The sequence below is a fragment of the Lampetra planeri genome, chromosome 30 (genome assembly GCF_965212315.1).
Source record: "Lampetra planeri chromosome 30, kcLamPlan1.2.h2, whole genome shotgun sequence".
Taxonomy (NCBI): Eukaryota; Metazoa; Chordata; class Hyperoartia; order Petromyzontiformes; family Petromyzontidae; genus Lampetra; species Lampetra planeri.
The window spans coordinates 7,672,779-7,794,674 of NC_136136.1; the positions used below are offsets into that span (position 1 = coordinate 7,672,779).

A 121,896-nucleotide genomic window follows, 5' to 3' on the forward strand; every position below is an offset into this window, starting at 1 on the left:
GGCCATCAACTCACGCTGCTTGAGAACGATGGAAACTCTGACTCGAACCCAGGATTCTCAGCGGTGCGGATGCAGCGCTCTGGCACCGGAGCCACGCGAGCGACGTGCTCTTTGACAACTCTTGATGTTCTTCAGATAGAAAAAGGACCCTGCTCTATTCCAAACCACTCAGCCTCTATCCACCGATTCCCAGGCAGTTGCTGAATATGAATGAAGTCCGTTTCCATCTTCTGCACTGTGGAGTCCGTGTTGTTGCAGGGTTAAGAGGCTGCTGTGAGTACAATGCCACCAAAGGCTGCGATCCCCTTGCACGCGAGAACACGGGAAAAGGCACAGAGGCTACCGCGCGATTTATTAAAAACCGCCACCTCGTAAATAACTTAGCAGATCGACAGCTCGGAGTGCGGCAGAGCGCGCGCTAAACCGCAGAGAAGGCGTGGGGCATCGGCACTTCGCTTTAAACGGACGCACGGCAACGTCTATGAAGGAGGCAAGGGCGAGCCAGCGATATCTGCGCAGAGATAATCTTTGCTGGGGGTCAGCGGGCCGCCCGTTCAATGCCCCCCAGAATCAGGGGCGCAGGGCGGATTCGCGGCGCTTGGCAACGCTCACGCCGCCAGCACCGGGGGCGCCGTCGCGCGAGTCACGGCGATTATCGTTCGATGGTCTCCCCCCCCCCCCCAACCGGCCCGCCATCCTCGCCGCGATTATTTAATTTGTTAGCGTATTTATTATATATACAAGAGCGAGCGCATTGTTCTGTTTCCTGCTCCTAGCGGCTGCTGTCGTGCGAAGCCGGGAGTCTGTGGGAGGGGAACTGATCCAGCGTCGTAACAACAACACACACAAGGGTGCGTTGCTCACACGCATCAGGACGGCACCACCGTGCCCATGTGACCCACCACAACGCAAATTGTCCTCAGCCTTGTCCAGACCACCGGCTCAAGAGAGCTGAACATGCGCTCGTATTATTGTTCCGACCGCCACCGCGGGGCTGAGAGCGGAGCGCGTTCGCTGTGGCGGCCGCACGCCATGCGCACGAGGCGGGCGGATGGGAGCCGTGACCTCCTGCCCTTTCCCCGTGAACAGCGAACGGTGGCCCGACTTTGGTCCAACTTTTCCAACCAGATGTCAACATTGGCCCAACGCTGCGTGTTGACTGGGTTGTGAGCGGCACACCTTTGCGTGTTGTTCTATCTCGAAGTGTCCAGCCCGCAGATTTCCCCTATTGTGATGATGGTGGTGGGTTTTTTCGTCACTTACAGTGCCGGGTTTGACGCCGAGCGTCATGTGCTGAGGGGTGGGGGGCACTTCCCTGGGCGCCACGGAGAACGTCGTCCTCTCTGTTGCGACTCGTTGCTTACCGATAAAACCCAAAACAATAAACGTATGCAATTTTAAGCAGCGTCTCCCCACTATGAGGACAGGTCTTCTTCGAATGGTGTGTGGTGTGTTTACTGCAGCTCATCTACAAAGTCAAGTGAAAAAGTTCAAGTTCCATATTTGCAGCGAGCTGTGCAGATTTCCCTGAAATTCGGGACGCCACAGATGAGTGGGAAGCCTGCCAGAACCGGCGCTACCAATAATTGCCCAAGCTCTTTTGCCCTACATTTGGGATGCCTGACCAACTCCGTGAATGAGTGGCTATACATGTGGGAGAAAGCTGGATCACCCGGAAAGAGACCTCACATCTAGTAACCACTGCCGGATTATCCTAGTAGCTACGTGCCCCGCACTTTCAAGGGCCCCACGCTAAATGCTTCCAAGCTATAAATTCCGGTTCAGTGATACTGCACTCGCTCTATTACTATAGTACTATACCGCCTTCAACTTTTATGAACTGGGTGTTTAAGGTTATCGATTTATCGTATTATCTGGCTGTATACTAAATGAAAACATATAATTACTTTACTATGCAAGTAAAACATTTGTGTTTTAATATTTACTTTTTTTTTCAATTTAGGGCCCCTTTATAACAACATATGATACAGGCCCCGCCACTGGCTTCATCCGGCAATGCTAGTAAGCAGAAGAGATTAGGCAGGACAGGCCCTGCATGTTTTCGATTTCATTTCCACTCTCTTTCTGAGTATTTGACTGACAACCGCACTATACTCCTACTGCACATACCGAGCGGGCGGCACAGATGCTGATCTACGCGCCGCTGTGCGCCCGGTGAGTGATGGCGATCTGCCACACGAGACGCCAGATGTTAGCCAATGGGTGAAGCCGTGAGCGGGCCCCTTTCGCGACAGGCACTCGCTCCACGGTATCACCATCATCGCTGCCACCACCACCACTGCCACAACTGTGACCGCCACTCCTCAATCACCACCACTACTTATCGCTATGACCACCACCTCCTCCACCACTGTCACCGCCACTGCACTTCCGATTAGCACGGTTGGCAACGTACGGCGCGAAAGAAGTTCAACACATCGCCGCCGCCACCATCATCATCACCATCATTGCCCACCACCGTTGCGATCACCACCGCATCCGCCACCACCGCTCAACTGCTACCCCTAGCGCATTGTCGCCCACGACCTCGGCTAGTCGTTCACCGTGCTGTGTGGCGTCGTGACGTGCAGCCGTCGCGGGTGAGATGCTCGCAACGAGGCTTCTGTTCTTCTACTTGGGCTTCGTACAAACCGAGTCACGTGGCCACCGCAGGTTCATCGCCCGCAGCCGCCACCCCCCCCCCCCGTGGCTCCTGAGTTGGGGACGTCACGGAGAGAGTGAAGCCGAGGGACGACGCCACTCCGTTTCACTCCGTGCTGGCAGCAGCCACACACACCAAAAAAAACCAACCCCCACAAGTCTATTAAGGTACTAACATAAATATGGAATGTTAAAGAAAAGTTATAGCAGCAAATAGCATGTCAGACTTGAAAAGCTGTTGTAATTGCTCTCAATTAAACCGACCCTCCCCCATAACCTGTGATGTACGGCAGAGTGCTCAATATCACCTTTCGCAATGCACAGTTGTTATTACAGAGCTCCCTTACCGCTACACGGGAGCAGATGACATAAAAGCCAGTAAAGCCCACGATACCATATATATGATGAGGTATAAACCATTGCAAAAGTGTTATCAGGATCATTTGCAGGTAATGAGCCTTTCAGCCGTGATTTAATAGCCAGGCTCTGTAATGTCTCCGCGGGAGTTCTAAAAGTGTGAAGGAGATTTAGCTGTGCTGTCAAGCGACGTAAAACCATCACGGTTCTCATTAATGTGGGCCCTACAGTCGGTGCAATATCGCGCGCGTCCCACACGCGTGGACGCAATCCACTCGCGCGAAGGACCGAGGTTCTTCCAGCGCAGGATTACAACATTGTGTGGCGCAAACCCCCCCCCCCCAAAAAAAAAAAATACAACAGTTGAAAATGTTCGTATAGCGAGGGTGCGAATAAATGAAAATAGAATTAGAATTCTTCATTGTCGTCATCATCATCATCAGCCACGATCAATACACTCATGGATTGGAGGCTTCTGAGAACCACATTCTCTCCACAGTCGTGCGTTGAATCAATCCGTCTCGCGCCTGCACACAAGCCAATTTCATTGCTCCATCTCCACGGCGGGACGCACTCTTGGGAGTGTTTCCTACTTCAGGTGTTATTCTGCCAAAAGTCTTTTACCACCGGCCATCATCCATCTTAGCGATGTGTCCTGACCAAGCGTGCTTACTTTTCAGAAACGGTCAATATGATGCGTCTAACTCGTGTATGTCCTCTAATCCACGTGCCCTCTTCCTCTCTCGGTCTATATGTGTTCCATTTTTTGTGTTCCATGTCTGTGTGCGTGTGATTCATGTCCGTGTGTGTGTGATTCATGTGTGTGCGTGTGATTCATGTATGTGCGTGTGTGATTCATGTGTGTGCGTGTGATTCATGTGTGTGCGTGTGATCCATGTATGTGCTGTGTGTGATCCATGTATGTGCTGTGTGTGTGGTGTGATCCATGTCTGGGTGTGTGTGTGATTCACTGATTGAAATTGCTCTTCTTTGGGCACAAGAGCAAATTCTGTTTCTCATTACTGAGCTCTGCACCAAGAGGGGTGATGACAGTGCGGAAAGGCCTTCATCCAGAAGTGGATTAACCATGGCTACTGCTGATGATGATTATTATTATTCAGAATAGTAGTAGCAGTGGTGGGGGATTTTTTTTTGTTCCGTTAAAATATTTAGAAAATGTACATTATTTCGGCATAATTAGACTACATCTCGGACAGGTCCCATCACGGGCAACAGCACATCCACTCTCGCCTATTTTCAGCTAATGGGTCCCACGCGACTTTACAAAAAAAAAAAAACCCCCACCCCAAAAAAATGATTGCGTTTGGGCTCCATCGTCGGCATTGATGGCCCAGCGATTGGTGGGGGGGGGGGGGGGGGGGGGCAACTGTGACCCCTAAAGCACAGCCCTGGGTCCACCAAGGTTTCCCGCAGGGACAGGGGGGCGAACGATCGAGAGGAGGGCCCTAGCGGCCCCGGGGCCGATGGGGCCGCGCGGTAACGATGCGCGCGAGAGTCGGGGGTCGAGCGCCTGCATCTGCATAAACATGACTGCCGAATGCCGAAAATGAGCAACGGTGAATTAAAAGATAATTAATTACAATTTGAGCGGGGGAATGAGCACCACAGTTCACTACCCCGATCCGTGCATATATGGAAATTGATTTCACACTTACATATTTTTCATACAGTTTTAATATTTGCTAATTTCTATGCAGTGCATTTTTAGTTCAATGACCTGTATCAATAGTGCATGCCCATCGAGGGCCCGGGCCTTCTATTCAACTGCCCGTATAATAAAATAATAATAAAAATGTTACGACGGGGCTCGCTCAGCGCCGGGTACACTCTCCACTTATTTCTGGTTTAATTATCTGCAGATTCAGGTAGGCGTTAGGTGTGCTTTCAGAAGGTCACAGCGATTTCATTTTTTTGCAATTCCATTCTTTCTGAATATTACCCGCCTGGCAGACAGTGCCCCGTGGCTCACGCTGATCTATCCATCAGGTTTGTCAATAGCTGCCACAAAACACATGGGTATTTAATGCACAGTCTTTCTGCAGGCGGTATCATAAATAAATAACTGCTGACCACCCCCCTCCCTCGCAAAGTTATATATAAATCTCTGCTCTAGTGCTACATAAAAATAGTGTGTTTTTGTCCTGCCTAAAATACATTCACATGAGGATCTGCGTCAAGATGTTGCATGCTCAGATACATTTAATTGGAAATGTTTAACAATGAATGCCTGCTGTACAAACTGCAAAACAGTATTTAGTATATTATATACAACACCAGGATCCCCACTACTGTGTACACCATTATCATTATTACCATGACGTAATAATCATCAAAACTATTACGACATCATCATCATTACGAAGTGATCACGATCATTACCACTAACACAACCACCATCATCATCATTATCATCATCAACATGGATAACATCATCACAATCATTATACATATCAGGGAATTATCACCATCACCACAACCACCACCACATAACACTCATTATGACATCACCATCATAATAACCACCACATAATTATCACGACCTCCTCCATCAGCACCACTATCATCACCACCACCCCAACATCATTACGACCACCACCACAGTCACCCTGAGCCCATCATGGCTGCCTCTCTCGCGCGTGGGGAATCAGCGCGACCCCAGGGTCCGTGCGTACACAGAGGGCTCTGGCAGTGAGGCCTCCAGTGGCAGACTGCCTCCTCACCAGGTATTTAAATGAGAAGATGGATCGGGGTGGCCGACCTGCCACAATTATGGCTCACGTGAGATCCTACTTGTTGTTCCAGGCATGCTGGGCGGAGCAGTGGGGGGGGGGGGGGCTGGGTGGGTGGGAGGGGGGCGAGACATGGGGGAGCCACTCACCGGGTGTGATTAATGGGGCCTAATTAATGGGGCCAGATGGTGCGGAGGTGATTACATTAATTCGCTTTGCTGTAATGGGCGGCATCAGACAGGCGCCGGCATTAGCTGTGCACGCGAGGGTGCAAATATCGTCACCGTAGATGATAACCCTGTCAAATGCTGATTAGATGGATGTTACCGGAGTCAAAACATTTTTCCATGTAAGCCATCTGTTCACCGTGTGCTAAACGGATAATTGTCGCCTCACTCGCGCACCGCCACACATAATAAAATCACGGTGGCCGCTAACTGTGACATCACTTTTCTTTCACAGGCAGAGAAAAAAAATTGGGAGTCTGCTGACAGGTTCAAGTTTTGGTGAGATTTATGAAACAGATGTTGTAATTTTGAGATGTACGTTTACCGTTTGCGTGGATTGAAACTGTTTAATACGCACGCGGATACAAAAACATATCGCACGCAATGCAATTACGACCGCTTACGAGCCATTACGTAAAAGCAAATAAGTGCTGGTGATGTTCTCACCTCATGATACGGCCCCGTAGTCACCTGTAACCTATGAACTCTCTGCTGACAGGTATCTAATGATCTGATGATGAAGTAATATGTTTCTTAAATTTTTTTTTCCAAAACCGCACAGGAGATTGCTTTTCATTTGAAACGCCGAGTCCATGAAAAAAAAAAGGAATAACCCTGACCTATCGCAAAAAAATCAAAGGGCCTTAAATGGCATCCAATTTTCACCCCTCCATAATCCCTCTGTAGTCAGCAGTCTTTCGAACCGGGGCGAAATTTAAATTCGCCCGGCCGAGCGCCCATTACCACGAATATCTGAAAGCTGTCGGGTGCGTTTTGGAGGCTGATGTGTGAGTGACAGGCCTTTTTGGCGCGCGCAGCCTCGTTCACCTGTTGTGCGAGGGTGTCTCTGACCTCGCCAGCCGACGCAGGAGAAATAATACGTTTCGGCGAGACACTTTTTTTTTTAAAGAAAAATTCATCTAATGATGAAAAGGAAAAATAAATTCCATGTTTGGAATTTTGCTGTCCGTTCCACTTTTTTGACTAGTAAGTCTCTCCGATAGTTTTTGTTTTTAGCTTCATCACTTTTGGGTTTTTTTTTTAATCAGAAAGCACAGGCACTGTAGCACGCCAAGCCTGTGCTACCACGGCAGGTGACACGCCACAAATGCGTCGAGATCGTATAAAAAAACAACACTTGTTTGCTGACATTTAGCATTTTTGGCAGTTTAAATAAAATCACTCGTCCAATAAAATAGAAAAATATTATATTGACAGTTTATAATGTAATATAAACCCACATTCAGTGCACATTAGAAGATTGATTGTGATATGTTTTTGTAATAGCGCTTTGTCAACGCACTGCTTGAAGAAGGCTTCTGAATGCTGTGTCGGTTGTGGGGGTTTGTTTGACCATACCTCACCATGCTAGTCAGTGAGCGTTGGTGGGGGGGGGGTAGTGAACCCAGGACCAGTTCAGGTATCACTTACCACTGACTTTAGCCGTGGCCTGGCTATCGTTTGAAAACGGTATCACATGACCACGGCAGAGTTCAGCGCTGTTCATTACATAACGCGGTACGGCAGATACATTAACTTCAGTGCGCAACATATCCCATGCTAAACATTTACAGTGAACAACTATCACTCAACTTCTTGGTTCTTTCGGTAAAGTCACGTAGAAGGGAAATAATAAAATAATAACAATAAAACATAATAAAATACAATTCTCACGACGTTTCGGCCACAACGCAAGCAGCCGTTGTGTTGTGGCCGAAACGTCGTGAGAATTGTATGTTATTATGTTTTATTTTTATTCTTTTATTACTTCCCTTCTAGGTGACTTCACCGAAAGAACCAAGAAGATGAATCCCTGCAGTCACGAAAGCTTTAAATCGAAAAAAACTATCACTCAAGACGCGGTGTGTTACGAGTACAAATAGTACATTTGAGAGAGCGTCGCCTTCCACCGCCTCTCGGGCAGTCGTGCTCAGAAGTGCTTCCTTGATGGCCGAGGCAAAAAGAACGGGTTTATTTGTCACTGCTGCACAATAACCTTTAGGGCGGAGCAAAAAAATACATAGATTTGACGAACCAAAGCAGAAGAGCGGCCCAGCGCAGAGTCTTTTATCTGCCAGGAGGGCAATGGTCCCCAAAACCCGCTTCGCTCCCTCGTCTCGCTAATAGCTAAAGCTTCATTAATTTTAATTACGGCGAGGGTAATAACATCATCTCCAAACACGCGCACTTTCGCAATTAGAGAAGGAGAGAGAAAAAAAACCCAAGGTGTGCCAAGCTTACGCTACACACTTTTGGTTTTAATAACTCCGCCAAAGTATGCTTCATTAGGAGCAATCAATTAACGATCATTTATTTTTTAAACTACTCCCCCCCCTTCCTCCCATCTAGAAAAGTATTTTTTTATTATTAATCGTAACAGAAATGCTACGCATTTTTTTATCCTCCAATGAACATCCCAATTCATCTGTTTGCAAATATTGCATTGCAACATCACAACACTGATTTTTAAAATACATCAGGAATGCTTAATAGTTTTGAGCCCAATACCATCTCAATGTGGGATGAAGTCATCCCCACATCATGTCAGACATGAGGCTTCTTTTGTCCATACTTCACCACGCTGGTCCAAGTGGGTTGGTGAAGTCAGGGCCCAGAAAATATAAAACTCGCAACGGATGTTAACCGTGGCCTGTCTATCGACTTTGGTTTTCGTAGCGCGATGCGCTAACCACAATGCCGCCTCTCCCGTTATAAGGGCATTGCAATGTGGTTTGTATTAATGAGTGTTCATGTTTCTAAGATCCTCATTATAGATGTGTCCATGTAAGTGGAACCACTGGGAGGGACGCAGAGACGATATGCCGCCATATTTCTTATTAAGCGAGTACTTTTATATGCGGTGTAAAAAAAACATCAATTAACGGATTCATGCCGCACAAGAACAACGTTAATGTTGTCTAATGTGAGAAACGAGCTCTGACGATGGAAAAAAATCCCCCCTTTTTATTTTTCGCGTAGAGCAGGAGGAGAGGGCCCCCAACCTTTCTGGCCCTGCAGATCACGATCGTCCCTCACCGCTTTGTTGCAAACCATCGTGAACTTAATAACGGTTTTCAAAATGTGCGAGGCCAGTGCCCACCGATGCCAACAAACCAGCAGATTGAGTCGACGAGCCAGCCGTGTTGATGACTCATGAATAGCAGCGAAATAATTCGCGTAATGCGCGTTCAAAATATTGGCTCCGCAATAGATTCCGCGAGCCACTTCCCAACAAAGCCTCAGGGCTATCAGAGAACCACTGGCGTAGAGAATATTCATAGAAGCGAAAAAAAATCCACTGTTTATTAAACGTTACTTTTTTTTTTTCAATTAAACGCGTTTTGAGATTTAATGCTAAACTGAAAACAACTTCAACGAACCGCAGAGCGTGTTGCAAGGAAATTGGAAAAACTTCCAACGCCTACCACACCAGCATGCATCCACTGCAATCAATAACCATTGATATTATTACGGAAGTAATGTAAATAAATACAACTGCATTGTGTCGGTCGAGTGTGCATGGTGGGCACGGTTGCCAAAACACCATTAGTCTCTATAATGCGCTCACTTTCTTGGATTGTTCGATCTAAAACCGCGGCACAGAAAGCATTTGAGTCAGGTCCGTTGAGCAGGCGCATGCGCAGGCAGATGAGCGTTTCATTGGAGTGCTGCTGAGCAAACGCTATCGCACTGCACATGTCTAGAATTTTATACCGCCACACTACAAAAACATAAAAATAAACTCAAACACACGCGACTTATGAATTACAGAAAGTGCGCAAACATTGAAGCTGGGCGGATCCTGGCCCCGTTTGGACCATGGGACCGTGAGCTCGCTCACCCTTTCCAAGGTTCTTGATCTTCATGGAGCCAAGGTCCCAATGATTCTGGCAGCTCACGGCCCCACGCCGTGGTCCCAGGCTCACGGGGTAGAGAGAGAGAAATAACTCTACGAGCTCGGAGCCCTGGGGACCGTGGCCCAGACCGTCGGGTAGAGCTTTGCGCGAGTGACTCTGAGAGCCCTCGTTCGATTTCAAGAAGGCAAGGTCCATCCACCTACTGACCCTGTTACGCGTTTGGAGTTAGGCGTTTAGTCAGGGGGGCATGAGAGCGTATTTTGATGAGTGTTTCAAGCAGTTATCACTTCTTAATTTTAGAGTTTATTTGGACGCCATCTTCTATTGTCGACTTTGTGGGGTAGGAAGTCTAGAGGTTGTGGGCTTAGACGTTTATAGGGGACAGCTCGGGGAACACACAATGGTAGTGGGGGGGACGCAGACTACGTGGGGTGTCTCGGGGTGTCTCCAGTGACTTTTTTATTGTTGGGCCTAGCGGTCCCCAATGGCGAGCGGTCCTCGGTTAGCTAGATCACCAAAGTCACGTAGGTAAAAAATAAAATTAAAAGTTAATAAAAGTAATAATGGAAATAATTAATTATTTTATTTTATTTTATTTCCATTATTACTTTTATTAACTTTTAATTTTATTTTTTACCCACGTGACTTTACCGAAATAACCTAAGAGTATGAATCCTTGCAGTCACGAAAGCTTCAAATCTAGAGCTAGATCACCAATCTGGCCAATTCCCGGCTACGTACGACGAACTCCTTTCGCACCGTACATAGCCAACCGTGCTACTTGGGGGGTGCGATTAGCACCGTTGGTGAGTTTAGTCAAGTACTTTGTAAGCCACCTCGTTAAGTTCCTCGGGCGCTACCTCATCAGGTATCGTGGACCTTACTTTGAATACCTGGTGACCTCTGCCTCGTCAGTGACTGGCGACACATGGAGTGGCCTGCAGAGTGTCACCACTTCCGAGTCACGTGATGGTCGGAGAATCACAAAGCGTGCCAAATGGTCAGTGTCCCCGTGATGCCTGCAACTTACCTGTGAGCGCTGCAGTGGACAGTGCCTGATGGCACCTGGAGCTTACCTGGACAATGTTATCGTGTCGGGCCGTGGAGATACCTGCTGTAACCTGGGACAGAGATCGCTTTGTCAGTATCCGAACAAACCTGCAACCTCATCGACCACGCTTTGATCACCGAGATCAAAATTACGGAAATGATACTCGTTGGTTTTTTCGGTAAAGTCACGTCGGTAAAAAATAAAACAAAATAAATGAAAACAACTTAATTAAATCACGACGTTTCGGAAGCAACACACTACAGTGGTTTTGCTGTGGCGTGTTCCACCTGAAGACGGAGGCTTGTGTTGCTTCCGAAACGTCGTGATTTAATTTAGTTGGTTTAATTTATTTAATTAAAAAATTTACCTACGTGACTTTAACGAAAAAACCAAAGATTATGAATCCTTGCAGTCACGAACGCTTCAAATCTACGGAAATGATTTGATTATGTATGTATGTTGAACTTCTTTCACACCGTACGTAGCCAACCGTGCTAATCGGCGGTGCGACATCACAATCACTGCTCCACTTTGTTTAATTGGATTCTCCCTTACCATGCTCTATTAGTACACAATGATGGACCTCCAAATTAATGCTAACAACGTCTGTATGGATTATTTTCATCGCCTAATTCTCAAAGAACATTGACCCTTTCACTTATTTTATTATTTAATCTGCTTTGATTTCCATAATGCCCTAATTTGACATTGTCACAATTCTGGTTTAATGATCATTTGGTTAAATGGCTTGACCAGTTAGCAATACCCATTAGTGTACTTCTGTTAGTCGTGGCAATGCACATAAAAGAGACACTTTTTATGCAGCAGAGGAGCTGAAAGACATCAAGGGAAGTGGTAGTTTTGCATCATCTTGTTAAATGCGGGATTCTAAACAAACAATGTTAATCTAATCCATATGTATCATCACCATCAGCAATGATCTATTGACTGGCAATGAAGGCTTCCCCAAAGCCATCACCTATCTCCCGCCGTTGGTCCTGCGACGTTCACAATCCATCGAGCGCCTCCAACACGAACCGTGGCGGACGTGCGTCCTCTCGTGCGCGTGTCCCTCCTTTGGCTTCCACTCCATCTTCAGCCTCGACCACCGTCCGTCACCCTGCCCAGCACCACCGGGCTCTCCACATTCCCTGCAGTGTGTGTGGGCTGCGTATTGCCACGACAAGGCCCTGTGGTGATGTCAGCAGAGCCACATTTAATAAGTAATAATAATGAAAAAGACTTTTTTTAAATCACGCTTTAATTATATGTACCGTACTAGTAATGTAAGAACTCCAGGAAGTGGCCCCGAAGCTTTCCATAACGTAAGGGACCGTGGTCAATTACAGCCAACGTCAGTTGACCGTGGACAATAACACCCGAGCCAAAACATATCATATAAAAAACAATTTTTCAAAATATATGCTTTTTGTTTTTATGATAGAATATAGTATTGCCATCAGTGTGACATAAGTATACCACGTTTTCAGCTGATACCACATTGGGAAGTGGGTATAAACTGAGTTACAAGATTTGAGGATACAACAGACACAGTGAGTTAAATAAAAAGCGTGTAACAATAATAATGAGGCTCGTTTCTTGGTCGTGCTGTGCGCTCTGAACTCTTGGTACCTTACACAAAGTCAAATGTTTGGGCTCTTCTCATTCACTTACTCAAACCATTCATATTCCATAAAACATGAATATTCCATGAACTAAATCGTTACGTTGCCTCTGCGCATGTATAGAGTGTACACGTGGTGGTGGTGGTGGTGGTGCCGGTGGTGTGTATACGTTGTATATGTGTTTCTCAATGCAGGGCTTCTGCATCGGTTGCTGGTAGCGACGTGATCCTCCTCCTCCTCCGTCACGCTCCTCGGCTCGATGAGAAATTGCCAAAGCGGTGGAACCGCCGACTTTGGTAATTAGCCATTTCTCTCACGTACGGGAGTCAACAAGGGAGCAGTGGGAGGAACATATATTAATCTCCATGAAAAATAATTTTACATATTCCTTTTTTCCCCCACCCACCCCTTTCCTTTGAACACTGAGTGTTTTCAATTTACTGGGTTTTTTTTTGTTCTACCCTGGGCTCGGACGGAGCCCGCGAGGCCCACAGAGCAAGGAGAGAGCAGCCACATTAATCTGAGGCCTAAAATATCGTCAGGGGCTGTAGGGGGTGGGGAGAGATGGAGGGGGGGGGGAAGGTTTACGGAAATCTCTAAAAAGTCTTGCACAATGTCACACGGGTCAATGTCGACTAGAGATTCCCAACATACCTGATGTCCCCGTTATTTCCGAGGGACGAATGAAAAAAAACCCCGCAAGAGCAGAGAACGAGAGAAGGAAGAAGCGGAGGAAGAGGTGGCGGTGAGAGGGAGAGTTTGGAAGAGGTGGTGGTGGTGAGAGTTGGGAAGAGGTGCCGGTGAGAGGGAGACTTTGGATGCCACACTGGCCATGACCAACGAGGGGAGGGAAAGAATGGAAGACAACAAATGCCTTTGCCTTGGGTGGGAAGTTACAGACTAACAACAACAACAACAACAAACAACAACAACGTTCTATTTAGAAAAAAAATCTCCTAATGGGTGGCCTCCAAAATGTGGCAGGTGTGGTGAAGAGATGCCACTGCTCAAGGTGGAGTGGCCACCATTATTGATCTTCAGCACCCGGTGTTCTGCTAACAAAAGGGGCTTTGTGTTTCTTGTGGAAACAAACTTTAAAAATGTTTTTTAAAGGCTAAGTGCAATGAAACATTTTTTTTCACATCTGTTTTGTGTGCACTGTGTCCTGACATAATAACTATTTATGCGTACCTTCATACGATAAATTCACTTTTAATTGTACTTTTCTTTGCCTTAATGATTTCCTTCGATTAATATTTTGACTGTTTGCTTCAGTCAAGGTTTTAATGTGTGGACGCAAGCTCGTGAATTATACCTCACGTGTCCGCTGTGGGGTTTCCTCCCACAAGTAAACACGCAATTGGCCGAAAACGCCTTAATACACAGAGGACTGCAGAGCTTGGGCAACTGCTGGCACCGGCTCGCGAACTGGCTGCCTGTCCCGCTTGTCTCTGGTTGGTCGCGCCTCTGAATCACTGTTTCTCTGAAATCGCGTGAGCTAAGACGGCGCATGCCACAAGTTGAGATAATAATTCTCTATTTAACCAGGAGATTAAATAAACCCATTCAGACACATAAAACACAATTTTCTCTTTTTCAAGGGCGACCTGGATATCCTCAAGACATTATAAGTACACGGAATATTTAACAACAACAAAAAACTATTTAAGATGAAAACCCATTCTTAGGCAACTCAATTCAAATGTGAGTTATGTCTCGTGTTGCGTTTCAGGGTTAGGGTTAAGGTTACAGGCAGGCTGACGCATCGATTGGTCAAGAGCGTGGACCTCCCACCGGTGATTAGTTGATGGTCAAGACCACCCGCTCGTTAGAGAAGATGATCCAGGGAAGCGTCACCTGCGGTGGGATGCATGGCAGCCTCGCGACCTTGCCCAGGGGGTGAAAGCGAGGACTTTTAGGGCTTGCCAAAACGTTCCATTCCAGCAGCCGCCAGACACGTGTAAATTATAAAGATATATTCGCCGTAACTATTGCTGAAATAGCAGCCATCGAAATGAAAACACGATTTTCTGTTTGCACTTTCGGCACTGGAGGGATGGTTTTGGCAGGAAACCTTTAATTTAGGGACAATAACACTGTACACACATCCACAATCTCGCCTCGAGAATAACATTTTACATCTCAAAGTGGTAGGGTGGGCGGTGGGTTGCAATTTCTCCCTCCCCCCCCCCAGCAATTTAACTTTGTTTGCACTCTGCCCAGAGAACTCGTGGCACTTTTGAGTTTTCTCCTCTGTCAGGTAAAGTGCCAACGGGACAAAGCACACACTCCTTTAATACACTGAAAAATGCTTCAAAACTTCCATACACAGACGCGTAAAGCCAACAATTCCTCTCGTGTAGTCTACATAGGCTGCCGGCGTAAGCGCTGTTAGCGAGCACCTATGTTGGCTGGTAAGGCGCTCATGGGGGGTGATGTGGCCAGAACCACTCCCAGCCACCTTTGTCTCCCCAGTGCTGATATTTACAAACCAGCTCCAATAATACCCCGATTTACGTCTCCCCCTTATACGTCGTTTCGCCAATACGTCGGCACTTTATTGATACCACTCCACGATTTTCGTCGCTTCAACCCACACTGACGTCGCTGACGGCACCGTACGTCCTTTCTCGTATCCGTCGCCTCTCAGCCTTCGCCGCCACCTTCCCTGGACATCGCTTTGATTTTACGTCGTTTCGATATTTGTCGTCGCGCCTATCAGGAGCGAATCCCCGACGTAAGCTGGACTATTGCTGTACAGTACTTGTTTACGGCTGAGTAAACCTAGGGGAGACCCAGGACCAGTGCAGATATTCGTCACCGATGTTGGCCATGAGTGGGGATTGAACTCGAGTCGCCGGGGTTGTAGTGCAGTGCACTGACCACTGCACTACCGCTCTCCTCACACGCACAAAGACAAAGATCCCCCGTGTAGCCTTTAACAGACAACCGGGGCAAGTGCTGTTAGCGAGCGCCTATGAAGGCCGGCACGGCACACGAGGGGATGGGTGGTCAGCACCACGTGTGCACACACGCAGACACAAGTGAAATCGATCAGCCGTTGCAGTCTTAAGGAAAATAATTACCGGTTCATGTGGGATAAAAGGGTTTCCTTAAAAGGGTCATTAATTTGCAAAAAGTCTAAATGAAAGTCTCCGGGCTGATATTTGCGGCGGCGATGTTCTGCGTTGCAAGCACGCGGACATCGCTCGAGGAGATTGGAAATTATTCTGTCATGGGACCTTCATTGAGACCAAACCTGCCTCACACCCGCAGCCCCCACTTTGCCTTGCCCTTAAACTACTATTATTAACTGGCTTGGAGTAAAACACACTTTAATGAAATGCATTTTTCACTGAAGTAAGCTGTGAAATTGCTATGTTGGGTATCAAATAGATTTTCCCGTCAACACTACACGGCGCTTAAGAAAAGATATAAACCCGGGGCTATTTTTAATAAATAGCGAACCCCCCACCCCCACCCCTCCACACCGCTCCACCCTTTTCAGCAGAGAGCAATGCAACAGAACAGTGCACTGGCCCTTACGCTGAAACGGCCTTCATTGAAACTCTCCGGTAAATAACGGCGCAGCAGCGAGCACCGCTGCCATGCAATGCGCGGCCACGAGAAACGCTCATTCGCACGTAATGGAACGGATTGAATATTTACGGGCGAATGCTCACACCCGTCCGCCTACATTTAACCGACACCCTTACAACCCGCAGTGTCGCACACTCGCCAGCATTTAGCAAAACGTTTTGCAATTTCCACGCAGTCGACAAGAACCGGCAGCGACAAAGCGCCGAGCGCGTTTTTCGCGAAATCTCAAAACAAACGAAAAAGCCGGCCGTGTCCGCGATCCCCCCCCCTCGCCAAGATGAGACGCGGCAATGCCGGCTGCCAGAGATGCGACGCTGCAACGCGTCCCCGAGTGCGTCCACGCAACGCCGCAGCCGCAGCAGCCGCAGCAGCAGCGCGTTTGCGCTCGAGCTCTGCAATCGCCAAGTGTAGCGAAACCCCCCCCCCCCCACATCTCTCTCTCCCAGACGGACTCGGCTAAGCCAGGAGTAGTCCGGTTAATCCGGAAAAGGCCACTTTATTAAATATATATATTACATACGAAATAAACCAAACCACACCCACTCGCACGCTTCTTAGCCGGAGCGTGGTAGGGCGTGGCGTGCGTTTGTGCACCAGCAACTCTGGGACTATTATACACGTACGCCACGTCCTCGCCTAACGCGCGTTTCACACAACGCGTTTTCCCTACAACGCGGTTCTCCCGTAAGGAGACACTTTTCGCGCAAAGCGCAACGCGCTCCGTTATAAGGCGGTTTCTGAGCGGTCGACGGCAAACTACTTTATTGATGCTGCGTGGCTGAGCGGTACATCGATACAGTAACGCGTGTTCGTACATTGTGTGCGTCCAAAGTATCTCCCCATAATTATATCGTTAACATCATCTATGGGGGGGGGATTGTTTTTGCGCTTAACGTGTTTATTTGCTTGACGCAGCACCTTTTCAGGAACGTATCTGCCGCGTAAAACGAGGGCTTGCTTCTTGTACTGTGCCCTTGGTCGCTAGCGCCCATCCCCGCGCTTTGCCGGGGGCTCAGGAAGCGTGTCGGAGTGGCGTAGCTGTTGAGAGTACAGGCAGCGCAACTGCACTGGGGCCCACGGAGCGGAGGGGCCCCAGGCTCCGGGCGACAGAGAGGTGGGGGAGTTGACAGAGAAAGGGCTCCATTTCATTTTTCGTGCCAGGACCCACCACCAACAATGCAACGTCACTTGCTGGTGCTCGTGAAAAATGATCAACCCATGTTATCGGTGTCTCACCTTGGCCTTTACCGCCCTTTAGGTCAATATATCAATGTGAACTGGACACAGTGCAACCTCTCCCATTCATCATGTGACATCGGTCACATTGGTGTTCGAAGCATCATAGTTTTAACTATTTTATTTTAGTCTCCTCCGCCCCCCCCCCCCCAATTGTATTCCAGCTGCGCTATCAGCATCGAGTAAATGATGATGATGATGCCGTCTCCATTCCGAACTCGCGAAGAGCAGCACATCACGCCGCGCTGGGTCGCGAGGCTCCGTGAGACTTCTCTGGGTAAACGAGCGTAACGATAGGAGTCACGATTAAATGATGAAATGATGAAATGGAAAGGCCCACAGAAGTATAGAGCGCAGAACTGATTTGCAGATTGCTTCAAGTTACCTCATCCACACAGTAGGCGTATTGCACTTTCCCACTCGCCGTATGGCAGTCAAACCAATATATATATTTGTTTTATTCTCAAAGCGGAATTGAGGCAATTAAGTGAAAAAACAAACAAATTTGTGTTCCCAATAGTAATATCGCACGTGACATCGCTGCTGGCAGGAAGAGCGTGGAAGTGACGCCGTGAGAGGGATGTCCCTGCCCGTGCCACGTCGTCGGATCAATCCGAAACAAAACATGTTCTGGTTCATCCTACATTCCCATCTCGGGGCCAGTTTTCGGATTTTTTCACATTAGGAAAATCAGGAGCACAACTCTCTACTGTATATATATACTATGTATAGTTGAAATGGACAAAGCCGTTATTCGTTCAGCAGTCACAAATCATCTTAAGTGGTCAGTGTCACGGAACACGCATCGCCATCCATCAGGAGTGCCGAAAGCGTCCAAGGTCCTTGTTAATTACCGGTAATTTGTCAGAAAAAAAAATACTTCTCAACTAAACAACAAAGTTTTTATATATATATATTTTATAACAGCTGCCTCGAAGATGTTATTATTATTATTTGCGTTCGTAGGAAATGGCCCAACGCGTGCGGTTATGTTGCCCGCACGCGCGGCATCCAAGCGCATCTGTGTTTGCATTTCCGAGATGAAGTTGTCGAAGTTGACTAAATTAATGCCGTGCAGGGAGGTGGCGGGGGGGGGGTCATACGATGAGAAGGGGCATTCGACACCAAGACCCCGGGATGCCGCATCAGGTCAAAGCCTCGGTATTTCGACTACAACCCACGAGACCGTCCCTTTAAATTCATCCTTAGTGCCGCAAACATTCCGCGTTCGTTCGTAAAAAAATATTACGGCACCGATTTTTTGTGTGTGTGTGTGTGCAATATAACATCTCCGGCGCACTTCTGATGAAAGTTCTGCATGACTTCTTCTCCGCGTCTGCACCCCGGCGTAATGGATGTCTCCCATTTGCCGATAATGATTTCCCAAATGAATCATATTAATCAGCAATGCGTGCGCGTGTTTTGAAGTGTTATGAAAATTAATGCTGCACCCATTGCGCTCACTGAAGGACGCTGCTCACCGCTGATGGATGTGGCCCAACTCTCGTCAGAATTTGCCGAACTCCATTAGCAACCATCAGGAAACGGTTTCCCTTCGCCATTAGCGGCGAATGATTTGTGGATCTGCAGGCCTTCGTGCACGGGCCACCGATAAACCAGCCGTGCGGCGTAATTCTCGCGAAGGGACTGCTTGCACTGCATCTGTAACAGCGCCGGGCAATGAGACCCTACGAGCGACCGGGCGGAGAAGAGGAGGTGCTCTCGCTGCTTGGTGGACGCGTTTTTCAATGCTCGGAGCCGTACGTCGTTTTAGAAGAGTGGGGACAATTCTCATGTGTCATTGTCATTAGCCACGATCGATCCACTGCTGGATGCAAGGTTTTACTCCCAACAAGCCGTCATCTCCCGCAAATCCAGCGACGTCGTAATGATCCACCTAAGGCCAAGCCCAGTTCGTTTTCTCCATCGTTTGGATGACGTCATTTGGATGATGTCTCCAATTCCGGACCGGTCTCACAATAAACCGGCCCTGGGAGTCAGCGGCTGGCAGACACAGAGGCCGCGTCAGCCCAAGTGGAAACTTTTTAAAATTGCATATTTGAGTAATCTGCAGATAATGCGAACAGATTTTAATTCGTGCACGGCGCATTAATCGCCATCTTCACTGATCTGGCTTTCCATCAGCTTGCTCGGCTGTGAAAAAAAAAACCCACTTCTATTGTATTTTAAAATCATTCCGGGCGCATGTGATATAACAGCGTCGGTTAACCTTGGACGCGAACTGCAAATACCGCCGTGACCAATGCATCGCCCGAAATACGTCTGCAGCCACGGAAAGTCAGTTTGTGTTGGCAACGCAACCAAAACGAGAATCGTCGATCGCGCCGGGCTGGACCGTGCTTCCAGGTCTCCGAACGGCCCTGAGGCAGAAGCCGCGCGCTCGGAATGACGCCGCCGCGCGTCCGGAAAAGCATCGCGCGGATGAGAGAACGCGCTCAAGGTCGACCTATCGACTGCGAAGACCAGCACGGGCTCGGGACAGGACGCGCCACGTCTGGGAGGGACGAGGGCCCGATGGTCGAGACTAATGACGGAGCGGCGGGCCAACGGAGGTGAAACGCGCCAGAGAGGAAGTGGAACAGTGGAGATGGAGCGATGAAATGAATTCTTGTGCTGGAGCGAGATAGATTTTCGGAATGGCAGGACTGTGACAGATGGTGACCGGTTTGAGGAGGCTTTCATCCAGCAGTGGATAGATCATAGTTGGTGGAGATGACGATGGGACATCTGTGCAATGAAGAGCTGACATGTGCTGGCTTTGCGGAGCTGGCGGCTGAGTTTAAAACATCTTACTTGCGGGAAATTAGTTTGAGTTGAAAAACCTCTTGCGACTGCAATTTATTGATGCCGTTATTCATCACAAGTACGCAAAATATATAAGTTAGAGCTTTAACTGCACCGCAAGTTAAAGGTCAACACACTCGCAATCAATCTTGTGAAAAGTTAAGCAAAAACCACATCACCTGATTTGAGCCGCAACATCACCCCTCCGCCCCAGAGATATGACGAGGACGAAGGTGCAGCACTGCAATTTCTCACGCCACTGCTGGCGGAAGCGACTCCACGAGAGGGAGCTTCTAGAGGGTAATTCGGCCTACTCTTCCATACTTCTTCTTGGTTCTTTCGGTAAAGTCACGTAGAAGGGAAATAATAAAATAATAAAAATAAAACATTATAAAATAATTCTCTCTGGCCGAAACGTCGTGAGAATTGTATTTTATTATGTTTTATTTTTATTATTTTATTATTTCCTTTCTACGTGACTTTACCGAAAGAACCAAGAAGATGAATCCCTGCAGTCACGAAAGCTTTAAATCGAAATCTTCCATACTTATCAGCCGTGTTAAAAATGTATGCATCATCGGGCCAGATCAAGGCGTGGGGGCTTTAGAGGCTGCAGCCCTGAGGTCTCCGCCAGCTGGAGAGGGGCCTCCAGAGATGAAGTGAAACGTTATTTAATTTGTGAATGCCGAATTTTATTTGTCGTTAGCCTTGTAAAAAATTATTATGTTTTTTTTACTTTGTTTTCCTTTTGAAAATATCACTGGGGGCCTCACACTACCTGTAGCCCAGGGGACCTACAAAATGTTAATCCGGCCCTGTGCATACCCACACTTTACCCCACTGCACGCGACATGCCTTAGATCTACCGTGGCATGCCCATTTGTACTGCCGCTCCGGGAGATGGAATCGCACTGCAGCCATCTGCGATTCAAAGTCTCGTGATCGGCTCACCATTATTAACAGTGGAAAGCAGCCCTCTTCATCGCAAAATTGCACCGGCTATCACCATCCTTGTCCAAAGGTGAGAAATCAGTGGATCCCGCGCGTTTCTTGCAAAAAATAACAACTACCACCACCCCATCCCCCCCTCGCCTCCCCGCCTCCCGCCCCAGCAGCCGGCAACGTGGCCGTGTGTGATTAATGGGAGGTTTGTAACCCTGCTCAAAAGCACCTTGTCCGAGTCAATTCTTGGCGCAAGTTTTGACAGCCTTCTGGGAGTACGATCTGCTGTTTCCCATCCTTCCGATATGGCTTATTATCCCAAACCGAGCGCATGAAACCCCGTTAATTGTAATCCGGCCGATACCAGCTTTTTCAAAATCCCTACTGGGGATAATAATACAGACGTGCCCCTCGTGGCTACGCTGTGCTAACGTTTAGCACCGGTGCCTCATGCAGGACTGATCCGAGCAACTGCGGATGTTGTTTTGCCATACCTTGCATTGGCTCGGTACCAATACAAAGACAACGCCACGCATCCCCAATGGGGGTCAACATTGGTTGGCTACTTACCAGCAAGTTTATTGGGGTAGGGGGTGAAAATTGATATCTGATTGTCAGAAGAAGCGGGAGTTTTATTCGACCTGATTCGCGTTATCGGCAGAGCTCACTGTAGCGTTTGAAACTATTTTATATATATATACAAAACGCAGAACTAGCAAGAAAAAAGTGACAAATATAAATAAATGCCATCTGGGCCGCAAAACTGGCTTTGTGTATCCAGAAAAAAAATGTCGCGTCGAACTCATCACGCATTCGATCCGTCCAGTGGCAATCCAGCGCAACACACTCGTGGCTCTCGCTCCCTCTTCTCCACTGGCTCCACATTGTCGCACGGTTCACGATTCCGATGGAACCTCGTTGCCGCGGTCGACTTGAAGCGATGTTGTTGTTCCATTGGAACCTCATTTGCCAGTAAAAATATGATAATTGTTTTTTTACCCTTCTATCTGGCAACAAAACGGGCACCTTTTTTACAAGGAGTCATGTTTGCATAGACCACAATACCTGCAGTCATAATGCAAACAAAAAACATAACTCTGATAATGTGCACTGTCCTTGAAGTTGATTGGTCCACACCCGAGACAGCTTTCCTAAGAGCCTAGTCTCACATGGGTTGGACCAGATGACGCCAAAAGGCGCACATTATCAGAGTTATGTGTTTTGTTTGCATTACGACCGCAGGTATTGTGGTCTATGCAAACATGACTCCTTGTAAAAAAAGGTGTCAGTTTTGTTGCCAGATAGAAGGGTAAAAAACCAATTATCGTTGTTGTTGTTGTCGCGTTACTCATCACGTGGCACCCTGGTGGGGACGCGGGGGTTGGGGGGGTCACCCCAAGAGAACGGCTCCACTCCAGAGGCTCCCAGGCCAGAGGCCACCTCAAGCCGACGGTAAAATCCGTGGCCGTAGGGCGTCTGCCAGATGGTGGCACAGGGCCACATTGTCGCAGCTGAAAGGTGCCAAGAGAGGTCCCATCACTTGGCTTGTGCTAAATGAAATGCCACCAATACCCCAGGGTGATGTCTGCTCATTCACCACACCCGGTGTAGATGAGGACTAAAAGCACATTGGATCACGAATACCCCTTACAAGCTTGCACAGGCGGATACTACTGTAGTGGTGATACGTGCTGGGGTAAGGATCGTGTGCCAGCGCGTAGTGATTGGCTGTGTGTGTTGGTGACGCGCGCTGACGGTGAAGGATCATGGGTCAGCGCGGGGTCATGGGTTATGAGGCGGTGATTGGCTGGGTATCGGTGATGCGCGCTGACAGCGAGGGGATCGCGTGGCAGCGCGTGGGGATTGGTCAACTAAGGGGGTGCTCACGTCGCGGTCCGCATACGCTCCGTCTCCTGGGAGCGGAGGCTATATAAGGCGGTGCGCACAGGCGCACGGGGAGTTGGTGACCAGTGAAGACAGAAGACGGAGGAGGAAGAGATAGGGCCCTGAGGCACCTAGTCCCGCTGTCCTTGTAAGGACCGGGGCCCTGTGTGGCTCAGAGGCGGGACCTTGGGACCCGGGGCCGAACGTCCGTGTGAGGGCTGGCCCGCGGGACCCAGAGGTCGTGACCCACGCCCAAGCTGGGGTGGGTCTGTAGGCTCCACGGACGCTACGGGGCTGGAGTGCCCGTGAGCGTGTAGCGTGAGCCGTAGTAACCACGCGTGTCAAGTGGAATGTGCAGCGTGAGTTGTAGTGACCACACGTGTCAAGTGGAGTGTGAAAAATAGTGACCACACGTGTTATTGTGGAAAGACAAGATTTAATAAAGTGTGCTACCCGTCAAGTGGTTTCCCGCCGTAATTCCGAATACTTCACTACTATTGCCGGTCAGGTGTAGCCCTGCTTGTGATGGGGTTTCCGGATCAGGACCGGCTAGATTATGAAGCTGAATGTCTGGTTTTGGAACTCTTTGTGTTACGTTCACCCCACACAATCGTTCTGTACAATTTTCCCCGAAATTACGTGTAGCTGATATTTGCTTCAATTAGGTGTGCCCTCTTCCGCTTAAAAAAAGGCGCACAAAGCGAAACCGCACGAGACATATCAGTGAATTCAAACCGCATACAGCGAATTTTGTGTAAAAATAGCTTCGCCGCATATACGTTGAAACGCACGAACGGAACCTGCATAAAGCGAGGCAAACATTTTGCTGGCTGCATTCATACATACGTGTTATACACAAGAAACAACGTTATTCGCCAATAATTCAATATTATATTCCCATAAACAGACAGACATATGTTCGTTATTCTGCAAAAAATAGTTTTAGTTCATCATCTTCTTGGCTTCCCGGACCAATATTTCCCTGCAGAATTCGTTCAAACAAGCAAACTCTACACCGGCCATGACCGATTGGGTCTCATCAGCGGAGTGAGGTGTGTGGAGAAATGAAGTGATGATTATTTATTTATTTACCTATACGGTTCTAACAACAACAAGAACAACACAATGCATTTTTAATGTTCCCAGATTTCCAGTTTTATGTTTGTCCTTTGCCTCAAGATAAACCACTCATGCTTCCACGTGTCCAAAACAAACACAACGCCATGTTCTCTGCATTGTAAGTAAGACTCGGCCCCAACATTCGCTTTGTAACACAGGGGAAAAGTTGCACGCATTATAATCCAGAGAATACGGTCCAGTGTATATATGTAATGGGTGCAGTGAGTTTGCACGTTCTCTCCCTGTTCTGCGGGCATTTTCCTCCAAGGTTCTATGGTTACCTTACGTAGAAATTTTTTTTAAACGGTGTTGGTCAAACATCCCAAATGCTGAAAATTACCTGTAAGTACCCAATTGGGATATCGCACAGCAGCTACGTGGGTCTGGCTGCAAACACTTGGCAGGACCCTCCTGATAAAGTGTCTTGAGGCTCAATGATGCTTTTCTGCGGAAACAACCATAAATAAATAAAAATATGTCTGATTCAGTCAGAGGAAATTGTGAGTGGCGGTGGATGGTGGATGAGAGAAAATTGCAAACACAGGTGCTTGCTACTGGCTGCTCTGGCCTTGGTACCAACAAATGGTGAATTTGTTTGAACAGCAAAGGGCCTCTTGAGGCTGAAAGTGGCTGCAGCAGCGCTCGTTGAAGGCCGATCCTTCCCGCGTGTGTTGCTTCGATGTGAGCGCTCTTGAATTGCACGAGTAGATTGTGTGCGTTGGGCCGCTGTATGCACGGCAATAATAGGGCTGCACTGCCTGGTATTTCACGCCTGTGTATTTTATCTAAGCTGCCCTTAGGCACTTGGGTTAATGTCCCCACTAGCAGTAGCATTCGCAAGGCCATCAATGGGCCGTTTGGAATGTTCCTCCAGATGTCGCCAAGATCCGTAGTCCCCTAACCGCGTCATTGTCGAACACGACGATCCGTGAGCTCCAGGTCAGCCCACGTAGGATCGGGTTTCGATCCGGGATCTGATCTTGGAGCCTCACCGGGCAGGGCGAGGTTGAGCCACATCGCCTGCTTACAGACGAGCCGCGTGGCCCGAATAAGCCCAGACGGCAGTGTCGGATGAGGAGGCTCTCCTCCATGTGGGCGAGACCAGCGCGGGACGTCACGGTGACATTTGTGATGAAGTCAGACCACGTGATCCCAAGGATGTGCCATTGACAGTGCACATTAGACGCTTTGCCCACCGTGCCCCAGGTCTCTTGAGCAATGAAGCGCAAACTAGTAGGAGCCGAGAGCTGAGTCTGCCCTTTTGGATCCTTGTGTCGCGTCGACGTGGGGCAGCCGCACCGCCGCTGCCGAGGTGAGCGTGTCGACTCCGTTCACGGCCGGCTCCTCCTCGTGTCTGCGCGTGGTGGCTGTCGCACCCACTGACACGTTCTGCAACTTCGTCTTGGCCCTACTCATGCTTGCCGCTCAATGATAGCGTCACGACAAAGTTCAGTGGGGGGGGGGGGGGGGGTGGGGGGACTTACTTATCGGTGACCGTGCTTTGATCGCAGGCTCTTAGAACAGACGCATACCCAGCCACAAGCCTTTGGAGCCATTGTGACGAATGCGTCTTCTTTGCGAGGCGCGGCATATGGCAGCGTTTTCCAGCGCTAACTGTTATTTATCTGAAAGTTAGCAAAAAAACAACGCGACATTGCCCATAAACGGACAACTTTTTAATGTGCACGGCGCATTATAAATGACCGCGCTGTGTCTTGAGGCGTACGGTTTGAGAGGCGGCGCGGAGATGGAGAGATGGCGGAGTGCGTCGCTCAAACGCCAAGGTTCGCTGAGAGCAGCCCCAGCCAGCCGATGACAATTACCAATCGCGCTGATGAACCCATTAAATTAAAATTAGTATAAATAGAGGAAATATGCTCATTTTGCCTCCGCTTTCTCAGCAAATACGCATTATGTATTGCACAATTAAAATGAGATTCGAATTTTACCTGCAGCGTCGGGGAAATTACTCTGAAAAAAAGTTTCCCAGTCTGTTGTATCATTAAATTGACATTTCGGAAACCTTAAAATTCATTTCAACATCAAGGCAGCTCATTTTTGAAGCTAATTAAAAGTTTTTTTTTTTGGGGGGGGGGGGGGGGGGGGAGGTTGCACATGTGGTCGGGAAGGGATCAAGCACACAGCGCGGATGCTCCCTGGCTTTCCCCAGCTAACCTACGCCTAATTCATCCACACACGGCTCATTAGACAGCTTAATTAAGGCACATTCAGGTGTGCCCAATTGCAGGCGAGAAAATAATTAGCATAATTACATGTAATAAACAAAAGCTGCGAGGGTAATTACCCAAAATTTATATATTAAACCGCTGTTTACTTAAAAGTCAAAACACACGAGCGGCAAATAATCGGGAGTAAAATCGGTTTCTGAAAATCACCGTTCAGCATTTCAGACACGGTTCCAAGGTGCGCGTGATTGGAGCCTAAAGCAGCAGCAGCAGCTCGGCATCTGATGCACGAAATCGTGCCAAGTGGCTTTGAGGTCATTCACTCTCGCGGCTCTAACAAATTTGACCCTCTTACAGCGGTGATTGTAATCACCTGCTAGCCAGTCCATCACAAACCGTAGGCGCGGTTAAATTACCCGAATTAAAGGCGATCGTGTGCAGCAGCTGTGATGTGGAAATAACGGGCGGCATTAAAGCGGAATAATACTCCGTTTTGTTATCGCAGCGGCAGGGGATGAATTCGTGAAGCAAACTATGAAGTCGTGAGCGTCACTATTTGCTACTCACCTGCAAAGTTGTTCTTGATTTTTTTTTACAATCCGTTGCACGTAATTTTTTCTTTTTAAATAAATCATCGTGGATGTATCGCGTATGTGAAACGGAAATGAAAATGTAAAAGTATTTTTTTTGGGGCGTTTGTGCAAATGTGCCACGTGATTGAAGGGTTTCAAGTACAAAGTCATGCTTGACTTACACTCACCTTGGTAATGTGAAAGTTTGGCTAAGGAGCTTTGGCAAGGATTGGGGTTACGGTCAGATTTGTCTCCACGTCATCGTGAATGATTGTGTAAATCAGTCACTGGCAGGAGGAGGATGGGGAGGAGGCATGCAACGTACAGAAGGCATCGTCAGGCAGTGGAATGGATACGCGGCCAGCCTGTTGCCCGTGATCATCGCCAAACAAAATACCCGTGGGTTGAACCGTACTTCGGGAACGCTTTGGTCAGATACCCCGTGGCCTTTTGGGTTTGGCTCACTTTCAATCGACGTCCACCTCCTGGTCACCATGCAGTGGTTTTGTCCTCGCGCGCTAATGATCTCAAGCCCTGGCAATAATTGGGCAATTCTTCTCACGGTTTAACCTCTCGTCTTTCGTCCGACGCGCCACGGCCCTGAAAGTACAGCACGCGCAAGCCAAGAGTGGACACGGTTTGCAGTCTGTACAATATTTTATTTCTCATTTTTTGCTGACATGCGGAACACAGACTCCATACATGCACTTAAAAATAACTTCACATTTTTTTTAGTTTTTCGTCGTTGTTTTTTAAAATACTGATCGCCAGCAGACAGACCCATACAAAGACAATTACGAAAATGTTACCTCAATTAGTTAAATTTAAGTGTGCTTACAAAAACCAGAAACATGTATAAATGTACATCTTTTGTTCCCCCTCTAACAAGCTGAATGAATATTAGCCTCAGTTTGACTGAGTAAGATTTGTACATTGTGTGTAGACGTGGCACCTTCTTAAAACAAAGCAGTGCGACTGGACCAACCACTTATGTACAATTGTAACACCACAACGAGGTCATTTATAAATTAATAAACGTTACCAGCTACCACATCTTTCAAACAATAAACAATTACGGTACATCAAGTCATCACCCTTTAAAAGCAAATGAAAAACTCAAATCACCCCTTGTTCAAACGCCTTCGTATCTGTAAAATTAAGTATGCTTGCGGAAAACTTAACGGATCGTAAAGTGTGAACAAAGAGGCGTGAAGAGCTTTTTGTCCTCTTCAGATCGAGACTAGACCCATCAGCGGAACGAAGCAGCCACTCGCTGTTCGGCGCGATGGTCGTTCGCGGTGGCCTGCAATGATGAATCTTTCAGCACTCTACAAAGGAGACCTCCAGCGTTGATTTGACACGAATGAGATCACATTTCCCGTTGCGGCGAAAGGCCCTTCTTTAGCGCGTTGAAAATGTACAAGTGTGAAATGTTGGGCCTTGTTTGAAATTGGCCTTGTGTGCGTGCGCGACTTTCCCAATACGAGTAGCATTTAATTTTCACAAGTAGAAATGTGTTTGCTTGTTGCGAAAGGAAAATACGTGAACACCATCTGGCAAGCTGATTGTCAAACCCTTCTCTGTCACCAACGGGACGGTTCCTTCTGCAGATGAAGAAAACTAACGCTCTCATTATAATCGTGGACGCCTTCACGTGTAACATCCCCCCTCTGATATACTTTTTTTATTGTCTCACCACCCCTTCATTCTCCCCGTGCCCACTCTGGGTTTTTATTTCTACAACTTTCTGGAGGAACCCTTAAAGATAATGCTTTGCCGTGTGCGTCGCGTGCGCATTGCCCCGCCACCTTGGTCGTCTGCACAATCTTACTTCTGAAGGAACGGTGGTCGTCAACAAAGTACACGGTACTCTTTAACAACACCAGAAACTCGACCTCGGGAAGGACAAAACCAGACACAGATCTCTACCGCAAGATTCAAATCTCTACCGCGAGATTTCGTGTACACGCACACAGACTCGACGCAGCAACGGCTCTCGTAACAAAACCACCGGCAATTAACTAAAGGATGAGATGACGGCTATAAGCGGACAGCACGGACATGGTAAACACCGTAAGGGTACGCAGGTGACACGAGACACGGGCACACGTCGGCGGTGCGCGACGCGACGTTCAATAAAAAGAGTGGGCACACACAAATATTCAAACGGCAATAAGCTAACACGACAGACTTGTGCTAGATCCCGCGACTCCGTAACACGGCACACACATTGCACATGGGCGTATTAGTCACAGTGGCTGCAGAGGTGTTCCGAGAAAGAGTTTTTTGTTGTTCTTGTTGTTTAGTTTTTGTCAAGCCGCCGTGGCAAGAAAGGGCTTCGCGAAAAGCCAGTCCGTCGTGCGTCATCGGGAGGGCGAATACCCCCGGATATTTTCGGGATTTGGGATCAGTCTCTTGGCAGGCTTGAGCTCACAGCACATCCCTCCTGCCGAGCTGGGAGGAGAGAATACGGTAGCGAGACCAAACACTGTTCAACCCCCCCCCCCCCCACGCCGCTCCCAGCTTGAAATGCAATGCGGCAATCGCAGAGCTTGGTTTATATGTGCCCTATGAGCAGCATTCTATTTGCTTGTGATGCAGAGCGTCTGGACTAACAAACGCAGAACTGCGGCCGTGCCTGTCAGGCTGACGTGTTGGTGTTCGTGTGCAAAGAGCATTAACTCGGGTGCAGCCGTCGAACGCTATTTGATTCTGTCAATGTGCAACGCTGCAACTGGTCCAACGTGAGAACCAGAGCCAGGTAGGACTTCCTGAACACAGAGAATGTGTAAGGCCTCTGACACAGTGAGGACAAATATGATAACGAGTTTGTAATTAGGTAATTTGACCTGTGGGAATATAAGTGCCATTTTGAACACAAATACTATATATATAGAGTTGAATTTCCTTTAAAAATTGCCACCGGCATTTAAAACAGCATAAAACTCATCTCATATCGAAAATATACTGGCCATCTAAACGTTTCACATGTTAATGGACCTATGCAATAACCAGGAAAGTTTGACTTAATTTTCTCTGCCATGTAACACATCATTTAGAGTAAAATATATTTGCTTCGACTGTATTCAGCATACGGGCCCCTCTCATAACAAAAGCTTGTAAACACTCCCGCCACGTGTACGCCGCTCCGCGCCCACCCCTCCCCTAGTCCTCCTCGTCGTCCAGCGCATTCGACTGCTGCGCGCCGCCACTGCTGAACAGCTGCAGCGGGATGTTCGCCAGGTAACCGTCTGATGTCACGAACACGGCCGGCAGGTGCTGCTGCCCGCCGCCTCCGGGCGACACAGACGGGAAGGAGGTAGGCACTCCGATCTGCTGCATGCGCTGGTACAGGATCTCCATCGACGCCTTGGCCTCGAAGCCGCCGTAGTTGGCATCGCCGATGTCGGGCAGCCGGTCGCCCGTCGGCCCGTCGCTCTGCGAGTCCGAGTCCTCGCCCTCCTCGACGGCGCCCAGCGTCGGGTCGGCCGGCGCGTACCGGATGGTGCCGCCGGCGTACGTGCCCCGCGACGGTGCGCCGGGGCCCTCGGCGGCCGCCGCAGCCGCGATGCCGGCGGCGGCGGCGGCGGTGGAGGAGGCGTCCTGGGGGAGCTCGAGGCTCTCCATGTCGTACGTGGCGGCGGGGCTGACGTTGGACGGCGCCGGCCCCGGCTTGCCCTCCCTCGGGGAGGCCGAGAGCGGTGGGGAGAGCGGGTCGGAGCCGGCCAGCATCACGGAGGCGGCGCCGGGCTGCGGCGACGCCACAAAGGCGGAGCGCTGGCTGGTGGCGCTGTCCGGGCCGGGCGGCGTGAGCACCGAGTCTGGGATGGCCACGTGGAGGCTCGTCTGCGCCGACAGGAAGTGCTGCTGGGCGTCGGGCGAGGGGCTCACGATGCAGTACGGAAGGTCGTTCCTCGCCATGTCTCGGTTCAGAGGGCTGTCCCAAACGCTGCCGTCGATGAAATGTACGTGCTCCGGCTTCTCGGTCTTTATCTGCCCGTGTGGGGAAGAGAGGCCGGGGGACGACGCGTAAGCGACCGACTCGGCCGGGCTGCACTGCATCTGCTGCAGCAGGCGCTTGCTCTTGCGCCGTTTGGGTTTCCTCTGCTTGAGCGGTTTTGTGGAAGACTGCTCTGGGTGGCTCCGGTCGTTTCCGTTCAGGCGACCTGAGCACATCTTGTCATGGAGGCCTCTTGTGGGCCCGCCGGCCGAGCACTTCATGCTGAGCTGCTCCACTTTGATGCTGGAGGAGCTCAGGCCCAACGCGTATCCGTCCGCATGACCGTTCTCCAACTCGTGGTCCGAGCCGTCCAAAGTTCTCCCGTTCTTCTCGTCATCGTCGTCCTCTTCGTTGTCCTCTCCCTGGCTACTGGCGCCGCTGCTCTCGCCCTGGGTCATGATGGGGTCCACCAGGCACCGGCTGCGGCACAGGGGGCTCGTCCACTCCTCGTCCTCCTCCCTCTGTCTTCTCTGCCGCTTGTGCGGATGCATGGATTCATGCTCGTCTGAAAGAAAACGGCAACACATTTATAACGCGAAAGAAATTATAATTGGTATTTTATCCCCCTGAATTGATTACAATGTTTTGCTACAGGCATCGTGCGGTGCAAAGAAGAATCCTTGTGTTGGAAATCTCGCAGAGCCGTGTGTCCCATGTGTCAGAGAATGGCTGCAGAATGGATTTTTTTCCCCAGGACTGAAATATCCTTCACTCTGCTATGGGATTGTTGATCGTATGAGAGTAAAATGGATATTTTGAATTCTCAGAGCGGGCTTTTATCCAAAGTAAGCGCAAAAACTAACCTTACATGATTTCTCATTTCTCTCGTCATGGACAACTGGGCTGAGACCATCAAATCAAAATATTTGAAGACCTGGTTTATGAAAATACGCGGTTGCTAGGAGTCTAACCCAGGGATTCAGCTGGTTTCGTCCTCTGACCTCTGAGCCATCTGGCCATCTCCACCACAACAGCACCTAAAATACAATAAAATGTGGATTTACCGAGCAGCGTCTTGAACGGGAGCGCATCTCAAGCCGCCGAGCACAAACAGTGGGCAGATTTATTTTTACAGAAAGGAAGCAGCACTGCGAGTCGTTGGCAGAAAACAAAGGGACCGACAGCGGCCTTCGAGCCTGGACAGCTCCCCTCCGGCCGAGGCACGCGTATCCATCCCGACTCTCACACCTTGCCCGACGTCGATCGATACCTGAGTTGTCTTTGGAGTCGGAGTCGGACTCGGAAGGCTCTGCCGATTCGGACGGCTGCCGCGCGTGGTGCGGCAGCTGCTGCAGGTCCATCAGCAGGTCCTTGTCCTCCGTGTTACTATTGACGAGAGAAGCGCGCGGGTAAACCAAAACCGTGAATATCCCAATTCGCCCGTCGATTCCTCCACCTAGGGCACGCTCTATTGCCCGGCGGCTGCTCCGTTATTGTTCCGGGTCGGGAGTAACGTTTACGAGCATGCGGACGTCATAAAAGGCCACGCACCTGAGGATGTAGCTGATCCAGATGACGGTCTTCTCGTTGGCGTTCTTGGTGTTGATGTTGACGGTGGCGCTCGACTGCACCCACACGTAGCCGCCGCCCTTCTGCAGCCAGCGTACGTAGCGCGTCACGCACTGGCCCTTGTTGAGCACTGCGGGGCACAACACGAGCGCCGCTGATGAGCGCCGCCGCTCAGCGCCGCGCGAGACCCCCCCCGGCACGCGCCCCGCGTCGTTGTCGGTGCTGCAGGGCCGCGGTGGCACGGGGGGCAGTGCAGGCGCCCGAGGCCAACGATGGACGAGGGGACTTCAGGCTTCTTCTTCAACTGGCGGCCCCGTGGGCCCCGTAAGGCCGATGAAGGAGCTTAAGAGTGGCCCCGCTGAGCTAGGGGCCCACCGATGTGTAGAGATAGAGATTGGTGAGGTGACAGGGAGTTCGAAATGGGAGATATACATCAGAAAGTTGGGGTAGAGATTTGCCGCCACGTCTACAGGCATTATGATGTCACAACAAAATGGGACGACATGACGTGTAACATGGCCAATTTTATTGTGGCCCACTGGAAAATATAGTTGAAGAACTATGCACTAGATAAGCTTTCGGGTAATCATTGCTGGTAATCGCCACTTGCAACGGTTGCCGGAACATTTGTCATTGCAATTTTTGCAATAAAGACTAAAAAGATTACTCGTAAAATGTACTTCGCTGATCCCCTTGGGCAACTACGAGAATAACTTCCAATCCGTTTACAGGCAGAGGTCACATGACTATCCAAGGTTGTGTGCCCTGTAGGCCAATCACTGTTTATAACACACACTTTCAACAAACTCCGTTTTCATTGGCTAGGCAGACTTCTTGTTACCCTATGCGATTGGGCGGTGCGAACAAAGCGTCCGCCTTAGATTAGGCGGTAAGTTTGGCTTTACCTAACGGTTGACAATGCTGACTACGAACAAAACAAGAGTCAAAGTTGCCTGGAACATTACATTTCAATATAAAAAAACTGTTTATATGCTACATGTATATGTTCTACTTCTTCCTAAGTAGAAACAGAGTTATCAAGCTGCTCAGCAATATGGCTGGCCTGTAATTGATTTCACACGAAAAAGAGTAATCACATGTAACAATTTGTGTTGGAAAAGAGAGAGGGAGGGAGGGGCGGTGGAGAAAATAGAGTTTTTCCTCTACTCCAATTTTTTTCCGTCTCTTTGAAACCCACACACAAACTCAGCACTGCTATCACCATGGCTTCTATTAGCTGCTCTGGCAGGGCAATGGCAAGCGGAGTAATTAAACTGTCACATCATTTAGTGGCGATTGCTTTACAGAAAACCAGCCAGTCGCTCGTGCCCATGGGGAGATGCACCAAGTCCTTGGGTTATTCGGAGAAAATTCTCACCGCTTCTTTGCAATTAATATTAAATCTTACAGCGTTCAGGCTCAAGGTAATTTGAAAAGATTTTCTTCCTGCTTTTAAGTTCTGTTGAGCAAAAACTTGCTTCTATTCCTTCGCCCCAGAATAGAAATAAACCGTGTTCTGCATTATTTATTGCCTAATATGTTGTGCGGAGAAAATATGCAGTGCAAACTTTGGAAGTAATTTATCCCCAAAAAGATTGCATCCCGTGTTACAAACGCCCTGAAAACAGCGCCATCGTAGGCGCAGTCACGAGTAATGTCTGCTTTGGGAGCGGCTCCCTGACCTGTAACGTCGCCCTGGTCAAGGACCATCCGTTAATAGAATGCAAATTGGACACCCCGTTTTGAAAGCCCCATTGCAACACATTTCTGCATAAACCGAAAAACCAATTTGAGCAATTTATTGTAATCAGTGAGAAGTGATTGGCCATTGTATCACGCTAATAGGAAACAAACGGCGGAATCCTGTGTAAACAGAACATTTTCACCGAGGAGAAAAAAAAAACAGATTGAGCCGCACTGAAAATTCAGATGGCAGACGCCTACATGGAAAATTGAATACTTATGAAAATGTTGTAATTTTCTAAATTGAGAATACTTATACGAAGCCTACTGCTGCCCGTCAAAAACAGTCACCACATTTATTTTGATGAAAAAACTAGTTAGTGCGAAACAACTGGGTTATAGCGAAACAACTAGTTAGGGCGAAACAACCAGTTAATGTGAAAAAAACTCCGATACCCAGCATCATCGCCGCCACCTGCGTATTTACTGCGAGACCGTGCGACAGCGCAGGGAATTCTGGGACTGAAACTGCGCGAGAGCCGACGGGCGAAAGTGGCCAAGCCCTGCTCGTTGCCAGTGCTCGGCGGAGATGTTTGCAGCGCGTGGCGCGGTTCCTAACAGCTCTGCGACGTCGGGCACGCAGAGTCGTTCGGCTCTCCGGTGACCCTCGCATCTCCGGAGTCCCCGAGGGGCATCTTCTACCAGCGGTCGGTCCCTCCACCCCCCCCCCCCCAACCGACCTCAGGGTAACAAGATTCTCAAAATTTTAATGACTTTGAAATTCCCGACGTGAATCCCACCGCCGCAACTCCTGTGGCACAGATAAATAAATAACTCGCCGCAAATCCTTGTCTGATGGTTGGATGATAAACCAAAAGTGCATTTTACCACTGCCAAAATGAAGGGATTTCTGAGAACGCTGCAGTGTATGCGGGGCGCGTGTCGATGTCTCGGATGCCCACGTCGCAATTGCAATTCGCCGGAGTGTTGGGCATTTTGGCAAGAATTCTGGGTCCGTAAGCCCGAATGCATCATGAATTTACAGCGCCCAAACCCACACCCACAGAGACCGCGACCGTGGTCAAATGTTCGCTCGTGCTCCGACTGCCAAATTCACAGCGATGCCACCACTGCCAGCGGCCGATGGTCAAATAAAATAAACGGTCACGCTCAGAAATTATCCAACGATCCTTGCTTTGACAGAAAATCTATTTTCATGAAGCTTGTGTTTAAGCGTTTGCTCGTCTGCGGCACTACAAACGATCTTGTTTTCATTGCGGCTTAGATGTGGCATGAGTACGTTTTGGCAACAGTAGCGGCACATGGTGCCCTACTTTAGAAGGAGGCATCGTGGAGAGATTAACGTCTGCAAGGAAGCAGATGGGGCAGGAAGGTGCAAAGCTCTTCCTAGGGATGCCCTGAAAATTGGAATATGTGGACTGACGTAAGAAAACGGGGAGATCAAACCAAAGTCACTTCTATCAGAGCCATGCACACTTTCACCAGATCGCCGCAACACTTACTGCTGTGTACAGATTACTACCACGAAACCGCTCAGTGCTGCTGCTAGACTGCTTCAACTGCAATCTCTGTATCCAGGAAAGCCAAATGATTCTCGAGACTCTCTATCGGCAAGGCCCTGCATTGGGCTGTTTGGGCAATACCTTGTTAGGGAGTCAACAGAGATAACCAATGCACTTAATAATAACCACCATCATCACCATGATCAAGCACAATCAATCACCATAATTCCCATAATCATCATTGCCATCTTTATCTCCTTCATCAATCTCCTTCTGATGAAGTAGTAAACAATTGCTTTTAAATCCAAGTGCAGCTTTCCAGGGTAGGTCACGTGTTGAACGTTTCTGCTCTCAACTCTCTTGCCACGCGTAGATGCCTGCAGCCCAACCCAGCTAGGCAGCCGCACTTGGACTTCAGGCAGCCGCGAGAACTTGGCAAGTGGTTAAATTGACAGTGGAGTGCGCAGGCCGACGCGGCACTCCCGGCGAACGACGACCTCGCGCGACTCTCATGGGCGACGTAGAGATGAGGGGGAGCGGGTGAGCGAGTGAGCGGGCGGGCGGGCGAGTTCACGCAGGAGGGACGGTGGGCGGATGCACTCACAGTCGAGGTGGCTCAGCCGAATGCCCTCCACGTCCCCCGGGTGAATGAAGTGGTAGCAGCTCTTCCCCACCAGGTCCTCCGCGGCGAAGTCTAGATAGTCGCTCACTCTGCATGGGGCAGCATGCAAGGCACATCATCTAGAGTGATCACACGCAACGGCCAACGAATCAACGTAGGACAGAGGTGGACATCGTCTAGAGCAGTGTTTCTAAACCGCGCGCTGCTGGTGCCCCCCGCAAGGCCGTGGGTAGGTTCTCTGTGGAACTGTCGCAGAAACTGACACTTTTTTTTCTTCTTTTTCACGATATGCCATATATTTACTGGCCATTGCGCAACTGTTTTATTTTATTTGAGCCAATGAAAAGAAAGTTGTTTTTTAAGGCTAATTAACATTTTACTACACTTTTAGAGTAGTTAAAATTTAGAAGTATATGTTACGAGCACTGCCTCTGCATTTGCGTGGGATAAAACTTAAGTTAATTGCAAGCTTATGGATTTCTTAGGATTCGTTTAACAACGACACTCGCTGGCTGACCTACTTTCAATCGCAACATCAACAACAACAACAACCATAATACGACATATCACTAACATCCACAGCATTAACAACAATTATATAACACATCAACACTGTTGCACAATGGTCCGCAAAAACACAATTAACTGTTGACAGCGATCGGTGGGCTCAGGCAGGGTTCTCAAACTCCAGTCCTCACGCCCCACCACGGTGCACCAATTGATCAATTTACCTCCGTTCACATATAAGTGAAGCAGTTACCAGCCGCACATGCCTGATGATTGCCAAAATGTTTTCTGCGCGGCATAGTGAGATTCAAATGACGAAATATATTCTGTGTGCATCACGCGTAACATACGGATGGCTCATTTGTATTCCAATAAGAGATCTTGTTTTTTGAATGTCCCATCAATTTACAGGATGAAAAAAAGAAATCACTCAACACAACTGTGTTTTATGCGAGCGGTCACAGAGACAAAGTGAAAAGAAAATTCTTGGCAGTTGGGGAACATTGCAAACAAACAGAGGGCAGAGCCAGCCAGCTGATCAGATCCCAGCCCTGACACTCACCCTAACAAATGAGCTACCCAGCACCGAACACACTGAGCCTTATCCATGACCCAAGCCCCATCTCTGGTTTTGTACGTGAACCCTAATCATACTCGTGATGAGTTCCACAGCCATTCGTAGGAGTTGGGTGGCCTGTTTCCCGAACAGGGAAAGTGGGCCCAGCCCGAATCCTCACGGCAGCTAGGCGGCTCCGACGAGGACATTGTAGCCTGCCTTGGCAAGGGAGCTACACGCTTTTAGTCGATCACCCTCGGGAACAGTCGTTACGTCATTACGTAACGTGGAAACAGGATACGTCGCCAATGGCATCCCAGCCGAAAAGTTAAAAAGGCAAGATTTTAACTTTGAATAATGTAAGCGAACCCAAGCATGCATTCAACCGTGTCTGACAAAAAAATCTGAATTTTGTTCATGTGCTTGTGATACTGCTTTGGCAGTGGTGCACAAACAAAGATAACGATAACTCGACACTTTTGTCAATAAAACTACCACGAATGGAAAACTTAAATATATGAAATAGGTGAATTTTGGTCCCACAAGGCAAGCAGGGAGTGAAGGGGGCGATGGGAGGGAAGGGTCAAAGGTCACGAAGCCTTGACACGACAATCGTGCCGTGCTGGCCCGTTCCTGGCACAGCTTTAGTCGGATTTCCATCGCCTGTGGCAACGGCAGCGCAGGGACTCGGGCGCCGTGGTGGCGAGATGTTAACTCCCTCGCCTGGTATGCAGGAGGTTGTGAGTTCAATCGCGACCCTCAACGCCTGAGTTTGCATGTTTTTCTCCCTGTGGTCGTGTCGATTTTTCTCCGTGCCTTCCGGTTTTTCCCTCCACATTTAGAATCAGCACGCATTTAGAGTATTTGGCTCCTGATATAAATTTCCACATGATTAGCCATTTTGTTGAGCTATAATTAGTGGCCAGGTTGCTCCTGAAAAATATCTGTATTGCTCAGTGGGCCCTTATCTGGTTAAATAAGTAATATTTAAAAAAACTTTTAAAAAAACACGCTTTAATGAAATGTACTAGTAATGGAAGAACTCCACGACTCCAGGATGTGGCTCCGAAGCTTACCATAACGTAAGGGACCGTGGCCAATTACAGCCAACGTCAGTTGACCGTGGACAATTAGACCCAAGCCGAAACATAACATATAAAAAAGAATGTTTAAAAACATATGTTTTATATATTTTTATGATAGAATATAGTATTGTCATCAGTATGACATAAATACACCAAGTTTGCAGTCGATACCACATTGGGAAGTGGGTTAAAATTGAGTTACAAGATTTGAGGATACAACAACGACAACCACAACAAGAAAAACAACAGACAGAGTGAGTTAAATAAAATAACGTAAAAAACGTTGCATAGTTTTTCACGTCGCCTCCGCTCCCCCACCTGTTCTCGCAGTAGAGGATGCGCAGGTCGAGGGAGACCCGCGTCACGAACATGTGGCAGTCGATGCGAATCTCGCTCAGGGTGGGAGGCGGCAGCGCGTGCGCCAGGGCCACCAGGCCCAGGAGCTGGACCGAGGCGCCGCCGCCGCCGCCATCGTCCCCCGCCGGCCCCAACGAGGTCCCGCCGGCCGAGGAGGAGGCCGCTCGAACCCTCAGCCGCCCCACCACGTGGATCACCTGGGCGCGCACGCGACAAACGCTCGCCTCGTCACCGACCCGTTCGTTCCGAATCGTGCTCGCGTACTTTCAGCGAGTGGGGAGTGTGTCGGCTGTCAACGGCTTTACTCATTCCCCAACCCCAACAGCACTCCTCAATGCCTCGATGGCGCATATCTATCCGGTGTATGGATTTGAAACGGGCACTTGCTCCGTGCATGGAGCTATTTCAAATCGTACAGTGGATAGGCAGCACCAGAATGGATTTGCCGATTCATTAACATGTCAAAGCTCAGTTATTTTGGCTGCTTCGTGATATCGACCTCGATCAAAAAGCAAGCAAACATAAACACACACACGCTCGTGCAGGTGATGCATTCCCTGTCTACAAAGTACACGCGAGTTTTTTGTCGGCAGAGGCAGATAATTGGGCGCTATTTTGGCATAGTCACTGGTGGGCCAGCAGTTGGCAAAAAGGAAAAAAATGCAGAGAAATTGAAAGTAGTGCCGAGAGGGCAGAATAAAAGTTGAACAACTTTTTGGCCGATGGACTTTCCGCAGGATTTAATGTTCCAGAATCGCGCTGGCCAATCGTTTGTGCGGCTCATCTGGGACCCACGGGCAGAGCTGAGCCACTTGGCAGGTAAGGGCCTCTTGGCCGCTATCCACACGCTGACTGCCGTCGACCCTCTACGCTGAGTGCATTCACGCGTGGCAACGCAAACTCCGATTGTTACCCAATTCCACGGATTATTGACAGCCGCGGAATGTAAGACCCACCCCCGAGCCTGTGCCTGGTGTCAATAAAGTTACACTGATCTGGTCTCACACACAAAAACACACACTGGGTTATAAGATATAACCCGAAACTTTTACTTTCTCACCTGGTTAAATTAAATAAATAACTGTAAAACATGGGAGGTGAAGTGCATGTTATTATCCTGAGAACAGGGCAGTAGCAAACCTCACGTTAAAAATAAGCCCAAGTTTCAAGCCCAGGGCCCAAGTTTAGCTTGAGCTGTCGAGGGCTGAGCTCTGGAAAATAGTTCATTGCTGCCACCCCCCCCCCCCCCCTTGCTGTTGAGGGTGGAGAAATCATGCCCTGCCCAAGCCTTGTGAGGAACTATGCCGCTGTAATCACCCGGCAATTTATGCCGCGCTTGAGTCTGCGTCAGGATGAATGACCCACAAAATACGAGTAGACGGAACGGCTGGGAAGTGGAAGGATTTTGAACAACAAAGGTTATTCGGAAAACAATGATGAGTAAACGACAGCTAAGGCACAGGGGAAACATTGCAATCGAGCGCAAATGGATAAAACGTCCGGGCAAATAAGTGAAAAAAGTGAAAATGTTGAAAGATAATAATTCCAAACTCAACTAATGCAGCAGGCAGTATTGAAGAACGAACTATTCAAAGCAAAAACAATGTGACAAAGCAGAGAGGGCTGAATGGTAGACAAAGTTATAATGATCGTGCCGTCTGCCATCACGACCGCTGGGTGAAGGGAACGCCAAGCCCTTACTTCTGAGAGCCGCTGACTACTGCCACCAACCCACCCACCAAAACTCAACCACCAAAACCCAACCACCCAAACCCACCCGTCCACCCAGCAGCTATTACAAACGTATCAATACAGATAAAGCCGTGCTTTGCATTCAACTTTCAGTAGAACGGTGTGTGTGTGTGTGTGTCGTGAAAGCTCCGTATGGAAGACATTCCCGGAAAAGTGACCGAGGACCGAGGAAGGGCGGCCTCTGCCATGCTGGGCATATGCGAGGTCACGCCCGAGTCTGACAGGTCGCCAGTGTGCGGCCGCACGTGCCTCCAGAGCCGCACAAAAAAGTACAATTCGCTTAAGAAGCGTAATTGAATAGCGTCGAGAGAAAATGCAGCGTTACGCCGAATTAAATTACATTTCAACGACTGAATAAGTTGCTCCAACATGGCTCATTAAGCAATCGCCTCACCATCCACTCTGCGTAGTGTCAAGCAGCAGAGTGGCAATTATTAAGGCTATTTCAAATTAAGCGACGCCACCAGTACACGGCGTGGTAACTAATTCTGCAGGGTAGGGTTGGAAGTGAGAAGGAGCTGAGAACTCGCTGAGAAGTTCCTTCAGCGGGGAGCAGCGGAGCGTGGCCGGCACGGGCCCTGGTCAAGATTCAAGGTCGCTACGACATCGTCATGGCCAAAGCATTCGATGCCACCAACCCTCGCCACGCTCGCTGCCCTCCTCCGGTTCCCGCAGCTGCTGCAGAGTAGAGATGCCACCACCAAGATCTAACCCTAACCGCATCCCACCGTCAGCTCTTAGTTCTTCCACCTTGGTCACGAAACTCGCCAGAAACTGTATTCCACTGCCGGTCTCCTCGATCCTGCATAAGTGTCCCACCCAGCAGAATCAATTTTGCCAAATCCCATCCACAACACTCATCTGCCACGTTCTCTTCCAGACCTTCTGCATTGTGAATTATTTTTTGCCACAAAGTTCTCTCTCTCTCAGACGCCTGTGCTCGAATGAAATAGACCCCCACCAGTCCAAGTTCTACCTCTTCTTCGTAGGCCACTGCCTGGACCCATAAGGCCCACGGGCCCCGGTGCAGTTACGCTGCCTGCACTCTCGGCGCGCGATTCGGACACTGACCTTGTAGCCAGACGACTTGACGTGCAGGCCGCGCTTCGTGAGCGTGGATTTCATGCGGATGAAGAAGGAGCGATCCAACCCTTCGCTCACATTGATCAGAGGCGGACTGCTCAGTTCTGTTGGGGCAAGAGGCGTACACCTATTAGTTTGTCTTGCAGCAGAAAAAAAACACGTGTATTCTTTGAGCCACTTTGCAAGAACTGCGGTACTTTGGTAACATTTTCCAATGGATTCCTTCCCATGCTGCATTCACAGAGTCCGTGACGGATTTTTTTTTATTTGTGTATTTGTTTGGTTTCTCGTCATCAAGCCGAGGTGGCATCCAATCAGAGGAGGTCACTTAGGCGTACACACGGCACACCGATGATGAGGCATGCGCTACCTCGCGTGGACGTTTATTTATTTATTCGTGATGAAATTGCGACGCAGAAAAAGTGCAACTTCCTAAAGTTGCAATGTAACACAATCTACATTTAAATAGCGTCTAAGTGCAACTCTCATCTCCAGATGCACGTGAACACAAATGGGGTCTCAAGTGCTGACTTGAATAAGGACAGCAACAGAGTTTCAACCGCACCAATTTCAAGCGGAATTCCAGACCCCAGGAGCAGCAGTCGAGATGGAGAGAACTCCCATAAAATGTTGCAAATTAAAATAAAAAAGCAGCATGTTGAAAAATAACATTTTCATCAACTCTTGTACGTATTAATAAAAAAACAACATCCACATGCCAACAAATGAAATTCTTGTTCGATTCAGATACCCTCGTTTGTAAAAATGACTAAAGTGACGATATTGCAAACATTGTTTTTATTTCCATGCACATCCTGGAAAAGGCCCTCCAACAAAGAAAAGACCTTCGAATGTTTCTCTTCTGCGTGTCGGTTTACTTCCAGCGCGCTTCCGTGACGATCAAAATGTTGATGGCGCAATGAGCGCCGAGTAATGACATTTCCGCGGCAGGGATTGCGGGTGGAAAGGTTGAACCCTCGGGCACTGGTGCACACGGACACGGGATTTTCCGTAAACAAAATCCCGTTCGAATTAAAACGACACGGAAAAATACTCGGCATTTTGCCGGGGCGGCGTGTTTATTTCATTATCTTGCTCTTCTAATTTTGGGGGGGCGAATGCCAACGCGAGAACCATTACCGCGGTGCGTCGCGCGTCGCTCCCAAGTCGGAACGTTATTGAAATGGGTGAGACCGTAATAAACTAATCCCAACTTTTAATGCCGATTAAGCCATTTGAATGCGCCGTCTTAGCACGGGATCCAAACGGCAAGCACGCTCGCCCGCGATTGTTAACGGTCACCTGCATTTTAACGTAATTGCCTAAATTAATGCCAGGATTATATGCAGACACGTTCTAATTGGGAGAAGGGGGGAGAAAAAAAAAGGCCGATTAATTTATATGCAAATGAAACCGATAAAACGGTAAGGCAGGACTAGTTATATCTTAAAATACTGCCCCTGAGCCTCGTAATCAGAGAAACCTTGGCTTGGCTGACCTTCATAAGCTGGCACCTTTTGCTAAATTGGAAAAGAACGATCAGCTCTGACAGCCGGCAGTCGCTGGACGGTGGAGAAACGGTGGGTGGGTTTGTCTGCCAAGGAGCCACGGCGATTATCAAATTTGACTTCGTTACCTGCCCACGGCAGGCGGGCAGCATCGCGAGCCCTCGCTGATCGTGACGCCGCCGTCCTTACGAACGGAGCGAGCGATGACCGGAACAAAAGGTCAATTTCCGGCGATTTCCATGGAAGCTTTTCACGTAGACGTGTGCCATACTAATGTGGATTTTTTTTTACAAATAGCCTTGCGATGTGGTTTGCTTTCAAGTAACAGCTAGTTGTTGGGATATGCAGCGGACATGTAGCCTTGATGCGTTTTCATAGATGTGTCGCCATCATTTTGAGAACGGCGTTCCAAAATAGCAGCTTGTGGTCTCTGTACGTACGGTCTTGACAAAAACGTTTTAAAACTGCCAAGGTAAGGTGTTTGTTTTGTAAATAACATTGCTTTAAGTAGAATGGTCAGCAAAAAAAAGTCAAGCGACTGAGCCAGGTGATGGAAGGACAGCTGCTCGCCCCTGAATGTCGAGGTTCGCAGTTCGCAAACCCAACGATTTCCTGATTTGTCATTTAATGAGCGAATTTAACCAAGTATTTATTTACGGCACTGATTGGCGTCTTTGCTGGGTTTTTTTTTTGCGCAGCCACATGTTTGCATGTGTATAGGTGGAACTTCCGTTCGAACCAGAGACAGCACTTCGCGTTAACTGGCTTGCTATTCATTTATAAGCGCTGCATGTCTCGTTTGCCCACGGCACAAGCGAGCCATGAAGCACAACCGCCATATGCTGTCCGGTGCGAGTTTGGGTTGCGACGCGCGTCGTTTCTGCTCTATGTCCGACGTTTTGCTCCACGTGCTGGGAGCTTCTGCAGGAACTAAGCCAATTTCCATTCAACTTTAGTTCCTGAAAAAAAAAAAACCTTCCAGTAAAATGTTGAACATCGCGAACGGAAGTCGAAGATTTTAGCTCGCGGACGAAGCTCCCGGCACTTGGGAGAGAAAAGTCGGACATCGTGCCGAACGACAAGCGGCATGACCCAAAAAAGAAAACCATCGGAGAACTGTACGGCAGCGTGACCGGTACATCCTGAGCGGCAGTGCAAGCCCGGTTCGTTTCATTTTCCCATCCTGCTCCTTCTAAACGCAGCGGTGTGTCTTGGTGCCGGCATGCAAGGTGTGCTAGAGGGCCCCCCTTGAGCTGCTGCTGCTGCTGCTGCTGTTGCTGCTGCGATGAGAGGCTCCCCACCTGGGTCCAGGCCGTCGGCCTGCGAGGAGGAGGAGGCCGTGCTGGCCGCGTCCTCCGCGGCCCCCAGGGCGCTCTGCGAGGGGGTGCCGGGCCCAGACGGCAGCTTCATGCCCAGCTGCTCCGCCAGCTCCCCGCGGTCCGCGGGGTGCACGTACTCAAACGCGCTGCTGCCAGCCATCTCCACCTATGCACGCACGCATGCACACAAGACAAAGATCCAGCATGTAGCATTTAACGGAGCGTTGGGGCAAGTGCTGTCAGCCAGAATCACCTACGAAGGCCGGCACGGCACACGATGAGGTGAGCAGTCAATACCACATGCGGCCACCTTTGCCTCCCTAATACTGATGTTTACACACCACATCAGGTAGTAATTTAAAGCTGGGTCTACTGAGGACTAGTCAGATATTCATCACCGATGTGGCAACCGAGATTGGGTGGCCGGGCTCATAAAGCGCAGTGTGTTAACCACTACTCCACTGCTCCCCACCTACAAAGACAAAGATATCCACCACCACAGGCGTACACGCGTAGTGCCACACGCTAACCACCATGCACAGCATATGCGATTTGAGCGAATCGCATTGCCGGTGAAAGAGCAGCAGGCAGGCTTGAGCCGAACGAGTCGCTTGACGGCGCGATGGCCTCGGCGGTCGAGACTCACGACGGAGTGGCAGCCAAAGGAGGTAGCGTGCCCAAGGAGGCATTCAGCGCAAGACGGGGTGATAAGATTGGCTCGGTGCACAGGAGTCAGACGGATTGTACTCGTGGGAATGTGATAGGAGTGGATAAGATCATGGCTGATCATGATAATGAACAGGTTAATGAAAAATGGAAATGAACCCATTTGTCATTGCGTCAATTGACCGAAGGGGCAACGTTTCGGGAATTGAACTCAGGTCACCGGGTTCGTGGTGCGGTGCGCTAACGACCGCGCCGCCGCAGCCTATCACGAAGTGAAATACACAATAACAAATACACATGTACAGCTCCCCCCGCACTCGTCGGTTAAATTACGTGTAATTTATTAAGCAAGTTCAGAGCCCGCTGAGATTAATTTTCTAGTTGGCAAAGGGTTTATTAAAAATCTGCGGTTTAATTACGGGCAATTTTAATGTGCCAGGCACGGGGCTATGACGCGCGGACACATTGGCCTGCTCGGGGGTCGCGGGGTGAAGCGGCGCGTTTCAATAACACGAACCGCGGCTTCAACAATGCAATCACCATCCAGTTTATGTCAGATCAGGGGGACACCCTTCTCATTGGAAAATAGACTAATACACTATTAATAAAACCGCTCAATGTTGCGCTGATTAGATTAGTTTCCACTTTAGAATAGACGAGAGTGTGCCCCGTAGCGATCTCAAGCGCTAAGTGCCGAGGGTCCCTCCAGTGGTGCCGTGCTCGACGGCCCCCCGCACCGCTGCGCCTGCCGCGCTCCGTCTCCGTGCCGCCCTTGCCGCGGTGGACCTGCCGCGCGGGCGCTCTCTCGGCGGGACGATGCCGACCTGATGTGCCCATGGTGGTGGCACGGCGTCAGTGGACGTCCCGCACGGAGCGCTGGGAGTGAAGGCAAGGCTTTGCTTGCCACTGGTGGTAGTGGCAGTGGCGGTGGTGGCGGTGGTGGCGGTGGTAGCAGTGGCGGTGGTGCTGGGAGTGGTGTTGGCAGTGATGGCAATGGTGGCAGTGGTCATGCTGGTGGCAGTGCTGGCGGTGGTGGCGGTGGTGGTGGTGGCGGTGGTAGCAGTGACGGTGGTGCTGGCAGCGGTGGTGGCAGTGATGGCGATGGTGGCAGTGGTCATGCTGGTGGCAGTGTTGGCGGTGGTGGCGGTGGTGGTGGTGGTGGCGGTGGTAGCAGTGACGGTGGTGCTGGCAGCGGTGGTGGCAGTGATGGCGATGGTGGCAGTGGTCATGCTGGTGGCAGTGCTGGCGGTGGTGGCGGTGGTGGCGGTGGTGGCGGTGGTAGCAGTGACGGTGGTGCTGGCAGCGGTGGTGGCAGTGATGGCGATGGTGGCAGTGGTCATGCTGGTGGCAGTGCTGGCGGTGGTGGCGGTGGTGGCGGTGGTGGCGGTGGTGATGGCAAAGAGCATTCCCATGGAATGTCACCTCCTGCGATAATTGACAGACTCTGCTTTATTGGTGCGGCGATCATGATCGATCATGATCGCCACACCAATAATTAGTGAGCGATAATCATCGCTCACTAATTAACCGCTCGATTATAATTACAGTATACACACACACATTAAGAAACTTGTCAGAGTGACTCCTTGATTAAAAGGCATCGTGGTCAATGCCACTCGCAACCCTTAACCAGCAGTGGAAAATGCAACATTCCTATGACAAAAGCCAGCCTAGGCACGGCAAAAGTTGATAAGCACCGTAGCGTTGCTACCTGCGTGCTTTTTTAAAAGACCATTTAGAGTCCACGTGGTGCGTCTTTTGAGAATGGATGTTTTTATTCGCCTGTCCTTCACAGTGGGCTAATGGATGATGTAAAGTCACACTTATCACGACAGAGGCACTACAGGCGCTGCTGGGTACACATTTGCGTAACTCCGTGCTGGTGGCCATTCCAAGAAAATGAATGTGGATGTAAACAATATCATTCTTCTTAATCATATTTGTGTTGTTCCCCCCCCCGCCCCCCCCCCCCACTAATATTACCATGTTTCATTAACAGACACACATCAGCAAGCGCACACACACACGCACGCACAAATATGCATTCCCAACATCTGCTTTATAAATGCGTGGCCACCACAAACGAATATAGTGGCTGACTCATACATACGATTCACACGGCTAATCGCTACATCGTATGCAGAAGGGACGGCTGTTCATTCTGGTTTGTTTTAGCAAAGACAAAGATCCCCCCTCCAGCCTTTAACAGACTGTTAGGGGCAAGTGCTAATTATGCGAGCACCTATTAAGGCTGGAATGGTACACGGAACTATATAAATATTTTTATTTTAAGAGGTGAGGCCCACTGAGTTAGTTATTTTTCAGAAGTGACTTGGCCACAAATGATAGCTCAACGAAGTAGCTTCTCACGTGGAAATGTATAGCAGACAAATACTCTAAATGCAAGTTTCTAAACACGAGGGGGTGGGTGGGCAGCACCACGCCCGACCGCCTTTGTCTCCCCTGTAGCAATGTTTACATACTGCACCAGGTACTCATTTGAGACTGAGTCGACCAAGGGGAGGCCCAGGGCCTATTCAGATAATCGTTACTGGTGTTGGCCATGAGCGGAAATCAAATATGGGTATCCAGCAGAGGTGGGACAAAGTCATTGTTATGCAAGTCCAAGTCGAGTCGCAAGTCATCAAATTCATGACTCGAGTCTGACTCGAGTCCAAGTCACATGACTCGAGTCCACATCTCATAGGTGGGACAAAGTCATTGTTATGCAAGTCCAAGTCGAGTCGCAAGTCATCAAATTCATGACTCGAGTCTGACTCGAGTCCAAGTCACATGACTCGAGTCCACATCTCATAGGTGGGACAAAGTCATTGTTATGCAAGTCCAAGTCGAGTCGCAAGTCATCAAATTCATGACTCGAGTCTGACTCGAGTCCAAGTCACATGACTCGAGTCCACATCTCATAGGTGGGACAAAGTCATTGTTATGCAAGTCCAAGTCGAGTCGCAAGTCATCAAATTCATGACTCGAGTCTGACTCGAGTCCAAGTCACATGACTGGAGTCCACATCTCATAGGTGGGACAAAGTCATTGTTATGCAAGTCCAAGTCGAGTCGCAAGTCATCAAATTCATGACTCGAGTCTGACTCGAGTCCAAGTCACATGACTCGAGTCCACATCTCATAGGTGGGACAAAGTCATTGTTATGCAAGTCCAAGTCGAGTCGCAAGTCATCAAATTCATGACTCGAGTCTGACTCGAGTCCAAGTCACATGACTCGCGTCCACACCTCTGGTATCCAGGTTCGTAGTGCAGCACGCTATCCGCTACTACACTATCGCTCCCCATGTCCACGCGCATACAAGTCCAAACACGCGCACATATGTATCCACATGCATGTGTAAATGTGTACGTGTATACGCATACACGTACACAAGCTAATATATTTGCAGGCACACACACATTGTACGTGTTTGGCTCGGACCTGAGAGCACAGACATGCGCGGGTCGATCTGTTGAATCTCATCAGCACGCACGCACATCACGCACCACACACTCACAATTTTTTCCACGTTAGGTGAAACTAAAATGCAATTGCAGAGTGCGGCAATGCTTACATGGGTGTTCGTCTTTGAGAGCCAATTTCAATAGTAATGTGAAAAGGCCAAGGTTTAATTATATCCACAGGAATATGATTTTTCTGGCAATCAAGTCTGGACTCTGGAAACACTGCCGATCGCATTATCACATGTCACATAAACAGGGCCCTGTAATGTTACCGCATAAATAAAATTACGTTCATATATTTTTACATGTGTATGCAGAAAAGCACAATCCTGCATTAAAACATTAATACTGCAGCAGCATGCTATTACTTTTCCCTTTTTGTTAATGCCGTATTTTTATAGTGTGGCTATGATCCATCACACAATGGCAGTGGAATGGCAATGATATAATTACAATTTATAGAGGCATTTTCATTGCACCAACCTAGGCGCTGAAAATTTTACCTGTAAACATTTTTAAAAATAAAAGTGTTTTTACAATATGCAATATGTTTACAAAATATGACCAATTAATTGCACTGAAATAAACAATACATCATCATATACAACTGTAAATAACATATATGGAGTGCTGCATTCCGAACTGTTATTGCATGTTTATCAAACCCATGCCTGCCGTGTCAGGCTACAAACCAGGCGCACAAGAGGATTCTTCAGAAACTAAGGTTCAAGCCTGGTTAGTACATTTACAGGCTTGCTTGGCATTGCAGGTGTGGGGCTGTTATCTGACCAGCACTCCTAAACTATGACATTTAGATGATTCAGAGTGACATTTAGATCATTGCACCGCACAGGAAGCATGCATTTATTAAAAAGTCTGAAGTTTTCCAAATACTCAAATGGTGTGGCCTCTACGAGTGAGTGAAGCTACTAGTTCAAGCAAGGGGGTTTTCATGTTAGCACGTGTACACGCGTGTTCGTGTCTGCATCCTCTTTGGCTGGATAGAGCTATGCAGGCTGGGATTGGCGCAGGTTACAGAACAGATGGGCCGATGTGAACCAGGAGAAGGCGAGTGGATTTCCAGATGACTGGTACCGACGGTGACGAGGTCTGCCTCTCTCTGGAGGAGGCCAATTCAAAGATGCTGCTGGATAACTGTCAGTGATGGGAACTGGAGGAGCGATGCGCACAATAACGATCGGAGCGTCGGGCGACTGAAACACAGCGAGGCGGTGATGCTGTGGGGAGTGTGCGTAATCCCGGTTAACTCGTAACATCTGTGTCTGCCACGTGACCTTCTGCCAGTGAGCATTCGCCACTTCACGTGGTCTCCAAATTCGGCACAAGGGTGGCCGTGACATCAGGGCCACTTTGCGTTTAAAGGCTGTCGCTGTCATCATCATCATCGAGTGAGTGAGTGAGTGCATGTGTTGTGTCTTGTTTTATCACAATGGGTATTATTTTAAACGTACAATGATAAAACTCCACAATTGTTCATTCGAGTGCTTTCAGGAGCCTAAAATCAAATACTCGTTATTATGGCTTTAATCAATACAAGCAGCCAGTGTTATCACTGTGTTTTCAGGTAAATCTAAGAGCACATTAATTTTACTTACATGCAATTACAATTTTGGCCGTGAAACTGCAGTTAAAAAAATATCCCGTGTTGTTTTATTAGGTGCACGTTATTTACAGATATTGTGTTGCATTAATAAATCATTTATAACGTAGCCTCCTTCAGCTCCTATATTAAAGTCATTTAATTTGTTGTAATAAATCTGGCTTCAAACATTTCCACCAAATGGAAGGAAAGGCGCATCATATTTATGACATATTCTTAAAACGATGATACATTTTGCCCGTATGATTATTTCTGGGTCTGCTGATGATGGACGAGTCTCAAGCACTGTTTGGTCACTGGCTCTCGATGCACACGTCACATTTTTCGTGTAGCAACCGAACCTTTATGGAACATATTTTTTTTTGCCAACCCACGTGCCAATAGAGGCCGCTACTACATTCACTGAAATAGAGAAAAAAAAAAAATAGTTAATTGAATCAATTTGCTGCCCCGATTCGTGACAACTCATTGAATCGCAAAGGCGCGAGTCGTTAGAGCCCCCGTAGCAAGCATCTGTTGCCCAATCGCATTAGGGAGGGTCTGATCGGCTCCCAGTGAAGCGTGGAAACTGCACTGCAGTGTCCATGGAACGGACAAAAAAGCTCAAACACATTCCATCAGTAATACCGTGGCCCTAAAAAAAATACATAATAGGCGATGTTTCGGGCAACGGGCCTTCTGCATAGCACAAGGCCAGAAAGATAATAGTGCGAGACTGCACTTTACACTGCGGGGGCCCCGATGGCAAGAAATGAAACCTTCAGGGATGTTTCCAGGCGAATAGTCTCAAATTGGGGTACGAATTGCTTCCCGTGAACAGACATCGAGCTGCAGACGAATGCCCTCCGAAAATCTCAAATGTACGCGTGAACTGATTTGTATTCAAAGTGAAATCGTCAAAAGTTGCCGAACGCATAAAACGCCGGGGCAAGCGCGGCTGCCGTTTCGCTCCTCGCTGGAAGCGCCCAGCGCCTCCTGTCCCGTTTGTTGTTGTTAATTCCTGCACCGCCGAGCCCACTCGATTGCATTCACGCTTTGATTTTTTGGGAGGCGGCGGCGGGGGGCGGGCGGCGGGGGAGATATTTATTTTTTAAATATAAAAAAAAACACGGAATCTATTTTACAGCCTCGTAGCTTGCTGCATTGAAGATCCCGTTGTGCGGAATTGCCGCGGTCAAATTAACCATCCGCACCACAAAGAATATTCCCCAGTACTTACAAGAGCGCTCTTAAAATTAATGTTCTACTGCGCTAACGATCGCGCCGGTAAAACAAAAAACCGTGCACGTATGAAGGGCCAAATGTTGCTCATGCGTCTCACAGAGCCGTGGGTTTAACCGCTCACTTTCTCGGGCCCCACTGCGCTCCCGCCAACCACAACCCCCACCCGCCGCTTCTGCCTGCTCCGCACCTTCCGCACGCTCCTCCCGCGTGCGATTCCCCTCCTGCAACCGCGGACTTCTGTCGGAGCCCCCCCAGGGTCAGCTTTTGCTCAGCGGGAGGTCGATTCTTCTCATCTACCGCCCTTGGGGTTTGGATCTCCATGCCCTCAGCCATCTGTGCTGTTGACTCCCCATCCCTATTCAAGTCCAGGCCTAAGACCCGCTGCCTCTTTTCCTCTGCATATGGCCAACAAACAAATGTAATAAATAAGCCTCCTCTCTCCGCGACGCTCATGTCCCACTGCTCTCGGCATTGCTCTGGGTAGCGTCGTGAGGTGTGGTTGCAGCGAGATGGCGTGTACGTTGTGCTCGGATTGTGGTGGTTGTGCTTAAAGCAGGTGAGAGCCAGCGAAGAGAACGTCTACATTGCAGGGGAAACTTGGAGAAAAGTCTTGAGAGAAATACCTGGTGCCAGAGTAAATCATAAAATATGCATTGCTGGCATCTCCTATCGGTGTCATACCTGCACCGTTTCATCTCAAGGTTCCATGTGTCAAGTGCCAGACAGACTGACTTCGTGAGTCGATGCTCGCAAGATTGTGACTCCATTGTTTTTTGTGTGTGTAACAACACTATTGTTAACGATGCTCCTTGTGATAGACCCACAATGTGTGCAAGGCTGCTGGGAGCGCTTTGCATGCTATACTCTTCTCAGCCATTCTGTCAATCCACTGCTGGATGGAGTCCTCCCATGCCGCGTCAGTCGTGCGGTTTTGTTGTTGTTGTTGTTCTTGAACTTACTGCACCACGCTTGTTGGTGAATGGAAGGCCCTTGCCACTGACGTCAGTCCGCACTCACCAGCATCGTGAAGTATGGTGAGACAACCCTCACGACCGACGTGGTATGGGCAGGCACTTCGTCAAGCAGTGGAGTGACTGGTGCTTTGCCATTTTACTTTTCTTAAATCTATTTTATAATGGCACTGTCGTGATTATTCTCCAAAAGATATCATTCGTATGTGAGGTGGTCAGCAGACGGCAATGCAGCAATGGATTCTTGAATCTCTCTGTGCGGAGCTTCGAGTGCGAACACCTTGCTAATTGTGTGTTTTCTGCAGGTTCTACAATTTCCTCCTACAAACCAAACACTTAATGATGGAATTGGCCATACTTCCCGCATGCAGGAGCCTCCCGCATGGAATATTGTAATGGTTGTTTTTTAATTATCATTATTAGTATAATAAGAAAGAAAAACAACTCAACACATTCGTAAATAACACGCTTGCGCCTTAAAATAAAAACAATTAATGAAAAAAAACAGGTGACATTTTCAGGCAACTGACCTCCGTCATAGCCCGTCGAGAGGCCAGAAGACAGACAGTGGACGCCATGGGGCCTGATGAGAATTACATTTAATGTTTTTTTTTCCTCATCAGTTTTAAAGAGGCACGTGAACATTCAAATCACAGTAGCTTTTGGGTAACAGACAAACACTGCAGTAATCTAAAAGTATTGCTCCTAAACTAAATACTTCAAAAAATAAGTACAATTGTAAAAGTCATTGTGGGAATATTTGTTCTTGGCACAATCCACTTTGCAATATACATTAAAACAGGACCTCAGTTATCGCATTGTATCTCCTTGGATTTGCCCCACGCGAAGCTTGCGAGCGAAGTTGCAAGGGCAGGATGAGTCCCAGCAGTGAGTTCTGACTTTGTGATAGGCAGTGACGCACAGAGGAGAATAGCAGCAATGATCTAGTCGCCCTTGTCACGGAGCTTCACTGAGCGAGGGGCAGTCCACGATAAGTAAAAATATACTGGACGTGTGACCCTGAAAGTGTGACAATTAATTGTGGCCCACGTTGATACGCCGGTCGCTGCCACACTGTGGTTGGACATAGACCTCCATCTACACTGCTATCGGTAGGAGTTCAATGCTTAAAGATGCAATTAATCAAATCCCAACGTTACCATAATCTGCAAATATAAATAATGATTAAATAATCTATAGCCTTCTGTCAATCCACTGCTGGATGAAGGCCTCTCCACACCACATCGAGCGTCAGAATCACCGCACAATTTACACCGCTACCATTCCCACAAACCGCGTCCTTGAGGCCCGAGGAGGACGAAGGGGGGCGGGGGGGGGCAGGAGGCAAGACCGAGAGCGAGTTCACGGACCAAAGAAAAGCCCTCCAAGATATACGGACATTTCCATATTCCAGGGGCAATTTAAAACGCAAAATTAAAATAGCGCGGCCATGCCGGAGATACGCTTGCAGCAGGACGCGGCGTAATAAAGCGGTGGGGCAGATAGGCATCGCGGAGAGAGGGGGGGGGGGGAAACACGTGAATATGGGTGAGAACACACACGTGGGGGGGGTGGGGCACCGCCGATTGGTCGTGGCGGAATGGAAGTGGGAAGAAGAAGAAGCGACGGCGGCTGCGGCGTTCGCCACTGAGCGCCGGCCGGGTTCGCACGGCACGGAGAGCGAATCGAGGCGTGTCGATACGCTCACCGGGGAGGACGTGAAACACCGAGGTGGCGAGCGCGCGCCCAGCATCGGTCGCTTTTCGCGGAGAGATTTTGTCGAACTGATGAAACTGAAATCGCGTGCAAAAAAGTTAATGTGCCCGTTAATACAGCAACATAAGCTGTGAGTTTGTTCCAGGCTGCTGCACAGCCCCACTCTCAAGGTCGACGCATGACTAATGTGAAGTACTAATCTATAATTGCATCTGATGTGCAGTTAATTGATTTTATGAGGTATTTTATCAATTACCTTAATTTCATTATTTATAAGTCATTATCATGCCACAAAAAATGTATTTGTCACCAGCTAAAAAAGAAACCCATGATGATCACTTCCAAGTTGCATTTTAATATATTGACATTACCCCCCCCCTCCCCCCCCCTCTAAACTGCACATTGGTTGCACCCTTTACTGCTCCCTCTCTTTAGATCAGTGGCCTTAAATCTACATCGCCTCGTATATATACAGAATATGAATTCATACAGAGCCAGAGTTCCAGACGCCACATATCACAGGCCGCTATAACTGTATAACCGGTGTCACATTCACTATAAGGAGTAATCCGCACGGGATCTTTGGGTGCGAGGGCAACAGCTGGCTCGAGAGGGCTTCTTTTCAGCGCAAATTTAAATCGACCATCGGTCAAGGAGGATTTCATCAACCATTCATCGAAATGTTTAATCGTCAGTCATGGCCAATCCACTGCTGGATGAAGGCATCCCCAAGTCAGAGCCACCCCTCACGAAACTGCAATGTATTACTCCACCCCGCACCTGCACACAAACCCACTTCACCGCTCCGTCTCTTTGGCAGAGGGCTTCTCAGATCCGTTCCATTCCCTCGCTGCCACTCTGTTATTTTTCTCGGTCCCCCATCGTCCATCGTCCATTCGAGCAACGTGTCCTGCTCAAGACCACTTCTGTTAATTATGTCCTTTAAATCCACAAGGTCCTCTTTCTGTCTCTAAACGTGTTTAACGTTTAAATCCTTTTGATTAATATTTTTAAAACCACGTCCTTTCCACAGAACACCCAAACAACAGCAGACATCGTATTTTAAACTCTGATGAATTGTATTTCAGTGTCACTTACCTGCTATAAAGCAAGGGTCAGAAACAAGGACATTGAAAAAGAACATTTAATAAATATGTTAAAAGCACAAAGAAGCACAAGGCGCTCTATGCTTGGAACACGTGGTGGATTAGAGAACTTATGCAAAATTTAATGACATTAAAGGCATATTGAGGAAAGAAGGGTAATTGGCTTTGGGAAAGTCGCGTTTCTGGAAGGAACAATGGCCGCCGGTGGGCAAAACTAATGACAGAGCGGCAGCCAAAGGAGGGAAATGCGGCCGAGAGGAGATGGAGCAACGCAATCGGCTCTTGCGTAGGGGCCGGCTGGATCATTGCATCGCGAGACCATGAGAGATAACGATGGCTTGTTGGAGGCCTTCGTCCAGAAGTTGATAGATCATGGCCGACGACGCTCTGAAGAGGGTGCCCGCCTTTCATGACTGTGTGGTTCGCCACGTGTTGGCTACGCAATGTCGCACGTGTGTGTGTCTGTGTGCACAAAAAACAGCAGCACTGGTACTTGCCTGAGATAGGCCCAGGTAGATGGAGACGGTCTCAGATATGTACAGAAACCTCCCGTCAAAGTTGAGCGTGAAAACAAATCCGTCCAATGACTGTAAACAAAAACAGATGACATCACCTTCATGAGTCCACGAATTAAGAATGCGATAAACAATAATTCTAATCTTGACTTAAAGCTTTCGTGACTGCAGGAATTAATATACCGGCATTCCTGAAGATTTTCGGTGAAGTCACGTAGATAGGTTCAAAGAAAATATGAACGACATTTATTTATTTACCGAGGAAACTTGAGCGTCAAGGCTCTTTTTCAAGATTATTTTCAGTGAATGGGTGACGAGTGACCTCACGTGACAGCAAACCGGAGAAACCCAGTGGCAAGCCAGCACGCATGGCGTGAATGTCACAGCCTCACACGTACACCACCCGGTGTTCCCATGCAGTCTCCCCTCCAGGTACTAACCAGACTCAAAATCCTGCTGACCGTCGGGCACATTTACGGCGATTTGGTCGGAGGTATTACCGCGTGTGAACCACGGCAAACAAAAAAAACAATAATGGAATTGTGCTGCGTACATAGAGGGCCTCAAATATTAACAGAGATTACGAAAAGTTTAAGCTTGTGAGTAACTAAAATTCAAGATGACATTTCTGAACAAGACGAGTGCTTCTCTACCCCCTTTCTCGACAAGGCCCTTTGGGATTTTCTGCCTAAATATGGAGAGGCTGATCAGCCTTGAGGCAGCATTGACATTCCGCTGAACAAGGTGATAATTGGAGCCACTGGCCCCAGCGATTCGAACCCAGTTAACCCTTGTAAACACACGCAAGCCGAAACCCCGGGCGCTGCACGAGCCACCTCTCCAGCCGTCGCTGGCATTTAGGCTGCCAGAGCATTACCATATAAAACACTTGCATTGATTAATGCGAGCTGCAAAAAAAAACGAGTCCCGTGAAGCACCAGACTCCACTGCTTCTAAACAACCCGAGGGTGTGCGTCTGAAGATGAAGCCCCGTGTCCCACCCCCACATGCCGTATGAGCTCACCTGCAGTATCTGGCTGCCCAGGTGCTCCTCAAACACCTCCGTCGCAAGCTCTTTTGGGATTTGTCCACACTGATTGCCCATGCCTGTAATATATATATGTACACACGCACAAGCACGTATTAATAAACGGCACAGATAGATCAGGCGTTTAGCCTCGTGGACCAATTCAAATCTGACACCTCGAAACGATGAGTGAATCCATCACAACGGCAAGACGTCTGCAGGTCGGCAACAGAGTAAATTCAACAACACACAACCACGCGCACGCAAGGCATGATGGGAGCCGTGCGCTGTAAATTCTAGCCTTCAAGGGCTAAAGTGCCATTAGCGAGCACCTATCAAGGCCGGAGCGATGCAACGAGGGGGTTGTGTGGTCAGCACCGTGCCCAGATACTAATGTCTGCCCAGGTGGCCGGGGTGAATTGCATCGAATGCTAAGCTATGCTGGGTCAAATTAGTCTCGTGCGTGTTTGTCTTGGCCTATCTCTACCATCTGCCATGGAGGTTTCTATTTTACCTACAAGGATTATTTCTCGCTACAGAGGAGGGGTTTCAGCCAGGGTCTATAACGTTGCCTTTCATAATCAACGTTTTTGGGTTTAGATCGCGTTATTTATAAATGTGTCGTAACCCTCCACCACCCGACACGGCCAATCAGTAAAAATGTGTCACGTTGACAAAAGACAAATAGTTCACTGCTTTAGCCCACCGCTGTGTTGAAGCCACAACATTTACAATTTGAGTACGACGTTTCGCTGGTAATTGCATCCAGCATCATCGGGCAATTCGCCAGGGTTACGACACATTTATAAATAACGCGATCTAAATCCAAAAACGTTGATTATGAATAACATTGGTCGCGAAAGCCTACGTGTTAAACGTTGCCTTTCTAGGGCGACAGGGACGCGCAGTGGTAGCACTCGTACGTGATAGCAACATTCCAGACTCGAGTGCCCTTCTGGGTGTATGTTCTTCCCTTGTTCTTCATGGGTTTTCTCCGGGTTCTCCGACTTACTCTCATAGCTAAGAACATACGTCACTGGTGTTGGCCAAACATCCCAATGCAGGACCCTCCTGTGAAAGAGTCTTCAAACTCAGCATGGCCTCCCTTTATAAAAGAAGTAATCGTTATTATTGTAAGTAAGAATTATTATCTTCTTGGTTCTTTCGGTAAAGTCACGCAGAAGGGAAGGAATAAAATAATAAAAATAAAACTTAATAAAATAAGAATTATTATACAAGAAATTGGTACTCTGCTCCATCAAGACCCGACCATTTTATGTACACGTTGCCCTGCCTCATATTTTAATGTTTGATTCCTAAAAAAAAATGCAATTTGCACAATATTTCACTATGCTTAACTGAACAGGGGATATGCGGCCAAATTGGATATGATAATCGCGTGTTTAATTATAATGGTGGCAATACAGAAATATGCGGATGACAATTATGAAAAAGGAAAGAGTTTTTAATGAGGAATTTTTCTAAATAAATTTAATTTAAGGGCAGGACCGTTTCAGTGTGCACACAATGGCAATGCCACGTGTAATCACGCCGGCACAATTCAACCGTTTGATTGGAAGGACATTGTTGTAATACCTGGACGTTCGGCTCCTGTTCTGTAATCCATCACTGCTAATTTATCACGTAATTAACTTTGAAATGTGAACGCAACATGCGGAGCAGGTGTAAGTCACACAGCTGTACAAGATTTTTTTTAATTTACAACTGCTCAGCGAAACCTCGGAAAAAATATAATCCAATTTGTTTTCATCAAGCAATACATTTCTTCACGGTTATTTTGAGATGGCTTAATGGTTCAGCTAACTTTTAACGGCGTGGGCATGCAGAGAGCAAGGCAAACGAATATTCCACTTGTGTTTTTGTATCTTTCACACATTGTTCCAAATAAGTGCATTATTGACTTTAGCCGAGCGGAGCTGTTTGCACACTTTGAGTCATTTTTGAAAATTGATTTTGCATTTTATGCTGAAGGACGACGCGGTGTTCCCTCAATTGTTTTCAGATCGGACGAGCTGTCACAATTTATGGCTCTTTAGCAGGTTATTGATGTCATAAACAAACGCCCCAGACGACACAAATGGAGCGGTTAGGGCATTTAAAGCCAGTACATTGCCCCCTCCCCAGCACTCTAGCGCTGGCAATAATTTTCAGCGGTGATCAAGGCCTTTGAAGGGCGCTCGGACGAAATAACGATGCTCTTTCCCTCTCACAGTGAAGCACTATGTTGTGCAGGGGAAGAGAGTAATTTCTAATCAGCCCTTGGCAGTGTTGCTGTGTTTTGTATCTCATTATTGTTTCATTGTCGACTGTCGCAAACTTTTAAAATGTGACATGAGTGACCAAGCCTGGCATTTTTGAGCACATGTGTGTACGTGCAAGTGGCACGCGATGTAATTGGCAAATGTGGCTTGTTTTTTTTTAATTAACCCTGCCTCCGGGACATCAGATTGGCAATGATTTAAATAAATAATAATATTTTATGCATAACGAGCGAGTGTATTAAGCAGCACTGGGGGAAAAAGTACAATTTACATTCAGACGCAAACCTGTCTGGCCAAAGCGGCGAGGAAATCTGCCGCAAGCCAGCGTGCGGGAAGATCGCCGGGGAGAGGTGCGGACTTGCGCGCATCCATCACAATGCACGTTAGCGATGAACCCAAAAGGGGGTAAAGCGTAATACCGTGTACACAAACCTTGAAATCCGTCATTAATCACGGGAGGCGCTACGCCATTCCTCGCCGGCGCGCAGGCACGCGCGGACACTCGCCGCACACACAGCGGCGCCTTTGCGCACGTGTCTGCTGTTTTACGATGGGCTGAGGCCAGCCCCGGCTGCTCTAAATTGGCTGAGGGATTGCGCATGTGTGGTCGATGCTGGGGGTTTGATTTAAACATAACCCAGGGCAGCCTCCGGGCACTACAGTAAGCCTTCTCTCCCTGCGGTTGGAACAGGTTGAGGAGACGGAGCAGCTTCCTTCCAAGTGCATAAAGCTGAATCGCAATTAAACAGATATCCCAGGATATGTGGCGGGCTGAGCCAAGGTGCTTGAGCCAGCAAAGCCCTCCATGATGGAACCTCATTAGCTACAAACAGATTCTGAAATTGGCGTTTATGGGCATCATGAAAGCTGTGGCGTGTGTACTCGGAATGCATCTTGCCAACAAATCCACGGAGGCATTCAGAAATTGAAAATATGAAGCTAACACCTGCTTTCATTTTTAATATTGTTTTGGTACCATTGAATTCAATTCAGGGGCAATTGATTTTTTTTAAATCCGAGATAAAGATTAGTGTGGAAATTGGGAAAATTCGGAATTGGAAAATGTGATTTAATAGTGTGCATAAGTTGATGTGGGAATATTTATGGAGGGGAAAAAATCACTCATAAGCTATGCTAATGTTTGATCGGATCATTTTTTTTTTTTACAAAAAACATACGGTAAACATCAAATTCAAGCGATTGAGTGAGCTGCAGTTCATCTCAACAGACTAAACGCGGACCACTCCTCTCACAGTACAATTATACAATGTGGCAGAAAGACGATGCACAGAAACGGTGGCATAGTTTAGCTTGCCCTCAACTCCATTGTTCGGTACTCACCATTCTGCATTGGGCACAATGGAAAAATGTTTTTCCTCAATTATTTATTTTCCCGTCCGTGTAACATGGTGCTTGGGAAGGGAGCCATTCTAAGTCCTGGCAATGCTCCCATCCAGTTTGTAGGAATCAAAAGCACATTGTGGCACCTTAATAGCGCATCCCTAATCCTAGAGGGATGACATTCCATTATCACTCTTTGTCCCGGCAAGAAACACCCTGCGGACCGCACGGTGGCTTCTGCTCTGCAGAGAGACTATCCCGAAAGGATGCCACGTGCCTGGCAGAGATATCCGACACTCGCGGGATTTCATTTTGAGAAATTTCATTTTCTGCTTCATTCTTCAGGATCCCGGGTCTGGCCGATATGCACACAGAGAACCCCCCGGACCAAGCGGCGATGCAACGCTTCTCGCCCGGCTGCCAAAGAAGGTGCGGGGATTTCCTCTTGCTATGTGGAAGGGATACTGTATACACACGTCATCATAATTATTCGCCATGGTCAATCCGCTGCTGGATGAAGGCCCCCCTCACAAGCCACCACCAGGTCACCTCTCACAATCCTGCACTGTAATAATCCACTTTCAAAGCGATGTAATCACTCCATGTCTTCACATGTGGCGTCTCAGACGTATTCCATTCCACGTGTACATGTGTGTGTTTGGGCTTATTTGGCATGGAAATTGAAGCACTCGGATCCATGCAGGAATATTTGCTGGCAGTATAGTTAGAGTTTACAAACGTGTAATTTTTTTGCTCAGAAAATACATTTTGAAAGCACTAAAGTTAAGCAACCGACCGACTGAATATGAACCACAACAACAAGAGTGTTAATCAATACGGGAACACAAAAACCATTTACAACCAGGTGGGTACCCATTCATGTATTGTGTACCTCTCACTGTCGTCATCAACGCCAGGATCACCACCACCATGATTATCACCACCACCATGATTATCATTACTGTGATGATCACTGTCACCATCGCCCTCATCATCATCAGTCCTCACTCTGCTGGGTTAAACCTTCTTGATCTTGGTGCCGGAATAATGAATAATAAATAACGCATAATTAATACAAAATTTTGTATATATATAAAAAAAAACATTGTAATGTTAATAAGTATAACGTGTCATTTACCCTACATTAATGTATCTTGTAGTTTACTAAGGAGGCGGCTGTAAAAGCCATTAATTTCAAAGAGGGCTTTTTTTTGCCGCTGAAGAATGGCACGAGGCTGATAGCTTTCATGAGCTGAACATATTTAGAAGATACACTGCTTAGGTCATGGAGGTCACATTAATCAGCCATCCATTGTTTTGCTTTCGGAGGCTCAGGCATAATTGTTTAGCAGTAAAAAAGGTCATGTGACTAGACCAATTAATGTTTCCATGGTAACGATAATTATAAAGCCAATGTGGGATACTTGCCAGGGATGTCAAAATGATGGTTTACATTTTTATTCCCAAAGGACCTACAAATTTCCTTTTGTATTTACCTCTGATTATGGTCTAAGCTCAACATTCTTGGCGATATAAAGGTGGACTGTGTTTGATTAAAGAGTGGATTGTAGGAGGTGGGAACATAGCGGGTGGCCAGCTGAAGCGATTTGATGACCTGTCACGGTGCGTGGTCGTGAGTCGGTAAAAAAATATATATATATTTCCGCATTGTTTTCCTCTCTCGTTTCACTTGTTCTCGCCACGCTTAATACAGTCGCGTGTACTGCAATAGATTAAATGTAACGTGAGCATATCGTTTGCTTAAACCGCACATACCTGAGGCTTTACACGAACAATCAAATTGTGTGTATCGTGATAGCAACAATTCATGAAAAAAAAAAGAATAGGTTTTACCCTTTCTGGCAATAAAACAGGTGTTTAGATGTTCACACACCAAATAGATTCTTTTTGCAAGGAATCTAATCTGCATTAACCACACACACTTGGTGTGAACATGCAAACAAACATTCTCTGATAATATATGCATTATCTTTGAAACTGATTGGCCTACACCAGCCTTTTATTTTTCATATTTTGATGCTGGCAAAAAAGGTCCCATGCGATAGCAACAATTTAGTTTAACGCCGAGTAGGCTTACGCGACCAATATCATCCATAATACAGATATTTTTTTTTGGGTTAGAAAGCATAAATATATAAATGTGTTGTTAAACCCGCCAACACCCGACACAACCAATTAGTAATGGGGTTTGTCACGTAAACAGAACGTGCCAATTCATCACTAATACAGCACATCGGTGTGTTGGAAAGCAAAGCCACAACATTTAAAACTGAGCACGACATTTCGCCAGTAATTACAACTGGCATCATCAGGTGGCAGTAATTACAACCGGAATCATCAGGCCGGTTGGAATTATTGGGAAAACGTCGTACTTAGATTGTAAATGTTGTGGCTTTGCTCTCCAACACACTGGTGGTGCTGTACTAGTAACGAATTGGCATGTTATGTTTACGTGACAAACCTTACTAATTGGCTGTGTCAGGTGGTGGCGGGTTTTTACGACACATGTATATGTTTACGCAATCTAACCCAAAAAACCCTGTATTATGAGCAACGATTCAATTGACAAAACGATGCAACATCGTTACGCGCATGCCATTTGCTCGGCCAACAGCTTATGCACGTCTCACATGGCCCATCCATCCTGTCCTGCAGATTTTGTTTACAGTTGCTGAGCACAGGCACGAAGGCACGAAACGTCAAGCGACCGGCAACAAACAGCGCTGTCAAAGTTGTAATAGATAGCTTACACGTTTACTTGAATTGAGCAAGGTTATTAATGTAAGAGCATGGAAAAATAGACAATGTTCGGAGGGAATTCCAAAGGAGAGCATTGCAAGGGAAGTGGGAGAAATAGAGCTCCAGTGTGGAGTAGAATTCACGGGGAAGAGTAATCACAGTATTAGCAACATAAGACTGATAAGCAGGCGGACTGGTCGTCGACAAGCAAGTGACTGGAGTGAATTAGCGAGCATTGGATTATCAGTCACCTCAACTGTCCTATGTTGAATTCCACCAATGTTGCCCAATAGGCAATCGCGTATGCGCTGGTACAATCGTGTATATTCACCGGTACAATCACGTATTCGACGGTACAATCGCGTATTCGCTGGTAGGCGCTCCCGCTACACGGACACACACCGCTCACTCAATAGCTTCTTATACAGGCGGTGCGGCTGATCTTCCTGGAGGGGGGGGGGCGAATCGGCAGGGGGGCGCATTAAACGTCCGAGTTGCGGAGGTTGGCGGCACGCCATGAATCGAAGCGTCTTAGATGCGATTTTGGGGCCCATAAAGCTCGCGCGACTATGCCAAATAACCCTTAATGGCCCTGTTCCCGCAGTAATCCCATGTAATCGGGCCCCAACAAGGTGTTGCTTCTTAGTGGAACAGGGGAAAAAAACCCCACAACACACAAACAGCTGTCCAAACGCTGGCCAGCTCTTACAGGCGCGACGCCGCCGTCCCGGGCACGTGACATTCGCAGGGAGGTCGACAGCAAGGGAAGGAGATTTCCCTTTTAAAGGAGCCACTGCAGAGGGAGATGGCTATTTTTTGTTGTTGCTGGGCAGTAAAGAAGTGGGTGGCGGGCGGGGGGGGGGCCCAGGTTTTTACTCGGTAATAAATCGTGCAACCATGAAGCCACCCCTTCCCCTACGGTCCCCTATCCACCCACTCTCAACCTCCCCCCCCACCCCCCATTCCATAATCCCCACCACTACCACACCAGACACGTCGAGTCTCAAGGATCACCTTTGAGACTCATGGTTATTTCGCAATTTCCAGTGTCTCACGGCCGTGCAATGGATTCTCACTGGGTTTTTTTTGGTTCGGGTTTGAACATCATTCACTCAGCCCTATTTTAACTGCGGCGGCACCGGCAGCTGCCGATGGTGTAGGTCTTTTGTAATGCTCAGCTCCAGAAGTTTTGTCTTTACAATGACACCCTTTCTGTGAGAAACAAGTGGGGAAATAATAACTATTCAAGGTTGTTATTTCATTTACTATGGGGGAGGGGGTGTTCATTAAGTAGAACCTACTGCTGCTATGCAAACTCATTTACTAACCCCAACCCCTCTCTTTAGAATCAGAATCTTTATTTATCCCGGGTAAATCCGATGAGCTATGAAGCTCTTTCCTCCAAGAGTGAACTCGCCCTTGCATTCGTGACCGTTCAATGCTTCTGCGCCTCGGTTTCTTGGTTTACCTTACATTTCTTGGGACGTCTGTCTCAGTATGTTGGGGTTTTTAAAAATCAGTTTCTAAGTCTAATAGGAAACATAAAGGGGCAGTCAGTGCCTTCAAAACACAAAAACCAAAGCACGCGCAAGACGCGTCACGAGCTAGGAGGGGCGGAGCCTCAATGAAAGAGGGTGGAGCCAAAGCAGTAAGGGGCGGGGTCTATAAACAGAGAATTGGCTGCGTCGGGTGGTGGCGGGTTTGACAACACAATTATATTTCCGAGATCTAACCCAAAAAAAGACACTTTACTACAGATAATATTGGTCGCGTAAAGCTTGCGTGTTAAACTAAACAGAAAGAGGTGGGACCTGAAGAGGAAGGAGCAGGACCTGAATATGAAACCCGAATAAGCGACCTCCAATCCACAACAGGAAGACCAGAAATTCGAAACCCCCGCGACTCTCAAAAAAACGTAGAGCAGCCATTACAACACAAAACCCCATTCTGCATTCACAGTACACGAACTTCCCTGTTGATTTCATGAAAGGAAAGCACGGAATGAAATAAGTAAGTGAAGCAGGCAGTCAAAATTAAATTCTTGCCGGTGTGGCCATAGGTCAACTAGTTGCACATAATATCTGCAAGCGGGAAAACGGTCAAGTGGTGGGACGTAAGGAATGTATATTAAACTTCATTCGTACCGTACGTAGCCAACCGTGCCAATCGGGAGGTGCGAAATGGAATGGAGAATTGAGAGACCTCTTTTTTTTTTAAAGAGCGAACAGCTTCTTGCTCTACGCACGGTCACGCACGATCGGGCACCGCGCGGGCGATTCAGCTGTGAAGCAAGAGTTTGGAATGGCGATGCCACGCACTTAAGACGAACCCCCGTCGCCCCCCCACTCTCCATCGTTACGCTGGCTCCCGGCGATGCCATGGCGCGGGGATGCGGCGCGCCCAGCTGTGCCGAGCCAAGCCGGCGAAGCGGGTTTTTTTTGGCCAATTGTGAGATTGCGCCAGAGTTTACCAGATGGTCGCAACGTGCTCCGCATCAAGACCGCTCGTGCCCCAAGCTATCCACCTTCCTCCACACCAGCTGAGCAGGTGGCACAGCAGTCTCGTTGCAAAACTTTGCACGCAGAGATAGTCGAAGAGGAGCAGGACTTAGGCCGAGGCAAGCGCAAGCAGCTTGCTCAGGCGCAGTGCATTACGGAGATGGCTTTGTCTCCCGTTCGGTTTCGTCTGTGCAAGCTATAATGGTTTGGTTGTGATGCGATATAAGAGAAATTATTAATATACAGTCAAGAAGTGAATATAACTTTAACCACGGTGACCCACGGGGGCATGGAGCCAGATTCCCACTGTGAAAAACATGCATTTCAGCCTCATTTCTAATAGCAATGCTACTTTATTTTTATAGCAGTTGTACCCAAAAAGAGTGCCAAAAATCTGCGAAGTGGCATATACGTGGGATAAGCATCTCATTTCCATGTACAGGGAATTCAGGACACATTCCCCGACAGTACAAACCCAACCGTAAACAGTGGCACCTTTGGTTACATATTCACTACTGAACGAAGGCCTTCCCACACCGTGTCAGTTATTGGGGATGTTTGACCATATTTGACCATGCTGGTCAGTGTGGATTTGCCACTTAAGTTAGCCATGGCCAGGAATCGAATTAAAGTCACCGGGTTCATAACACCACTGCTGTACCTGTCTCAAATGATCTCCGTGAATTTGGGCTGACCTCGGAGGGACCCTGGACTGGTTCAGATATCACTTGCGACCAAAGTTAGTCATGAGCAGGAATAAAACTCAGGTCACCGGGTGCATATGGCACTGTGCAAACCACCGTGCCCTCCCACCCCCCAACTAAACGATAAACTGCATTCAGGATATTCACACACATGCACATAGTGGACCAGAGCAGCAACATCATTATATTGCCTGGCTCTTAAATGAATAGGTTTATTGATCTACTGGCTGAGTGGCGGAAGGGTGCATTTGAATGACCACATATAAGCCGGTGCAGTGGTTCGCGTGCTGTGCTATGAACCTGGTGGAGTGGCGATCCAGTCATTCGCGTGCTGTGCTTTGAACCCAGTGACCCGACTTTAATTCCCGGCCTTGGCTAACATGAGTAGTGAGTGATATCTGAACCGGCCCTGCCTCCTTCCCTTTCTGTAACCCGCACTGAGCAGTGTGGTGAATTATGGTCAAACAACCCCCATGTCTGATACGTCATGGGGGAGGCCTTCATCCAGCTGTGGATTGAGAAAGCACTGTAATTTATTACGATTGAAGCTGATGGCCAAGAAGGAGCGACGTAGTGGCGGTCAAAGGATGAAGAAGATTACGTCCGCCAAAAAATAAGACGGGAGCGATGAAATCAATCTGTGAGCCGGTGTTAGGTGGAGTGCCACGTCGCAAGAACGTGAATAATGGCCACGGCATGTGGAGGCCTTCAGCAGCGTTATTGATCGCGGCCGATCATGACGACGACGACGATGATGCCGGCGCGCGCACCCTCACCTTTAGCGGTGGTGCCGGGGTGTGAGCACTCGCGGCTCGGCTCCCAGGGGGGGTCCCCGTGCGCCGCGAAGTCGCGCATGCGGAGGTGGCTGATGGTGAGGCGCACGAGCGACGCTTTGTCCAGCTGGCCCGTGATGGCGCCCGGGAGCGGCAGCATCTTCCCCAGCTCGTAGAACTCCAGGTTCTCCTTGCCGCGGCGCGAGCGAGCCGCATCGCGAGACTTCTCCTTGCGCAGCGCCTGCAGCCTGGCCCCGCACATCGAGGGCTCCAGTTCAACTCCACTCTCCGCAGCGGTGCAGGAGCACGCCGCTGGGGTACCGGCAAAAACCCGCCGGGGCCTTATACAGGGTTCAAGCTGCGGCCTGACTCATGGGTAGAATTTTTAAAAAAAGTATTTTAGCTGGGTAATCCTTTGAGATGGAACATCTCATTTGCATGACCGTCAAAGGTAGCCTGGAAACTGGCTTTCCACCTTGGTGGATAAAATCCCCAAAAGGGTAGAAAAAAATTGGCAGAAATGTTGGTCAATTTTTGCAACCAATTTTTAATAGTACCAAAATTGGCCTTTTATTTCTAAGCATATAAAATCGTGCAGATATTGTGACAATATCCCAGAAAGTCTGTAGATCTCCTCGTGGAAAAGAGGGTGAGCTGGCAAACCAGGACATTAAGGGAGACTCCATTTATAAGGGGATTTGACTATGCAAGATATGTATTGCACGGATACAAGCAAACACATAAGTGGATGGGCGGGTTTGTGTCCTTACAATAAAAAAAGTGTTAATCATAATATGCAGAGTAACAGCTTTTTTGTTGTTAATTTGTAAACCTTTTTAAAAAGCATTTCATTGCGAATTTTTCTCAAGTACTGTCCTGATCTACTGCGTGAAGAGTGTTTTTGGCATGTGAAGTAGGGATTTTGTAGTTTTTGTTAGAACGTGTCAAGTATCCTTGGATGGACAGGTGGATATGTGGAGAGACACAACATTTCCTGGCCAAAGCAAAGAAGCAGGGAATCAGGTGCCATGCAAAACTTAACATTTAATCAGTACAGCATTGGAATGGATTTAGTTATTTCAATTCCTTATTGTCGTATGCCATCATTAAACCGTAAAACATATATCTGTACACCTAAAACCTGTTCATAAAAAAATAACCTGCTCACTAATGTTACATTCTAAGCCTTACTCTCGTCTGTTTGAGCAGAGAATAACAAGACTTTAATATCGCAGCCACGGTGTAAGGCATTGTAAAGATACGGACGGACATTGCAAATGCTCGTTGCGGAATTGGCATTTATAAATAAACATAACAACTACGCTTGGACTGGCATCCATCCATCTCGTCGCACGAGGCAGCCTCCGCGTAGCGTGCGCATACAGTAAATATCTATACAATTTACCTAGCACGGAGCAAAACTACAGCGATGTGTGTGGAGGGCTCAGTGTTTTGCTTGTGCTTAACAGAATAGAACAAATAAAAATGGAAAAGACTTGTGATTCGTAACACACCATTAAGCCTTCCAACACAGAGGCATAATCTTCTCTCCCCAGCAAAAAAAAAAAACCCACCACATCCAAGGCATTGCATCCGCACCTCCTCCTCTGCCTTTTATAAACCGCATTAATGTTTGCAATACATGCATAAAAATGCCGTGCTGCCAATGAGGGGCACCACATATTAATGGCGTGTTAAAAATTTCTCATTATTTTGTAGTTAGGGTTTTCATTTACTCGTGATAACGGTTTTTCTAAAAGCAGCCATGCCTCAGTGAATGCTTGCAAGTTTTCCCCCAATAAGTTTGCATTTAAATTGAGGCTTAAATGTCATCATATTAATATATTTTTTAGCAAGGAATGGGCTTTTATTTATTTATAATACAGTAATGTATGCATTTTTTTAGACCGTTTTCAATCGCAAATTCAAATATCTCATGGCAACGGAAATGTTCTCCGATGCGAATGCCACGCCTTTGTTCAATCAACTGAATCAAAATAAATATTTCTCGAGAGCATCAAAGTCATATTTTTTTTTGGTTACACCAGATATATTTTTCTTGATGTATTGTCATAATAATGTCTGTAGGTCAAAATAAAATTAATCGCTGGTGTCGGGCAAAATAATTTTTTTTGTTAAAGATTATGAAATTTCGCACATTTTTCTTTGTAGCCATAAACGAGAAAAGGGCATGACATTTTAAGCTCTGATTGGCCCGGGGCTGGTGACTAGGCAATGGATTCAAAGTCTCTGTAAGGTGAATGTGAATTCCCAGCCGTAAGCAAGAAGGCCAAGCTCTTGACCTGTAATTGCTTTGCACCTTCATTCAACTTGGTTTATAGTGGTAATTGTGCCTCTCATTTATCATGTGCGGCCTGAACCTCCATGATACGACTGTCACAGCCTTAACCCCTTTCGCCGAGGACGGACCATTTGCGCGACGCAGCATTTCAAAGTTGCACGTCGCCATTGATTTACTGGCAGCCGCGCGCTCATTTAGGAATACTGGGGCACACCCTCCGGCGGAGATAGGGCACCGTAGGCTGCTGCCCCACGATGGCAACCTGCCGGTTATGTTGATAAAGCCGAGCATTAATTAAAACACTTGCGAAGGCGCGGGCACACCACACGCCCCCACACGTGCAACACCCACACACACGTGCGCATGCACACACCCTAAATGTCACCCGTTGGGGCTTTTGTTTTTTCCTCCCTATAATAATATCACACGCCAGGCTTCTCTGGAAAAGCTCGCTGCACAATGGGCTAATGCAGAACGCGAAACGTCCGGCATTTTTCGCGAAGGTTCCTTTGTTGGTCTGTTCGCACACGAAGCAAGACGCACACTGGCCATGCCTCGAGTGAATATGTGACACGTTGGGAATTTTCCCCGAGACGTGTGTCACACGTCAAGACTTTCCCTCTTCACGTGCAATGTCAGACGCCACCATACCCACGTGCCACATTAATCGCCATGTGCAGTTAACTCTCAGCGGCCGGCGCATGAGAGAGCGGGTCCTGTTCCTGGTAAAGGTGCGACATTTGACCAACGTTGGCATTTGGTTGGAACCCATTGGACAAACGTTCGACCAACATTGGGCCTTAACGTAGATAAGCAAGTAATGATCAATGTTATATTATGAATATTAACATTTGCGTTATGTCTTGCTTGTCCTGTTTATGAAGCTTCGCTCACTCCATCAACCTAAATGGCATACAATTTGCATTAACTGTAAAGGAAATGTAATTCTCACATGCGCAATGCGATGCCTGCATCGTGATTGCAAAAACACATTCAAACGGTTTGCTCCATGCATCGTCACTTGCCTAGTCAATGGGATCCCATGTGGAACCTGCCTGGAAATAAACGGGCAGGGATGGCCGGTGTGGTGGTGCTTCAAACACCCACAGCGCACGCTGGACACTGGCAGGGGGTGAGACCAGAGAAGTCAGCTGGACACAAGCTGGGGGTGACCAGGGACGTCAGCTTGACACTGGCAGGGGGTGAGACCAGGGAAGTCAGCTGGACACAAGCTGGGGGTGACCAGGGACGTCAGCTGGACACTGGCTGAGGGTGACCAGGGACGTCAGCTGGACACTGACTGAGGGTGACCAGGGACGTCAGCTGGACACAAGCTGGGGGTGACCAGGGAAGTCAGCTGGACACTGACTGAGGGTGACCAGGGACGTCAGCTGGACACTGGCTGGGGGTGACCAGGGATGTCAGCTGGATACTGGCTGGGGGTGACCAGTGACGTCAGCTGGACACTGGCTGAGGGTGACCAGGGTACCGCCAGAAGCAAGAGGTGCTCCGCACCCGAGCCTCCATCAGGGTGGGATCCCTCAAACTGACACGACGTTTTTCATGACCGATGGGAGGTAGCCGTCAATTGGGCCTGGATTTTCACGGATAGCCTTATTGTGCCAAGCCGGCAGCAACCGGGCCGCTTGGCTCACCTTAACCATGTCGTGGTGGCTGCAAGCGGCATCTCTCACGTCGGGTCAACTTAAGGTCTGTGTTCTTGTAAAGATGTTGATAAAAATACACAAAATACTAGATTTTAAGGTAGGAAAGTTAAACCCTGTGATAATAGGGTTTTCCCCTTTTTTCTGGCAACAAAACAGGTGTTAAGATGTTAAGACACCAAACTGAAACCTTTTACACGGAATCATGTCTGCATTAATCACAATACTTGTGGTCAGAATGCAAACAAAAACATACTCTGATAATATATGCATTGTCTTTGAAACTGATTGGTCTACACCAGAGACAGCTTTCTTTTGAGACTCGTCTCAAACGGTGTTAGACCAAAGGACGCCAAAAGGCGTTAAACCCTGTTAAAAACCTTGATTTGAAGCTTTCGTGACTGCAGGAATCCATACTCTTTGGTTCTGTCGCTAAAGTCACGTAAGTAGAAAAATAATAGATCACGACGTTTCGATCGCCACACAAGCAATCGTCCCACCTGATGACGATTGCTTGTGTTGCGATCGAAACGTCGTGATCTATTATTTTTCTAGCTACGTGACTTTTTCCGAAAGAACCAAAGAGTACATGTTAAAAACGTTAAACCTTGTTAAAAACAGACAATCCCTGATCCTCTGTCTGCGGAGGAGCGAAGGGAGTGCAGGCAGGGTGGACCGAGTGTGACGGGCTGTGTGGCTCTTTAAGCGTGACAAACCGAGATAGGAGCCGTGCCTGGCTGGGTGGGTCCACGGACCGGCCCACGTAGGCCCAGCAGCCAGTGGCATTAAACTACTTAAGCGCAAACTCCATTAGCCCACGTTCAAATCTGTGGCAATTAAGGGAGATTTTCGCTTCAGGGGTTTTATGCGACTGATCCCCAGTCGGTGAACCTCCCCATGCCCCCGGCGTGGCCCACCGGTGCCCGCAGGCCTCCCAATGCCCCCGGCGTGGCCCACCGGTGGGACCGGTGCCCGCAGACCTTCGGCGGCCCCTAACGCGGCACCTCGATAGGCGACTGCCCAGAGGAGGCATCTCAAACCGACATCGTCGCCGCTTAATAATTATTTGTAGGCTTAACCCCACGCCGGGCACACGGCGAGCGCTCAGCTCCAGTATTGTAGTAAAAGTCTTGGCGATGTGATTTATCGTATTATGTCTACACGCCCCACCAGCACGCTCTGCCGGAGCAGCGCTTATTTTTAGACGGGGAGCGCAAAAAAAAAACCCACCTTTCCTTTGTCGCATCTCGCGTGAGTCATCGATTCTCGTTAAAGCTTCATCTATCCCACCTTCCATTATAATTAGCATTTAATGAGATGATAATAATAATAATAATAAGCGGTATTGTTGTTTCGGAGAGAATCGGCCTAATAATGAGCAGGAGAGCTGACGGTTTCACAGGACCGCTCAGTGGACGTGAGAATTGCGGAGCGGAGTGATGTGACCTGACAGCAGAGTGCAGCCTCATCGCACCCCCGATATCATCTAAATGTGTTACCACAGCAATTTAACCCGGTGGCCGGAGCGACGCTGTAACTCCGCAAATTATCGTAAACCTATAAGCACAGATATGGTGGTGCTATATATGAGGGAAAACCTATAAGCACGTATATGATGGTGCTATGAGGGAAAACCGAAAGCATGTATTAGATGGTACTATATATGAGGAAAAACCTATACGCACGTATATGGTCGTGCTATGTGAGAGGCAAAACCTATAACCACGGATACAGTGGTACTATACACGAGGGAAAACCTATGAGCACATATATGATGGTGCTATGTATGAGGGAAAACCTATAAGCACGTATATGATGGTGCTATGTTTGAGGCAAAACCTATAACCACAGATACGGTGGTACTATATATGAGGGAAAACCTATAAGCACGTATATGATGGTACTATGAGGGAAAACCTATAAGCACGTATATGATGGTGCTATATGAGAGGCAAAACCTATTACCACGGATAACGGTGGTACTATACTGTATATGAGGGAAAACACATGAGCACGTATATGATGCTGCTATATACGAGGGAAAATCTATAAGCACGTATACGGTGGTACTATGAGGGAAACCCGAAAGCATGTATTAGATGGTGCTATATACGAGGGCAAACCTATAAGTACGTATACAGTGGTACTATATATGAGGGAAAACCTATAACCACGGATACGGTGGTACTATATATGAGGGAAAACCTATAAGCACATATATGATGTTGCTATATACGAGGGAAAACCTATAAGCACGTATACGATGGTGATATGAGGGAAAACCGAAAGCATGTATTAGACGGTGCTTTCTATGAGGGGAAACCTATAAGCACGACTACGGTAGTGCTATATATGAAGGGTGGTAAGAAATGCTCGCAGAATGACGTATTTGGCAAAAAAACCAAGATCCGCACAAAGATGATGCCAAGTTTATTCTGCAGCTCATTCCCAACGCACGCCACTTTACGGAACACTCAAGAGTATCCGCGATAATTGGTAAAGTCACAGAGGGCATCATAGATTTCCTCATCACACTATTTTACTCTTCTCTTATACGCATGCATTTTGTGAATATGACGTAGCCTGGTGAAGTGAATGGTGGTTTAACAGTCACACAGAAGAAACAACAGACAGCTCTTTGGTGTGGATTCATGCAGTGGGAGAGACTCGTATGTACAAACGACAAGGAGGGAGGTTATGATGTGTGGCGTTCGTTGGTGTTGGTGGTATTGCCGCTCTTCGTGGTGGTGATGTTAATGGTGGTGGTAATGATCGAGTTGGTATTGACGGTGGTGATGTTGGTGGGATTGATCTTGGTGTTGATGGTGATGGTATTGATGATGGTGGTGGTGGCAGTGGTGATGATGGTTGATATTGATGGTGGTGATCGTACATTGAATGTACCCACACACCTTTGCCATCCCATGGCACCAAAAAAGCATCTTTCCCACAAAAAATATAATTTTGCATCAGAAATGGAGCTTCTCTTTAGTAGACACTGGGGAGTCTCTGGTCACGCATATTGTGGGGGGGGGAAGGGGGAGTGTCACAGAGCGTAGTCACAGTTGCACTTTAACAAGCTGCCCACAAATTCGCGACGGCACCGATGAGTGGGTGGCGCACCTCCCACAGTCTTCTGCTACCACGGCAGCAGCAGCAGCATCGGCCAATTATTCACAGCCGCGTACCGTGGAGTCGTACACCGGGCACCTGTTAGCACACTCATCCCTTTTAATGCCGCATTGACTCATCCTCGTCTTCAGATTGGCGACGACGCGGCTCCGCGGGGGGGAGAAAAAAAAAGTGTTCTACCTCAACCCTCCCCTTGCTCTAAACGAGTGATTAAAGAGCGAGCGGGCGCATTGCGCAGGTTGACGCGACGAGCGGCCATCGTTAGCCGGAGCCGGAGGCCGAATCGGAACTGCGGGGAAAAAGCTACAGAGGCGAAGGCGGGATGGCCCAGGAGTCGCTCGCTCGCTCGGGTGTTTGATGAGCAGATGGCGGCACCTGCGGTGCGATGCGCTACCTAATTACCCTGTCACGTTATGGCAGCTTACACGGGCGACTTGCGCCGGGGGCCGCCAAGCGAGCGCGTGGAGCGCCCGCTAAAACCGCGTGACAAACAGCGTGTTTCGCGTCGTGTAACAGGACGCGTGTTTCGCTTGTCGCGTAACAGTTGCTGGCTGCCTCGTGGTCACCCTCCGGTCGCACGCGTCCACGCGTTGCATTCCTCGATGTCGATTAAGAACGGGCACCATCGGCAGACTGATTTATAAAAGAAAAAAAATCATACAAGATCTGATGGCAAACTCTTCAACCTTGGCCGTCTCAGATCCAAAACCAAAGTCCGAAAAGTCCTCATCAGAGAACTCCTATTTGCTGATGATGCCGCGCTGACAGCTCACACAGAACAAGGTCTGCAGACACTCATCGACCACCTTGCCAATGCCTACAACAACTTTGCCCTGATAATCAGTCTGAAAAAGACCAATGTCATGGGCCAGGATGTCAGCGACACCCCTTCCATAAACATTGGCAGCTACACCCTGGAAGCCGTTCAGGACTTCACCTACTTGGGTTTCACCATCACCTGCAATTTGTCCCTTGTCACAGAGATTGACAAGCACATTGGGAAAGCGTCTGCAGCTATGTTCAGGTTGACCAAAAGAGTGTGGGAGAACAAATCTATAACGCTCAACACTAAATTGCTAGTGTACCAGGCCTGCGTCTTTAGCACCCTCCTCTATGGGTCTCAGTCCTGGACAACATACGCCCATTAAGAACATCGACTAAACACATTCCATCTCCGATGTCTCAGGCGCATCGTCGGTAGCAGATGGCAATATCGCATTCCCAACACCTCAGTCTTCAACTTGGCCAACATTCCCAGTATGTACTCTCGACTCAGTCATAGGCGCCTGAGATGGCTTGGACACGTGCGCCGCATGCAGGATGGCAGAATACCCAAGAATGTCTTGTACGGCGAGCTGGAATCAGGCACACGGGTCACCGGTCGCCCGGTCCTGCGCTTCAAAGATGTCTGTAAAGAGATGCGACATCAACCCAAATGACTGGGAGAAAACTGCCGGCGACCGACTCAGCTGGCAGCAGGCTGTGAAAACAGGCCTCAGGAGAGGCGAGGAGAAAAGACACACTGCGTGGCAGATCAAGAGGGAGCGACGTAAAGAACTTGCAACAAACACCTCTGGAGCTGCCACCGCATTCACTTGCAATTGTTGTGGCAAGGATTGTCACTCAAGGATCGGCCTACTAAGTTATTCTAGGCGCTGAAAACCCTACAGCTGACCTCGTAAGGCGCAAAAGAATTGTCTCTCGAGACACAAAGGTCTATGACATGGGTCTACCGGTAGTGCATTTGTCGCTTGTTACATAGGTTTGCAGTGCATATCCAGCAGGCCATCCTGGGTAATTCTGTGGGCTATTAACCCCAACACATTCACAGTTTCCCTCACAGTGGTCGTTAAACATCCCGTGACATAATTTGAAAATAGTGGGCCAATGTGTGCCAGTGTCACGGTTCAATTTTCCCAATTTTTCGAAAAGATTATATTCAAATGGAATACCACCTAGCAAGCATCGTCCCCTACTGGCAAACTATTGCTCACTTGCAGGCCACTGCTGAGTCACCGTCACATGATTGCTATGAGTTTTGATGCAAGGTGCTCCGAGTTACTGAAGCATTAAGCTGCCTCTAAATACAAAGTTTATCGTTGTTAAAGGCAACGATCTGAGCCAGGTTGGCTCAGCAGTCGAGCGAGCGGCTCGCAATCGAAATGTCGTGAGTTCAACTCCTGGTTGTGGGTTGATTCAGTCCACCAGCGCTGTGCGATTGTCGGGAAGCCAACATTGGTTGTCTTATGGAGAGGCTGACCACCGTCATGGGAATGTAGAACTTTAACCGGTGGCTCAGGGAGCAGGAAAGCACTTTGACTTCATCATTATTAAAGTTATAAAGCATACGCACGTGTGCAAGACGGAGAGAAGAGAGCGCTGCGTGCGGAGTTATTTACTATGCACAAAGCCTACTTGCCATTCCGACGGCACCTTCGGTTTAGAACTGCAATGATGTATGTCCAACGGATGCAGGGTGCAATATATGCACGCCACAAAATACTTCTGGCGTTGCATCAGAGTGCGGTTTTAAAAACTCCGACAGTATCGCCGCCATGCAGCGCTCCTGCTATTTATTGTCTGGCCGAACGCCATTGCTCCAGATTTACTCACGGCTATTTGCTTCCTAAACAGAGTTACTCTATCATTGTCCAACGAGGCCATTCTCCGCGCAGCTTCCTTCCTCCAGATCCAGCTCCGGGGCTCGTGCAGCCACACAGTCGATAGCGATGCTGTGCATCATCTAGCCCTCCAGGCATCCTTCCGCACACACTACACACACCGCACGCACACCGCACACGTGCCCTCCTGCAGAGTTCCTCTCTGCCGCACGGTGCAAATTAGACCCCCGCAGGAGCGCGGCGTCAACGTCTTTAAAAAAGGGTGGTGGTTGGGGGGTGGTTACGAAAACTCAAGAGGGCGCAACGACACAGTCGACGTTCAACTAAAAATGTAAAACGAACGTTGAATGCTGAACGGAATGAGTCACGATACGATCGGCTCAAATTGTCTGTCGTGCATTCTGCCTGAGCTGTCTCCCCCCCCCCCGCCCCCCCCGGTGCTAGACATTGTACCAACATATTTTTGACTCCACCATGATAATTTTGAAGAAGGGGGTTGAGTCTTGAGCAGTGGGGGACGGGGGGGGAGAAGGGATCCGGCCTCCTTCAGCCGACCACGTGCGAAGGAGCTGCCGCACGGTACACAGAGTGTCTATGACGGGATCGTCGGTAATTAACGACTTGTTAATCGGACATGAGGTGGAGCTGAGTTGGTAAAACCACGAAGACAAACATCCCCCGGATAGCCTTAACGTACTTCTAGGGAGAGCGCTGGTAAGCAAGCACCTGAGAGACAGTTCGACACACGAGAGGGTGAGGACCAACAACCACGTCGGAACGCCTTTGTCTCCCCAGTGCTAATGTTTACACAATGCACCAGGTACTCATTTAAAGCCGAGGCAACCTAGGAGAGGCCAGGACCATACACGACATACGTCGGCAATGTTGGCTGTGAGCGGGACTCGAATTCGGATCGCCAGGTTCGTAGCGCAATGCGGCCAACCGCTGCACTACCGCCACGCAAACACACCCGCGGACACGTGAAGACTTTATCGCGTGGGCCTCATCCCTGTAAACATCCGCGCGTCTTCCGGGGCAACACAGAGATCATAATGAGATCTGAGAGAGTCCCAGGTGTGCACCAACAGCATCTCAGGTGTCACTGTTTTGCTCTGCGCCATTTTAAATCACTCAAGCGTGTCGGCCTCCTGGCTCGCGCTTCGTCAACACTGATGTCTAATTGCGGTTATTTAATAACAGACGACGCCTTTATGGACACCCGGTATATGGCTCGCTGGGTAAAATGCTGCCAACAATCCCGAGTAATGCGTTTAAAATCCTTGGCCTGCGTTGACTCGGCCCATCATCCTTCTAGGGTGGTCTAAAATGAGTACCGCCGAGTGAGTGTGCACCACTCAGTTTGGATGAGAGGGGCCGTCCATAAATGACGTCACGCGATTTTGGACGATTTTTGACCCCCCCCCCCCCTTCGTCACACGGCGTCACAAAAAGTCAGATCCCCCCCTCAAATATGACGTCACAAAGCTATGCCCCCCAAAAAAATATATAAAACATGCTTCAAATCGCTTTAAACTATTGCCATTGTAGTGCGTATGTAATGTAGCGATGCACTCTGATGTTGTAGGAGAAAACATTTATTAAAAAGTCTATTTAATTAAGTAGAACGTGTTGTCTATATTTATTTAAAGTTGCGCATTTTGATGTGACGTCACATTTCTCAACCTCTTAATTCTATATTTGAAGTTTTCGTAACTGCATGGATCCATACTCTTTGTTTTTTTCGGTAAAGTCACGTAGGTTAAAAATAAAATAAATTAAATTTACCCCCCCGAGGTGCGTGACATCTTTTATCGACGGCCCTAGAGGCCTACGGTGGCCGTGCTAAAGCTGGACTCGGTCCCCTCCATATGAATGTGTAGTTTCCACCTCTGCGTTAAAGGTTTTTTTAAAGTGATGATTGAGGCGCAGTCCGAGTGTGAGCGTGAGAACACTGTGGCCCTACAGAGAATGTGATAGAGACCTCGTGAAAACAGGACACTCTGTTTGGCCCCGTCCCTCGGTCGTTTCCACCTCGGTCACCTCCGCAGCAGCTGTAGGCTTTGGGGGTTACTGTCGGCACGGATATCTACGTTTCGTATCACAACTCTCCGCTTTGTTTTATTACACAGAGGTAATATGGCTGCTGCTAATGATTATGATGATGAGGAAATATGAGGGGGCGAGAGGGAGACGCGGCAGTGATTTTCATCGCGCGTGTGCCGTCAAACGCGCCAATAAAAAACTGCTTTGAGCGTCCTCTCTCTGTCTCTCTGTGTCTCTGGTCTGCGAGATCGCGGGGCATTGTTTTAATAAGTCCCCGAGTCAGACGGCGGCGGTAGCGGCGGCTCATCGTAGCGGCGGGTCGTGACGACTGATGATGCTTGACTCGCGTGCCTTGGCCTCATTACCGGCCGCGATAGTAATCAGAATTACCTGCCAAGGAGGGAACTTCTATTACGGGCACGGAAGATAAAATAAAAATAATAAAAAGGATTTTAATGTTTCCCTCCGCACTTTTGCGGCTACAACTCAACTGGAAGAAACCGGTTTCTTTCAAATGCTCAGCGGAGAGGACAGCAGCTTGTATCGATTGAGCACACAATTTTCATTCCACGTTATCTCCACGGCACAGGGTTCCGTGCGGTGGTGCCGATCGTAAGCTTATCAGTAAGGGCATCCCCTGGGGGTGTCCACAACCTACAGAGAGATCAAGCGAACGCGGACACGGGGAGACAATGCGGACAGTGACGGTAAGCTGCTCGGTAATCGTCATTATCGTCAATCATCATTATCACAGTAATTATCATCATCATCGCAAACAAAACCATCGCATTCTTCATCAATCACCAATTATCATCAATCATCACATACTCATCATAAGCACCAACAGCATCATTAGAACCATAAGTATCACCATTCATATCACAACCACCACAACCCGATATAATGATCATTTCCATCACCAGATCAACAATAATAATCACAATCAAAACCACCACCATCATAACTATCATCACATAACCCACAACCATCATCATCATAACCAGCAGGACAAAAACATTTGTACGTGTAGCGCAGTGTAAATTCAGAACGCTCCCTCTTCATGATGACATTGACTTTCTCGCGCCTCATATCTACACACAAACACGCATCGTCTTATTTAATTTATATTCCTTGAGCAGAATTGCTCTCCTCCCACAGGACCCACTGGCGGTCCCTGCACGAGCCGAGAAAGTGGGGACACAGGATCCCTGCAGACAATGGGCCAAAGCACAACTCCGCAAACCAACAACAGCGGTAGCCGCAAAACATCAGGAAACACGAGGCGTTTCGTTGTCTGCACGTGTTAAATCAATAATCCATCAACACGGCACTATTGCTTTATTACTGTGTCAGCCGGCACAAGTGTTCTGTCGTCTCCGCTTACGAAACCACCACCTCAGGTATCCCCTCACTCGACAACAACAAATACAACGCAAGTCGCTTCTGCCATTTTCAAAAACTTAAGGTGCACGGGAAACAAAAAAAAATCAAACGCGGCACGTCTGTGGAAATAAAATTATGGAATGCAAGCATTGAAAACAAAATTCTACAACTACCAGAAATGTGTCCGAGTCATGTGGTTTGGGGTTCGATTATCGTGCGCTCGTGTTTGCCCCAGGAGCCAGGCGACGGCCGCTTCCTCAGCAGCGAGAGAGAGGGCCCAGAGACCGCCCATCTCAGAGTGCCGTCAGGGCCCCACACGTGGACAGTGTCCATCGCTGACCATGGCCACGAGGAGCGTCGTGGCAACGTTGAGCCCCGGGTGTGGAGGGGGGTCAGCTGAATTTTATGATTGGGGATAATAATGTCGCGCCGGACGGAAGTAGTGGGTGCGTGGAAACGCAGGGACCTGCGTTTGATTCCCGGAAACCAACTTCATCACACCACACTGATCAGAATGGTAAAATATGGTTGAACAGCCCCCAAGATTGACACGGCCTTTGTCCACCAGTGACCCAGTAAACATCGAACGTTTACTGGCGGATTGAAAAAGGGACTTAAATTATTGTGGTCACACTGAAGTTGTCAGAAAAAAAAATGGTTGACTTTTTTTAAAATGAAGACAGCAACAATTTCACGATTGTCCACGGGCCTCGCAATATTATATCCGTGCTCCGTTGTGGGGAATACTTTAGCAAAAGACGTCCTCAGCAGTCCAGGGAATCAGAAAAAGGCAGCCACAGCGCCGCTTGGGGCTGTTGGTGTGCTTTATGCGGCGCATTTATATCAATCATTTTATTTATACCGCCACGGCGGATGTCGGTAAGCAAAACAGAAAACATGCAGTACTTCCAGCGCGCTACTTCTGCGAGCATGCCGACATCAGCGGTTTTGGAAATGACCCAGCAATCGTTGCATTAATATTTTAGCGCTGGGTGTCAGACACGTGGCGAGCTGGCGTGTGTCATTTCAAACAGACATGTGCCAGGACTTATAAGATGAGCTGGAAGCCGGTTCACCGTGCACACCTTCTCATAACTTCAGCTCTCCGTGCGTGTTCATTTCAATCGTTAAAGCCACACACACACACGATGTTGTTGAAAATCGCAAATAAATGTTATAAATAGCACTTAAAGTAACCGTCGCAATGATAATGTTTTTCGCTCAGGCCGGATGTTTTAATCCCTCGAGCGACGGCAATCAAGCACAAATGTTCAAAACAATTGTTATGGAAACGTCCCATCTCTCCGGCAACCGAAATTAAGTGGCGAAATATCCGTGAGACCTTCGCATTCTCCGCTCTCACAATTCCTGCACGAGCCGTCGCAGCAGAGTGCGCTGTGATGTTTCTCCACGGGGCCTTATTTCAAATTCAGGAAAATTCAAATAGGCCAGCATGCTGACCTAACATGGGACTTGAGCTCACCATGGCAGCCAGCGTGTGATCTTAAAATAATAAAGATGGGGCTGACCACCTGCTCGCGTAGCTGATTCATCATCCGGACAGACAACCCGGTTCAAGGTTTTTGAACTCGAGGCAGCAACAACACTCCAGATGATTCCGCGAAATGATCCATCACCGATCTCAATTGTACAATTACACATTCTAAGGGTGCGGCGAGAACAGAATGCGATGGCGGTTGTATTTCTCGAGATTTTCTGGTACGATTCCGTTGGACGCAATTGACGCGCAGGGTATTAACGCACACGCGCGCACGCACAGACGTGCACGCGTTTGTCTCCCTTCTCATCTGCATTATCGACCTGGCCTTGCGTGAACCAGTTAGGCGCGGCACTAACAGAAGCATCGTGAGATGGACCCCCCCCTCCCCATCAGAGATGGAACGCTCCGGCACAGTGCCCTGCACCTACACGTGCTGCTACGATAGAGCCTCACTGCCGTCCGTGCAGGTGTGGCACATTACGTGGAGTGTGCCACTTCAAAGAGAATAAATGCTCTCTCACCCCTCCTTACACACACACATCACAAACGACAATGGCAAATACAATGCACTCGTTTCTAAGTGCTCGTGGGTATTTTTTCGCTTGTCATGTCCTTCCTGCGGAGTTCTTTCTCTCCGTGTGCAGCGAACAGCCCGGTGCCAATTCTCATTCTGATTGTGGAGCGGTGGTGCAGTGTTCAGCTCGCCGTGCTGTGAATCTGGTGGACCGAGTTCGATTGCCGGCCACGGCTAACGTGAGTAGCGAGTGACATCTCAGCAAGTATACGGACCCCCCCGTTACCAGAGACTTTAATTAACCCCAATTAATGAAGTATGGCTAAACAACCGCCCCATCCGGAAGAGGATTATTATTATATAACGTCTATTCAAAAACCTTAAAGTAATCATATTCGTAAGTTACACCATATAATCTCCAAATTCCATTGTACGATTGGCTGTAGAGTCTAATGTATACGCTGAATGAAAAGCGCATTTTTGTCTATAAAAATGTAACAGTAACGCAATAAACAGTGGAATGAATCACAAAAAAGCCTTTCATGTTGGCAATTTTCGTTTTAATTGAAAGCTATTGACACGTTGTAATACAATTCTCCACTGCATTCCTCTTTACTTAAAAGAGGGGCTAATTATCATGGCTGTAAATAATTTATGAAGCCTGCCCGCTTGCAGCTAATCCATAATGTATGCTAAAAACCGTGATTGCCCATAACAACCTGCGTTTTAAAAGATCGTAGTGGCGGATATGCAAATAGGGGGGGGGGTGGCCGTTTCAAGCGGAGTGCAGCCGGGGGGAAACGTCACGCACACAGCGAGCAAACACCAACCTCGGCCGAAACGGACAGAGACGGAGAGAGGAACGCACGGTGATGCGGATAAAAGGGGCGATTTCCTCAACAACAAAAAAATAAAGAGCGCGAGGAATGCCCTAGACCCCATAGCCAGAACCTTGCCCTTCAGAAATGCACCCCACTGCGTTTCCATCAGCTTCCCATCTGCCCTCCCCGTGCAAAACACTCCGCTCTGAAGATTATCTTTCTTTTCACATACCGTATACGTGATTTCCTATTGCAGGCACTCCACATATAAAAGAGTATTTAGGGTGCGCCAAAACCCTGAACGATTTCAACCGCATTTTAGATCAATAAAGAGAATGCGGTGCAGCGAATGTGTCTCTCTTTGCCGTCACAAAGACGTCCCGCTTGGCTTTATTTCAATATACGGAGACACGAATCACGAGCAGTTGCAGCAGCCGCAACAACACCTTAACGTTAAGTGGTCACGAATTGGGCTGCCACCTTCTTAGGTATAAAACACCGGCATACATCATCATCATCATCGTAGGAGGAGGATATCTAAAAACGAGCAGAAGGGGTGAGCACGGTTCAGGAATTATTGAAGGGGAAACAATTTTTTTTAATTTAATTTCAGTATTTTTTGTTTGTTATATTTCTGATTATAGCAATGTCGGGTACAATAATATGATCTTGATTTGAGGCTTTCGTGACTGCAGGAATCCATACTCTTTGGTTCTTTCGGTAAAGTCACGTAGGTAGAAAATAATAGATCACGACGTTTCGATCGCAACACAAGCAACCGTCATCAGGTGAGACAACCACAGCGAGAACAATCTGCTGAAGTCGGCGTGGTTCATGTAGTTGTCTCACCTGATGACGATTGCTTGTGTTGCGATCGAAACGTCGTGATCTATTATTTTCTACCGACGTGACTACAATAATATGAGTTTATCATGAATACGCGTATATCGTGGTAGAACCTAATGCCGATAGACCCTACTCCAAGCCGGCTTAGCAGTGTTCTGGAAAATATCGAGTGAATAATTAAACCCCGAATGCAATGTGAACGCACCTGTCTCAAGCGGCGTATCTTTAAACAACTGACAAAAACCGGGAGTGTTGGCGCCACCAAGGACTTCCAGGATGACAGCTACCCACTCAAAAAGAGGACGACGCTGGGAAAAACCAGACAGACGTCGTTGATGCGGCGACCAACTTTTGAGTGGATTAATGTAAAATACAAACAACTCGCCGCCATCTCTGCACCCTCAGCTCTTAGTTTTTGTTTTACACCAAACCAGGACACTCTGCATCTCTGTTGGCCAAAGCCGCACAAACACTGCAGGTTATTTGCCCGATGAAAAATAAAAACTATTTGCCTCTTGAAGGAAGATGACCTTCGGTGGAATCACATTCTCCAGGAGGCATTCGCAAAGGAAGAAAAGCAAAAGAGCGGGGAAAAGAGCAATCTGCTCGACGTTGGGCCACCCGAGTCGCGGGGAAGAGCGACGGGAGCCGACGGTAGCCGACGGGAGCCAGCGCTCCGGCGCCTGGCGCGACCCGATCCTGCATGCTAACGAGCAGCAGCGCGGACGCGTAATTTACTCCCATCTGTTGGAAGCGGGGAAATGGCAGCGGTGATTGCAGCAGGGGGGGCCTTGTAACATCTGCATAGACTTGACAGCAGCTGTAAATATAAAACAAACACCCCTGGGGGTGGATTTACGATCTAATTTGTCTGCGCAATGGAAGTTATGATAACCTGAAGTGGGAAGCCGCGTGCCGAACGGCTCGTACCGTGGTCGGAGGTCTCGCCCGACGGGACGTCTCGAAAAGATCGTTTTAAAGAAATGGGACGGAGAACGAGCGGCGAGCAGAGCGTGCGTATCATCCGAAACGCGGGCTGAAATAAGACAACAGAGTCTCATTGTGTCGTGGTGGCCACTGGGGTTGTTGACCAAACGTCACCACGGGAAAGGTGGAGCACAAAGCCCCGGTTCAGATGCCGCTCACCCACGATGTTAGCCGTGGCCAGGGATCGAACTCGAATGTCCAGGCTCAGAGCACAATGCGCCAACTGCAAAGCCACCACTGCCACCCACTTACGAACACTGATTAGCGTACGGACACGCAGGGACGATCTTGTGAAAACAACGAGAAGAAGTGAACACACACGGTGCCCGCGGGTCATGGTTCGGATTGAGAGACCGTCAGTGTAGAAATTGTACTAATTGTCATTTATATTTTTTGTCGCCACTTTAATTACCCCGCATGCACGCTGACGTTTTAAGAAGCAGATAACATAAGCAATGCATTCAGGGACATTCGAATGAAGCCAATGTGAGGGTGGGAGGGTGGAAGGTGTGGGAGAGAGAAACAGTTTAAAAAGGGATGTTTCATTTCAAGTGGTGACCACTGCATTTCTCCCTTCACAGCAAAATATTTTAATCGGCCTGTTTCGCTAAAACAGAAATTGTTGATGCAGCAACCAACTTTTTAGAGGATTAATGTAAATACGAACATACGCCGCCATTTCTGCAACCTCAGCTTATTTTTTTACAACAAACCGAGACACTCCACATCTCTGCCGGCCGAAGCCGCAAACACTGCAGGTCAATGCCCATTGAAAAACTATTTGGTTCTTGAAGGAAGCTGACCTTTCGTGGAATCAGATTCACCAGGGGGAGACATTAGCAAAGGTGGGAAAAACAATCGCAGGGAAAAGAGCATTTTGTTCAATTTCAAAAAGGGTAGCGCCGCCTTGGCCCTTTCCCACGGATGTCTGCGAGCACATTACGGTATTGATTACCGTCCTTCCCGGACTCAACCACCGCTGCGGCCAGTCCTACAGAGCCGGACGTAGCCTGAGCCGAGACGGCATGCAAATGGCGAACGTTATTCCGTAACTGGCAACGGCTGGCGTCGCGGCCAACGCACACAAAGCATCTCACCGCCGCTACCGCTGCTGCTGCTGCTGCCGCCGCCGCAACGGCTGCGGTGCTGTGAAAATCCTCGCACTCAAAATCGAAAACGAAGAGGCAAATTCTACGGGCAACGACTGACGCTGCCGTCACTTTCTCTGACGGGCTCTTCCCATGGACACGTCAGTGTCGTGGAAAACGGAGACATTAATGGATGGGCCCGGCCGATGGTCTGGCAGACGGCCCGGTGGGCGGCCTATTGGACGGGCCACATGGAGAGACGCCGGGCAGCGCTGAGTGGCTCGGTAACATCGGCAGCTGTTAATTTCCAAAAATGGCATCCATTAAAAATCACTGGTCGTACAAAAACCCCAAATGTACACGAGTGGCCCTTTCATCAATCCACCGCCGCATGAACTCGGGGCCTCGCCGCATCGTGCCAGTCGTAGATGTGATTTGACCGTACTTTACCACTCTGGTCTGTGTGGGTTGGTGAAGGTGGGGAGAAAGGACGTTGGAGCATAGAAGCGCAGTACAACAATGGATTGTGCTGCACTGTCCTCGACCCCAGCAGCCACCGATGACAACCCGGCATGCAAAGGTAGCCACCCATCGAAGCACTCTCCAGGCCCCAAAAGCCTGCTCAGCTTCCCAGATCTGACAAGAACGAGTGCATTGCGTATAATTTGTCCTGAAAAGTTGTCGCCCGTCAACTCAGAGATTCTCTATCAGAACCAAAATAGGAGCCCGCAATCACAATGTCTCTGCTGCAAGGAAGAGCAGCACCGCGAGACAGTGAGCGGTGGTAATAACGCTGGCCGGAAAACACCGCACACACGCCCACGGTGATGCGTCGTGCAAAGCGAAGGTACACATGCGCAGATCCGCACGTGACGCAAGAACCACGTCGCATGCAGCGCCAGTGGGATCCATTTTTGGAATAAATGAAAAAATTCCGCCTCCGCAGCGCCGTCGAACGCGACCGCCGGGTTCGTCGCCCCGTCAACGGGTGCGGCCGGCACCCTCTCGCTCAGTTAGGTAGGGGACCGTACCCTTTGTGTGGGCAAGGCTGGGCCTTGATCTACCGCGAAGAAGAACCGCTGTGGGCGAGCGTAAGCATTTCCGTCGTTACGTAACCCGCGTAAGTTCAGCAGTTAGGTGTGGAACCTGACCCGACATCTATAGGATCAGAGCCGGCTTAACGAGCCTCAATTTAAAATGGATTTATTGGCGTGCATATTTGCATGACTTGAATGTGCATTAATGTCCAATGATGCAGTGTGAAGCACAAATTATGGGTAATGGTAATTGAACATTTTGTGTGACTCATTTAGCCATTTTAATGAGTAAACACACCATTCTTTAATTGCAAAACAACAACAAGGCTGCATGTCTAGGCAACCAAATTCACTGGCCATGGAATTATGTTCAAAGCTATTTAAAAATATTTATATAAAATACTGTGCAAAAAAATCGTTTAGAATTTACATATGTTTATGCATTCGATGCTTCATGTGCATTCCCTCCCCAAAGACAGAGCGTGGCTACGCGCAGAACAGCAGCAGCAGCGAAGACGCCGAACAGCTGAACAGCATTACCTCGATTGTGGCAAGTTTTGTGTGACCTTCCCATCTGTGAAATACCACGAGATAATCATACGGAGGAGGAGGAGAGGAGGGCCTGATAGATTAAACAGATATGCACATGCTAAGCCGCATTTAATATCCTGTGAGAAATGCGGTCTCTCGACAAATAACCACCCTGCCATCTGACAAGCCACACTTCATTTCCAGGCTGCGAGCATCTCCGCCGGGCATTAGTCACTGGGGGGGGGGGGGGGGGGCCACGAGAGACCGCCGGAGGAGACGAACGGAAAGTTGCCGGCAAATAGGAACGTCAAACAATAAGCGAGACTTTTTGCGCCGTTACGCGACCTTAATTTTGCGTGCCGCGCTGTCCGTGATGTAAGGTTGGTATGGATAGGTGCACCGTGTACTCCGGTGATAGTGCCTTACGTCGAGGGATGCTTTTTGTTTGGAAATCTGACAGCGTTGCTCAAAGCTGACAAATGTATGAATGCTGAGTGGGACACACGGTCAGTAGCTCTCCATAAGAATAATTTATAGCCCGTCGTTAATACACTGCTGGTTGAAACCCAAGCCATGCCATGTCTATCATGGGGTTGTTTGGCCATACTTCACCACACAGGACCGTCGTTTCAGATATCACTCACCACCAGGGCTTAAACGTCTCGCCCAATAATTTCTGGAACACTGCTAGGCGGGCTTGGAGGAGGGATTATTATCGTTGTCATGCATTGCCACGACAAGGTAAACCTATCCATAACACTCCTATACTATTGCACCAAATATTCTTAAAACATTTTAAACAGGTTTACGAAGCATCTGAATGGCTCCAATGTGAACTGTGGGAACTGCTTGCCGAGTCCATGCAACCGCCTTATTTTGCCGAGACAGACGCGGCGTGCCGTGATAATAGCCCGGCAACGGCGTTCCGGACCGTTCCGGCTGAACGGAAGCACAAGCTCGCCACTGATGACAGCTGCGGCTGGGAATTGAACTCGTGCGGCTGGGTGTCACGGCGCAGCGTGCTTAACCGTTGCGCCACCACTCCACGGCATGCGCGTCTTTACCGGAGGATTAACAGTCGCAGCAGGCTCCTGCTGCCCCTGGGAGGCCGAGCCGAGGATTCAAACCTCTGACCTCAGAGAAACAAAGACAGCTGCACTAACCACAAGGTGATTTGGCTTTCCGGTGCACAATGACATACATCAACACAGCAGTAACCGTGTTTTGTATGTGTACCCTCCATTCATTTAGCCTCGGGAGCATCAGCTGTGCAGTAAATGACAAATGCTGCGCTACACGTGATGAATTGTATTGAAAAGAAGCCCTGCAGGTGAATAAAATTAAACATCGCTGCAAGATAAAGGACTGGGGCAGCCTTGCAGGGTGCGTTTGGTGCAGCAGCAGCAGCAACAACAACAAAAAACAGGAAAAAGCCTGAGAGCGATGTAACCATCGACCCAGAGAGTGGAGCAGATGGATATTGATCTCAGACGTTGACTGCGCTTGGCTCGGCTGAGGGACGGGGCAGAGAGAGGCAAGGCCCCCACCACCGCCGCCGCCGCCGGCGGACGGAGGAGACCGCCTCCAGGCGGCGCGTCGCCAGGCATGCCGGCGTAACACCCCCAGCGCGACCCGGTGAAATTTCAATCCATGACGGATCGTTGTTATCACAGGAACAACTTTTTAATGACCTAAAACACAGATCAAAACACTGACAAAAACAACAAACCTCCTCTTAGCGACGGAGCGCGCCGTGCCATCTCGCCGCACCACGACCCCGGACACGGGGAGCCCTGCCACGAGGCAGATACCGATTGCTGGAATAATTACGTCGAGGGCAAATTGTCTCAAATTGTCTCACGCCGCCGAGCGTGTGGGAACGCGGGTGCCGCCCACCGCAACCGGGAGCAGAATTAAGAAGCTCGTGACATCATCGCAGGAAAGAGAGAGAGAGTGGAGGGGACTGGGGGCGACCTTTATTTATTTAGCAAATGCTTTTACACAGTTAAGAGCACCAATAATGCACGAGAAAATAGTGAATTACGTATGTAATTCAGTCCACGTCGCCACAGAGCCATGTGACAGCCTACCTCCTCCGAGTGCTCGCTTTGTGGCGAACATTTTGCCAACATTTGAAAATGACCCGGCAATTATTATAAATTTGGACGCATACGATAGGCTCACTCTGTGGGGACTAGGACGGCTTTGAAGAACGAGACCCAAAGAATCGATGACGACGCCGCGCGTGCAACGACGCGTCCGGCAGCGTCTTCCATTCAGAAATCGCACCTCTTTCTCAGTTCGTCAACGGCAAAATATATTTGGAGCTTATTCTCAATAATTTTGCCAATTTCAAAAATAAAAAATGCCCAAAGGGGCCTTCCAAATGACGTCACGCAATTTTGGACGATTTTTGACCCCCACCCCCCTTGTCACACGGCGTTACAAAAAGTCAGACCCCCCCCCTCAAATATGACATCACAAAGCTCTGCCCCCCCCCCCAAAAAAAACATTCTTCAAATCGCTTTAAACAATTGTCATTGTAGTGCGTATTTAATGTGGCGCTGCACTCTGATGTTGTAGGAGAAAACATTTATTAAAAAGTATATTTTATTAAGTAGAGCGTGTTTATATTCATTTAAAGTTGCGCATTTTGATGTGACGTCACATTTCTCAACCTCCCCCCCTCGTCACACATCGTCACAAATGTCTGACCCCCCCCACCCCCCCTAAGTGCGTGACGTCATATATGGACGGCCCCAAAGTGGCCAACTGCGTTAAACACCGCCCATGCTTGCTGTGCGAGTACAGTGCGGTATATTTTATCTCGCGGCTGAACAAACTCTCCCGGCCGCTTCGATATCACCGCAAACATTTTGCACCTTCGTCAACTCTTCTCCGGCGCACCACTACCACCCACCCATCCGAGCAATTTGACCTCATCCCTTTGTCTAACACCGGCTGCGCGCCGCCGAAGGAGGTGTCAGAGGCTGCGTGGCGCTAAGGAGTGTGGAAGCATGCATAGAGGCAATCAACACACCACCCCAGCGCCCTCAATTTCTTTCGATCCATCAAAAGCCTCTGACCCTGCCCCTGAGCAATGCTTCCGAGCCAAATATGTACGGGAATGCGAGCACCCACTCCTGGTTAACCTTCGGCCTCTGTGAACAAGCCCACGGTGTAGTTATCTGTGCAACTTCCTACGATAAAGCGCACGCTGTGTGTCGCGGGGGGGGGGGGGTCCCCCGGGGGCTCCGGGGAAGGGGGGGGGGGTCGCTTCTGTTCTTATCTCTCCGAGGATGACGTCGGCGCAAGCCCTGCCCCCCCCCCTCCCACAACTCTTTCCGCAGATTCCATCAAACTTCCCAAATTATCCCAAGGACAACTTCGTTTATTTTCTGGGGTGTGATGCAAGTTGAAACCAGTTTGTCTGACAAACGAACTGCGTGCTGCTCATCGCCCGTGTGATGGCTGCACATGCAAACAGACGCAGATTCCTATCTCTTGCCCTCCCCAGAGCGGTCTCCTATTCAGCCGCCTCCCTCGCAAAGGTCGTCCAACCACATGAGAACTGCGACGCGACACCCTCCGTGGGGCCGTTGCACGGGCACACGGCTCGCACGCGAATCGCTACCACTCGCATCGTGTCCCGTTTTCCGCCTCGGCCAGCGATCATCACATGGGGCGCTACGGTGGAGAGATGTTAACCACCTCGCCCGGTGGGTTCGAACCAAACCCTGACGCCTGTATAGTTTGCGTGTCTCTCTCCCCGTGGTCGCGTGGATTTTTCTCCTGGTTCTCTGTTTTTTCCCTCCACATTTAGAATCAACATCACGCGTTTAGAGTATTTGGCTGATATACATTTCCAGCTATCATCTGTGACCATGTTGCTTTTGAAACAGAGCTATCTCAGTGGGCCTTACCTGGTAAAACAAAAGTTGGATTTTTTAGTTTTTAATAATCAAGTAACAATTTCCGGTCGCTGGTGATGTTGCCACCCAGGACCAGTTCAGATATCACTCCCCACTGATGTTAGCCCCGGCCGCGAATCAAACCCAGTTATTCTGGTTCAGATCGCAGTGGCCAATCTCCTGCGCCACCGCCGCCAAAGCCCTTCTACTCATTAGTCCCTTACGAAGAATATTCCGTACAAATTATCACGATGGGCACGTCTTCACACGTGTACAGAGTGTTGAGACGCGGTCTCTTTTTTTATCGCATATCCGTGCGAAGAACAAAACAAGGGCGACGATTTCGGTGGCAAGTGACGTCTGCTCCGTGTTGCGGGTGAAGGTGCCAGGCAGGGCCTCCACTGCAAAGCGTTCTGGAGAACCTCTGCAGATAGAGTCAACTCCGACTGACGAAGCAAGGAATGCATCGTTGCTCCTCCAAGGTCCGGTCACCACACGTTGTTTGCATGGCACTGCGTTGGCAGCAGTGGTAATCGTCTTCTTCTTTCATATGTATTAATAACAGCAGATTAAAGATGTAATTTTAGATTTGTTATCCACTCAATTGTCTGTTCAGAAGCAGAGTGGGTCTCGTCCATTCCTCCTTGAAAGGAATGAAGAGAGCAGCAGCGGCGGAGTGTTTACAGTGTGGGTCGATGGTTTGGGATTTGTGGCCATACTGGGAGGCCGCCGAATCTTTGATGCGCCATTTGTGGCGTCAGGTGGCCGCATCGGCCACGTGGCCCGGTCCCGAGTCGGTTGATGGTCGACCATGGGCGGCGTGGAAGGATGAAACCGGGAGGTTCGATGATAGGGCTCCTGGATGCGATGTTTATTTTTTACGTCGGCGCGGTCCAGACTCGCATCCACCTCTCGCCTTCATTTGTATTTGTGGCGTGGAGTGTGGCTGCCGTGAGCCAAAAGGGTTGGCGTGATTTTAGGCGAACAGGCGGCGCTGGGTTTATGTCCCGATGCATCGGAAGGTGTCGGTTGCCGACAATAGTGGCGGTGCACAAAGCACAAATAACACATTCTCGACGCATTCGCCAATAACGCTTCGGGCAATGGCCGGTCTTTATAGCAGTGTCCAGTGATCTTCCTGACTGAGGAGAATGTCAAAATTAAAATAATTTACGTATAATGGGTGACGTTTCAGGCAATGGCGACCACATTATTGACGGACGTGTTGAGTATTTTTTTAAATTAATTGTGCCTGGGCACCACTGCCGACAACAACAGCAGCAGCTTTACCCAATAGCGTCGGCAGGAGAGTTTTAGTAACACTGCTGATCTTGTAAAGTGTCCAGTGACCCTTTCTGATGCACGAGAGCATGTCCAGTGACCTCTGTGACCTCTGAGACCTCGGAGAGGGTGGTTCCAGCGATGATGGTTCCTGACGTAGTGTGATGAGCTCAGTGGAGGGAAAGCTTGGCTTGAGCGCTGCGGGTCCCCGAAGAGCGAGGGATGGCCACGCTTTCTAAATGTTTAAAAGCCCTCGTGTGACATACCACGAGTAATAGCTGATGTGCAAATGTAGCCGGTAAGCAGCCCCCGTTTCACACCGCACAGTCACAGTATATACCGCCGTTCTTTTAATGGCGTGTTCGTGTTTACAGGAACTCATTATTTCGTTTTCTAATGCATCTTCAATGAGCGTAATAATAAGCTCCACCACATATTATCGTCGTCATCATCATCATCAAACATGTTCTATCCACAGTTGGACGAAGGCTTCCCCAGGTCATCACCGTTTCCCATGGTACCCCACAATGCCGCAATCCATCTCACTCCCACGCGTGAGCTAATCTCATCACTCCATCTCCGCGCTAGACGTCCTCCTGGGTGCAATCCCCTCTCCTGGCTGCTACTTTGTTACCAACCTCTCCATTGGCCATCATCTCTGCTAGCAACGGGTCCTGCCCAGACCCACTGTCTTTTCATCACAGTCCACTCCGTTCTGCTTTGTGAATTTCTCAGCTTGTGTTCAATTTTATCTGGCCTATGAAGAAGGGCCATTTGACCAAAATGTCACCGATATTATACATTTGCTTTTAAGGCCGCAGTGTTATTGATTTATTTGTTATGAGTTATTTGTTATCAATCTGTAGGACTCATTTTGGCCTCTCTCAAGTGTCTGCTGATAAAACTGTGTGCAGGCTGGGGGTGTGTTCCCGATTTTCGGATTAATTCGATAAATCAGGCCTCTGTAAGAACTTAAGTTTGAATAAAACAAACCCGTTTCGTTTGGTTTTGGATTAATCCGAGAGTATGACATTTCAGGAGATGACATTATTTGCATCGCATCACTTCCGTACAATTTATGCCAAAAGTGGCTTCACGCGGCATCAGGTGCCATCACTTCTGTTAGCACGAAGACCACGGGAAATCATCACGAAATACAAACGATCCGAAAGTATGAAAGAAAAAAAATCCAAAATAGGAAAATCCTAACATTTGTAAATGCAAAACTCATCCCGAGTGGACGGTATCATCTGTATCATTGCCCTGATCCTTGACCTACGTTGAATCAGACTGGTCCAGCTTTTAAAATGTGTTCCTAATTGTTGTTGTTGTTGTTGGGCGGTGGTGGGAATGGGTCGTTTGCAAGGTTTGCATCCAATTTTAGGCCGGCACGCCTTGCATTTGTAACGCCAGGTCTCACTTTCAGAAAGGGACGTGTCGCCGTAATGGATTCTCGCCTGATGTAAATAGAGAGAGGCAACGGTTGGACTGGGACTTTGTTGCTCTCCGCATTGTGCCTGAACATTATCGCGTCCAAAATTACCCACCGGCGGACCGCAGTAACCCTGGCAACACTCTATTAGGATTTGTCGCCTAATAATTACAGAAACGCAAGAAAGCACGGGTGCATTGTGCGCCCGAGAATGCAGATCTGCCGGAGCGCACGGGCCGCGCGTGAGACAGAGCGAGCGAGCGAGCGCTCCGAGGCCGATGTTGTGATTACCGCTCTCCCCCCACGCACAACACGCATTTCTGGGGCTAAGCGCCCAGGCTGTCACAGCCCACCTGCACTTAATCACTTACGGCTTTATTTGACAACACGACATAGTACGGCTCGCCCCAATAACGCGAGCAACTTAGAAAAGCAACACTATTCAACGTCGCCAGGAAATAGCGTTCCGGAGAGCGGCGTGCCACAAAGCAGGCTTAGCTTATCGATATTTTTCCTCCTCCCAGCCGTGATATCATTCTAAATGAGAACGCACGAGCGCCGTCTTTTCAATGCTGATACGCGGCGAGCGAGAGAACATGGTAATTCCGCCGCACCTGCAGCAAATATTTTTCACGTGAATTAAATGTTAATCCTCGATGTAAGACGTTTAAATATTTTAAGTGTGAGCACATTCTCCAACACGCGTGGGGAATGTGCATACATCTAGAAATGGAAACAACTGGAACAGGCAATTCATTTTTCCTTCCACATTTACGTAGAAAACCCTATTATTTATTTGATATCTCTAATAATCTGCAGCAGCATATCCCACAGATGAAGTGAAGCTGACTGTGAAACAATACGCCATGATGGATGTGCATCCCTTGCCCCAATTCCCCTAACCTGCATTGTCGTAATTGAAGACTTTATTTGCTTATAGAACGCGCTGTCTCACAAGCACACAAAATGACAAAGATCCCCCTCCCCCTTGCCTCACCCCCCATTTAACCTTCAAGTGAATTCTGGGGAAAGCGCTGTTAGCAAGCCCCTATTAACGCCAGCAACGCACGCTCAGGGATGGTGTGTTCAGCATAAAGCCCAACCACCTTTGTCTCACCAGTGCTGATGTTTACATGCAGTGCCAAGGACTCAACTGAAAGCGGAGTTGACCTAAGGAAGGCCCAGGACCGCTTCAAATATCATTTGTAACTGATGTTGGCTGTCACTGGGAATCGAGCTCAGGTCGCGGTGGACTTTAGCACCACAGGAACCACTTTTGCCACTGCCCCCCACTCATAAACATATCTTAAGCGGCGAGTGAACACGATGTACCACACACAGTTGGTCTTACGCACCGGCGGCTCACTCTCATTGTACAATAATCCCTGTCGGCCGTGTACAATCCACTGCTGGATGAAGGCCTCCTCAAGCACATGCTTCTGCGATGTAATACTCCACCGAGCGCCTGCACACAAGCTGATTTCATCGCTCCATATAATACCGCTCGACAACCACACAAGCCAACGTAGACACGTAGGGCCACAAGGCACATCGCATGACCCCGCTGGTAGGGAGTAAAGGGAAAATAAAGACAAGACAAATATTCCCCTTACAGCCTTAACGTACTTTTGGGGCGAGTGCTGTTAGCGAGCACCTCTGAATGCCGGCATGGGGCTTGAGTGGGAGGGTGGCCAGCACCACGCTCAGCCGCTTTTGTCTTCCCAGTGCAAATGTTTAGACACCGCACCAGAAACTAATTTAAGGCTGCGTAGATCTAGGCAAGGGCCATTACCAATTCAAACATTTGAACACTGTTATTGTATTGCCGTGAGTGGGAATTGAACTCGGGTTACTGGGTTCATAGTGCAGCCTTCATTCATAAGCACACACAAACACAAACAACAGTAAATAAGACCTCATTTTAATATTTTATGAGCTTAGAAAGCAACGACACTGTATTCTATTCATATCCATTTATTGTTTGTACAGTATCTCTAAAAAAAACGCAATCACACTGTCAGAGTATGCTTCGTAATATCTGCATAAATTATTAAAATGTATACAGAAATATAAGCCACATTGGTGGAGTGCGGTGGCTGAAATTTTCACGTTGCTGCAGATTATAATTCCGGCGCGCTTGGATATTTGCTTTGGAGAAAACTCCATCTGCATGAATATAATCCCAGGAGAGCAGAATGCGGTCTACTTAAAGCTGAGCAGAATCTGGCGATGAGTTCAATTAACGTAGATTAATCTCGGGCTAACCGTGCAGCCGCGAGCTGCGGCCCTTCCCAGCCCAGGGACTATTTACCCCGCGCCTTACGCCGCTCGCCCGCCAAGACTTCCACCCAGACCCACATCGAAAGCCTCACAATAAACAACCTGCAAGCCCAACTCAAGGAGCCACTCAGGAGAATAGCGCTTCCTAGTCAATTACAGCCACACTCTCTCCGGGGGATAAATTGCTTTATTAACGAGCACTCTCTCCAGGAGTTGGCTAAATAATAATGCTGCATTTCACGGAAGCACAATAACTCTGATGGGTTCCTTTAGATACTTTCATTCAATCATTTCGAGGCTGCGGACATATTGGCTCAAACATCCGAATTGCAATTGGGGAATCGTGAGCGCTCGGTGTCCCCGCGCTCTGGGTGCTTCGCGTGGGAAGGGAGCCGACCTCGCGTGACGGTGGCGGTGCGGCCGCGCGTCTGCTGCACACGCGCGCTTCCACCCTGCCTCTCCGCTTGCGGTTGAAGCAGTCGGGGGGAGGGGGGGGGAGCTCACGGAGAGTGGATGCACCCGCCACGAATCCCTCCAACATATTCAAATACTAAGTGAGCAAGTGTGGCCAGAATACAATGTTCATCTCCATCAGGAACGAAGAAGACGTGGGAAGTCACGGCCCGTTGTCGATCCACTGCTGGATGACGGCCTCTCAATGCCGCGTGGGTCACGGGGGGGGGGGGTTGCTTAACCATACTTTTATCACGCTGGTCAGCGCGGATTCAGTGAGCGGGAGACCCAGGACAAGCACGGATATTGCTCGCCGCTAATGTTAGCCGGGGTCAGGAATTGAACTCGCGCGGTCGGGTTCATAGCACAGAGGCACTAACCCCTGCACCGCCGCTATCACATTACATATTCAATGCTCTTGGGTATTACGTGGCCACACAGACGAACAACACACTTGTGGTGGAGGCTGCCGACAGTGGATATTCTCTGTAAGACGGCAAGACATGGCTGGTGCCAGGAAGGAGGGAAACAATCATTTGCAGGGACACAGTCGAGCACAGCAGTGACGTCACGGGTGCACGGCAGACCTGAGCACACAGACAACACAAACCCGGCCATGCATTTTATTTATAGAATTCAGCACTTACTCGTGTGCAGGAAGCATCCACATCCCTCTGGGAGCGGGAGTGCATTCCACACAACAGCATTGTGACATCCAAAGGCTGTCAAAAGGTGGTGCTATCATAATCCAAACATTGCACAGCCACCAATATTAACGATAATAACAGTAATAATGCCTTTTATTTACCCAGGAACGCCTCATTTGAGTGTCAGGCCTCTCTTTCAGGAGGGGTCCTGGATTGGGATGGATTTTTTTTCAATTCCACTCACGTGTGCTCACATGTCGGCAGGAAACCAGAGTGCCCGGAAAAAATCCACCACACATACGAGGGGATAACACTCAAATTTCCGCACAGATGGATTCTAGAATACACTTCTGTACTGCTCTCTCATGGCCACCTCGCAGGCCAAGCCCACAATATCTGGCACTGGTTTACCGTCTCCCATCCAATCACTTAACCAGGATACCCACTGCTTAGCTTCGTCGATTTTGGAAAACTAAGCATTTGGTTGTAAGCCAAAATTGTTGCTTGGCAATTTAAATTCCTGCGTTGTATTCTGTGTTCAATAGACTCAGGAGTGCTTTTAGGGCTTTTGAATCCACTGATGAGATTCCCAGCCACTGCAAACATTTGATGCATCAGCAGCTCTCATAAATCAATACGTGTAAACAAGAGGTAAAGTAACCAATTTAAACCACCTGAACAATAGAGACGAGAAATAAAATATCAGCCAAGTGATGGGCAATTAAAGGCCCCCCCCCCCATCCCGTCAAAGCCCCCAGCCAACCTTTGCTTAGTGGGAGGTCACCCTCTGTCCTCTGCTGCCACCACAGTCTGGGACTCCTGCCCCCCAGCCATCTGTGCTGTTGACTCCCTGGCCCTGTCCAACTCCGTGCTCAAGACCTTCCCCTTCTCTCCCTGGGACTGACCGTCTCTTCACTCAAATGACACATGGTGCAGTGGTGAACACACGACACTACGAACCCTGCGGCCTGCGTTCGGTCTCCAGTCACGGCTAATGTCAGTGGCAAGTGATACCTCAACCGGTCCTTGGTACCCACCCCTTTACTAAACGGCATGGCGAAGTATAGTCAAACAACTCCCATCACCAACATGGCATAGGGCAAACCTTCACTCAGAAGCAGATTGACAAAAGGCTGCATTTTTAAAAGTCTAAGCCTCCTGTTCCGCCGGTGATGCACGTCCCCACTAGTTTTTACAGCGTCTTGACATAAGGTGACTTTAGACACTCCATAAACACAACCTGAAACTGCCAAAAAGTGGTAAATTCATCATTAATTAATCTCCGAGTCGCTCAAGCGGCTCCTCGTATCCCCAGGTCCCAGCGTTGCCTCGGGCTCAGCCGACGTGGGAAGGCGGCCAAGCATGAGGTGTCATACGGTCAGGCCTTCGTTTCTCACTCGACGTTTTCCGGGTCACTCGCCGGTCGACTGAAGTAGATGGCACGTGACCAGTATAGCCACAGACACAACTCGAGAAGTACGATGTACGCGGTGTGCTGGGCTCAGAAATATGTTCCACACTTGGATGAAATTAAGCTCTGGTTTTGTCTCTCAGGTAAGGCCTGATATCCAAGCCTCATAACCAGGCCTCAGGGCCAAAGGGTGCCACCATATGCCAGGAGGGTTGCCACCTTTGCTCTTGTTTTCCCAGGATCATCCTGTTGAGGCAGTTGTCCTGGGTAATATTTTAAGGACATAAAAAAATTGCATGTTATTTTACCAGTTGCACAATAATAATACACCAATCAAGACAGATATTCCTATGGCAGTTTTCCCTTGTTCCAGTATTGTGAGATATCCTTCCCATGCTACGTTCCGGTTGCTGTAGCTCAGTGGTGGCAACCCAACGGTATACGGCATGCCGACTACTGTTCTGCATCGCCGAAATGCTTTTCCTCGCGACTTCTTATTTTCCTCCTCAAGAAAAATAATGAACACCAGCCGATGTCTCTGTTTGAGGAGGGGCAAAATGTTTTTTTAATCGACTGGAAAGACATTGATTCTTGTTGAGCCACGAGGGTGCATCCGTGTGATGCGAAGCTTTTGTAATTCCCCAACATTCAATTAAACTGCCGAAACAATCAGGGTGTTGCTACACGGGCTTCTTGTAATTACCACTCGCTTCCCTGTGGAATTTATCTGCAATGAAAAAAAGACTCACTATTACGGCTCTGTGTTAAATCACCATCCACTTCAGGGCCCCCTCTGCGTCCCTCCATTCTTTATATCAACACTGTGATTGAGGCACGCGCAGGATTACTTTTTCCTTTTTTTAAACGTGCCTTCACTGAACACCGCAAGCTACATCCTGGAGCCGCCGGCTTCTGACAGCGCAACAACGCAAGGCGCTCGATCATAACACCACCAACCGGCCCTCACATCTTAACAACCCGGAGTATTATAATAAGTTCTAGATTTGAAGCTTTCGTGACTGCAAGGATTCATATTCTTAGGTTTTTTCGGTAAAGTCACGTAGGTAAAAAATTAAAATTAATAAAAGTAAAATAAAAATAAAATAAAAATCACGACGTTTCGGAGGCAACACAAGCTTCCGTCTTCAGGTGGAACCGTCACAGCACGATAGCTGTATCAAGTGAGAGAAATTCCAAGACGGAAGCTTGTATTGCCTCTGAAACGTCGTGATTTTTATTTTATTTTTATTTTACTTTTATTAATTTTCATTTTTTACCTACGTGACTTTACCGAAAAAACCTAAGAATATATTATAATAAGACAAATGCAACTACTTGCATTCAGAGAGAGAGAGAGCGTCTTAATATAAGTGAATCTCAAATACACTGTGGGAAGCGGTGGGATGCGTGCATCACGGTCAGGGAGGGATGTTCTTTTGTTAAAGAGAGAGACAGAGGGCAGCAATAGGCAGATAATAGAAGTACTCGAATTAGTAATGCAGCACATGTAATAGCATTAAACATGCCATACATTTGCTGCCGCAATGTAACCGTCAGCGCTCTGGACTTGCAATTCCGGAGGTTGCCGGTTCGATTCGATCTCCCTGCGTGGCAGTTGAAACAACGGTGCGAGTTTATTGAACTCCCAGCTTCTGTCTACTCAGCAGCACGAGTGAGTACCCTGGAGTTAGTCGATTGACAGATCGCACGTGGTGGGATACATTTTGTGCACTCCCACCTCTTCCAAGGCATCTGGCCAGTGAGGTAGAGGCGGTTGGTGGCGAGTACCACGCTCGACTACCTTTGTCTCCAGACCAGGTACTCATTTAAGCCCGAGTTGAACTCGAGGAGGGCCCAAGATGGGTTAAGATATTCGTCACTGCTGTTGGCCATGCGCGGGGAGTTTAACTCGGGTCGCTGGGTTCACAAAACCGCGTGCCAACCGCTATGCTCACGTTCCGCACACACTCACGCAGACGCCAGGAAAGCCTGGCATCTGTGTGTGTGTGCTCTTCAGATATGTACATTCTCTGAGAGTCCTCCTCTGTTACCTCACTTTATTTTTATTATTGCTTTTTCTATCTACGAGACTTTACCGAAAGAACCAAAGAATATGAATTCCTGCAGTCACGAAAGTTTTTAGTCAGAATTTCTTGGCGAAGATTAAAAGTTGTGAAATACACTTTCGTTTGTGGTCCTGTTTTTTACACCCTTTTCATCATGTGGAAGTCTTTATCTCTTACGCAGAGCCACGTGCGAGCCTCGCTTTCTCATTACGAAGCAACTTCATAATGAGAAAAGGTGCCGACTCTCTTTGTGTCGTCAGAACGAAACAATTCATAGTCCTCCCCCGTGAGCTCTGGCAACCGGCAGCGATTCGATAAATCGTCGCGATTCAAGGTCGCGCTTTTATTCAGGAACAACAAAATAAGCCGAAGTGATTTCCTGCTCACACGAGCATTAAACGCAATGCTCGTCTCCCGTTTACTGCCCTCAGCCAGTGGTGGAAATTCCGCATTACTATGGCGGGATTGAGTATATTCATAGGACAAGCACTGTTGGCCTTTACAGCGCAACACAGCTCATGAAGCTGATTACATAACCTCCCGTCCCGTGGCACAAGTCGGAAAAGAGGTGATATTTTTTTATCTCCCAATTAGTTTCGTTCAATCCGATTGGTCAAACCAATGATCGGTAGCCTAACCGATTATTTAGATAACCAGAGGGCCGGGCCTCTAACCTGAAGCCATGTTTAGCCGAACTTGATTTCAGGCATCCTTTTTTGGCAAAACTTAACATTTTAAAAGACAGAGAGGTGTCTATGTAAATATAGCCAGCGCTGGAAGCAGAGCTGCTCACGAAAGTTACGCCAGGAATACATGATCGTTATCGTTACGGCACATGGGCTCCTCTGAACAATCACCAGGAGGGTGATCACCCAGATCTTCTGGATGTCCCCGGTGAAAGCCACAATTTCTGCGAGTCCAACGTACGAAGTGACCGTGCCCCCTACGCTACCGCAGCGTTCAATTGCCACACAGCTGGCCGTGGGCGAGAGCGCGCACGTTTGTAATCGACACACGAGGAGGAGCAATTTTAAAATTGAGACAACCTTGCTCACGGCTTGCTCGCGGCTTGCTCGCAATACTCTCGCGACCCGCTCGGTTGACTAAATTTCGGAGCGGCAGGCAAGATGCACACAGACGCCGTGTGTTTTTTTTTTTGCGTTAGAAACTCTCACCAAAGTTTTCTCCCGTGCATAATTTGCTGTTGAGGCATTAGAGGAAAAAATGCTTGGGAAAATCCTTTAAAGCGGAAGCCTCGCGGGCCATCTCGGTGTTAAGCCGCCCACAGTTATATCCCACCCGCTTAATTGGCCGGTAGATAGCACTGCAGATGCGCCGGCTTTAATTTAAATTTTAAGCAGGAAGGTTCAAACGTTTTTTGTGGGGGCGTCGCTGAAATAACTCATTAAGGGGAGCCCCAACTGGTACCCCAACCTACGCCTTTGGAATAATCTCTACATATGTTTCTGTACGCAAATATCTGATGCCACTTACACACCTAATGAAAGAGAGAGAGAGAGAGTGAGAGAGACAGAGACACCGGGACAGAGTGAAAGAGACTTTCAGAACCTCGAATAGAGAGAATAAACAAACATGGCTGTGCCTACGACGGTTCAACGGCGACCTCACCGTCGCCATTAGCACCATCGCCAGAGGCTGAAATAATAATGAGCAGGGCCTTGTATTTTTTGAGGCTGGTGGCTTCCTTTTATTGTTGTCTTACTTTCAAACCGGCATCACCAACAATCCGCGGTTGCAATTCGCGCTCTTGTGGAGGTGATGCAGAACCAGGGCGGTTCGCAATCGGGCGGGTGCGAGTTCAACTCCTGGTTAAGGGCCTGTGCCGACTCAGCCTCTCGTCTCTCTGGGATTGATAACATGAGTACCACTTCAAGGGGAAGTTAACCAGCGGCGGCCGTCCCGTGTATAGACTCGGCCCCCGCCGTTGGAATGTGGAATTCCACCCCTGGCTTAGGGGCTGCAAACAGGATGCGAGCACCACCTAAATGCTAACTTGAGCAGAAAATCCCTTTGACTTTTGACTACAGGCACAAATACGGCAACAATAAAAAAGCAACACATTCGTCAAAAAAACACTTCCCTGGAAGGAACAAATATATATACTGTGCGTAACGTTTCAAAACCAGCACACATTTTATATATTTTTTAAAATCCTTTTGTGGCAGCGTTTATAATCAGTCCCTCCAGAAAAACGCGATTATGCGATCGCAAGATTTCACGCAAAATCAGCCAAAGTCCGCATATTTATGCGGGGGGCGCGTTTTTTCAAATACGCCGCACTTTCGCCGCATAAATTACAGATTTCCGCGCGCAAAATATGCGGGCTTGCATGATTTCATAATCCCCGCATTTTCGTTGCAAAAAGTCACATATATCTTAGCAGAAAGTTGAAAAATGTTGCGTTTACTTCACACAAGCGCAGCCATTTCCCCTGTTGCCATGGGAACGTTATGAAGTGACGTCACTCATTACGCGACATCATTGAAAAGCTGCAAACCCCGCGATGCCAATGAAACCATGATGAAGCCCGCAAATCTTTCTCATTTGCCAACAAACATAAGCGCAAAAGACCGCGCAAAGCAGTTCCCCAGTGTGTTACATGACAGTGGGGGCAAATTATTTTGCATAGCTACCTCTGTAAAACAGGAAGCACACATTTTATTTTTTAATATTGTATTTATTCATTTTTACAGAAGTTGTAGCATATTCATTTTGTAAAGCTACAGAACTTGTTCGACTCAATGTTTTGTAAGTTTGAGCCATCTGTTTGTTAATGTCTGAAATAAAACAAGATGAGAACTTAAATATTCCCAGCACTTTCTGTGATGTAGTATGCTTGCTTATCATAGGAAGTAATAAGAAATGACTCTTTACATTAAAGTAGTAGCCTAGTGAATAGGGTGTTGGGGGTATCACTTTTTTTCTCTTTTTCATCAAACCGCAGTTTTTGCAAGTTCCCGCAATTTTTGCAAGTTCCCGCAATTTTTGCAAGTTCCCGCAATTTAATCGCATAAAATTGCATAAATATCCCGCATATTCCATCGCATTTTTTAAGAAAACGTGCCGCATAATCAACGATTTTTGCCCGCAACAATCACCAAAAAACTCCGCGTTTTTCTGGAGGGACTGTATAATACCCGCCTGTGACGCCCCACACAGTGTTGACTCACTCTCTACGAGACAGAGACCAACCTCCGGCACACCAGGAGGAACGCCAGACGAGCGGAGAAGGCAGCAGCAAACTGGCGGCGAGCCGGTGGCTACATTTTCCCAAGCCCTGCCAGCCCTCTTTGCGTTGAGTGCGTAGACACGTGGGAGGAAACCGAAGCACCTGGAGAAACCCCCCCCAACGTGTGCTTGGAAGGCAACACTCTGTTCCACGCAGACAGAACTAATAGCGGATATGAGTCTGCCTTCCTGCTGTACTGCCCTCTCCAGTCTATGGCACTTCAAACCTCGCCGCCGCAGTGCTAGATCACAGGCGTGCGCCACCACCGCCCGGCAAATGCTGTCGGCGAATGAAATGAGTTTTGTTATCGGAGCTGTAATAGATAAGGATTTGCATTGTGTGGCACTTAAATGCCATAACATCTCAATCCCACCTTAATACAATAAAAAAAACATACAAAACGTCCGAGGATGAAACTACATAGCGATTAAAATGTATTCCTATGCGTAGGAAAAATTCATCATAATTGATTGCGTGAGAAGGGATGGTTTTATATTTGTAAATGTTGTGCGCAATTGGTTCACGTGACCACCGATCGCCTCTCAAATGTCCGCGCGATTTCCTGCCCAGTGCTGAGGCGGCGCTTTTCCATCGCTCTGCCGGACCGCACCGATTCCCAATGTTGCGCAGCAGCGCCTCGGGCTCAGGGAGGTGGCGAACCACGACAGACGAGACACACTTTCTCGCGTCCGCAAAAAAACACACGGCGCCGGGCCGGCGGACGAGTCGTTCACCCCCGGGGGAAGCCGGCCGGAAGGGCGGTGCGCATGTGCCAGGCGCGGTGCCAGGCACGGTGCACCCACGGTGCGCTGTGGGGATTGCAGAGCATGCGCGCGCCTGGGCTACGGGGGGGTGGAAACGGACGGCGCCGACATCGCGAGCGGCTCGGAGGTTTTCATTTTTCTATTCCGCTCTGAAAATAGCACACTTGTTCGGTGTTTGCGTAGACGACGCCGAGCGTATACGAGTGGGGTGAAGCGGGTCAAAAGGTTTTGTGAAAGGGTTATTAGAAGCATGCGCACAGGCACAGTTATTATTTTTTCTATACAGTTATATCTAACATCGGTGCGTTTCGCCACGTAGTGTAATCACAGCACGGGGAGAGGAGAGACTTTGAAAATAAGCCCAAAAGAGATTTTATGTTGGCAGGCTATTGTGCTCGTACATTCTAACGCACACAAAAGTTTTGGCCGCTCTGTGGAACCAAACATGAAACTGACAATAATATCATGATAACGTGGTGTGATTTTTTTTTGCACCTCTGATGAGCACAGTTGGCTGCGTACGGTGCGAAAGAAGTTCAACGTGCACACGTGATCACAAAAATAAGAATTCTAGTGTGTTCATGTTGTAAGGTATCCATAACGCGTTGTTACATCCGCTCTCTACGAAAACTAACAAGACAGCAGCCGAATCTACGTTCTCCACGTGTGAGACCACCACAGTCAAATGCCCTCCCTCGATGTCATTTCATTAGAAAGTTCATATCAATAAACAATTACAGTTATTAATGCTAGCCTAATTTGTAATCATTAAAATCGTTCTGTACATGATTTCCATCGATCGGAGTAAACCGCACATGTTAACGTCCTTTCAAGATCTGAAGCTTCAAGAAAATAATTAATAACCCAAAAGCGTGCTCCACATAGAATCATTGATTGTTATCCAATCATTAGCGAAATGATAAGAATAGTTATAACAATATTTTACAGCCCATTGTCAATCTTCCACTGCTGTAAGAAGGCCTTTGTTGGTTAAAGAGGTTGTTTGACCATACTTCACCATACTGGTCATTGCGGGTTGGTTAAGCGAGGAAGGGGGGGGGGGGCTCAATTAAAATATCACTCGAGGCTCAACTAGAAACTAAACAATTTATTTTGCCAGGTAAGGTTCAATGAGCTATATGGCTCTTTTTCAGAAGCGACCTGGCCACAAATGAAAGCCCAATGTGTTGGCTTATTACGTGGAAATGTATAGCAGCCATATACTTTAAACGCGGGAGGACCCAGAGGAAAATCCACACGACCACGGGGAGAATGCAAATTCCAAATATACAGCAGCAGGCGTCAGGGTCGGGATCGAACCCACGAGCTCCTGCATACCAGGCGAGGTAGTTAACATCTCCTAGTCACCGTGACGCCCAATTCTTGGCCGGGAAACAAACTCAGTTTGCAGGATTCCGAGTGCAGCGCACTGACCAATGAACCACCAGTCCAGTCAATCGTCAGTGTCGCCTGCTTTCAATCGGCTTCGTGTTTAGTGTTTCAAACACCTCACACAATTAATATTTACATAGGGCATAGTGTCACTGCGCAACGCTTGGTGGCATTTGAGAGGAAGGCGATGTGCGATGCTTGTGGGTGTGTTCGTCTGCTCGCTACGATACGAGGGTAATATACGGGTATGTCATCGTGTCACGCTTTAAATTACCACGGGCGGTGATAACCGTAACGAACAACCATGATAACCACGATAATCATAACACAAATATGCACCCTCACACACGCGTGCATGCGCACACTTCTTCACATAAACACGCGCGCGGCCACACTTGAACACGCGCGCGCACTCTCGCAGCAGCAACAACAACAACAACAAACCACCCACGCCCCGTATCGCCACGCAGAAAGCACGCGCGCAAATGCGCACGAGCATCTTCTCGTGCACACACATGCACCTCGACACATATGCACAAATCAATGTTTGTGGCCCCGTCGCTTATGCAAACACGCGAGGACGTGCGCGCGCAGGCACTAGCCCCTTTGTCGAGCGCGGTGACTCACTCGCACAAGCCGCAAACGCACGGGCGGCAAACATCACTGCCCCCCCCCACGCAGCTTACCTAGAAACCGTAGTTCCCCATACGCGAAATTCTGCCTTGCGACCGGGGCTAGCGTCGGCGCGGTTACACGGGAGCGCGAGAATGCGACCAACGCGAGCATCTGTACACAGCACTCGTCTCGGAGGCAGCAGATGGGGCGGCTCGCGATCGGAAGGTCACAGGTTCAAATCTTGGTTAGGGGGGTTGACTCATCAGCCAAATCGTCATCCCTACGGGGGTGTAAAAAAATAAGTAGCATTTTTCGGAGAAGTCAATAGCGATGTTCCGATGGGTAAACTCCTCCCCCACCACAGCAATGTGGAATTTCCACCACTTTCCACAGGGCTCCATACTCAGATCTAGATTTCTCAGGCCCGTAAATATGAGATGATCACCGATGCCTCGGTGCTCACTTCAGCCTGAAATCACTTTGGCTTTGACATTGGCTCTTGAGGGCAGCTACCAACAACAACAAAACACTCCCGGCTGCTCCTCGCTCACACGCACAAACTTGGTATTCCGATCCTCAGGTTGCATCGCTGCTAGACATTACATGGTATCGTTAAAAAGCTGTAATTTGCGGTGTGCAAAATGTTCAATTTGCTTGTTAAACGTCTGCTTAATAATGATATAATTGCCGGGTTTACGTTGGATTTGTGTCAAACGCGAAAAAAACAACGTTTGGTCGGAATGAAAAGACGGCTCCTCATGAGCTGTATACTAATAGACATTATGCGGCAGAAATTACAGTGTAGTGTTATATACAATAAGGTAATTGGTATGCAGGTTATTGTGTCATGTCAAGAATAATAATTACCTGCTGTGTGCATTTCTTCTGCTAAAAAAAATCTAATATTGTGAAGCGACAGGGAGCTCTGTGTTTTATTAAAAAGCATTTCTTCTTTTATTCAATTCCACTCTCACCCCCCACCCCGTGATGAAGAATTCCTCTGCCGCCAGTACCTAAACAGATAAGTATTCAGATCACCCCCCCCCCCCCTTTTAAAAATTGAAAAGCAATTAAAGCTATCTGCATGAGCAAACATCATTGCTGACTTACATCACACACACGAGTGGGTTTGGGAACATCCCGTCACTCATCGTGAGGTCTTAGTCACTTGAAAGGCATGGATACCAACTCAAAAAACATTTTAAGCAGAATACTTTTCCAAAGAAAAATATCTGACAGTTACTCGCGAATCCTATCACAATACCGAGCTAAATCTGAACTTTTGAAACACTCCGGGACCATCCATTCATCAGCGCAGACATCAATCCTGCTTGCAGTGAGAGCCCTGCCTGATATTTCTGGAAAGGCAAAGGTGAATTATATACTGAAATAGTTTCAGATAAGCAACGGTATGCATTGCCTACCAAGATTTATCGTTTTACTACCCCGTTATCCCAAAAAGTCACGGCACAGGATCACCACGGTCATTTCATTCATCCTCCTAAAATATCCAACACCACCGGTACATCCACCGCTCAAGCAAATACCCTTCAATGGATGACTCATGGACAATCAAGATTGAGAATACGATAGGAAAAGGTGGAGCTATGGAGATAAATATGAAAGGCCATCACCCAAAATGGAGGCTTTTGTTATTTCTTACACACATAAAGGCAGCGGAACTTACACAAAACCCCACTGTTCTATTAGTCACACTTGAAGTCCGAGAGTGTGCTAGAGTTTTGGTGCAGCTAAGGACATCTTAATGTGGATCACGCTATATTTCCCAGAACATCTTTCACAGGCACCCTGGAGAGAATAGGCATGGGCAGAGGAAGAGCGGCCGCATTGTCAGGATGTACACCACGATAAATAAATGTAATAATTTGTAACTTACAGTCACGGTGGTGATTTGACCATACTTCACCGTGCGGTTCGAATTGGACTGGCTCGGATAAGACTCACCCGCCGATATTATCCATGGACAGGAGTTGAACTCAGGATGCCAGCTTCATATTGCAGTGCCTTAAACACTACAACCGCTGCTCCCACACCTGCGTAATGAACTCGCACTGCACTCATTTAAGAAGCGATACGTACTTTTGCCAAGCAACACACGCGTTTCTCCTACTGTTAGCAGGTGAGTACTTGCACTCAGTCTCATAAGACCATTTTACAACAGGCCCAAGACTTACGGCATCCAATGTCATTTCAACTGTGTTCAAAGCACCAAACGCCATTTGTGTGATGACAATTCGCGTTCATATTTAACAGATTTCTTCACCAACTTTAAAGCGTACGGCTTATTGACTTTTTTTTTTAGTACGAGCCTTAATCCGCAATCAATTCGTTCCACCCTCGCTCTTCCACAGCACGCGATGCACCGAGCGGGTGTGGGGGTTTCCCTTCGTCCCGGATGCGCCGTTCCTGCCAATGGCCACGGCCTCATCGGCCTGCGGACTCGCGGGTCGACCCCCGAGTCGGATCGGCGCGGCCCAGCCAGATTTTGTTTAAGTCACAAAGCGAGGATTAGGATCGATACGGGGGCGGCTCGAGCACCGCGCCGAATGTGGCTACGCCGGCTGATCGTTTTTGAAAACAGGATAATACTTCGGAGGCGTTTGAGATGAACGCTCTCGAGTGTGCTTCAGAGCTGTCACTCTCCCGCAATCTCAGTGGCTCCCACGGGCACAGGGCTGGATGCCGCAGAGGCACGACACCATGATCTGGTTTTGGATATTCAAATTATCCACACCGTGTGTCGCAAATACGATTTAATTGAGGAGGCTCCTCGGTTATTGTAGTGGATGCTTTGATATGATTACGGTTGAATATGCGTTTAGTATTCGTCCATCCAGCACGGGCCATGTAGGTCACAGATCGTCTGCCAAAACTGCAGAAGTATACACACCACCCCATAACCCAAGCTTTTTTGAAAATATTTTGTATGGCCTTCAATTACAATTAATATTAGTAGCCAGCCAGGTGGCTCTGTGGTCGAATGAGTGGCTAGCAGTTAGAAGAGTTCAGGGTTCAATTTCTGGTTTGGAGCTGACTCAGCTCATCATCCCTTGCAGGCTCAATAAAATAAGTACTGCTTTGTGGGGAAGTCATCAGCGGTTGTCCTATGGAGAGACTCATCTCTACCATAGGAATGTGGAATTTTCAACACTGGCACAGGGCTATAAAACAGGAGGATGGGTTCTGCCTCAGTGCTTACTTGAGCAGGAAATCACTTTGGCTTTTGAATTTGATCGACCAGTAACTGTGCCGATCCAAGTCACCATGCAGATGCGTTGTATTTTTACATAGAAAAAAAAATTAACATTCACCAAGTTTTCTCCCTCGCTATTATGCAAATCACACTTTGTTTTGGTTCATCTCTTCTCACAAAACAGCAATCTAAATTCTGTAAGCATTTGGATTAAAGTAGCCTCTAAGCCACTACACGGTTCACGCTTTAAAGGTGCAACAATCGTAATGGAATAGACCACCTGCGAGAGGTATGGTGATCTGAAATTGACGCGCTTGTTTTGGAGTAACACACGTCTTCAGATAAAGTACGCGATCTCTATAAAATACAATGTGCAAGCAGAGCATTTCAAGTAAATGTAATCAGCCGGGTGTCACACATTCCGAGGGCGGCCCGAGACCCCACCGGGTGATTGCACGGAGGTTTATGGAGGGGGCAGCGGCGATATGAAATTGAGGTCGCAACAGGCCGGGAAGTCTTGCAAAAGCAGCACTTATTATACCACGAGAATATCCCAGATTAAAACAACCGCGGAGCACAAAACGCGCTTTATCCACGTTTCCACTCCAACATTTCAAATGTCAACACTGTACTAAGTTAATTTGTGAAAGGGGTCACGGCCAAAATAAACAAATAAAAAAATGTTGCTGCAGTCGTATGAACGAAAAATCGTGTAGAATCAAAGTTTTAATTTCAGCATGCTCGAGGTCAAAGGACACAGTGTCCCCGTTATTCAATAATTGAACGAACAACTCAATTGTTCACACAGAAGAAAAAGTTCAGAGCAACTGACCCAGGAAAAAAATTAACTTGGTGGGGAAAAAAATAATCAACTCAGCATTTTTTATGATACAGCATTTCCAAGGAATGCTACATTTTTATTTTGGACGTTGGGTTTGACTGCTCGACGGTGACACTCGTGTCAAGGACAACTCTGCATCGAAATCAAGACCGCTTGGGCTGTCGGTTGGCAACGTGGAGCGTGTTGACTGGTAAGCACATCGACGTATTAACAACTCATCTCAACCACTCCCACACGCACGGTCTTCACCCGCTCCCACATGTTCCACCATAGCTCCTGACAAAACACACATGCACGCAGACACACACCCACTCCGCAGCCGCCATCAGTAATTCTGTTTAAAAACTCAAACACATTCATCAATAACACTACCTTAAAAGTATTCCAATACGCAAGAGGCAATGCTTTGGGCAATGGTTCTTCTTTCTCAGCATTAAAGACGGGCCACTGACATGAAGACTGAAAGGTCATTGTCTTGAACGCTGCCCATTATGTTGCTCCTATGGACCATGGCTGATGATCATGATGCTGGAGACGAGTCACTTTGATTTGTTTGTTGAGCTGAAGATGTAGCACAATAAAGATTACTGGGCCAGATGGAACTTTCAGGCAGTGCATTTGTGTGTGCCTGGTAATTTCTCTACCTTGTGCTTTGCTTTGGCCCAGTGCGAAATATTCAACCAAACACGAAGCAAATCACGATCAAGGTCAAGAGGTCAAAACAGCCAATGCCTCCGATGCCACTGCACCTTGCAATTCTTTCCTTCCATCTGCTCCATCCTTCAGCAGTTGTAGTCAACGTGTTGACATGTTGCAATCGACATGTCGCTACCCGACCTCCAAGGTGAACAATTATATTAATATTCATTTGGGGGCGAAATGGAGGTACAGTGGTTAGTGCAGCACGTCACAAACCACGTGGCCCAAGTTCGTTTCTCGTCCACGGCCAACATCAGTGGCAAGCGGGCATCCCCTTAACCAACCCACACTCTCCAGCCCTCATGATCAACGCGCCACGTGGAGGCCTCCATCTAGCAGTGGATTGACAAAGGGCTTTACATTTGCATCAGTGTTTCTTAAATTCAGGTCTGATCGTTCATAAACACTTTTAAGTTTATAGGAAACAGCGAATGGCAGCATGAGTGACGTAACATCGCCTGTATAACTGGAAGAATCACTGACCCTTAACTCATTGCTTGCACATCTGCTGCTTCTGTGAAAATACTTACGCATGTACAAAGCATAGCCAATGCCTATGATGTACAACGGGAGTTGGTCTTTATTAAGGGGCAGCGAGAATTTCCATCCTTTGATGTTGCTGCTGCTGCTCCTAAACGTAATGACATAGTGTGGTGTTCATTGGCGGTATTGGCTTGAGGCAGATGTCCCACTTATGTGCCTCAGTGAATACATGCGGTGTACATGTACAATAAGTTTACATGTAATTTACACACAAACTTGATGTTTGATTTGATGATGTATTTATTTTACATGATGTCTGCACATAGTTAGATGCTACGAATTTTGCTGCAAGCCAAATCATACAAGTACTATAGACATCAACTCTTCTTCACATTAGATAAAAACCAAAATAAGAAAATGTAAAAATATCTATAACAGAAATATTTATTTCGTAGCCGATTATATTATCAATCGATTGCTGGATGAAGCCCTCCCAATACTATGCCAGGTCAGTTATGGGGGTTTATTGTTCATACTTCACCACGCTTTGTCTTTGCGTATTGACGATGGTGGAGGCGGGGGGGGGGGCAGGAGCGCTTCCAATATCGCTCTTCGCTGATATTTAACCGTAGCCAGGAATCTAACTCAGATCACCTGGGTCGGAGTGCAGCACGCTACCCACCGTGCCACCGCTCTGCTCCACCGTGCGCACGTAGACTGCATAGAAATAAATCGTTTGGTCACAGACGGTGTCGGCGGAGTGATTGTTTTGACTGTAACGCCCGGCTGCTGTGCGGACGAATCCCTGCAGGCACCGTTAGATTTAAATGATATTTAGGAGAAAGCGGTGGGAACCCAATGTACATCTTAAGACAGAGCCGAAGCACCATTCCTCATAAATGGAACTTCAGAAGCTGCTTAAAATATGCAAATGTTCTACTTTTCATGAAATATTAATACAAATTTTAATATGCAACACATAGGGCCTACGAAACTTATTTCGCTATATTATTTTCTATAATATGTATGAATATTATTATTTATGAAATGTGTGCCGACCACCTACAGCATTGTTTAAATTGCATCTCAAATAATAAATAAATATGTATTTTACTTAGGCCGAATTCCTTTAAAATATCTGTGCCATGATCTATATGCAGATGAATTGGCTGCTATCCCTAAAATTATAAATGCTCCACTGTACACAGCTTGAAGACACACAGGGCAGAGGGGGAATCTTCCACGTCGCGATAAATCACGCGAAAACAGACTCGCAATTTGTCGATTCAAGAATATAAATCGACACGCTATGAGCGGTGGCGCAGTGGTGAGCACGCAGATGACTGGCCGCAGCTGACAGCAGTGGCAGTTGGTATATCTGAATGGCCGGTCCCACGTGCCCCCTCGCAACTGACCAGCGCGTCGAAGAGCGATCAAACCATCCCCACGGCCGACACAGTGGGGGGGGGGGAGGGGGGAGTCTTCATCCAGCAGCGGATTGACATAAGGAATGTAATACATAATGAACACAGGACCACGTGCAATATTGACGTTACGCGTTCACGAAAAGGTAAGAAGGCATCGAGCATTACCTGAACCGCGATTGTTTCAAACCACGCCTGTGATTGTCCCGAACCTACCGCGAGCAAGCGCAGAGACACGGGCTCATAATACGAGGACGTGCATATTCACCTGCTCGCACAATTCAATATTAATTTAGCGGGTCGCCTTTGCCTGCCCCGGACAGATGGCCAGCCGACTGCCCAGCCAAGCTTAACATTCATTATCGCTGAATATAATTACGGATTTTAATTGATTTATTTTAACACTGATTACAGACAGCAAGACTAAATACGATAAATGCAGCAGTTAATCGCGTCCATGGTTGATTACTGGGTGGAGATACGATGCATCGTAAACTGTGTGATAATTACTAAAATATTAACATTTAACTTTGTATTTGGCTATCACAGAATAAATAATAGGTGTGGACAGAAAAAACAAGTGGTGGCTCAGTGGTTAACAGACGGAGGTGTGAACCTGGATACCTGGATACCAGGGATCGATTCCCAGCCACAGCCAACACGAGCACTATCTGAACCCATATCGCGACTCACACTCATCCAGCACAGGATTGTCAAAGGGTCCGTGCGCGTATGAATAGATCTGCTTGTTAGGGCTTCGTTAGGGCACTGTCAGTGCTCTGGCTATTATTGCGGCAGTAAACTTCTGGCCACATTAAGCCACTGGCGTGTTGGTTAGCACCGTGAGACTGTGTTGTGTGCTGCATTCATTAGCATTGCAGAATTCTCTACAATTTGTTTTGTCACTCCGCACCGCACCGCTAATTATTAATATTCTATCGTTATTGCACTCTGCTTGCAACGGTGGTGCTAATGCGTGTACCCAGGGCCTAATTTCTCACCCGATATTTTCTCGGCCAACCAGTGCACTGGAATAGGCACATGAGTAGCATCCACAGCTATTGTGAGAGCAATACTGTGCGTACGTTGACCTTTCGCACCGTACGGAGGCAACCGCGCTAATCGGAGGTGCGGGAGAAGGACAAACAATCACAAGCAGCAGTTCTAAAGAAATACGTTTTCAATCTAGACAAAAAAAAATGTGCATAGCTCCAGTGGCTTCCTAATATAGGAAGGAAGAGAGTTCCAGACGGACGCAGATGTGCAAAATACAGGATGTGGTATGCCGGGCCTTATTTTACGGGTCGCCAACCAGGACAGATCCGGCTGAAATGAAGCCCTGCATTTGCCACGCATTTATGTCAACACCGAGTCTTCGATTCACCCGATTTGTTATGCTTAAGCCTTGGGTGTTCAGTAACGGTGCAAACATTTTGAGAATGCCATATTAAACACGTGCAAACACTCAAAACTATTTGTTGACTACTTTCTCACCCCTGTCAACATACACACTGTGATGCCGTGTGTTCAAGGGAGGCTTCTCAAAAACCTACCTCTAAAAAAAAACCCGATATGACTTTTTAGTATCTCACCGTCAACACGTTCCAAACGCCTTTCACATTCAAGGCAATTCAGCGCATGATGCATTCATATAAATATCCAATGGCTGTGATGACCTCTTTTTTTTACAGCCCTTCGTAAATCCACTGCTGGTTCAAGGCATCCTCACACCCCGTTGTTGTTAATGGGGGGGGGGGGGTGGTTTGAACGTACTTCACCACCCTGGTCAATGTGAGTCGGTGAAGGGATGCCACAGACGTCGGCTGCGGGCCGAGACTAACTGGGGTCAGTGGGTTCATCGCGCTGACAAACTGCGCTGCTGCTGCTACCCCGAGCTGCCCCGGCCTAAAGAGACACTTTACACTCAACTGTCTGGTTTGTTGGGTACTCCGTATTTCTTGCCGATAATTTCAAGGCAAAAGCTCCCGCAAAGAGGTTGGTATGGCACGCGTAATGCTCCCCCACCGTGGACACCGCCGACTAACAAGAATTTCGATCCAAAGATCTACGTTTTCAGGAGCAAAGCATTGCTTTGCAGCGCCTGCTGGGCCACTCATGAGTCTAATATCGCTTAGTGCCCGGCTACATCCCCCACCCCTCCTCCCCCCTTCTTAAGACCACACATATCAATCCACGGTGAGTTAACGCAATCCAACTGAACAAAACAGATTCTTTACTTAGCGTCCTTGCATATTGGATGGAATCGTCCCCGGGGTAAATATCTAATTGGGGGAGCAATATCGCTGTGCTGCGCCCCGCTAAAAAAAAAACATCTCATCTTTCACGTGCCTTCCACAACATCAAAATCGAGCTCCGCTTTGCTCGATGCAGTCGTGGCAGCATCAAACAACGAGCAATTATGAGCACGGACGGCGGAAAACACACAGCGAAACTCACGCGCAAACTCACGGCCGACGTAGCACCGTCCGCTGTTAACACCCCGAGGTGTTTTTTTTAAACGAAGTCAATCATTTTTCTCATTTCCACGGATTGGAATGCCATTTAAACGCTGAACGCAGCGAACTAATATCAAGCTGAATTGAACGCAAAGACGCGTTTTACGATGCCATTGCGAGCGGACCACGGTGGTCTGTGGGCTGATTAGAATGCAGAACCGTGGCCATAAAGGGAACGACTCTCTCTCTCTCCGGCAAATGTAATTCGCAGCAGCTAATTGCCAACACCTGTGACATCTCGTGTGCGAACAGGTGTAGGCGATGATGGCATGGGCGGTGGTGGGTTCATGAGACGCACCGGGAGGGGACGTACATCAAATTGTATCCTCGCCGTTGTCATCTCAACGACGGCGCTGTCCGTTCCAACAAATGACACCACATCGTGTGTGTGTGTATATCTTTCACTTGAAAAAAACGCGGATTTCATGCGATGTACAGTCGGGTTCCAGAAGAATTGTGACACTGGATTGACCGAGCAAGGTGTGACTCGCGAAGCCTCAATCGCCACGTTCTCCTGCAGCCAATGAATTGGTCGTCACTGCATTTCGCATCACCAAGCGGAGCGAGCGACAGGATGGGAGATGGGGGCATGGGCCGAGCGGTTAAGGCCAATCGCTAATTTAGTCACTATTTTCCAACTTAGTAATTGTTATTGCAGAGTGTGACAGATGAAGGTGATGCAACATGAACTTGCACGCCGCTCACTTAAATCAACTACTCTTATCGTTAAGGTTATTGTGACGATGATTATTATTATTATTATTTGACCGTGCCTGCGAATTGTAAAAGGGAATCTTGCTGTCGTGGCCACCCCACACATCGCCTGCATGTGTCGCCCACACGCGCAAAAAAAACACATCGAGCGACACTGGAAGGACACGCGATGCAGGCACCTGCCGCACGCGGTGGGTCACGCAATGTCCCCACGAAGCATCGTGGGTAATAATTCCCCATCATATACACAATGTCCAAATGTTCCACCCCAGTATGTTTAATGAAGATTATACACCGCTATGCAAAGGGTAAGGTGAGCGATGGCGCACTAACGAGATGGTAAACCACCGACCAAGCAATGCAATGGGCTGTGTCGTGAAGCCCAGCTGTGTTTGTAATTCTGTTACTGAGCATTAACAATATTCACTGCCACCAGGGCACACTGCTGGGACATCGGCGTGCCACGCTCGAGGGCCTGACGTGCTCTCAAAATATATTGACAAATCCCTCGTCTGCTACAGCAGCAGCAGTTGTGTCGGAATCATGAACACATCAACGCCGCGCCGCAATTGAATCGCGTGCTAAATAGACACGCCACTCAGGATGGATCTTAAACGCGCACCACCATTTCTCGACATTCAAAGGAAACACGGGATGTCCTTCAACAACAAATACACCACACAACAGGGCCATAGAGCTGAATGCTTGTACATAGTCTACAAGCGGTGCGCCGGCTATGTTAGGGACACTGCTCATGGAAGTAAAGTGAACTTGTGGTGTCGTTGCAGAGTCTAAGAGCCACGTCATGAGCAGGGATAATATATCCCGTGTGAATTGCAACATCCATCCGGTGCATAACATAAATTGTGTGTAGTTGCGTGCACTTTGTAATGTTGCCTATTCAGTATACATTAAAATGACGGCATGGGTGGTGTTAGGTGCTGGCAGACCAAATCTGGGGTTCACTACATTACTACAATAGTCCAGGTAGTTGCACTGCACGTGTTCTTTTGTCAATATTAAAGCAAATACGTTAAGATCACCTCCGTGTTTATGACAATTAAAAGCAAACTTTATTCAAGTGAAGTCACAAGTCACATTTCATACCAACTTTTTAGCGGCTTGCGCGTCACACTCCACATGCAGGCGAATTACTCTGTCCACCGATTATGGGAATCACATTAGTGTGTTTAGCGCGAGACTCGGGAGAAACGTGCAACTTCGGGATGAACCGTTGCGCCCCCCCCCGCCGCCAATGAGTGACAACCAATAGTCAAAGCGCACGGATATATTTCTGAGGTCCACATTTAAAATAAAAATTCAAGGATACCGCCAGCCGTAAAGAATCGACTACCGCGAAATGTGAGCGCCACGTGTCCGCCTCCATGGCGTTTCGAGTAACGCCCAGGGCACGCCCGCGTGCATTGGGTGAGTTGGTATAATAATTGCGCGTGTACATTGCCAATATTGTACAAGGGGGAAGGGTCACAACAGATTGCCGTCATCTCTTCGTCTTTCCCAGTGTGCGTAAGTGCGCGCGTGTGCGTGTGTGTGTGCGTGTGTGTGTGACTCCAGCAGAGTTACTGCCCCAGTGAACTTACACAATGACTCACAAGTTAATTTAAAAGAAAACACAATACCAGGCTGGTCTTAATAATTGCAACTGAGAGGGAATAAAAAGGTCGACATTCCGGTCAACTGTCCACCTTACATACGTGTATGGTTACGTGTGTGTGTGTCTGTGATTGAAAGACCACACACGTGTATGTCTACGTGTGCCTGTGATTGTGTGTAGGACAACACACGTGTATGTCTACGTGTGATTGTGTGCGAGACGCATGACTGCTACGTGTAACTATACGCCTGACTAATACACACACGCGTGTGTGTGTGTGGCTTTGTGCGACTGTGTTGGGGAGCGGTGGTGCTGTGGTTAGCGCACTACGCTACGAACCCGGCGACCCGATGTCGATTCCCTCTCACGGCCAACATCAGTGACGAATATCTGAACCGGTCCTGGGCTTCTCCTACATACACTCAGCCTTAAATGAGTACCTTGGTGCGGTGGGTAAACATTCAGCATTGGGGAGACAAAGGCGGCCACGACGGCATTCATATGTGCTGGCTCACAGCACTCGCCCTTAAAAGTATACACAGGCTATACGGGTGATCTTTGCCTTTTGTTTGTGTAACTATGTGTGTGTGACTGTGTGTGTAACTGTGTGTGTGTGACTGTGTGTGACTGTGTGACTGTGTGTGTGACTATGTGCGTGTGACTGTGTGCGTGTGTGTGACAGTGTGCGTGTGTGTGACTGTGTGTGTGACTCTGTGTGACTGTGTGTGTGTGACTGTGTGTGCGTGTGTGCGTGTGTGTGACTGTGTGTGTGTGACTCTGTGTGACTGTGTGTGTGTGACTGTGTGTGTGTGAATGTGTGTGTGTGACTGTGTGTGTGTGAATATGTGTGTGTGACTGTGTGTGACTGCGTGTGCGTGTGACTGCACGCGTAACGACAGTACAACTCCCGTGCCAGTGAAATCACAGCTGCAGCACGCACGGCCGTGACTGCACACACGGAGCGCTGGCACCTCGACCACGCAGCAACACCGCTGGCGTTGATGATGGTGTGACGACGACGATGGTGTCTACCGATGAAGACGTGTGATGACGATAACGATGATTACGACGACGATGCTGTAATGTCGCAGGACCCACCGCTGCTGGTAGGAGGGCAACCCCGAGGAGGCTCCCCCTGGCCCCACCACCACGGCTCCTCCGGGCTCGACTCTCACGCCCTGAGAGGGGGACCCCTCCGCCGCCGTTGTCCGCCGTGGCGCGGCGTCGTCCGGGCCCTCCTCCTCCTGCTGCTGCCGCTCTCCTGCCGGGCTGCGCAAGCCGTGCTCCGGGAATATCCTGAGCATCCCTGCACAGCGCAGCAGCAGCGCCGGCGCGGACAGCGGCAACGGCGGAGGTAGCGAGCCTCGCCCGGGCTGCCGCACGCCGCTGCCGCACGCTGCCGCTGCTGCCGCTGCTGCTGCGACGAGGTGAGGATGAGCTACAGAACGAGGAGGACGACGATGATGATGATGATTTAGGTGGAGTAGGAGGATGGTGATGGTGGGCTGGATGAACGCACGGGCGAGGAGGAGTGTGTAAGGGATGAGGATGCTGATGTTGACGAGGTGATGGGATGGAAGATGAGGAGGATGGGGAGATGTTGGGACGGGCTGACGACGACAATGATGACGTTAAGGAGGAGCTTGAGGAAGGGACGGGCGAGTAGGATGATGATGATGACGATGACGAGCTGCTGGGACGTCTGGAGGAGGAAAGAGGGGGTGGAAGGGAATCAGCCGAGGAGTTGCTGGAGGAGCGGGCGACGAGGATGAGGAAGGAGCAGACGGATGACAATGAGCAGGACCGAGCAGAAGAGGAGGAGGAGCGGCTGAGGAAGCGGGCGAGCGAAGAGGACGCGGGGCGGGCAGCAGCGATGAAGTTGGATGAGCGGCCGGGAGAGAATGAAGAGGGTGCGAGGTGGACGAGGAGGAGGCGGTGGAGGAGGAGGAGCGGCTGCAAAGTAAGTTTGTGGAGGCGGACCGGGACGTGGGAGATCGGCTCTCGGGTTCGCATTAAGCGCGGAGGAGCCGAGGGGAGCCCGCAGCGGCAGCAGCTGATGCAGATTGCAGCGGAGGCGCGAGCAGGAGGAGGTGGAAGAGATGTAGATGGTGGTGGTGGTGGTGGTGCAAGTGGTGGTGCTGCAAGTGGAGGTGGTTGTGGTGGTGGTGGTGGCGGCTCGGGGCTGAGACAATCATCGCACGAGGAGGGGGCCACACGGGGAGCGATTCGGGCTGACAAATGTGGCTCTCGATCTCCACCTCTCCGCTTTCACTGCCTTAATTCGGACCTCTCGGTCATCCGGTCGCCTGTTTGAATTGAAAAGAGTGGGAGGAGGGAGGAGAGAGGAGGAGGAGATGGGGGCGGGGGACGGGGCTATGTCCGATCGCGCTCGCGTCTGCTGCTGATACTTATGCTGCTGCTGCTCCTGAGTGTGATGATGATGCTGCTGCTGCTGCATGGTTGATGTTAGCGGTGGTGCCAAGTCTGCAGATGCGGCTGTTACCGCTGCTGGTAGTTGTGTTGGTGGTGGTGGTTGCTGTGCTGAGGTTGCGGTGGTACTGGTGGGGTTGATGGTTTTGCTTGTGCTGCTGGTGTCACTGATGCTGCTGGACGTGTTGGTGGTGGTGGTAGTTGTGCTGATGTTGCCCACTCTGTTGATGATGCTACTGACGCTGCTGGCGATGGGATTATTGCTGCCATCCATGTTGTTGCTGGTAGTTGTGTGTGTGGGAGGTAGCTGTGATGGTGTTGCTGCTGCTGCTCTTATCAACGGTGGGACTGCTACTGCTGGAGATGGCGGTTGTGTTGTTGGCGGTCGTCAGTTGTGCCGCTGCCGCTGATCCGTCTGCTTGGTGTGCTGATGTGGATGCTGCCACTGCTGGTGACGTGCCTTATGCGAATGAAGCTAATGACAATTAGTATTATTATTACGCGTGCTTGCGCAGGAGAGACTCACTGATCCTCGTGACTCGATTTCAGGAGGGTCCTGCCAAGTTGTCGCTGAAAGGCGCAATGGTCGCTGTCTGTGCGTGTGTGTGTTTCAGTTGAGTGATTTGCGGGTAATTGTTCAAATTTGGACCACGACGCCAGCGCAGCAATAAACCTCCTCTTGCAAACGACGCCACGGGACCTTTAACGTTAATTGTGAAGCTGACGGGCGCCTAATTATGGTTGAAACACTCGCAGTGTTATCGAGGGCGGCCGCTGGGATACGAACCGTGATCCTCTGAAATAAGCAGCAAACGCACTTCTGTAACTGCTGCTGATAGTGGTGGTTATACCGCTGCTGCTGCTGCTGATGATGTTTCTGAATGACCACTGCGGATGATGCTGATGTGGTAGACTTGCTGCTGTTGTTTGTAATGGGTCG

General features: G+C 48.5%; 1 protein-coding gene across 1 annotated transcript; it reads right to left on the bottom strand.

The window, feature by feature from the left end:
- Positions 1 to 27,585: 27,585 nt before the first annotated feature.
- Positions 27,586 to 119,830, bottom strand: LOC144728719 (neuronal PAS domain-containing protein 3-like). The gene is made up of 11 exons (XM_078608326.1): positions 119,625 to 119,830; positions 67,052 to 67,296; positions 56,688 to 56,770; positions 55,646 to 55,735; positions 44,359 to 44,542; positions 41,538 to 41,653; positions 38,676 to 38,911; positions 36,192 to 36,298; positions 32,364 to 32,511; positions 32,083 to 32,198; positions 27,586 to 31,377 (listed from the first exon to the last, which is right to left on the bottom strand). Exons 1-11 carry the CDS (start codon positions 119,828 to 119,830, stop codon positions 30,038 to 30,040), a joined length of 2,871 nt encoding a protein of 956 aa, XP_078464452.1. The 3' UTR covers positions 27,586 to 30,037.
- Positions 119,831 to 121,896: the final 2,066 nt, after the last annotated feature.

Coding starts and splice junctions, on each gene's coding strand:
- LOC144728719 (XM_078608326.1), bottom strand. CDS start 119,830: ATGCTCAGGATATTCCCGGAGCACGGCTTGCGCAGCCCGGCAGGAGAG. Junction 36,299..38,675: donor ATCCTCTACTGCGAGAACAG/GTGGGGGAGCGG, acceptor TGCCCCATGCAG/AGTGAGCGACTATCTAGACT. Junction 32,512..36,191: donor TCGGCTGAGCCACCTCGACT/GTGAGTGCATCC, acceptor TGTGCCCCGCAG/TGCTCAACAAGGGCCAGTGC.